This window comes from Haliotis asinina, chromosome 5 (assembly GCF_037392515.1).
Source record: "Haliotis asinina isolate JCU_RB_2024 chromosome 5, JCU_Hal_asi_v2, whole genome shotgun sequence".
NCBI lineage: Eukaryota > Metazoa > Mollusca > Gastropoda > Lepetellida > Haliotidae > Haliotis > Haliotis asinina.
The window spans coordinates 76022250-76146076 of NC_090284.1; the positions used below are offsets into that span (position 1 = coordinate 76022250).

At 42.8% G+C, this 123827-nt stretch overlaps 4 protein-coding genes across 4 annotated transcripts; 1 reads left to right on the forward strand and 3 right to left on the reverse strand.

Annotated features, from left to right (window-relative positions):
• Nucleotides 1-31382: 31382 nt before the first annotated feature.
• Nucleotides 31383-33575, reverse strand: LOC137284039 (uncharacterized). The gene is made up of 2 exons (XM_067815697.1): nucleotides 32431-33575; nucleotides 31383-32268 (listed from the first exon to the last, which is right to left on the reverse strand). Exons 1-2 carry the CDS (start codon nucleotides 33573-33575, stop codon nucleotides 31383-31385), a joined length of 2031 nt encoding a protein of 676 aa, XP_067671798.1.
• Nucleotides 33576-42690: 9115 nt separating this feature from the next.
• On the forward strand, nucleotides 42691-43200 carry LOC137284040 (uncharacterized). The gene has a single exon (XM_067815698.1). The coding sequence runs from the start codon at nucleotides 42691-42693 to the stop codon at nucleotides 43198-43200; it is 510 nt and encodes a 169-aa protein (XP_067671799.1).
• Nucleotides 43201-48616: 5416 nt separating this feature from the next.
• LOC137283170 (ras-related protein Rap-2c-like) lies at nucleotides 48617-49760 on the reverse strand. The gene is made up of 2 exons (XM_067814611.1): nucleotides 49398-49760; nucleotides 48617-48910 (listed from the first exon to the last, which is right to left on the reverse strand). The coding sequence occupies exons 1-2, from the start codon at nucleotides 49758-49760 to the stop codon at nucleotides 48617-48619; spliced, it is 657 nt and encodes a 218-aa protein (XP_067670712.1).
• A 23114-nt stretch (nucleotides 49761-72874) lies between these two features.
• On the reverse strand, nucleotides 72875-110341 carry LOC137284041 (xanthine dehydrogenase/oxidase-like). Its single transcript, XM_067815699.1, has 34 exons — nucleotides 110304-110341; nucleotides 104448-104500; nucleotides 103866-104035; nucleotides 103512-103672; nucleotides 102230-102386; nucleotides 101677-101923; nucleotides 101065-101138; nucleotides 100358-100507; nucleotides 99707-99812; nucleotides 99063-99211; nucleotides 98824-98931; nucleotides 94707-94773; nucleotides 93850-93950; nucleotides 92943-93095; nucleotides 91854-91976; nucleotides 91131-91226; nucleotides 88998-89055; nucleotides 88347-88496; nucleotides 86492-86571; nucleotides 86109-86218; nucleotides 84935-85039; nucleotides 84747-84825; nucleotides 84038-84155; nucleotides 83711-83791; nucleotides 83257-83366; nucleotides 82781-82894; nucleotides 78312-78473; nucleotides 77769-77897; nucleotides 77312-77442; nucleotides 75982-76122; nucleotides 75522-75645; nucleotides 74930-75026; nucleotides 74151-74261; nucleotides 72875-73731 (listed from the first exon to the last, which is right to left on the reverse strand). The coding sequence occupies exons 1-34, from the start codon at nucleotides 110339-110341 to the stop codon at nucleotides 73664-73666; spliced, it is 3921 nt and encodes a 1306-aa protein (XP_067671800.1). The 3' UTR covers nucleotides 72875-73663.
• Nucleotides 110342-123827: the final 13486 nt, after the last annotated feature.

Here is a 123827-nt window from a genome sequence, read left to right on the forward strand (position 1 = left end):
GGCACACTTGAGGGGACACTTGAGGGACACTTTAGGGGCACTTGTGGGACACTAGAGATACACAGAGGGACACTTGAGGGACACATGGGCACTTCAGGGACACATGGGGACACTTGAGAGGCACTTGAGGGACACAGAGGGACACTTCAGGGACACATGGGCACTTCAGGGACACATGGGGACACTTGAGAGGCACTTGAGGGACACAGAGGGACACTCAAGGGACACAGGGGCACTTGAGGGACACATGGGGACACTTGAGAGGCACTTGAGGGACACAGAGGGACACTTGTTTTTGTCGATTGAGATACTGCCATAGCTCGTTCGACTGGGCGTGACGTAACAGTAGATATAAAACATCATGGTTGCGTAGGCTTGGGTCCCCTTTTCTTGCACCCCTCCTCCCATTTGGTCTACATGCGGCGAGGTAATGTTATTGTGGATGGACGTGTCAAGCTTCACGGCTGGTTCCTCAGTGCGAGATAACAGACTCATGGGTTTTGTCCTGGTCCGATTGATACAAATATCGATCCAGTGCTTGTACACAAGTTGGAAATATATAGTGAAAAGTAACCAGCAACTGCTTTTTATCTCTGTATCCTCCTCGTTTGCTGTTCAGTACGCGAATGATCTTCCTGTACAGGAACAAGATCTTTTTTCTCGTGATCTGTCACTGGAATAAAACTGATGATGATGTAATGCAACAACGTGATGATCGCCATAAACTGGGGTTTGGTCAGATCTAAAGACATAGACTCACTCAGTATGTGGAGAAGATCCATGTTGTTTTCAATACACTCCCTCATGGTGTGTAGCGAACCTTTTTGTAAATATAGCACGTGGGTCCACCGTATGAATCAGTTAGATCGACCCCGATTCGCCAAGCTTGACGAAGTGAGTTTATACACGCCTCTTTTGATGAAAACCATGTAAGGCTCTTTTTCAAGGTGATTTCTTCAATCTTCAGTCCTACTGGTGGTGGGTTGCAAACGATTTCCCACTTTCATAACAGGAGAGTTTTTACGAGCGGGTTTAAACAAGCCTGTGGCAACAACAGCACGTTTGCGGGGCTGGGTCTGTTTCCGTCTGTTTCCCATGGCAGGTCAGACTCAACTCATGGGTCAGGTCGACAGTCAGCGCTATTTATCACTTGGGAACGTAAAGGGTGGTGGGGTTGCGAAAGAGATGGGTACGCACACGATGCTCTTTGGCCGTGGTGGGTTTCAAGTCCAGAAACAGATAGGAATAAGGAGCCAAGGTGGCATCCTCGTAGGCTTCTCGAAGGAAAGCCGTCTGTCCTGGAAAGATTTGTCGAGCCAAGTGATCCATTTGAGAGGCGTCCCTCGGGTTTTTAAACAGCACCAGATAGTGAGCATTTAAACTAATGGTGCGATGATGAGGCGTCGAGGCAAAGAGGTTTTGCGTCAGGCACAACACAGACGTGTTGCGATGGTGACTTTTCTTGGTAAACCATCGCAACACGTCTGCCTCTTCCTCTTTGCTATGATCGCCCAGCAAATCGTCAATGATCAACCAGTGGGGTGCAGGCAAACCACCCCCACCCCCACCCCCACCCCCAACAGACCCTGCTGCAGGTAACTGCGCGTTGGCTTCGCTCATGGTTTGCACAAAGGTCAGGGGAAGGCCTAACTTTGATGTCAACACTTCCAAATCCTCGTGCATGGGTTGCCATTCACTGTACACCCAAACGATCCCCTGAGGGGGTAGATCGAGAATCCCTGGTTGAAACACATGTTCCAGCAACGTTTTGACGAACGACGTTTTACCCGACCCTGTAGGGCCTGCAATCAACATGGTAAAAGGATGACGTAACGTGAGTGGGGTGACCATGACATCCACCAGGTCGTCGCCCCTTAACTGTGTCCCTGACAGTGTCCCTGACATGGACCCTGACAGTGTCCCTGACATACGTCTTATCACCCTGCAGGTGACACCAAGGATGAACCTTGAAGATATATACAACACATTCAAACCATTCACATTGAATTTTATTGGAACAACACCAACAACCTGTGAACAACAACAACAACATCAGATCATCACCACCAGTTCAAATGGTCGTGGGGATTACAAGTCGAACAACGTAGAAAGTCCATTTGTCCAGGATGAAAATGATTTTCATCGTTAAACATGGGAATGTCTGGATAGTCCTCGGGAGGCATCATCTCTGCAGTCGTCTCTGATGAAGCCATCTCGGATGAAGTCATCTCTGATGAAGTCATCTCTGATGAAGTCGTCTCTGATGACGTCGTCTCTGGAGCCATCATGGATGTCATCATGGGATTCGTCGTCATCAGGCCTGAATGAGCAGGCATGTCGGAAGTCTCTCCTGACACTGTTGTCTGCTTTGCGTCAGTCGTGGGGACAGTCGACGGTGGCAGCATCGGTAGTAGATCATACAAGTCTTGTAGATCAGGAGGCAACTCATCGTGGGGTGTTGCGTCGGGGCTAGCAGGAGAGGCTAACTTGTCGGGGCTAACATCAACAGTTTGCTGATCATTGTTCCACAGCACATCAGGCGTCATCTGTTTCTTGACACTCTGTGGGTCTGCTGCCTTGGTGGTGGTGGTGGTAGGGGCTTCCTTCTTCTTCGTCTTCTTCGTGGTAGGGGTACCTTTGGGAAGGGTACTCTTGAGACAAGTACTCTTGGGAGAGACACTCTTGGGAGAGGGACCACCCAGATTGTATCACCTATTGCAGCACGGCTCCCTTGGGAGCTGCATTCGCCGCCTTACACGCGCATCCTGCACGTCATTGGATAGCGGGACCCTTGCGCGTCACGTAGAATTTTTCCGTTTCTTTTTTGGCAAATTTATAGCCCAGCAATTAAGGTTTCCGTGATTTTAGGCCTTCTGAATTTCTTCCACAGGAGTCTCGGTGGAAGACTTTTCTTCCACCCAGCCTCCGGTGGAAGTCGCTCGCGCCATTGTATTTTGGAAGCCTTTTACTTTGTGATATCTATGCATGTTATACATGGTTGGAAACCCGATCCAACGCTCTCTCCAAAAATGCAAACGTGATTCTAATGGTGCCCCTGGTAACCAGTCCAGATTGAATCTCCGACATGATGGTTTGTGTAATTTTGTTGAACTTCAATTCTTCTATATCACAGTAGTCATCATGCCACCATAGTCCGGTCATGATCTAATGGCAACCACTCTTACGATTCACCTTAGAAAATGCATTTCTATACTGCGTTTGAAAGCCAGTTAAAGCGTGTGTCAGACAGTGTATAAAACGCACACGTTGCGCATTTAGTGGTGGAGCTACATGGGTATTCATGTGCGAAATGCAACAAATACCGCAGGTGATATAGATTGGCGGAATTTACATAAATCTGTTCACCGGCTATACCGGCGTCGTTAATATTTACAACTACAAAGCATTTGCAAGGGGATTCATGTGGGATTCTGGAAATGTGCAACATGCTGGTGTGCAACATTAGACATTCGCTCTACACAGGAATCAATATACGTGACAGAGCTAAAGTTGCAACGAACTGGAATAAAGCCATAGAAGCAACGCCTGTGGTCTTAATATATAAACTTTTACGGTGGTGGAAAGCCCTTGAAAGTGCGGTTCTGCCAAGGTGTAATGTGCATTCGAGTCGCGTCTGAGAGTCAAGCAATGCGCGCCATTATGTAAATGCATTTGCGCCAATGGCGGGTAAAGTAGTCGGGGATCCGGCGCTCGTCTCCCGTCAGTGTTACGGCAGCTATAATTTCACGATCCACCATCCAAAATTTAATGTTTAACATGCATCTGAAAGCCCTTGAAAGTGCGGCTCTGCCAAATTATAACGGGCGTTCGAGCAACATGAGATAATCAGGCAATGCGCGTCATTACGTAACTGTTCTTGTGCGACTGGTAGGTAAAAACGGAGATCTGGCGCGTACCTTCCGCCAGCTATTATTTCATTATCCTTCATCCAAAATGAAAGATTTAAAATGCATCGGAAAGCCCTTGAAAGTGCGGTTGTGCCAAGGTGTGACGTATATTCGTGTCACCTCAGACAGTCAAGCCATGCGCGTCATTATGCAACTGCTGATGGCGGATAAAGTCGGGGGTCTGGCGCACGTCTCCCGTCAGTGTTACGGCACCTATAATTTCACGATCAATCATCCAACATTTAATGTTTCAAACGCACCTGAAAGCCCTTGAAAGTGCGTCTATGCCAGGTTATAATATGCATTCAAGGAACGTCTTTTAATCAAGGAATGCGCGGCATTATGTAACTGTACTTGTGCGTGTGGCTGGTAGAATTGGGGATCTGGCGCGCATCTTTCCTCAGCTGTTACTTCAGCATCAGAAACCAATGGTGTAAAAGGGGTCGGTAATACCTTGACAATGTGGATGTGCCAAGGTATACTGTGCATTCGAATAAACGTTCCCTTATGTAACGACGCGCATCAAACAGACAAGATGGCGCCATGCTCTGACAACTGTAACTTATCACAAAGGCCGCCTCTGTCTGGCCACTTAGTTACTGAGTTGCGTTCGCAACTCCTTATCATCATTATTTTCATAACTTCTTTCAGATCTGTCCGCATGGACTGATTGTATATACTACGAGTACACGTTCTTCTCTACCTTCCTGTAAACTTAATTACTACGTGATTAGCTGCATATCACTCGTCTGTGTTCACATCTTCGTACCCTGGAGATGCTATTTATCAGCAATTGTAATTTCGTCACCTGCCTTGCTCTCTTATGGTTATAATCACTCAGCTTGGGTCACTTCCTTTTGACATGCCGCTACTTTGTGATTTTAAACCTCGTCGCCCCACTGACTTCAACTTTGCGTATAAAATTCCTTTGGCATGTGCAATTCACACCTTTTGGCATGCTCTTGCCCCTCCAAATGGACATCACGCATGGAATGGAGATGGACAATTTCCAGTTTCCTCCTCCCCCGTAGAAACATCCGGCTTGGCCACGTGAACTTCATCTAAACCATCCCATTGGTTGTCTGACCGCGACATGGTAATATAAGGGAATGCATGTCACTGCAATTTCATCATCACAGACCAAGTGTCTTAGTGGATCACTACCAGTCAGCGCTGGCAATCACCATTGGCAAGTGAACTTTACTTTTATTTCTTCTCGTTTGTTCTTAATTTCTGCATTTTTCAGTCATTTACGTTGCTCACTTTATCAAACTGATACTCAACATTACTAGGTTTATTCCCTAAATAGACATATCGTATAAGCAGTTTATTTCTTAATTTGTTCAAGACTGTGACATCCAGACCAATCATTCCCAGAAAGTAAGTGTCCCAGCACTATCATCAAGTATGCCTTCCACAAACATTTCGGTCGTTTGTCAAAAGTGTAAAACATATTACAAAGGCATCGCGCATTTAAAGCAATGTTATCCTGGTAGCTCTACTCCTGGTCTACACGCCATACACGCCCAAAATCGCCGCCGTAGCGAGTCCTATACTGCTACACAGCTGGTGTCAATGTCGGCTCTACTGGCATTTTGTGGCACATACAGTGTCAACAAAAATCAAATCCCTGATTACATCAGGGTACTTAAACACTTTGGCCACACAATTCAAGGAGAGGACGCATCTGCAGCCTAAGTTTCTAAGTTTTTCTATTATATCCAAAAACATGTTTTCCCAAATAGTAATATGGCTTGTATCAACTTTGATATATTTGAGCATGTAGATGAAATTCATTATTTTAACACGGTCCTTTCACAAAATGGGGTATCTGCAGGTGGCATTAAAAATTACATGTCAGCTGTCAAATCCTTTCTCAGCTACTGCCAAACGTACGTTCAAATGTCCCCAAGGGTTTTCGATAATTTGCGTAGGTTTACAAGTGCTACGCATTGTTCATATACAGGTGTCTCTAGCCAGTATAAACGCGAAGAGGTCCGTAAATCTGTTACAGAATTCAGAGATGAAACCAAACAACCGCCGCCCATTTCCGTTGTTCAAAAGGGGTACACCGATCCTGCAACCAGACAAGAGGTGAGGGACATCCTGGACCGGGCCAAGGCAGATCAACTTCCATCTGAGGACGATCAGCGCCTGGTGATGCGGTACTTGTCTTGTGGGATAATTCAACTTGGACATGCCCAAAGACCTTCAGTGCCGTCGTGTATGAAGTTGGCAGATTTCAATAAGGCACGGTGTGTTGCCGGGAGGTACCAACTTTCTTTCATGGACCACAAGACGTCCATGAGCTTCCTGGTCACCCTAAGCTTGTCCAAAGAGGATTACGACATGTTCAGGGATTACCGTCAATATGTACGTGGTGACATGCCTGAAGATGCTCTACCGGACAAATCGCCTTTCTTCAGGAGAGTGGACGGCACTGAAGTGGGGAATATGTGTCTCGAGTTGGCCCGCTATCAGAGGACAAGAGGTTTCCTTAAACCCAACTTCGAAAACGAACGGAGGACATTTACGGCCACGGATGTTCGGAAAGCTTTGGAGACTGAAGTGGCAAGGCAGCATCCCGATGATACTGCAAAACGTAAGATGGCCAGTGACTATCTTGCACATGGCCAAAAGACTGTCAGTAGGTACTACGCTAAGAAGACTCCCTTACAGGCTGCTAGTGAGTGTGCTTTTGTGCAAGATGTTATCCAACAAGCAGCGGGTACATCAAACGCTGAGGAATCTGCATCGGCGTCAGTTCCAACAGATTCCTCCAGCCAGCTCCAGCCCCAGACCCAACCCCTTGAAGGTAGGGGGAAGGGAAAAGGGAAAAGCAAAGGAAAAGGCAAGCTCATAAAGCCCAAAAGGTGAGAAACAAGTAGATGAAAGTGAAAGTAGACCGGAAAGTTGATAAAGCCAAACCCGTAGGATAGAAGTAGTAGGTTATAGCCTGTAATTCCATAACCTTATGTCAGTTTCGACCCATTAGGTTTATACAGCAGTAGTAAAGGGGTTCGCTGTTCGAACTTGCTGTTGTGGGAATGGTGCAGGAAAAGCTACATGACACTAGACCAGAGAGTAGATCAAACCAAAACCGTAGGATAGAAGTAGTAGGTTATAGCCTGTAATTCCATAACCTAATGTCAGTTTCGACCCATTAGGTTTATACAGCAGTAGTAAAGGGGTTCGCTGTTCGAACTTGCTGTTGTGGGAATGGTGCAGGAGAAGAAAAATGGCTCTCTTAAATGAGCAACCTCCACGTGGTGAGTGCTGGTTAACACAAATAGCTCATAATGTATTTGGTTCAGTTATACAATTCTTTATGTATCTAATGTGTTATGTCTTTTTCAGATATATTTTTCTATATCCATTCTGCGCTACATAAGTCAAATTTCAAATGCAATGCAATGTTTCGTTCATGTGGTTTCGCAAAAGTCTATTTCATGATATATTTGGTTCAAACATACAATTCTTTATATATCTAACATACTATATCTTTTTCAGCTATATTTTCTTTCTACCAAAGATGCTAGGCATGTCCGTAGGTGATGCCGCTTGTCCGTTCCGTCGCAACGGCGCCGGTAGCGGAAGTAGACTTTCGTTCTAATTTCGTTATCCCTCATTGGATTTCTAATATCTATGATTCATTTGAAAGGTCTCTTCATGGGGTTTCTGGCGATGCATAACATGCACGTCTGCAATGCTGTGCACAGCTGCAACCGTCTGCATATAGTGCCGCTTTTCTATCCGGCTTGACTTCCGCCGCCGACTCATGTCGACCCCACCAATAACCCCTTATAATATCTCTCTCCTTTCGAAGATCCCTAACATCTATAGTGCATGTGAAAGCCCATGCAAATGGGCCTCAAGACGATGTACGACAAGCCCATGTGCACTGGCATGGCAAGCTACATACGTCTGCGTGTCATGCCGCGTGTCCCGTGCGTCGCCAACACCATCAGTGCGTTATTTCTTGGTTAATCATGTGTACATGTCTGATGCGACTTTCAGTATCTTATATTCATTAGAAAGAGCATTTCAATTCGCTTCTGGTGGTGTATGGCATGTGCATGTGCGACGTTGAGCAAAGATGCTAGGCATGTCTGTAGGTAATGCCGCTTGTCCGTTCCGTCGCAACGGCGCCGGTAGCGGAAGTAGACTTTCGTTCTAATTTCGTTATCCCTCATTGGATTTCTAATATCTATGATTCATTTGAAAGGTCTCTTCATGGGGTTTCTGGCGATGCATAACATGCACGTCTGCAATGCTGTGCACAGCTGCAACCGTCTGCATATAGTGCCGCTTTTCTATCCGGCTTGACTTCCGCCGCCGACTCATGTCGACCCCACCAATAACCCCTTTTATAAACCTAATTCTGATCACTGCCTTTAATGGTCATTATCCTTTCTACTTGCACCAATACCCGGTAAGAGGTTTTACTCCCAATGTAAAACCTGGGAATAGGTTTAACTAGATTTAAGTAAAACCTATTCCCAGGTTTTACTAGGAGTAAACCCTCGTCCCGAAAGTACCGGTTTGGAGCGATCAGCCACCGAAATCTGCATTCACAGGAAAGGAAAAACAAAAACTCTGACAACAGTGTTTTAATTGAAATTGAACGTCATTGTAACACTTCCGTGAGCGACAGTTTGTGTTGTACCGGAATCTCCCTCTGAAGTAGGAACCGACACTGTCGCAGACGTCTGAGTTTTCTTTGGAGCTGAACATGAGAGAACATCTGACGCCATTGCTTGTTGTTGATCACTGGTTCTCTTGTAAACCCTCACTGCCTCGCTTTTGTGACCTACAATAAAAGAATTCATCTTGATAAGTCATTTCAAATTGTACATAACCGTTTGAAAAGCAATTTATATGATATTGTAATCGCTTTGCTTGGGGCCATCATTGGGATTCGAACCCGGATCTTGGCATGTTAACCATAACACATGTTGACATCACAAGTTCTAGCATTTAAAATCGCCAAATTGCAATTTGGCCCAGTCACTTCAAGTTTCATTCGTGTTTTGCAGATATTCATTGAGTTACATACCAGTTTGTTCACAAATCTGTTCCTCGCTTATGTTTGCCTCGTAGAGACGGGTAGCAGCAGTGCATCTGAGCGAGTGGTTCGTTTTCCTTCCTTCAATTCCGGCTTCAGCACATATTCTCTTCACCGTTGTCTGGATTGTGTTGTGGCCCATGGGCGACTCTAGGTACCATTTTCCATCCTTAGGTTTCTTCATCGGGGTGAAGTAAAACGCATTTGCTCGAGTTGAAGATGGTAGGCTGGAAAGTTAAATTGTGTTGACATAGAATCAATTAAGTATGAAATGTTTGCATTTGTCATTTATATGCCCCTAAACCAATGCGTGCAATCATCATCAGGGAGTAAAATTATAAGACAATTTACATGCAGTATGGGTCAAGTCACCCGCATGATGTGATTAAATGAGTGGTATATCTAAAGAATGTATAACATGTATCAGAAATGTATCAGAAAACATCTAATACATACCAAAGTGACTTGTACTTCATGAAAAGGCGCACATAACATCGTTCCGGGTTCTTGGTATTTTCATACGCTCGCACCTTTTTCTTCTGCAGTTTCCTGTCTTTCACTCCCCCGGCATTTGTCTTAGAGACGTCTTCCACATACTGCAGGTACCTGCGGCCGTTCTGGTCTGTATGTGGGCCTGTAATCTGAGGTTGTTGGTGTAGTCTTAAACTCCGATGTTCCTTTCCACCTCTCAAGGCGAAGTTAAGTCCTGGAAAATAAAATTCCGTACACAATTATATAATGTTTATCTATTTTGGTCTTAACACGGGATTCAAAATATCCATCCAAACTTTGTTTGGTTTGGTTTGCCTCAAAGTGAAGTCGGGCATTTTGTTCCAGTTAATCACATTTATTTTCGATGTGAAGGTTTGATTGTAAATGCCAAAATTGCTAATATCCGACTTTTCGACAGGGAAATCAAATGCAAAATGCAACTCACCAGTTAAGTAGAGGACTGTGTCCAGGAGTTTTTGCGGCGTGCCTTCTCCAAGAGCCCCCTTCTCCCACAGAGTGTTCTCCTCGTCTCGAGTTATCACCTCTGTAGGTTTTCTCACGTCTGCTCCAAGACCAGCTGTGGACCTCTCACGCATGCATGCGTCCAGTGCCTGTCTGCTGTCCTGGAACTCTTCGCCTTCCATCAGATTGTAAGGAGATTTGTTAGCTTTCAAGTGTGACGCTATTGCCGTGAATAGCCCATACACAGTAACAGCTGGGTAGCAAGTCCCGTCCACTTTCCTCGCCTCGAATAGGAAATACTTTAGGGCTGTATTTATATCTTTAGCAGTCATATCCAGCAAGTCTTCAGTCAAGACGGACGACGACAGCGCGATGTTTGCATCCATTGACCTCGTCCGACGCTCTTCTTGCCATCGCCTGAATACTCCTTTCGCCCAATCATTTTTGTACCTTGTCGTTCTTGGAACACATCGAGATAATTTCCTTTCAATATCTTCCTCAGTCAAAGGTGCCGCGAAACGGAACAGAAAATCATCATCATCATCATCAGCAGCAGCAGCAGCATTGTCATCATCTTTCTTAAACTGCGACTGTGTTAAAAACATTTCGTCTTCGCTCTGGTTTGCCATGGTTAGCAATGAGCGGATTCAAGTAACCACGTGGTATATAACTGACTCACTCACAAAAAACACGTGCACTGCGTGAAAATCCCGTGCGTTTTCTAACTTGTGCATTAGAGTTGCGACATTGCTGTCATTCCGAATGTTCGCGGTATAGTGAGGTCCTAATTCCTTAAAACGCAATATTTAAAATGACGGTTTATAAGCAAGAGAAAAAACTTCTCCTCAGTTTTGGTAGAGAATGTAAACCTTCGGGGGTCGGGAAATCCCTCGGGGCTACGCCCCTCGGGATTTCCCTACCCCTCAGGTTTACATTCTCTACCAAAACTTCGGAGGCGTTTTTTCTCCTATACATAATATCTCTCTCCTTTCGAAGATCCCTAACATCTATAGTGCATGTGAAAGCCCATGCAAATGGGCTTCAAGACGATGTACGACAAGCCCATGTGCACTGGCATGGCAAGCTACATACGTCTGCGTGTCATGCCGCGTGTCCCGTGCGTCGCCAACACCATCAGTGCGTTATTTCTTGGTTAATCATGTGTACATGTCTGATGCGACTTTCAGTATCTTATATTCATTAGAAAGAGCATTTCAATTCGCTTCTGGTGGTGTATGGCATGTGCATGTGCGACGTTGAGCAAAGATGCTAGGCATGTCCGTAGGTAATGCCGCTTGTCCGTTCCGTCGCAACGGCGCCGGTAGCGGAAGTAGACTTTCGTTCTAATTTCGTTATCCCTCATTGGATTTCTAATATCTATGATTCATTTGAAAGGTCTCTTCATGGGGTTTCTGGCGATGCATAACATGCACGTCTGCAATGCTGTGCACAGCTGCAACCGTCTGCATATAGTGCCGCTTTTCTATCCGGCTTGACTTCCGCCGCCGACTCATGTCGACCCCACCAATAACCCCTTATAATATCTCTCTCCTTTCGAAGATCCCTAACATCTATAGTGCATGTGAAAGCCCATGCAAATGGGCTTCAAGACGATGTACGACAAGCCCATGTGCACTGGCATGGCAAGCTACATACGTCTGCGTGTCATGCCGCGTGTCCCGTGCGTCGCCAACACCATCAGTGCGTTATTTCTTGGTTAATCATGTGTACATGTCTGATGCGACTTTCAGTATCTTATATTCATTAGAAAGAGCATTTCAATTCGCTTCTGGTGGTGTATGGCATGTGCATGTGCGACGTTGAGCAAAGATGCTAGGCATGTCCGTAGGTAATGCCGCTTGTCCGTTCCGTCGCAACGGCGCCGGTAGCGGAAGTAGACTTTCGTTCTAATTTCGTTATCCCTCATTGGATTTCTAATATCTATGATTCATTTGAAAGGTCTCTTCATGGGGTTTCTGGCGATGCATAACATGCACGTCTGCAATGCTGTGCACAGCTGCAACCGTCTGCATATAGTGCCGCTTTTCTATCCGGCTTGACTTCCGCCGCCGACTCATGTCGACCCCACCAATAACCCCTTATAATATCTCTCTCCTTTCGAAGATCCCTAACATCTATAGTGCATGTGAAAGCCCATGCAAATGGGCTTCAAGACGATGTACGACAAGCCCATGTGCACTGGCATGGCAAGCTACATACGTCTGCGTGTCATGCCGCGTGTCCCGTGCGTCGCCAACACCATCAGTGCGTTATTTCTTGGTTAATCATGTGTACATGTCTGATGCGACTTTCAGTATCTTATATTCATTAGAAAGAGCATTTCAATTCGCTTCTGGTGGTGTATGGCATGTGCATGTGCGACGTTGAGCAAAGATGCTAGGCATGTCCGTAGGTAATGCCGCTTGTCCGTTCCGTCGCAACGGCGCCGGTAGCGGAAGTAGACTTTCGTTCTAATTTCGTTATCCCTCATTGGATTTCTAATATCTATGATTCATTTGAAAGGTCTCTTCATGGGGTTTCTGGCGATGCATAACATGCACGTCTGCAATGCTGTGCACAGCTGCAACCGTCTGCATATAGTGCCGCTTTTCTATCCGGCTTGACTTCCGCCGCCGACTCATGTCGACCCCACCAATAACCCCTTATAATATCTCTCTCCTTTCGAAGATCCCTAACATCTATAGTGCATGTGAAAGCCCATGCAAATGGGCTTCAAGACGATGTACGACATGCCCATGTGCACTGGCATGGCAAGCTACATACGCCTGCGTGTCATGCCGCGTGTCCCGTGCGTCGCCAACACCATCAGTGCGTTATTTCTTGGTTAATCATGTGTACATGTCTGATGCGACTTTCAGTATCTTATATTCATTAGAAAGAGCATTTCAATTCGCTTCTGGTGGTGTATGGCATGTGCATGTGCGACGTTGAGCAAAGATGCTAGGCATGTCCGTAGGTAATGCCGCTTGTCCGTTCCGTCGCAACGGCGCCGGTAGCGGAAGTAGACTTTCGTTCTAATTTCGTTATCCCTCATTGGATTTCTAATATCTATGATTCATTTGAAAGGTCTCTTCATGGGGTTTCTGGCGATGCATAACATGCACGTCTGCAATGCTGTGCACAGCTGCAACCGTCTGCATATAGTGCCGCTTTTCTATCCGGCTTGACTTCCGCCGCCGACTCATGTCGACCCCACCAATAACCCCTTATAATATCTCTCTCCTTTCGAAGATCCCTAACATCTATAGTGCATGTGAAAGCCCATGCAAATGGGCTTCAAGACGATGTACGACATGCCCATGTGCACTGGCATGGCAAGCTACATACGTCTGCGTGTCATGCCGCGTGTCCCGTGCGTCGCCAACACCATCAGTGCGTTATTTCTTGGTTAATCATGTGTACATGTCTGATGCGACTTTCAGTATCTTATATTCATTAGAAAGAGCATTTCAATTCGCTTCTGGTGGTGTATGGCATGTGCATGTGCGACGTTGAGCAAAGATGCTAGGCATGTCCGTAGGTAATGCAGCTTGTCCGTTCCGTCGCAACGGCGCCGGTAGCGGAAGTAGACTTTCGTTCTAATTTCGTTATCCCTCATTGGATTTCTAATATCTATGATTCATTTGAAAGGTCTCTTCATGGGGTTTCTGGCGATGCATAACATGCACGTCTGCAATGCTGTGCACAGCTGCAACCGTCTGCATATAGTGCCGCTTTTCTATCCGGCTTGACTTCCGCCGCCGACTCATGTCGACCCTACCAATAACCCCTTATAATATCTCTCTCCTTTCGAAGATCCCTAACATCTATAGTGCATGTGAAAGCCCATGCAAATGGGCTTCAAGACGATGTACGACATGCCCATGTGCACTGGCATGGCAAGCTACATACGTCTGCGTGTCATGCCGCGTGTCCCGTGCGTCGCCAACACCATCAGTGCGTTATTTCTTGGTTAATCATGTGTACATGTCTGATGCGACTTTCAGTATCTTATATTCATTAGAAAGAGCATTTCAATTCGCTTCTGGTGGTGTATGGCATGTGCATGTGCGACGTTGAGCAAAGATGCTAGGCATGTCCGTAGGTAATGCAGCTTGTCCGTTCCGTCGCAACGGCGCCGGTAGCGGAAGTAGACTTTCGTTCTAATTTCGTTATCCCTCATTGGATTTCTAATATCTATGATTCATTTGAAAGGTCTCTTCATGGGGTTTCTGGCGATGCATAACATGCACGTCTGCAATGCTGTGCACAGCTGCAACCGTCTGCATATAGTGCCGCTTTTCTATCCGGCTTGACTTCCGCCGCCGACTCATGTCGACCCTACCAATAACCCCTTATAATATCTCTCTCCTTTCGAAGATCCCTAACATCTATAGTGCATGTGAAAGCCCATGCAAATGGGCTTCAAGACGATGTACGACATGCCCATGTGCACTGGCATGGCAAGCTACATACGTCTGCGTGTCATGCCGCGTGTCCCGTGCGTCGCCAACACCATCAGTGCGTTATTTCTTGGTTAATCATGTGTACATGTCTGATGCGACTTTCAGTATCTTATATTCATTAGAAAGAGCATTTCAATTCGCTTCTGGTGGTGTATGGCATGTGCATGTGCGACGTTGAGCAAAGATGCTAGGCATGTCCGTAGGTAATGCAGCTTGTCCGTTCCGTCGCAACGGCGCCGGTAGCGGAAGTAGACTTTCGTTCTAATTTCGTTATCCCTCATTGGATTTCTAATATCTATGATTCATTTGAAAGGTCTCTTCATGGGGTTTCTGGCGATGCATAACATGCACGTCTGCAATGCTGTGCACAGCTGCAACCGTCTGCATATAGTGCCGCTTTTCTATCCGGCTTGACTTCCGCCGCCGACTCATGTCGACCCCACCAATAACCCCTTATAATATCTCTCTCCTTTCGAAGATCCCTAACATCTATAGTGCATGTGAAAGCCCATGCAAATGGGCTTCAAGACGATGTACGACATGCCCATGTGCACTGGCATGTCAAGCTACATACGCCTGCGTGTCATGCCGCGTGTCCCGTGCGTCGCCAACACCATCAGTGCGTTATTTCTTGGTTAATCATGTGTACATGTCTGATGCGACTTTCAGTATCTTATATTCATTAGAAAGAGCATTTCAATTCGCTTCTGGTGGTGTATGGCATGTGCATGTGCGACGTTGAGCAAAGATGCTAGGCATGTCCGTAGGTAATGCCGCTTGTCCGTTCCGTCGCAACGGCGCCGGTAGCGGAAGTAGACTTTCGTTCTAATTTCGTTATCCCTCATTGGATTTCTAATATCTATGATTCATTTGAAAGGTCTCTTCATGGGGTTTCTGGCGATGCATAACATGCACGTCTGCAATGCTGTGCACAGCTGCAACCGTCTGCATATAGTGCCGCTTTTCTATCCGGCTTGACTTCCGCCGCCGACTCATGTCGACCCTACCAATAACCCCTTATAATATCTCTCTCCTTTCGAAGATCCCTAACATCTATAGTGCATGTGAAAGCCCATGCAAATGGGCTTCAAGACGATGTACGACATGCCCATGTGCACTGGCATGGCAAGTTACATACGTCTGCGTGTCATGCCGCGTGTCCCGTGCGTCGCCAACACCATCAGTGCGTTATTTCTTGGTTAATCATGTGTACATGTCTGATGCGACTTTCAGTATCTTATATTCATTAGAAAGAGCATTTCAATTCGCTTCTGGTGGTGTATGGCATGTGCATGTGCGACGTTGAGCAAAGATGCTAGGCATGTCCGTAGGTAATGCCGCTTGTCCGTTCCGTCGCAACGGCGCCGGTAGCGGAAGTAGACTTTCGTTCTAATTTCGTTATCCCTCATTGGATTTCTAATATCTATGATTCATTTGAAAGGTCTCTTCATGGGGTTTCTGGCGATGCATAACATGCACGTCTGCAATGCTGTGCACAGCTGCAACCGTCTGCATATAGTGCCGCTTTTCTATCCGGCTTGACTTCCGCCGCCGACTCATGTCGACCCCACCAATAACCCCTTATAATATCTCTCTCCTTTCGAAGATCCCTAACATCTATAGTGCATGTGAAAGCCCATGCAAATGGGCTTCAAGACGATGTACGACAAGCCCATGTGCACTGGCATGGCAAGCTACATACGTCTGCGTGTCATGCCGCGTGTCCCGTGCGTCGCCAACACCATCAGTGCGTTATTTCTTGGTTAATCATGTGTACATGTCTGATGCGACTTTCAGTATCTTATATTCATTAGAAAGAGCATTTCAATTCGCTTCTGGTGGTGTATGGCATGTGCATGTGCGACGTTGAGCAAAGATGCTAGGCATGTCCGTAGGTAATGCAGCTTGTCCGTTCCGTCGCAACGGCGCCGGTAGCGGAAGTAGACTTTCGTTCTAATTTCGTTATCCCTCATTGGATTTCTAATATCTATGATTCATTTGAAAGGTCTCTTCATGGGGTTTCTGGCGATGCATAACATGCACGTCTGCAATGCTGTGCACAGCTGCAACCGTCTGCATATAGTGCCGCTTTTCTATCCGGCTTGACTTCCGCCGCCGACTCATGTCGACCCCACCAATAACCCCTTATAATATCTCTCTCCTTTCGAAGATCCCTAACATCTATAGTGCATGTGAAAGCCCATGCAAATGGGCTTCAAGACGATGTACGACATGCCCATGTGCACTGGCATGGCAAGTTACATACGTCTGCGTGTCATGCCGCGTGTCCCGTGCGTCGCCAACACCATCAGTGCGTTATTTCTTGGTTAATCATGTGTACATGTCTGATGCGACTTTCAGTATCTTATATTCATTAGAAAGAGCATTTCAATTCGCTTCTGGTGGTGTATGGCATGTGCATGTGCGACGTTGAGCAAAGATGCTAGGCATGTCCGTAGGTAATGCCGCTTGTCCGTTCCGTCGCAACGGCGCCGGTAGCGGAAGTAGACTTTCGTTCTAATTTCGTTATCCCTCATTGGATTTCTAATATCTATGATTCATTTGAAAGGTCTCTTCATGGGGTTTCTGGCGATGCATAACATGCAAGTCTGCAATGCTGTGCACAGCTGCAACCGTCTGCATATAGTGCCGCTTTTCTATCCGGCTTGACTTCCGCCGCCGACTCATGTCGACCCCACCAATAACCCCTTATAATATCTCTCTCCTTTCGAAGATCCCTAACATCTATAGTGCATGTGAAAGCCCATGCAAATGGGCTTCAAGACGATGTACGACATGCCCATGTGCACTGGCATGTCAAGCTACATACGCCTGCGTGTCATGCCGCGTGTCCCGTGCGTCGCCAACACCATCAGTGCGTTATTTCTTGGTTAATCATGTGTACATGTCTGATGCGACTTTCAGTATCTTATATTCATTAGAAAGAGCATTTCAATTCGCTTCTGGTGGTGTATGGCATGTGCATGTGCGACGTTGAGCAAAGATGCTAGGCATGTCCGTAGGTAATGCCGCTTGTCCGTTCCGTCGCAACGGCGCCGGTAGCGGAAGTAGACTTTCGTTCTAATTTCGTTATCCCTCATTGGATTTCTAATATCTATGATTCATTTGAAAGGTCTCTTCATGGGGTTTCTGGCGATGCATAACATGCACGTCTGCAATGCTGTGCACAGCTGCAACCGTCTGCATATAGTGCCGCTTTTCTATCCGGCTTGACTTCCGCCGCCGACTCATGTCGACCCCACCAATAACCCCTTATAATATCTCTCTCCTTTCGAAGATCCCTAACATCTATAGTGCATGTGAAAGCCCATGCAAATGGGCTTCAAGACGATGTACGACAAGCCCATGTGCACTGGCATGGCAAGTTACATACGTCTGCGTGTCATGCCGCGTGTCCCGTGCGTCGCCAACACCATCAGTGCGTTATTTCTTGGTTAATCATGTGTACATGTCTGATGCGACTTTCAGTATCTTATATTCATTAGAAAGAGCATTTCAATTCGCTTCTGGTGGTGTATGGCATGTGCATGTGCGACGTTGAGCAAAGATGCTAGGCATGTCCGTAGGTAATGCCGCTTGTCCGTTCCGTCGCAACGGCGCCGGTAGCGGAAGTAGACTTTCGTTCTAATTTCGTTATCCCTCATTGGATTTCTAATATCTATGATTCATTTGAAAGGTCTCTTCATGGGGTTTCTGGCGATGCATAACATGCACGTCTGCAATGCTGTGCACAGCTGCAACCGTCTGCATATAGTGCCGCTTTTCTATCCGGCTTGACTTCCGCCGCCGACTCATGTCGACCCCACCAATAACCCCTTATAATATCTCTCTCCTTTCGAAGATCCCTAACATCTATAGTGCATGTGAAAGCCCATGCAAATGGGCTTCAAGACGATGTACGACATGCCCATGTGCACTGGCATGTCAAGCTACATACGCCTGCGTGTCATGCCGCGTGTCCCGTGCGTCGCCAACACCATCAGTGCGTTATTTCTTGGTTAATCATGTGTACATGTCTGATGCGACTTTCAGTATCTTATATTCATTAGAAAGAGCATTTCAATTCGCTTCTGGTGGTGTATGGCATGTGCATGTGCGACGTTGAGCAAAGATGCTAGGCATGTCCGTAGGTAATGCCGCTTGTCCGTTCCGTCGCAACGGCGCCGGTAGCGGAAGTAGACTTTCGTTCTAATTTCGTTATCCCTCATTGGATTTCTAATATCTATGATTCATTTGAAAGGTCTCTTCATGGGGTTTCTGGCGATGCATAACATGCACGTCTGCAATGCTGTGCACAGCTGCAACCGTCTGCATATAGTGCCGCTTTTCTATCCGGCTTGACTTCCGCCGCCGACTCATGTCGACCCCACCAATAACCCCTTATAATATCTCTCTCCTTTCGAAGATCCCTAACATCTATAGTGCATGTGAAAGCCCATGCAAATGGGCTTCAAGACGATGTACGACAAGCCCATGTGCACTGGCATGGCAAGTTACATACGTCTGCGTGTCATGCCGCGTGTCCCGTGCGTCGCCAACACCATCAGTGCGTTATTTCTTGGTTAATCATGTGTACATGTCTGATGCGACTTTCAGTATCTTATATTCATTAGAAAGAGCATTTCAATTCGCTTCTGGTGGTGTATGGCATGTGCATGTGCGACGTTGAGCAAAGATGCTAGGCATGTCCGTAGGTAATGCCGCTTGTCCGTTCCGTCGCAACGGCGCCGGTAGCGGAAGTAGACTTTCGTTCTAATTTCGTTATCCCTCATTGGATTTCTAATATCTATGATTCATTTGAAAGGTCTCTTCATGGGGTTTCTGGCGATGCATAACATGCACGTCTGCAATGCTGTGCACAGCTGCAACCGTCTGCATATAGTGCCGCTTTTCTATCCGGCTTGACTTCCGCCGCCGACTCATGTCGACCCCACCAATAACCCCTTATAATTATATCTCTCTCCTTTCGAAGATCGCTAACATCTATAGTGCATGTGAAAGCCCATGCAAATGGGCTTCAAGACGATGTACGACAAGCCCATGTGCACTGGCATGTCAAGTTACATACGTCTGCGTGTCATGCCGAGTGTCCCGTGCGTCGCCAACACCATCAGTGCGTTATTTCTTGGTTAATCATGTGTACATGTCTGATGCGACTTTCAGTATCTTATATTCATTAGAAAGAGCATTTCAATTCGCTTCTGGTGGTATATGGCATGTGCATGTGCGACGTTGAGCAACGATGCAAAGCATGTCTGTAGGTAATGCCGCTTGTCCGTTCCGTCGCAACGGCGCCGGTAGCGGAAGTAGACTTTCGTTCTAATTTCGTTATCCCTCATTGGATTTCTAATATCTATGATTCATTTGAAAGGTCTCTTCATGGGGTTTCTGGCGATGCATAACATGCAAGTCTGCAATGCTGTGCACAGCTGCAACCGTCTGCATATAGTGCCGCTTTTCTATCCGGCTTGACTTCCGCCGCCGACTCATGTCGACCCCACCAATAACCCCTTATAATATCTCTCTCCTTTCGAAGATCGCTAACATCTACAGTGCATGTGAAAGCCCATGCAAATGGGCTTCAAGACGATGTACGACAAGCCCATGTGCACTGGCATGGCAAGCTACATACGTCTGCGTGTCATGCCGCGTGTCCCGTGCGTCGCCAACACCATCAGTGCGTTATTTCTTGGTTAATCATGTGTACATGTCTGATGCGACTTTCAGTATCTTATATTCATTAGAAAGAGCATTTCAATTCGCTTCTGGTGGTGTATGGCATGTGCATGTGCGACGTTGAGCAAAGATGCTAGGCATGTCCGTAGGTAATGCCGCTTGTCCGTTCCGTCGCAACGGCGCCGGTAGCGGAAGTAGACTTTCGTTCTAATTTCGTTATCCCTCATTGGATTTCTAATATCTATGATTCATTTGAAAGGTCTCTTCATGGGGTTTCTGGCGATGCATAACATGCACGTCTGCAATGCTGTGCACAGCTGCAACCGTCTGCATATAGTGCCGCTTTTCTATCCGGCTTGACTTCCGCCGCCGACTCATGTCGACCCCACCAATAACCCCTTATAATATCTCTCTCCTTTCGAAGATCCCTAACATCTATAGTGCATGTGAAAGCCCATGCAAATGGGCTTCAAGACGATGTACGACATGCCCATGTGCACTGGCATGGCAAGTTACATACGTCTGCGTGTCATGCCGCGTGTCCCGTGCGTCGCCAACACCATCAGTGCGTTATTTCTTGGTTAATCATGTGTACATGTCTGATGCGACTTTCAGTATCTTATATTCATTAGAAAGAGCATTTCAATTCGCTTCTGGTGGTGTATGGCATGTGCATGTGCGACGTTGAGCAAAGATGCTAGGCATGTCCGTAGGTAATGCCCCTTGTCCGTTCCGTCGCAACGGCGCCGGTAGCGGAAGTAGACTTTCGTTCTAATTTCGTTATCCCTCATTGGATTTCTAATATCTATGATTCATTTGAAAGGTCTCTTCATGGGGTTTCTGGCGATGCATAACATGCACGTCTGCAATGCTGTGCACAGCTGCAACCGTCTGCATATAGTGCCGCTTTTCTATCCGGCTTGACTTCCGCCGCCGACTCATGTCGACCCCACCAATAACCCCTTATAATATCTCTCTCCTTTCGAAGATCCCTAACATCTATAGTGCATGTGAAAGCCCATGCAAATGGGCTTCAAGACGATGTACGACATGCCCATGTGCACTGGCATGTCAAGCTACATACGCCTGCGTGTCATGCCGCGTGTCCCGTGCGTCGCCAACACCATCAGTGCGTTATTTCTTGGTTAATCATGTGTACATGTCTGATGCGACTTTCAGTATCTTATATTCATTAGAAAGAGCATTTCAATTCGCTTCTGGTGGTGTATGGCATGTGCATGTGCGACGTTGAGCAAAGATGCTAGGCATGTCCGTAGGTAATGCCGCTTGTCCGTTCCGTCGCAACGGCGCCGGTAGCGGAAGTAGACTTTCGTTCTAATTTCGTTATCCCTCATTGGATTTCTAATATCTATGATTCATTTGAAAGGTCTCTTCATGGGGTTTCTGGCGATGCATAACATGCACGTCTGCAATGCTGTGCACAGCTGCAACCGTCTGCATATAGTGCCGCTTTTCTATCCGGCTTGACTTCCGCCGCCGACTCATGTCGACCCCACCAATAACCCCTTATAATATCTCTCTCCTTTCGAAGATCCCTAACATCTATAGTGCATGTGAAAGCCCATGCAAATGGGCTTCAAGACGATGTATGACATGCCCATGTGCACTGGCATGTCAAGCTACATACGCCTGCGTGTCATGCCGCGTGTCCCGTGCGTCGCCAACACCATCAGTGCGTTATTTCTTGGTTAATCATGTGTACATGTCTGATGCGACTTTCAGTATCTTATATTCATTAGAAAGAGCATTTCAATTCGCTTCTGGTGGTGTATGGCATGTGCATGTGCGACGTTGAGCAAAGATGCTAGGCATGTCCGTAGGTAATGCCGCTTGTCCGTTCCGTCGCAACGGCGCCGGTAGCGGAAGTAGACTTTCGTTCTAATTTCGTTATCCCTCATTGGATTTCTAATATCTATGATTCATTTGAAAGGTCTCTTCATGGGGTTTCTGGCGATGCATAACATGCACGTCTGCAATGCTGTGCACAGCTGCAACCGTCTGCATATAGTGCCGCTTTTCTATCCGGCTTGACTTCCGCCGCCGACTCATGTCGACCCCACCAATAACCCCTTATAATATCTCTCTCCTTTCGAAGATCCCTAACATCTATAGTGCATGTGAAAGCCCATGCAAATGGGCTTCAAGACGATGTACGACAAGCCCATGTGCACTGGCATGGCAAGCTACATACGTCTGCGTGTCATGCCGCGTGTCCCGTGCGTCGCCAACACCATCAGTGCGTTATTTCTTGGTTAATCATGTGTACATGTCTGATGCGACTTTCAGTATCTTATATTCATTAGAAAGAGCATTTCAATTCGCTTCTGGTGGTGTATGGCATGTGCATGTGCGACGTTGAGCAAAGATGCTAGGCATGTCCGTAGGTAATGCCGCTTGTCCGTTCCGTCGCAACGGCGCCGGTAGCGGAAGTAGACTTTCGTTCTAATTTCGTTATCCCTCATTGGATTTCTAATATCTATGATTCATTTGAAAGGTCTCTTCATGGGGTTTCTGGCGATGCATAACATGCACGTCTGCAATGCTGTGCACAGCTGCAACCGTCTGCATATAGTGCCGCTTTTCTATCCGGCTTGACTTCCGCCGCCGACTCATGTCGACCCCACCAATAACCCCTTATAATATCTCTCTCCTTTCGAAGATCGCTAACATCTATAGTGCATGTGAAAGCCCATGCAAATGGGCTTCAAGACGATGTACGACAAGCCCATGTGCACTGGCATGGCAAGCTACATACGCCTGCGTGTCATGCCGCGTGTCCCGTGCGTCGCCAACACCATCAGTGCGTTATTTCTTGGTTAATCATGTGTACATGTCTGATGCGACTTTCAGTATCTTATATTCATTAGAAAGAGCATTTCAATTCGCTTCTGGTGGTATATGGCATGTGCATGTGCGACGTTGAGCAACGATGCTAAGCATGTCTGTAGGTAATGCCGCTTGTCCGTTCCGTCGCAACGGCGCCGGTAGCGGAAGTAGACTTTCGTTCTAATTTCGTTATCCCTCATTGGATTTCTAATATCTATGATTCATTTGAAAGGTCTCTTCATGGGGTTTCTGGCGATGCATAACATGCAAGTCTGCAATGCTGTGCACAGCTGCAACCGTCTGCATATAGTGCCGCTTTTCTATCCGGCTTGACTTCCGCCGTCGACTCATGTCGACCCCACCAATAACCCCTTATAATATCTCTCTCCTTTCGAAGATCCCTAACATCTATAGTGCATGTGAACGCCCATGCAAATGGGCTTCAAGACGATGTACGACATGCCCATGTGCACTGGCATGGCAAGTTACATACGTCTGCGTGTCATGCCGCGTGTCCCGTGCGTCGCCAACACCATCAGTGCGTTATTTCTTGGTTAATCATGTGTACATGTCTGATGCGACTTTCAGTATCTTATATTCATTAGAAAGAGCATTTCAATTCGCTTCTGGTGGTGTATGGCATGTGCATGTGCGACGTTGAGCAAAGATGCTAGGCATGTCCGTAGGTAATGCCGCTTGTCCGTTCCGTCGCAAAGGCGCCGGTAGCGGAAGTAGACTTTCGTTCTAATTTCGTTATCCCTCATTGGATTTCTAATATCTATGATTCATTTGAAAGGTCTTTCCATGGGGTTTCTAGCGATGTATAACATGTACGTCTGCAATGTTGTGTATAGCTGTCCGTATGTAATGCCGCATGTTAGTTCCGTCCCAACGGCGCCGGTAGCGGAAGTAGGCTTTCGTCCTAATTTCGTTATCCCTCATTGGATTTCTAATATCTATGATTCATTTGAAAGGCCTTTCCATGGGGTTTCTAGCGATGTATAACATGCACGTCTGCAATGTTGTGTATAGCTGTCCAGATTTGATGCCGCATGTTAGTTCCGTCGCAACGGCGCCGTTAGCGGAATTAGACTTTCGTTCTAATTTCGTTATCCCTCATTGGATTTCTTATATCTATGATTCATTTGAAAGGTCTTTCCATGGGGTTTCTAGCGATGTATAACATGCACGTCTGCAATGTTGTGTATAGCTGTCCGCATGTACTGCCGCATGCTATTTCCGTGTCAACGGATCGGTAATCGGAAGTTAATTTCGTTGATAATTTTTATATCGTTTTCTCGTTCCTAAATGTCCATAATGCGTATGAATGCCCTTTCAAATCTGCTTCTAACGACGTATCACATGTACATATACAATGGTTTTTGGAGAGGCTACACACGTCCGTATATACCGCCGCTTTTCGCGTCTACGGCCTTTCAATGGCGCATTTGCTCTCGTGTTGCCTTATTGCGTCTTTTTTGCTTCTAACTGCAGCACTCTAGTCTGTAGCATACATTTTTTGGTATCATTAGAAAGCTCTTCTGGTGACGGCAACAATGGTGTAAGCAGATTTCATCTATTCTGAAAATTGTAAAGTATATTGCACAATTTGTTCGAAAAAATAGTCGTTTTTTACTGTACTTTTTTAAAAAATACTATGTAACTTCTTTTCTAAAAGTCAGATGTCAAATTGGATGGTATTGCCAGAAAGCCCATTTAATGGCGGAGGTACATGCAAAATTTCGTTGCTCTATCTTTTCAAATAAAGTAAATCTAAACTTTTTAAAATGTGTACTATCGTCAGGTGAAAGTTTAACTATCCAACGTATTTACGTACTTTTCTACACAAGGGGAACCCGAGCCAGCTTGGCCACTGCTCGGAAAATGCCTACGTTCCCCGGGCACGAACGTAGACGGGACGGGAACGGAACGGCGATGCGGAAATTGCGACGCTGCCCTCTACGTCTGCCCACGGAGGTTGGAAAGTATCAAGGTTGTGCATAGGGGGATAATTCCGACCTCCACCATGATCAAGCACTTGGTTGACGTGGTGGTTAGCGTGAGCAACGGCGCGCGACGTTGTTCATACTATTCATCATTCGTTCTGCCGAAGACGCTCGATCCATAAGCGGCCATGGTGTAGCAAAACGGAAAACTATCGAGTCTTGACTGGGGGCTCAATGGCGAGTTTGCGAGAAGCAGAACGATATGCTGGTGTTGCATAGCAGGCGAGGGGACGATCCCGAGAGGAGAGTCGATGATGGTGAAACGGTAGCTGGCGCAGGCAAACCCGTTCGAGTCTTGATTTGCCCGTGAGCAAGTGTAGACTCTGCTGACTTTTGCCTAGAGATGGGTGATAGTGTCGGAAGCAGATCGACATGCTGGTGTTGCATAGCAGGCGAGGGGACGATCCCGAGAGGAGAGTCGATGATGGTGAAACGGTAGCTGGCGCAGGCAAACCCGTTCGAGTCTTGATTTGCCCGTGAGCAAGTGTAGACTCTGCTGACTTTTGCCTAGAGATGGGTGATAGTGTCGGAAGCAGATCGACATGCTGGTGTTGCATAGCAGGCGAGGGGACGATCCCGAGAGGAGAGTCGATGATGGTGAAACGGTAGCTGGCGCAGGCAGACCCGTTCGAGTCTTGACAGGAGACTCTAGGTCGATTTGGTGGTAATTGTTCATGATTTGCCGTGTCAAATCTTTGCGATTCCCTAAGGTGTGGCATATGGGAAATGAGCGGTTTATTGCTGTAGTGTCTACAGCTACGTGAGACATCTACTTGATGGGTAGATGCGACGGCATGACATGCCAGACGGACATTGACGTTTTGTTATGCATGTTGATGTAAAGCGTAGTGTGTGTTGTTCACGTGTAGCAGCTCAACTGCCAACAGTACTTGAAGAACCACGACCTCCTTCCTACGTCGACTCAAGTGTGCCTTCACAGCAATCAGACTTTGGAATGAAAGTTGTATCCTTCCAGGTTTCATGATTTGTATGATACATTTGTGTTAACATATTTGAGGTATCTGTCCATTATGTACGGCAATTGTATGGGTATTCAATAATTCGTGAGCTATGGTTATCATGGTGCATGCTAAATTAAAAGAACAACCTAACGCTGTTCCCTTCTAATCCAAACCATTAACCTGCAATCAAAGTAACATAAAATTAAAACGGAAAGTCCACGTCCTTCTCTCTACACCAAATCACTAACCCATTCCGAATTAACCTAAATGACATAACCTTAAAGCTAAAATCATCAATACCGACAATGTTAAAACTAATCCGCTAACCCAAACCTAAATGACATAAATTTAAAGCTAAAACCATGAATACCGCGGTGCGTATAACTGAATAATAAACACTGACAATGACAGAACGTAAAACTGGAGATAAATGCCAAACTAAAAGGACAAAAGTAACACCGCCTAAACCACTTAACCCCAAACCAAAAACATTATATTAACGTGAAAAAATTACCAAGAGAGAGAGAAGGTGACTACGAAACTCAAACATTACCAACTCAAACCAAAAACACCTAACACCACTAATAAAAAACTAAAAGCGCGAAATAAACAAAGTGGGTGGAAAAGGGTAGATGATGTAACCCTTGACCCAAGTGAAATGGTATATACTTGCATCAAGGTCTACAAAGTCAGTCGTTCGGCCGAGGCATTGATAATATGTTACCGGGTGAAGGTGCCATATTTTCAATGCCTACAAACTGGCCAGGAAAAATTGTCTTTAATTCCAGCTGGTGTGATGCTTAATGCCGGGTTTCCATGTTTGCCGATAGTTTGATGTTGCATGGAAATGTAGCCTTGGTATTGTCTTTAGTTCCAGCTGGTGTGATCCGTACTCCCGATAGTTTGATGTTGCATGGAAGTTGTTTGATGTTGTATGGAAATGTAGCCTTGGCATTGTCTTTAATTCCAGCTGGTGTGATGCTTAATGCCGGGTTTCCATGTTTGCCGATAGTTTGATGTTGCATGGAAATGTAGCCTTGGTATTGTCTTTAGTTCCAGCTGGTGTGATCCGTACTCCCGATAGTTTGATGTTGCATGGAAGTTGTTTGATGTTGTATGGAAATGTAGCCTTGGCATTGTCTTTAATTCCAGCTGGTGTGATGCTTAGTACCGGGTTTCCATGTTTGCCGATAGTTTGATGTTGCATGGAAATGTAGCCTTGGTATTGTCTTTAGTTCCAGCTGGTGTGATCCGTACTCCCGATAGTTTGATGTTGTATGGAAGTTGTTTGATGCTGTATGGAAATGTAGCCTTGGTATTGTCTTTAATTCCAGCTGGAGAGAAAGCGAAGACACTGCCTTTGTGATTCTTAGCGTTACTACAGGTCACCCTCACACAAGACAAACACAATCACATCACATCACTACATTGTCTGGAATTGTGCCGTGACTGGTGTCATGTTTGCAGAAGCACTTGTCGGGGTGGGACACACAAGCTTGGCTCTGATGCTTTGATGGTAATGCCTAATCCGTGAGTTTCTGAGTGAGAAGCCAATCAAAGTGGCGGCAATTACGACTGAAAACACCAATCATTGACTCGTTGTTTTATCCCATAACTGAACGAGATGAGTGAGTCGTGTCAGGCTTAAGCTAACAACAGGTCTTAATCCATGAACGATTGATCCCGTGAGTTCAATGCAGAGCTCAGTACAAACACGTATCAATGACCCAGGCTATATATACTTAGCAGTCAGATACGAGCATCACGGCACTTGTGCTGATATTATTTGACACAACTCATTGTCAGAAATCGTTTTTGAAGACTAACTTCATTCAAGTCATGGCCTGCGCACTTTTTGAAGCTCCTGTTTCAAAGCCACTGCACTTTGCCATCCTGGGGCATAGTTTCGTGCGGCGACTTGTTCAAGTCTGTCCCCCTCCACATGGCATCCTCACTACCGTGCGTGGGATCGGAGGGGCGACCGTCGCTCGGATGAAAGCTGAGGTGGATGCCCTTGATGCAGCTTTTCAGGGCATTGTGTTCTTTCAAGTGGGAGAGAACGACGTGTCGGCCTCTACTGATCCTCGGGACCTGGTCGAAGACCTGCTGGATCTTCTGGACTACCTTCGGTGGAAACGGCCAGGCTCCAGGGCGGTGATAGGGAGTCTGTTTCCGAGGGTAAAACCAAGGAACATGACGGTCTCTGCCTACAAGCGGAAGGTGGAGGAGGCGAACCGGCGCTTGAAGAAGATGTTGCGACGCCGTCTGGATGCCACCCTTTGGGAACACAGCCAGCACATGAGGATGGGACCTGCGCTGCTAGCCAAGGACGGCGTACACCTGACACCAAAAGCTAATGGGCAGTTCTGGCTTTCAATTCGTAAGTGTATGTGTAGGTATGTTTAATCACTCACTCACTCACTCACTCACTCACTCACTCACTCACTCACTCACTCACTCACTCACTCACTCACTCACTCACTCACTCACTCACTCACTCACTCACTCACTCACTCACTCACTCACTCACTCACTCACTCACTCACTCACTCACTCACTCACTCACTCACTCACTCACTCACTCACTCACTCACTCACTCACTCACTCACTCACTCACTCACTCACTCACTCACTCACTCACTCACTCGCGTGATATCAAATAAGCTGTTTTGCATCCCGCCGCACGCACAGGCTTTGGCTTTGGGTGGCTTTAAGGGTGGGAAAACATAACGGCAGCCACACGTGTCGCACATGACGCGAAAGTCAAGACACAGGGCTTCCGACCCATGTCGAAGACAAAACCCTGGGGTCGATGTACGAAACATGACAAGTACCTACAGCGTGAAAAAACTGCCATAAATCGGGATAAATCGGGCTTAAAAGCGCCCCGGCGTCGAACCCGGTAAAGATTTGTCACTTCTGATGTTACCACCAGATAGCCCTGGGGACCAGCTTCACGTCAATGTGAAACCTGTCAATAGGATGTGAATATTCAACGTTCGAGTGACGTTTAAAAGATGCTCTCCGAGTAAGGCTTTTGTCTTGGTAAAATTACAGGTCTATAACAGATGGGAAAATGGGCGTGGACGCCCAACCAGGCACCCCATGTCGACCCCGTGATAACCCCAGGTGCTTCATGCACGTGGCCGAATTTTCATGTATGATATGTGTGCAGTATGTCTCTTTCTCCCGGGATGGGACAATTAGTGAACGCAGGATGCATAGATCAAACCCTGGTGATATCAAATCTGAGCTGTTTTGGCCTCCGTTACGCGCACGGGGCTTAGCTTTGGGTGGCTTTAAGGGTGGGAAAACATGACTGCACCCGCATGTGTCGCACATGACGTGACAGCCAAGACACAGGGCTTCCGATCCAGAGTCAAATCAAAACCCTGGGGTCGATGTACGAAACATGACAAGTACCCGCAGCGTGAAAAGCTGCCCAAAATCGAGTTACATCGGACTTTAAAGCGTCCCGACGTCGAACCTGTCGACGGCAGGTCATTTCTGATGACACCGCCAGATAGCCCTGGAAACCAGCTTTACGTCGATGTGCAACATAGGAATGGGCCGTGCATGGTCAGCGCCCAGGCGGCCGTTAAGTGACGGCACCCTACGTCTCTTGCTCCCTGATATAGGCCCTTGTGAGAGATACTCTTGGACACCTTCTTAGGGGATGTCTTGACGGGAACCTTCTCCTCCAACTTCTGTTTCTTTTGTTTTGGAGGAGCCGTGGCAGGGGTATCCTTAGGATTAACCAGGGTCTTCTTGGTGGGTGTTTTCTTCTTCTTGCTGGCCACCACCACCACCTCCTCCTCCTTCTGTGTCTTCCTCGTCATCGTGGCGGCAGGGGTTGTCCCTGGTGGTGGTATCACCACCCATTTAGGAGGGACGGCCTTGGGTGTCTTGACTTTTGTCTCTTTGGAGGATTCCGACTTACGAACGGTATAAGTGACACAGATGAGGTCCTCATGGATGATGAGTACGTCCTTCACATGATAACGTTCATCCTGGAGAAGAGCAAAGTACCTCGAAGGGGATTGGATGTATTCAGCCCTCATGATGTGGTCCATGTTGGAAGAAGGGAGCAGTGGACAATCTCTAGTACCTGTAACATGGTATGGTAAAAAAATATTAACATCAACGTTTCGACGGTTGCATTGTGCAAGCATGATGCCCTCGGGCCTACAAATGCTCTGTGCGGTCGCGTACTTTGTTGAGTTAAGTAAGTGAAAAAACCATACTTACTGTGCTGACGTGGAGATGCTGCCATGCTGACTGAACTGGTACGACTGAAGACATCTCGATGGATCCCGAGTTTTTTATAGTCCACAGCAGCTGCACGTGCTATGACGTCACGCATTGACGCTGTTGCTTCTGCACCGCCTCTTGCACCGCTTGTCTGATCTGTTCTAAGAAGTGCCTCTCTTCCAGGTATGTGGCGATCACAAACAGTAACGTGATTAACATGATGATGAATGACAAGTCTCACACACTCTTCTTTATATATATACACACACACACACATGCGATGACATCATGACCTTGGATGACATCACTCGGTCGTCTCTGTCACTGTGACTGCTTCTGCATCGCTTCTCTGACCTGTTCTAAGAAGTGACTCCGTGACTCCGTCCCTCCATAAGATCAGCCTTCTACCATCATCCCAAACATCCTGCAGAGTCAGTTGTCGTCTGTCACTGGGTGGAGTCTCTCTGGGAGTCTCTCTGGGAGTCTCTTTGGGAGTCTCTACTCCCAACACTCTCATGGCGTCTGTCTCGTCACATTCCTTCAACGCTTTGCAAAAGAGGGTGTAAGCTTGGGGTCCTCGCCGGGGCAGAACATCTAATAAAGCTCTGATCCGATTGTAAGAGGTTTGTGGTACCTCCATGATGTCAGCCTTCATGAAGAGGGTAAGGAGTTTAAACTCCACCAATTTGTCGACCACAGCTTCGATATCTTTGATGGCTACGACAAGACTGAAGCGATTGGTCCTGAGCTTATCACGGTGAACAGACTGCATCCTTTTGTGTTTTTTGGCTTGGGGGTGCCGAAACATACCGAAAACCAAGAGGTGAGTGTGCGTGTGTGTGCTCTCTCTGACGACTAAAGTCGGAATGAGGAGTTGCGTTGAGGAGGTCTTTATGACGCGTGACGTCAGGACACGTGACGTCAGGACACGTGACAACAGGGTTTGACCAATGAGGTGCTAGGAGGGTGTGCGACCATGGACTCCACCAGGTCTGTGCCTAACAAGATCATCATAAAAAAAAAACAAGGGTGACCATGGACTCCACCAGGTCTAACCCTGAAGACAAATGACACGACACATGAATATCCATACATCACATACTGTTTTATGACTCTTGATAAACATACAAAGAAACAAACCATGTATACAGTATCATCAGTTTTCTTGTCCATGACATGATCAGTAACCACCACAACAGTCACTTTGTTGAGTCCACAGGCATAGTCACTCGCCCTTATAGCCATAAGGTAGTGTTTCCACGGGCATGCCTTCGGAATCGTAAATCACGCGTCGCTTGGTGTAGACCATGCGGTACACTTTGCTGGTGTCCTTGGACAGCAAGGTGTTGTTCTGGCGGAGTCCTGTCCGTATGATCCGACGTGGATAGGGCACAGTGATGCTGACTCGATCCCTCTTACAGATGAGGTTCTTCATGCTGTCAAAGTGAACGTATTGACTTGCCCTGTGATTCAGAGTAAATCCTCGGACTTTGCTGACAGCTACTACACTGCCGTCGGGTTGAGGATACCGTAGCTTGTAGGTGTAGTTCTTGGGCCCTGCCGAGGCAAAGATCTGAATGCTATTGCCCCCTCCCAGCTCGTCGGTGAGTTCTCCCAAGGTGTCTCCCAGGGGAGGGTTGTACTGTAGGGGACGATGAATGTAAATGATACTGTCTGTATCAAAGTACAGGACGCGGCGATCCAAACGTTTCAGGTAGGAGTAGAGCTTGAGACGGGCTTGGGCTGTGACCCAGGCTGCAATGACCACGTTGTGAGCAGGATGTGGGTCGTGAAATTCTGGGCGAGGTTCATACGTGACACAGAGGAGGTCTTCGTTGATAATGTTGACATCCTTTACTTGGCACCGTTCATCCCGAAGGAGGGCAAAGTATCTTTGTGGAGAACTGATGTACTCTGTCCTGTCGAACCCGATACGTTGACCAAACTTGCCCCAGTGGTTGTTTAGGCAGGCTTTCGCGAGGGCACGTAGTCCAGGGTTTTTGCGAATGTGAGCACGATCCAATGTGACTCCTTCTTTTTTGCTGAATCTCCCTGATGTACTCCTCGGGGTCTGTACAACCTTCAGGGTATCCACTGGCCTCTTGTTTGATCTGGAAGAAATTGTTTACATACTTGGCAAACAATCCTCCCTCTTGCGTGTCAGGGTCGTAGGTGGTAAGTCTGTCAAAATGCCAAGCCTCGTAGATGTCAAGGACTTGATAGCCGCACTTTTGAACGGCATACTGCAACTCCTTGCTGACGTAGGTGCCCACCCATGCTCGATCTTCGTCACCGTGGGGACAGGAGCCAACAAACTCTTCTTCAGCACAAGTGCGACACAGAGGAAACAGCAGCTTGCCATGAACGCGGTAAGGAAGCACGGGATGGTAGAGGTTCGTGGGTAGATGTAAGGGTAGAGAGAACACACGTCCACATATTTGATCTCTTCCTCTTCCTTCGCTTCATAGTAGAGTTTGGTGGCGTTGGTGCGTCCTCCAAAGAAAGCCTCTCTGGGATCCAAGGGGTCAGGCAGGTAAGCATGAGGTCCTTGCAGGGTGGTCAGGAACGCTCTCAGATCCTCGGTGTCTTTCTGTTCTTTCAAGAAATCACATTCCCACTGGGTCACTACTTGGTCGATGTCAGGATGCTGTCGTAACACACCGAGCCGGTACATGGTGTGATGGAATCGTTCCCAAGGGGTTGTGCCCAGGGTGGCATGGGGTTCACATCGACCTGTCTTGTAACATCGAGTACAGCCATGCCAGAAACAACCCAGGTATTCGTACACGGTACGTGTGTTGGCATCGTAACCGTCCACCGTGTAGCGGCTACCATCACCACCATCAAAGCCAGCTTCCCCACCATTACGAGCATGTTGTATGTGGAGGCCAGGGTGTTGATGCATGATCCAGTTCAACCAGTGCAGACACTGAAGAGAGTAACGACGCTGTGGACGATAACCTTGAGGAGGTATGATGGCAATGGTACGTGGTTCCAAAAACAGCTTTCTGAAAGTGAGCATACAAGCCATGGGGAGAGTCACTGCTTCGTAGAAAGGGTCCACGTCATTCTGCTGAATGAAGATGTGGCGAAAGGCAGCACAACCTCGACGCAAAATATCCACATCACTCTGACAGTAGGCCAACAGTTCTTCGTCCAGATCAAAGGCGGTCCCTTCAGCCACTCGTGCATCGTACCAGGTCAAGAAAGCTTGACGTTCTGCAGGAAACATGCTGTCAGGATCATAAGTGGAGACGGGAGGATAAGGACCCACATAACCTTGGTTATGGTCGGTGTTGAAAAAGTGTGGAAAGTATCCTTTCTTGAGTTCCGTCAATCCAAACGTTTTTGGAAACTGTTTGAGAGCCATGGTGAGGAAATTGAGGGAATCCTTGAAGACGAGACGCCCCACAGTCATCTGCAAGATGTGATTCCCTGCGGTGCTTTCACGAGATGGCGGTGGAAGTACTGTTGGAGCAAGTGTGCATCATACCCACGGTAATTGTGAGCCATGACCAACACTTCGTCATCGTCAATGGCAACGTTTTCTTCTTGTTCTTCGTCATCGTCTTCTTCTTCTTGTTCCACATCAACTGGGGAGGATGGTTTGGCGCGTTTCGAGGGTGGACAGTTGGATGATGATGCCTTCCGTTTCTTTACGGTTTTCTTTTCCGCCAGACTGAGCAACCAGTCGCCCATGTCCTTCAAAGTGGTCGCTCCTCGAAACACTTTCATGCGACTAGGTCCTTCGCCTTCTTTACGCCAGGGACACTTTTCGCAAAGTTCGCTCGAGGCCTCGGAAATACATTTGCCACATCCCAGATGGACGACACACAAGTTGGGAACGTGCGTGCCTTGATCTTGGGTGCATTCAAAGTCGTAAAAGATAAACTGATGCTGTTGCCGTTCTTTGTCTTCATTCCTTTTCTCACCATCGTCGTTGCATTTGGGTGGTTCAATGGGTGTCATGTAGCACTGATGGTTGGGTTTCAAGGGCTCTTTGCAGATCTTGCAATCACGATTCGTGCCACACTTGTGGTGGGCCATCCCCTGGATGTGTCGAACGTTGACTTTGGCATAGCAACGGTGACAGGTGTGGATGGTGGAGCAGGTGCTGGGATGCTTGGCAGAGGCTGCTTGATGGCGCTGAAAACAGGTGGGGTTTCGAAACCATCCTCCACATTGAAGGCAGGAGAGTCCTTCGTTGACCACGTCACCACTGTACCCAACATGTAGACACCAGTGGCAGCAAAATGTTCGGGTGCAGCGATGATCTTGCAGGTGATCATATCCTTGGTCACAGGTGTCGCAGTAATACGAATAACCTGTAAAAGCGGCCATGGAGGTGATGACATCGTAGTGGTGATGGTGGTGATACAAGTGCAGGATCTTGGTCAGTTGAGACACTTCGCTCTTGTACAGGAGCCGATTCATGACATCCTGAGAGTAAATTTTGAGTTGATAATAAGGAGCCAAACGTTGACTGAACAAGTCCCACGTGGCATGCCCTGTACACGGTCCTTCGGGAATCCCAAGTTGTCGAAATAAGGCCTTGGCGACTTCCAGCTGAGCGGGTCTACGATGGTCGCAGAGGTACTTCCATTGCCGGGTCCATTCCTTCGTCACGGGATCCGGTTGGTGGACATGGTGGCTGGCCACGACGAGGGCGCGAGCAAAACAGAGTGGATCGTTTTCATTCTTGATTTGGACAATGCATCGTTTTTTTTCCAGGAAAACGTTCAAGCCAGCAATGTGTTTGAGACGTCCGTGTCCCTCGCCAAGACGATCAGGATCATCTACGTGCAGTAAGAAAATGTCCATCGTGTCATCGATGTTCAAGTCACGGTTACTCTGTTGCACGTTTTCCACTTTGGCCATGATGTGTTCCGCCTGGAGGTTCTCCAGACGTCGAAACGTGATTCGAATGGGTGTATCCAAGGCAGGGTGTTCTAGGGTCAGTCCCACTCGATCCCCATCATGACCATTCACTTCGTTTCTGAGATCTTGCAAGACGGCATCAAATTGCTCCCTGAGAACGATGGGTAAGTCTTCAGGTTGTTGACGTTGCAGCCATGCTGGGTTAAACCTAAGTTTGTAGCGATGACTGTCAGTACGGAACTTTTTAGTGACTAGTTTGGACGCCGGCTCCAACTGGTAGGGCACAGGATCCTCTTCAAGGTCTTCTGCTTCAAGTTCATCGCTGTTCGTGGTCGTTGACGGCATGATGAGAACTGACAAGACCCACGCGGAGCCGGCTTTATATAGACGGTTTATGACGCCACCCTATGACGTCATCGCAGACTGAGCAGTGTGAGCCAGTGCTGGCAGTGTTGGTCTTTGTCGGCCAGTGTCAGTCAACCAGGAGTTCGTGGAGTGCACCAGGAGTTCGTGGAGTGCACCAGGAGTTGGTGAAGTGATTTTTTTGTTTCCGAGGGGCAGGCCCATGACGTCACACATCCCTGTGACGTCGCGTCACACGAGGCCAGTGATGCTGATTGGCGGTTCGCACCAGCGTGACGTCATCGACTCTATATATAAACTCGAGGTGTTCCAGCTTTTCCTCATCAGTTGCTGACTGAAGCTTGAAACATGCAGACGTCTCCCGCCGTCGCCGCCTCCTCTGTGTCCTTTCGTTGCCGCCTGTGCGAAACAGATGACCACAGTTATCTGCACTGCCCCAAGGTGACCTGTACCGAGTGTGGTGTTCAAGGACATCGTCATTACATATGCCCAAAGAAGACCAACAACGGCAGTACCAACAAGCACGATAATGACACGTGTTACAACTGTGGTAAAAACGAAGGTCATCGCAGTTACGACTGTCCACATCCCTGTCGTCACTGTGGCCATGAAGAGCACAAGAGCATGAACTGTCCTAACAAGACCTGGAAACGTTCGGCTCCCACCAACCGGTCGAGTGAACCGCCGAAGAAAGTGAGTAAACAGGAAGACAATCGCCTACTGACTCGTCTCCACGACAAGATCACCCTCGTTCAAGAACGCATGGACACCATGTACACTCTCATCCAACGCATCTTGGAGTTTGTTGAACCCATGGACGATGATGTCTCCAGCGACAGCAGCAGTGGACCACAGTCATAAACCAACCCCAAAATAATATCAACGGCCCTTTTCAGGGCCACCCACCTGCTCCCTAAAGACTGCTTGAAACACGATGCATCCCATCCCATCCCATCGCCGTCGTTCCACTCACTCTTCCCTCCTCCCCTCTCCCCCTCTCTCCCCCTCTCCTTCCCTTCCCTTCCCTTCCCTTCCCTTCCCTTCCTTCGTCCCGTCCCGCGCCGTGCCGTCCGTCTGCCGCCATCTTGAAACACGCTTCCTTCTCGCGAGATCGCGCGAGATCCCGCGAGAGCGCGCACCAAAAACCCACCGTGGCTTAGCAACACCCCCGTTGCTAACGACCACGTCACACCTCGTACACACCAACTCATGACGTCATCCTAGAACAATCGCATGACGTCACACCCCGTACACACCAACTCATGACGTCATCCTAGAACAATCGAATGACGTCACCATGCGGGTCACGTGATCGGAAGTGCCGCCATCTTGAAAAAGACGCCAGAGAGACGTTGTTCACTACTTACAGACATTGTTCATATACAGGCGTCAGTAGCCAATATAAACGCGAAGAGGCCCGTAAATCCGTTACAGAATTCAGAGATGAAACCAGACAACCGCCACCCATTTCCGTTGTTCAAAAGGGGTACACTGATCCTGCAACCAGACTGGAGATGATGAACATCCTGGGCCGGACCAAGGCAGATCAACGTCCATCTGATGACGATGAGCGTCTGGTGATGCGGTACTTGTCTTCTGGGATAATCCAACTTGGACATGCCCAAAGACATTCAGTGGAGTCGTGTATGCAGTTGGCTGATTTCAACAAGGCACGGTGTGCTGCCGGGAGGTACCAAATTTCCTTCATGGACCACAAGACGTCCATGAGCTCCTGGTCACCCTAAGCTTGTGCAAAGAGGACTACGACATGTTCAGGGATTACCACCAATATGTACGTGGTGACATGCTTGAAGATGCTCAACCGGAAAAATCGCCTTTCTTCAGGAGAGTGGACGGCAATGAAGTGGAAAACATGTGCCTCTAGTTGGCCTTCTATCAGAGGACAAGAGGTTTCCTTAAAACCAACCTGGAAAACGAACATAGGACATTTACGGCCACCGATGTTCGGAAAGCTTTGGAGACTGAAGTGGCAAGGCAGCATCCCGATGATGCTGCAAAACGTAAGATGACCTGTGACTATCTTGCACATGGCCAAAAGACAGTCAATAAGCACTATGCTAAACAAACACCCTTACAGGATGCTAGTGAGTGTGTACAAGGTGTTATCAAGCAAGCAGCGGGTACGCCAAACGCTGAGGAATCTGTATTGGCGACAGAACCAACAGATTCCTCCACCTAGCCCCAGCCCCAGCCCCAACACCCTGAAAGTAGAGGGAAGGGAAAAGGGAAAGCAAAGGTAAAGGGAAACTAATAAAGTCCAAAAGGTAAGAAACAAGCAGATCGTGGAAAGTAGGGGGAAGGGAAAGGTGACAGTAGACCAGAAAGTAGATTAAGCCAAAACTGTAGGATAGAAGTAGTGGGTTATAGCCTGTAATTCCATAACCTAATGTCAGTTTCGACCCATTAGGTTTATACAGCAGTAGTAAAGGGGTTCGCTGTTCGAACTTGCTGTTGTGGGAATGGTGCAGGAAAAGAAAAATGGCACTCTTAAAAGAGTTTACTAACCTCCACGTGGTGAGTGCTGGTTAATACAAATAGCTCTTAAAAATTTCATTGGGGTGGTTCCACAAAAAGACTATTTAATAATATATTTGGTTCAATTATCCATTTATGTATATACGTAATATGTTATGTCTTTTTTCAGCTATATATTCTATATCCGCTCTGCGCTATATAAGTCCTTTCAAATGCACTTCTAATGATGTATAACATGCCCATGTCCACTGGCATGACAAGCTGCAAACGTCTGCGTATCACGCCGCGTGTCCTGTGCGTCGCCAACACTATCAGCGCATGGCATGCTGCGACTTTTAATATCTTATATTCATTTGAAAGAACATTTCATTGCGCTTCTAGCGGCGTGTGGCATGTAGGGAGGAGCAACGGAGCTAGACATGTCCGTATGTAATGCCGCAATGCTCTTCTGGCGTCGGCGACGATGGTGTAAACAGATTTCATCTATCCTGAAAATTCTAAAGTATATTGCACAATGTGTTCGAAAAATAGTCGTTTTTTGTTGTACTTTTTAAAAATATACTGTATAACTTTTTAACTATATATCTTTTACAAGTCAGATGTCCCATTGGATGGTATTGCCAGAAAGCCCATTTAATGACAGAGGTACATGCAAAATTTCGTTGCTCTATCTTTTAAAATAAAGTGTTCATAAACTTTTTAAAATGTGTACTGCCGTCAGGTGAACGTTTAACTATCCAACGTACTGACGTAGTTTTCTATATAAGGGGAAAACGAGCCAGCTTGACCACTGCTCGGAAAATGCCTACGTTCCCCGGGCACGACGATGAGACGGGCACGGCGATGTGGAAATTGCGACGCTGTGCTCTACGTCTGAAAGGCGCAAGGTTGAGCGTAGGGGGGTAATTCCGCCCTCCACCATGATCAAGCACATGGTTGACGTGGTGGTTAGCGTGGGTAACGGCGCGCGACGTTGCTCGTACTATTTATCATTCGTTCCACCGAAGACGCTCGATCTACAAGCGGCCATGGTGTAGCAGAACTGAAACATATCGAGTCAGGGGGGCTCAATGGCGAGTTTGCTGGAAGCAGAATGAAACGTTGTTGTGGCATAGGAAGTGATCGACGACCCCAAAAGGCGTGGCGATGATGGGGAAAGGGTAGATGGCGCAGGCAAACCCGTTCGAGTCTTGATTCGCCCTAGTAATAGGCGATGCCACAGACACGAAGTGGGCCAAAACGCTGTTGTTGCACAGAGGTGGGGAGTGGGGGGTGGACAATTAGTGAGGATTAGATAGATCAAACCCTTGTGATATCAAATCTGAGCTGTTTTGGCTCCCGTCACACGCACGGGGCTTAGCTTTGGGTGGCTTTAAGGGTGGGAAAACATGACGGCAACCACACGTGTCGCACATGACGTGAAAGCCAAGACACAGGGCTTCCGATACAGAGTAAAATTAAAACTCTGGGGTTGATGTACGAAACATGACAAGTACCAGCAGCGTGAAAAGCTGCCGTAAATTGAGTTACCCTGGAACCCAGTTTTACGTCGATGTGCAACATGTGAATGGGCCGTGCATGGTCTGCGCCCATGCGGCCGTTAAGTAAGGGCACCCCACGTGTCTTGTCTCCTGATATAGGCCTCTTCCTTCAGTATTCGTTTTACTTGGAAATCTTCCATATTCAGCTCTGACGTGACAACTGCAACTAAACTTTCTCACTGAGTTTCTAACACGTTTGATGTGAGATACAGTGTTCAATGCTGTAGTTAGTTTGCTCAAGGACAAATTCAAAATGTATAAAATGAGTAATAATAATGGGGGAGGTGCGTGCGTGCGTTCGTGTGTGTTATTGGGCAGTTTGTGGAAGATCAGGCCTACACCTTTCTTGGAATGCAAGTTCGAAACAAAAAAAATAACACATTTTATTTAATAATCCTAATTTAATATTTTACAGTTAACGATAAATATGTAGCAGAGAGGGTTCGGCTGATCCTGGCACATTCAGACTGGTAAGGCTCATCAACATCTCGGGGCCCTTGCCTACACGCAGCCCAGACAGTCACTGGAGGTAAATCACCATACTAGGAACCATGAGGACTTGCACTACTTTTGCTTCCTGCATGGAGCTGGATTTACACCAACCCTTCGGCCGCTGGCAGTTGTACTCTAAATAGCCAAACATAGAAAAACACATCTTCTGGAGGGTTACAAATTCTTTTAATGAAATGGGACTTGCATACTCACTCGTTTCACGCTACTTTACTCCCTTCTAAGGTACAAATGCTTACAAAGTTATTTGTTATTTGTCCTATAGATGTAGAAAAACACATATTAATTACACTGCCTAATCAAATTTGTCAATTAAATCAATTTCTTTTTCTTTTCCAATTCCTGGAAAAGGATCCTTTAAATTGTTTGACACTAAAATATTGACTGTTTATGATGGAAAAATGAAAGCAGACAAGCAGGACGTGCTTGACCGTAGTTTTCTCATCACTAATGATACAGAATGGAGAGTCTTCACCTTTTCAAAGGTAGTCACAGGCATTCATCAAAGACAAACTGCAATATGATAGCTAATATCACAACCGTTCAAATTGTCAACATGTTCTGAAAAAAGTGTTATACAGTGGCTTCTTGTACAGTTAAACGACTGTGGGGCTGTCAGCACCTCATTGTTCACAAATACTGTGAGTACGTCAATGAGTGAGTGAGTCAGTCAGTCCGTCAGTTTAGTTTTACGCCGCAATATTCCAGCTATGTGGCGGCGGTCTGTACATGATCGAGTTTGGACCATACAATCCAGTGATCAACAACCTGAACATCGATCTGCGCTGTTGGGAACCGATGATAGGTGTCAACCAAGTCAGCGAGTCTGATCAGTCGGGACCACCCGATTCTCTTACGACAAGCATAGTCTCCTATGGCAAGCATGGGTTGCTGAAGGCCTCTTTCACCCCGGGACCTTCATGGGTTGATGGGTGAATGGGAAGGGACCAGTTTTATGATGTGGCTGTGATTGGTTTGATATGCGAGTACCTTCTTTTTGCATTAGCTATATTTGGAAAATAATAGTGAGTGAGTGAGTGAGTGAGTTCAAATGTATCGTAGTAATCTAGTCACAAGTTAAAATATTCTGTGTATTAAAAGTAGGCTTAAAGTTACATTGAATGCTTTGGGACTTACGTCCAGTCTCAGGAGGACAAACATTTATTAATATTTTAAGCCCCCTTTGAGGTTACAGTCACTGACAATATCAGTTATAATTATGAATCTAAACTATCAGTAGGAAATATTTATTTTGCTTCTTGTACAGTTAAACGACTGTGGGGCTGTCAGCACCTCATTGTTCACAAATACTGTGAGTACGTCAATGAGTGAGTGAGTCAGTCAGTCCGTCAGTTTAGTTTTACGCCGCAATATTCCAGCTATGTGGCGGCGGTCTGTACATGATCGAGTTTGGACCATACAATCCAGTGATCAACAACCTGAACATCGATCTGCGCTGTTGGGAACCGATGATAGGTGTCAACCAAGTCAGCGAGTCTGATCAGTCGGGACCACCCGATTCTCTTACGACAAGCATAGTCTCCTATGGCAAGCATGGGTTGCTGAAGGCCTCTTTCACCCCGGGACCTTCATGGGTTGATGGGTGAATGGGAAGGGACCAGTTTTATGATGTGGCTGTGATTGGTTTGATATGCGAGTACCTTCTTTTTGCATTAGCTATATTTGGAAAATAATAGTGAGTGAGTGAGTGAGTGAGTTCAAATGTATCGTAGTAATCTAGTCACAAGTTAAAATATTCTGTGTATTAAAAGTAGGCTTAAAGTTACATTGAATGCTTTGGGACTTACGTCCAGTCTCAGGAGGACAAACATTTATTAATATTTTAAGCCCCCTTTGAGGTTACAGTCACTGACAATATCAGTTATAATTATGAATCTAAACTATCAGTAGGAAATATTTATTTTAGACATGTTTGACTGTGATTCTTTCATGACAAGGGATGCAAAACGGAGGATCCCGATCATTTAACTCTTTCCATTCGAATTACGGTTGAAAGGTCACAACCCTTCAATACGAGTTGACATGGGCCATTCACTAATAACATCAAAGTCCATATGAACTTATTGTTTTTCAAATCGTCTTTATTCACTTTCTTTAAAATATTTCAGACCAAAAGAGAAAACAGCAGGTCGTCTTTAGTCTAGAAACACTGGAAATGCGGGTTTTGCTTTTTCCTAAAAGGAGAAGCATAACTGAACTTAAACAGTAGAGTAATAAATGTGACGATTGTTTTCAATCTAGTGACTTCACTACAATAGATTCACTTAGACTTATAGGGTCATGGCATTCAGAGAACGATGAAACGTGTGTTACCTGTGGTAACAGTTACAAAAACAGTCAACAGCCAAAGAACATTGCTAACAATCAAATGTCAAGCGTCGTAACAGCTACTCTCATCATTACATGTGACAGACAGAACTTGGCTTGCTGTCATGAACGAGTTTCGACGACCAGACATTTTTCGCTGTGTGGTCACCAAAATTCAAGGTCAATATAGAACATGGTTTTGACAAGGGGAGATAATCTAGTAAATCCTAAATTACACACTGTCACAAAGTGCACGAACTGCATTCGAAGGACATGGATACACGGCTAGAAAACTGTGAAATTGGTTTAGTATGACTAGGCGACTTATCATGTCCCTCGTATTGAAACAGTTTAAGAAATCCGACGTCATGTCTCGTCCATCGAATCCAGAGGCTGTGGTAGGCAAAATCTGGTCGTATGCACGACCGGTATATTCACTACCTCTCCAACCACCACCCCCAGATCAAACGTGCAATTGTCTCCACCCTGACCAGACGAACCAAATCTTTCTGCGATTATGACCATCTCCAGACTGAAATAGACCATCTAAGAACTACATTCATCAACCTCAACGGCTATTCGAAACAAGTTGTAGACAAAACCATATCATCAACCCTGCAACGGCAAGAACGCCAAGAACGCCAAGCAAAACCTGAACCATCATCTGTTAGAATTAACATTCCCTACCAAGGTCAGATTAGCCACCACATCAGCCGACTGCTAAAGAAAACTGTCGGTATAGATGGGACCTTCATGAAGACCATTCTGAAGGCCAGTGGCATATGCACACCAACCAAGAAGACTCACAAGCCCAGGGGTTGCATCTACAAGCTTATGTGTGACTGTGGCAGCAGCCATATAGGAGAGACATCTCGCCCCATTGACATTAGGCTGAAGGAGCACAGAACTTCAGTAGATCAGATCTAAAGTCAGCCCTTTCTGAACTTATTGGGAACAATCCGTCACACTCCTTTGACTGGCAAGCAACAACCATCATAGCATCAAACATCCATGATTGGCGACGACGCAAAATTTCAGAAGCTATTGTTACGGTTAAGAATTTACCGTGACAAACTATGTAAGAAATCCTCTGTGAACCAGCAAAACAGAACAAAGACAAGTTTAAAATATTCAAATCTTGTATTAAGGCAATGATAGCAAGTTATACAAAGTCACAAGTCAATTTCACATTACATATTTCAAATACAATACAACTGCGATAAAATGTAAGGCAATGGGTCACAAAATATATGGTATAGCAAACCCACCAAAGTCTTAGTGCGAGCGAGAAACAGTCGTGCAGAATGTAACACAACGAGCGGTCTGACAGCAGTTTCAGACGTTGGAAGATATTGATGATGTGGTGTAAACTCCAGAAATGAATGTGAATGTGTCCCTGTGTGTCGAACATGGCAACTAGCCTTTATATACACTTTCAGTCATTTCCCGAAAGAACGAGCACGTACGGCCATCGCCCACACCGTCTCCTGGAAGTAAACAACAGTCTCCCTGAAGTAAACAAACAGGAAGTCAAGCGCAGATAATGCCCGGAAAAACCTTGTTGCGAGAATCCTAAAAATGCGGTTCATCTATTATACGAAATGCGACCCACCATATTTATAATTCAAAACAGTAAACATTGTGACCCAATAATAGTTATTACTGAATTAATAACAAAATATGCAGAAAATACACATTCGTAACACTATCAACATCAAGAGATCAGCCCTACAGATGAACAGAGATCAAGGGGTTTACCTAGCCAATGCCTGGGAAAACAATTAGACGCAAGGTTTCACTCCATACAAACAGCTGAAATAATTCGAAGCACATCTAAGTTGTAATCATGACACACTTAATACTACTCTCCAAGCCTTTTGCAGTACGAGTTACTTTACAGGTTACTTATATATTAAGGTCACTATGTATTCCGCCGTCTTGAAGACTTGTACAAACCGATCTTCAAAATGTCTATGTCCAACTCCATAAGCTCATATATTATCATGGATGATTTGAATGGCCACAAAGAGTCTTCTAAAAGCGTCACCAGCCACCACTATGGGGTGGTGCACATACAAACACTAAATAACGAGCTATGTATATTTAATGACGACCCAAGTCTCTTGTAAACTGTAAGCTCCTCAAAGAGTTTGATTGGTCAGTTCACAATGATCTCTGTGGAAGTGCTCAGTTTCCATTGATGCTATCGGAAATTTAACCTTGTGATTGTTTTCGTCTTATGCAAGATGGACCTTTTCCAAGGCAGACTGGTCCTTATTTCAAGATTTATGCGCAACTAAAAACGATCTGAATGTTTCAGTGATATGGTTTCCTAATCGGTATTTTTCTGATGTTTAAAATGAAATAGCTGATGAGTGTATACCAAAGTTCTCTACAACTCCACATGTACTGAAAAACGTGGTTCAGTTTAGATTGTGGACAAGCCGGAAAAGCGAAGAAAAATGCAGAATATTATTTCCGCTACCACCCAACTGTCCACAACTTAAATAAGTTTACAATACCCAATGCAAAAGTTATACCTATAAACAAAACAAACCACAATCTTGGAACTATGCCTCCAAAATTAAATTCACGTACACTAATGCCCAAGGAATTAACATGGTTCAAGGAATTAAATGCAAAGGTTCAACAGTTGCTGCTCATCATCCTAAAGATGATGAGAATGTAATTACTGATAAATCTAAAATTGCAGATAAAACTGGCAAAACTCTTGCCAAATTTCACCATCGGAAAGTTGTGTCCCAGTGATCTCAAAAGGCAAATTGTGAATCAAATAATGGTGAAGATGATAACGATTTTTTCATTACATGAGCTGTAAACAGCTCTTGATCAAGCTCATGACACTGCCGAAGGTGATGACCATATCCATTATCAGCTACTGGAACACTTGCCTTAACCATGCCTGGTCACACTTTTACATATATGTGACACAATATGGACCCCTGTTGTTTTTTTCTCCTCTCTATTGCGTGATGCCATTGTAGGATCTAAACCCAAAATCTGACCGAACTCACACATATCCTTCCAAATACAGACCGATATTTCTTACCAGCTGTGTCTTAAAACTATGGAATGTTTGGTAAATAACGGATTGATTCTGGTATCAGGAAACCAATAACCTCATTACAAATATTCATTTTTCTGTTTATGTCTTAGTTTACGAAGAACACTCTCTCTGTCGAGGCCATATTGAAGCTATATTATAATGAATCCAATCCTGCTTTAATCCTCCTTTCGAGGATCTGTATCATAAAAGTCTTGACTTGTTCCAAATCTTAGGATAAGAATCAACTCATTCATTTCCGCTGCTGACATTGATCTTGTAAATATATCTCCATCCTGTCTTCTTTCTTCTCCTCCTTGGCAATTGGTTTGGTCACAAATTGATCTAATGTAGAATATGAAAAATTCAGAAACTAATCACTCAGAATATAAACAGGAATTTATTCAAATTAATAGTGAATATAGTACATACAAGTCTTTATTTATAGAAGATGGTACAATGTAAAAACAGGCTATAGATCGCCACCAACACAAGGGAGATCATGATACCAGGGACCATGGGGACTTACACTACCTGCACTACTTGGATGGATTTACTGGCGATTGTAGGAAATATTAGGCCATACTTTAGAAGAACAAATATTCTACGTTTTAAAAGTCCTCGTAAGATTTACATTTACTTTGAAAGTCTTGGGACTTACATACCCTCCCGAGAGTACAATAATTGTGCAACACTGTAACCGGCGTTGAGTGTACAGTCACTAACAGAGGACAATGTCGTGTTGGCCAGTCACATGTTCCAATCAGTGTTCAATTGCAATAATCGTACAATGGATCAGAGTCTTTTTGAAACAAAGTCACGTCAGTCAAATAGCGCTCGTATGTATGAACTCTTGCTTTTGCAAGAGAGGAAGAGTGACATCGCGAGTTACACAGCCCCAGTCTTGTAGCACTTGCACCACTGGACCTTTGTGAGCCACTATAGCTACATTTTACAAAACCCTGTCCACTTTTCACACAAGACACAGTCTTTTACAGCACGCTGTTAGTAATGTCCACTGTACCTTGAAAAAAAATGTCATGACTTTCAGTTATTTTGTGAAACCACCGAGTGAATCAGGAATTCTATAAAACTCCTTTTAGTAATGTTACAAAATCACTGATTTGACGTATCGACTGAAACATACCGATAATATAACATATAGACCGATAATCCTTTCCAAAGTCTATCCATCCCCCTAGCCCCCATCCCTGCCCCCTGTTGACACAAGCCACTAATTAGTACCATTATACCCTCATCTGGATGTTCTGCTATCTGTACTCACTGTAGCTGGATGGACTGCTGCTGTTAATACCTCGTAACCTCGTTTGGTTAGGTGTTGTGGTGAGTAGGTGACTACCGATGCTTAGAAAGATAATAGGGAATCATAACTCAGTGATCATTATTGATCGGTTGATGGCCACTGTTGCTAATAATTGACAAAACAAATATGAAGACTCTAAATGAATTAACATTCATTAGTGAATTACTTCAGATCTTGATACATAGTCTGCAGGTAGAGTCAGGAACCTGTGGAACACAAACTGTGGAACACAAATTGTGGAACACAAAGACTAAGGCCTTGTTGCCCGAACACCTTCGACAAACTCCACTTTCTCATCCTTTAGAACAGAATGAAAACCTTAAACCTTCTCATCAGCATTTCCTTCTCACAACCATCTGCTGCTTAATGAACATTTCCTCCTGATCAGTGGTCCATGATTCTCTGTTATCTCCCTAAGTACCGGTGGTCACCCACTGACTACCAACCATTAGTTGAAACAACAACCTTCATAAACCTTTTAATGAACCCGTTAATCCACCTAAAGGGGAGTGAGTAAAGCTAACAGCCAAGCAATGGGCTATGGGTACTAATTTGTGGCTTGTAACACAAGGAGGTTAGAGGGACGAGGGCTAGGGGAATTATGCCCGTCGTCTATGGTGGAGCCTACATGTACTACATGTAAAACTAACATAATATTATTGGGTGCAGTCCCTCATTGATTGAGGCTTAGCTTTGGCTCCTTCAGAACTTCAATGTTAGCATGTGTGTGGAAAGTGATAAACCGTCTGTAAGATAGAAACTGTCCGTAGAGTACATCACTAAGTTTCTTTCTAAATCAGTCTAATCCAGCTTCTATATGAAGATCAGTATAGTAAGAAAACATCAATCTTTCTATCCTTAGGAACTGGAATACAACCTGTTATTCCTCCGGGTAGTCTTTCCATTCATACATGTTTTCTACAGATGATGGAATATGTCTAACCGACACGTCTACAACAGTGGTTGACAAACCCTTTTGTCTCTGTCAAATAGTTCACCAATTATCTTACAGAAACATCTTTGTTCCAACCCTTCCTGGACGATGTGAAGGTGATGGATCCAAACAGTGATCAAGTGATCATAACAAACAAAATCATAGGTTTCACGACACCTATCTTTCTGACCCATATAGTATGATTAAATAAGATCAGCTGATAGTGATGGTGAAAAGAGGGATCTTGAATAAGGCTGTGACAAACACTCACTTTTCATGTTGACACGGAAGTAAAAAAGACCAAGCCCAGATGCAAGAAAGAGATCTGGATTCGTCAATGTATTTAAACATATTCGAAATTACTAGTCATGAAACTCAAACAGCATCATCACAATGACATCAAAAGCTCAACACAAATACTGTACACGAGCAGATCGGGCGAATTAGAATTCCAGCTCAAAACTATTAGCTGTGTAATGAATATGACAAGACAAAAGACATTCTCTATTATGTGAGTCAAGAAACATGTATATAGAACGTACATCTTTGCTTTTATTTTACCTTTTCCGACCAGTTACACAAGCATACACTAACTATAATAATCGGTTATCTCGCCTATGAAAGTGAGGATGGGATGCCTACCCGTGTATATAGATATTAAAGAAACATAAAGCAATGTGACAACTGGATTAACATGGCTCCGTTTCAGTATTTATTCATATTACATTTAAACTGGATGAACGAAACCGGCACACTTTAAACGAGAGAGATTGTTTTAAGGTACATACATGGAAGTCGGGAAATCATGACATCTCAAAACTGATAATAAGTATCCCAAATTAAGGAGGAATACAACTAGAAGAGCTCATATGAATATTCCCCCTTTCTTGTGCGGTCAATACCCTAAATGTATCAAAGCCTGGATAAATAGGGTCAACACCCTGAATGCATCACCGACTGCATTAGTAGGGTCAATACTCAGAATGCATCACCACGGACAACCACATTCATACCCTGCCAGTTAAGAAGCTGGCTTCAGCTTTTTCAGTGTGAGCCTCCTACGTAGTTTATGGATCATTTCAACAGGAGAGGTCATTTTCCGTTGTCCTGACGCGGCGCCGCCTCCACATGACCAAATGTGTCGTTGGATTACCTCTTTGAAAACTTTGTCGACGGCTTCTTTGTCCCTGGTAGTGATTTCCATGTAGCTGTGTCCCCAGTCCATCTCAACCACAGCTTCCACTACTTCCTTTGGAGGACTGCGGTCGGGAACATTCAGATCCATCTTGTTGCAAACGACGATGATTATGGTGTTCTAAAACAACAAGCAATATAAGATACCACTCTAGTGTGTATGTCTGTCTGCGGGAATGGTTAGGGTTCATAGAGAGCAATGAGTAGGAGGAATTCTCGAGGACATTCATGCTCGTTATCATCTAGTTAGTTATTTCCAGTAGGCTGACTTACAATGGCTGGTGGTGGTCAGCTAGTAAACCACCATCAGGGACTTCGATTGCTGTTGAGGTATTTGGGACTTTAAAAACTGACAGCCTCTAGTTTGAGACAAATGAACCTGTCTTAGCTTAAGATGAGTAATACCGGTAGTACAATATATCACTGAATGTCAGTGTTCATTTCTAATCCTGCATCTAACAATGCATTCTATCCTCAATATTGTCGATTATGTAACTCAAAAAATACAATCTGACATTCGCTGGCAACCAAATATAAAAACGCCAATTAAAATCTAAAGCAAAGTCTAAATTGAACAGTCATCACCTATTTATAATACATATGTTTACCTTCTTCTCTTTGCTTTTCCACTTGAGTACCATATCCCTGATGCAGTTGACTCTTTCAAAGGATGTCTTGTCATCCACGGCATACACGAGCACAAAGGCGTCTCCCGTTTGTATTGCCAACTTCATCATCTGAGGAAACTCTAAGTCACCATGAGTGTCCAAAATATCTACACACACATTCAGATCTCCGTCTGTAATTTTGCAGCTGTAGAAGTCTTTTGTGCTGTCGGCTGAAGGACTTTTAGTCTTACCGTGGACAAATTGACTGATCAAAGACGTTTTTCCTACGGAAGTGGCCCCCATGACTATTAAGTTGAACGTCATGTTGTTACATTGGTCCTTGTCTGCTGATGCTGATGCCATCTTGGAAATCCACGAGAAGATGAACTGATTTATGTCTTCTGAGAGCAATGTAGAAGTCAAGTCACCATGGCAATGCAAAGTTTGTCACGCTACGTCACTCGGGAGGGCAGGTGTGAACCTTTCACTTTATTCAACTGTTGAATTAGCATGTTACTGGTGAAAAGGCAGTCGTGGCACACGTTCAAACCGCGATATTACCCGGCAGTATCTGTCATATTGGTAAAGCAATACCAGTCGATTGCTCCGTACATGTACTGAGGTAATAACGGACATAGCGAGTAACCGACAACCGTGAGAAATATAGTAAAGAAAACCATGATGATTACAAGATGCCATTTTAGAAAGTGGTCAAATGCAACATAAGTCATATTTGGGATTTCACTTTCTCAGTAAATTGCAAATTCTATTACTTTTTTGGTTGAGTCCCATCCAGGATTCGAACCCGCACCCTCAGAGTCAGGCACGTAATCGCCAGCACACAGTCGCCTAGCCCGTTCACCCACCGCGACTTCCACGGCTGAAAAGACGGCCTGATATATTAGCAACAAGCTCGAACATTGATGTACTGTTAAAACAACAAAAGTGGCCATCCGTTATAGGTTCTTACAGTTCTTAACAATTTTACATCAGCTCAGATCAGCTTACAAGTTACATAATTTATGGCCCTTTAGGACACAAGATATGTCAATACAAGAGATACTATTCAGCCGGGCCACTGTATCTGGCGGCAATCACCGGCTATCGCAAACGTTTTTGAATAGAATTTAGAAGTTATACACATTAAGGTGAGGTGGAGGTCACCATTTGGAACACGACGTTTTGAAGAATAATTTTAATCCTTCACCAGAAAACAGTCAACAGTGGAACATGATTAAGCATCCCCTTAAATATTTTAAGTTAGTGGCATGCCTAATGATAAACCTTGAATTGTAACGATGGCTATTATTTGAACTCTCTTCCCCCTTAGGTTTGTTTAAGGCTTTTGCTAAACAATCGTCTATTTTAAAATTCACTTGAAGCACACTACCGACTGTACAACGACAACACTTTTTAATGAATTCATTAGTATCTATTATCGACTTCGAAGACACCGTCAAACCAATAAGGTTAAGCGGTCGTGGAGTCAGGGCGTGTGTTTTAGAGCTCCGACGGAATGCTGAAAGTTACAAAGTAAACAACAACTTTAAATACTTGGAAGGCACGAATAACACCAGGTATTGTGTCTCAACAACATGGGTTGCGATTTTGTGACTTTTCGATGCCGAATTGGTTGTTTTCCAGTTTATATCTCATTGCTGAGGAGGGGGCCAGGAGGATGAAACACAAATCTATTACCATGGCAAATCAAAACCCCAAAAAGCAAAAACGTTATCACATTGATGATACTGATGATGAGGGTGACGTCATTACCAGACTCTGTTACTCTGAACGTAACACATGGCCTCGATTCATTGTCGCTGAATCAAGTGAGAAAAAGTTAACATCTTGTTCTCCCTTTCTGCTAGAGAAAGCAATTCAAGGAATTGCTGGGACTGTCAAGAATGTTACAAAAACTCGATCTGGTTCAATTCTCATAGAATGTCTAAAGAGAGAGCAAGCGGCCAATCGTCTGGAAGCAAAATCATTCGCAAATATCTCTGTAGAATGCTATGCTCACAAATCTTTAAATTTTAGCAAGGGAATCATCCGAGACAGAGATAAGAGTCTTGCTGATCTGTCAACCGATGACATTGTTAGTCAGTTGCGTATGCAAGGAGTGGTCCAGGCTAAGCGATTCAGCTTTAAAAAGGATGGGATATATGTACCCACAAATACTTACTTGCTTACATTTGATGTACCCAGTTTACCTCAATCAATTAAAGTGGCATGCTTCTCTATGAAAATTGACATGTATGTTCCAAATCCACTGAGATGTTTTCACTGTCAGAAGTTTGGTCATGGGCAGAACACTTGTAAGAATCAACGTTCTTGTTCACGCTGTGCTGGTAAAGATCACGACAGCAGCACATGTTCGTGTGAAATCAAATGTGTAAATTGTTCTGGATCTCACATGTCGTCTTCTAAAGAGTGTCCGGTATATCAGTTTGAAATGAGTGTCCAACGTATTAAAACTGAAAAGAACATAAGCTTTTCAGAAGCAAGGAAGTTGGCAACTTCAGCTACACCATCCGGTAGCACTGTATTGAGAGGTAAGTTAACATATGCAGAGGTGATGAGACCTTCCACTAAATCTATTGATTGCCAAACAGACCTGACTTGGCTGACAGCTCAGACACCTATGAGTATTCAGGATCTTCCTTCCGTTTCTTCCTCACGAAAAACGTCACAATCCTCTGAAACTCAAACTACACCGGTTATCAAAAAGAAGAATGTAAATGTAGATTACTCTAAGAAGCAAAATACAAGTGACCGTCTTCCTAAAGGACAAAGAAGCCCTGTGTCACTTTTAAACAGATTTGATCTTTTAGATGACATGGAGGTGTCACCTCCTCTGACAACCCGCTCTCGGAGCCATTCTCCTAAGAAAAAGGGTCGTGAACTTTCACCGATAACACATCCTAAATGACGGATACACTAATACAATGGAATTGCAGAGGACTTAGCAAGAATTATAATGAGATTCTTCTATTGTTACAGGACTTTAAACCTTCAGCATTATGTATTGAGACGTATCTTAAACATACTGATGTTTTAACTTAAGGCAATATAGTTGTTATCATTCATTTTCTCCCCATGGGGACAAAGCTACTGGAGGATCTAGTATCCTGGTCAGACAGGACATGATTCATAGTGCCGTTCCGCTGAATACTAATCTTCAAGCTGTTGCTATTCGGCTGACCTTGCACATTGCTCTTACTTTGTGCTCACTGTATGTACCACCTTCATCAGTTCTTCGTCAAACTGACCTTCAAAGTTTGTATGATCAGCTCCCAAAGCCATGCATCATTATGGGCGACTTAAATGGGCACAACCCTCTATGGGGTAGTACAAATACAAACAACAAAGGGAAGGTAATTGAAGATTTTATTTCTCGATAATAATTGATGGGTTTTTAATGATGATTCCAATACCTACTTGCATCCAGCCGCTGGAACGTATTCTGCACTTGATCTAACCCTCACAGAGTCGAACATTCTCCATGAATTTGAATGGTCTGTACATGATGACCTTTGCGGAAGCGATCACTTCCCTACGCTCCTGAAATCTATAACACCAGGTGACAATCCACCTTCATCCCGGTGGAATTTCACTAAGGCAAATTGGCCTCTATATGAACAATTATGCGTTGAAAAATTAACACCTGATCACTTCAGTAATGTACCAGATCCCATCTTGATGTTCTCAACACAACTGAATGAAATTGCTGATCAAACCATTCCTAAGTCCTCTGCAACTCCTCATATTCGTAAACCATGGTTTACTGACGAATGCAAACAGGCAAGGAAACGTAGGAAGAAAGCAGAGAAATATTTTCGCAGACATCCTACTGTTCATAACTTCAACAATGTTAAAATTACTAGTGCTAAGGCACGACGTACGTATAAGCAAAACAAGCGCAAATCTTGGAGGAACTATGTTTCAAAAATTAATTCACGTACACCCATGTCTAAGGTGTGGAACATGGTTCAGCGAATAAAAGGCAAAGGTTCAAAATCTGCAGTTCATCATCTTAAAGATGGTGACAAATTAGTAACAAATAAAGCTGGCATTGCAAATAAAATTGGCGAAACTCTTGCCAAAAACTCATCATCAGCAAATTATGTTCCTGAGTTTCAGAGGTATCAGAAACACCAGGAAAAGGCAACAGTTAATTTCGATTCCAATAATGGTGAAGACTATAATGAAGTGTTTTCGTTACATGAGCTCCACACGGCTCTTGATCAAGCTCATGATACTGCAGCGGGTGATGACAATATTCATTACCAGCTATTGAAACACTTGCCTGAACCATGTCTGGTCACACTTTTGGATATATTTGACACATTATGGACGTCTGGAACTTTTCCTCCTTCGTGGCGTAATGCCATTGTAGTGCCAATACCAAAACCTGGCCGGGATCACACGGATCCATCAAATTACAGACCGATATCTTTAACCAGTTGCGAATGTAAAACCATGGAACCAATGGTAAATAACAGATTAATTTGGTATTTGGAAACTAATAACCTCATTACAAATATTCAATGTGGTTTTCGGAAGAATAGAAGTACTATTGATCATTTAGTACGTTTAGAATCATTTGTCAAAAATGCTATTATCACCAAACAACACGCAGTATCTATATGTTTTTATCTTGAGAAAGCATATGATACTACGTGGAATCATGGCATTTTAAGGGATTTATATGCTTTTGGTTTGCGAGGTCGTTTGCCTCTCTTTATATCACAGTTTTTAACCGACAGGCAATTTCAGGTCCGAGTGGGTTCAACCCTGTCTGCTCATTATAATCAGGATCAGGGTGTCCCGCAGGGTAGTATTTTGTCGGTCTCGCTATTTAGTATTAACATAAATAGTCTTTCAAAGGTTTTAAGTGATTCAATTGATGGATCATTATTTGTGGATGATTTTAATATTTCTTGCCGTGGTAAAAATATGCGAACTATTGAGAGACAGTTACAAATTTGTCTAACCAAAATTCATAAATGGTGTCTGGAAAACGGGTTTAAATTTTCTAAAACTAAAACCAATTGTATACATTTTTGTAGGAAATACAAACCCCATAAAGACCCCGAATTATCATTAAATGGCACACCCATCAAAGGAGGCTAAATTTCTTGGTCTCATCTTTGACTCGCATCTAACCTTTCTGCCCCACATTAAGTACCTCAAAGCCAAATGTCTGAAGGCACTCGATTTGTTAAAAGTTGTTTCTAATTAAAAGTGGGAAGGGGACCAAACTACCCTCCTTCACTTATATAGATCTCTGGTTCGATCGAAACTTGATTACGGTTCCATTGTGTATGGTGGAGCCTGCAAAAGCAACCTAAAGCTATTAGATCACCAAGGTCTGAGGCTATGTCTTGGATATTTCAGAACATCTCCCATTGACAGTCTCTACGTTGAGGCCGATGAACCATCTTTAAAACTTCGCCGTATCAAATTGTCTTTACAATATATCACAAAGTTATATTCTAATGAATCCAATCCTGCTCATAACTGCGTTTTTAATCCTCTGTATGAGGATTTATATAATAACAAACCTTCACTTGTTCCACCTCTTGGGATAAGAATTCAGCAAGTCATTACTGCTGCTGGCATTGAGCTGAAGAATATTTCTCCTTCTCGGCTTTTTTCTTCTCCCCCTTGGCAATTGGTGAGGCCTCAAGTTAACCTAACACTGACAATGTTTAACAAATCAGATACTAATGAACTACAATATAAGCAAGAATTTATTCAGTTAAAACATAAATATAATACACACAAATCCTTATTTACAGATGGGTCCAAGGATGGTTGCGCAGTTGCTTGTGCCACGGTCATAGGATCCAGAACAATCTCTTCTAGAACACCCAATGATAGCTCTATTTTTACAGCAGAAACAAACGCAATACTAACAGCTCTTAAAAATATTCAAAGACATCCTAAATATAAACAGTATATAATCTTTTCTGACTCTCTTTCTTGCCCCCAGGCAATTAAAAACGTATCTTGTAAACATCCACTTTTAATAGAAATTATGGAGTTATATAATGATCTTGCTACTGACCAATACGACATCGTCTTTTGTTGGTTACCAAGCCACGTTGGCATTTCTGGCAACACAATGGCTCATCTTGCTGCTAAGGCAGCACTCAACAAATCTGTGACACCACTTCTGGTTCCATACTCAGACTATAAAGCTACAATTAGATCTTATATCCGTGATCTAATGCAGAAGAAGTGGGACACCCAAGTGGGTATTAATAAATTACATGAAATAAAACCCTATATTGGTTACACCTACTTGGGTTGTCAGTCCAGATTTGAGGAGGTTGTTATGCGACGATGTGGCATTGGCCATACTAGATACACTCACGAATATATACTTAAAGGTGAGGATCCTCCGTTTTGCAAAATCAATACAGTCAAGCAAGATATGCTTGACCGTGATTCCTTCATCACAAGGGAGAAATATTTTAATGTCAAAACAATGAAGGATCTTTTTAATGTTAATTATCATTTAATCATTGAATTTTTAAAGGAAATAGAATTATTAGATAAATTTTGAATAATATGTTTTGTAAATAGAAAGTTGAGATTTTAACCATTGTGGTAAGAATTGTCAACTGCGATTGTTAGTGGCTGTGTCCTCAAAGGGGGTTAAAGTAGCGTAAAATTATTGTCCCCCTGAGAGGACACGTAAGTCCCCAAACTTTCAAAGTGAAATCTAAACTGACCAATTGTTTAAACGTAATATTTTTGTCATTTTAAATTTCGGCTACATTTTCCTACAATCACCAACGGCTGAGGGGATGGTGTAAATCCAGCTAGGGTCCATGCAGGTAGCAAAAGTAATGTAAGTCCCCATGGTCCCTAGTATGGTGATCTACCTTCAGTTGTTGGCGATCTACAGCCCGTATTTTATACTGTATTGTCCAAATAGTGGTATTTGTTTTAACTCTTCACAGTAGTTTTCATTGTAACTGTGATATTCTAGTTGTTTTACTGTCCTTTGACGACAGCTGTTTATAATGTATACATATTTCATTTCAATATCAAAATGTTCTCGTCACGATATGGCTGAAATATTGCCGATGTGACGTTAAATATTAACTCACTCACTCACTCACTCACTCATTGCTGAGAAAGAAAGCACGACGTAGGTCAGCCATGCGGGTCCGCGTGCTGCACGTGCCGAGATGTGCGAGTGTTTTCTGGAAAAGTTGCTTGTTCCTCTCGTTGTTGTTACTGCTTTCTAATGATGTTGAACAGAATCCTGACCCGCCAAAGAAACAAACCACATTAGAGGGTGATATCTACGTTTCAGAGGTAATAAAAGAATTACGAGAGATGCAGACCAAGATAACGACAATTTCACCAAACTTACGAACCGAATCAACGACATTGAACATTCTATGAACGAACTAACTACAGAGAATGCTGAACTACGTAATACAGTTGATAATCTACTCACGAAGGCGGATATGTTGGAAAATACCTCACGGCAGAACAACCTTATATTTCATAACATTGATGAATCAGCCATGGAGACCTAGAGAGAAACAGCAAGAACGTAATCGATGTTCTGGAAAATGCAATACATATTACTGACTCAGTCGATATTGAACGTGTGAAATGTCTTCCGTCTAATTCCTTTGGATCCCGGCCTATTCTCGTAACGTTGAGGTACTTTAGACAGAAAATAACTATTCTGCAAGCATCAAGCATCTGATCGCATATCACAAGACTATAGTGGGAAAGTTCGGCTAACCCGTAAAAAGCTGAAACCATTTAAGGACAAGGCTCGATCGGAGAATAAATTCGCAATATTGAAGTTCGACAAGCTACAGATCGATGATGAGCTGTACAAACGCAACAGCTCATGTGATGACGTGCAACTTGTGAAAACTCTTAAAAACCGGAAACATGGAGGTTATGCAACACGTCAATCCAGCAAGAAATAGGGGCTGACCAAGGCCCACATGACTTAAAAGCTTGTGTCAGAGTGTTATATTGGAATTTCGAAGGGCTAAAACGAAAGTTCCAACGACCATTTACTAACTTTTTGAAGACTTTTCACATCGTTTCACTGGTCGAAACATGGGCTAGTGAGGAGGATAGATTCACTTTGCCTGGCTATGTTGAATATAGTCAGGTTAGGTAAAAGTCTAACAATGCTGTGCGGAATTCAGGTGGAATTTTCACATTTATTAGCTTAGATATTTCACAATGTGTAACCCTATTAAACAGCTACTCAACAGACATAATGTGATTAAAGATACATAGTTCATTGCTTGTCTTATACTGCAGTGTTGTATATTTTTCACCTGGGAACTCTAGTGGTTATGCTAATGAACTATCCTGGAAGAAGATATTACAAATTTTCGATCAAAGGATTCTCACTGTCAAATTATTCTCCAAGAAGACTTTAATGGACGAACCAGTAGTGATGTGTATTCCGACATTATAATCAACGATGACCGCACCTATTTACCAATTGATGAGGACATAAACTACCAGTCTGATGATGGGGTTGAGCCACGAGTATCCCAGGACTGTGTAAAAGGGCGATTGTTCAGCGATAAGGGTATTGGCAAAATTACAATGGGCAAAGTAGACTATGTTCTCTGTACAGAGAATGCCTTGGATCTGTTTAAAAGTGAAAAGATATTACTGATGAAGTGGAATCCTCCCACTTACCTATAGTTTATTCTTTTTCTGTTAACACTGTGAGTTCCAACCCTGTTGTCTGTGAAGATATTATTGCCTCAAAAATTAAGTTCGTCTTGAAAAATAATATATATATAAAGGATATTTATGTTGGAAATTGGGACAAAGTTAGTCCTGAAGATATCAATTTGTTTTACCCGTTGGTGGATGTTGGTGAAATATCCCAAACTCTAAATCAATTTCATTTTATAATGCAGCCGTGTGCTGAACACTGTAAAATAGTGGATTCCCCACATGAAGGTGGTGATACCACGGGAGGTAACTGGTTTGATAGAGAATGTATTGAAGCTCGCCGTTTTCTTCGTGCATTTCATGCCAGTAACAGTTTCATGCCAGTAACAGTTTCAGAGATAGACAACGGTAAATGGACTCGTGGAAGTCATATCAGCAGCTTTGTTCATTGAAAATGTCTTGCATGTTTCAAGAATATGTCGAAAAATTAGATAAGGCATTGTTGACAAGGGATACTAAATAATTCTAGGCAATCGTTAACCACAAGCGTTTTTCTACGTGTAATAACATTAAACCTTCAGAGTGGGTTGTGTTTCTAAGTCAAATGTTGAGGCAGAGTGTCATGAAATAGTTCAAACGTTTGTACCTTTTATAGATGTTGACTTTACGACCCCTACGGTGGAACAGGAATATCTTGATAGGGAAATATCTATGCAGGAAGTAGTCGACGCTGTAGAGAGTATGCAGTCGGGTGAAGCGCCGGGTTTTAGTGGGAATAGTATAGAGTTCTTCAAAAATGCCCCAATTTGTTGCCTCCAAATGTTACAATTTTTGTTTAATGCCATACTATATTCAGGGGTATACCCGGCAGCCTGGACCCTGGGTGTCATTATTCCCCTGCATGAAAAAGGTGGTGTCGATATACCGTCTAACTATACACCGATCACACATTTGGAAGTTTCATGGAAGATATTTGCTAAGATTACTAATAGTAGGCTCTATGCCTGGGCCCAGCAAAGAAATGTTCTCACTCCAGAGCAAGCAATTTTTAGACATGGTTTCCAAACATCTGATAATATCTTTATTCTCAATACTCTTGTTAATGAATATTTATCATTATTTAGGGGACAGTTATATTGTGCCTTTGTTGATCTAAAGACTGCATTTGACTCTGTTGACAGAAATAGTTTATTTTATAAAGTATGGCTTGGAAATGTGAGAGGAAAAATGTTCGCTTTTCTTAAAAATATGTATCAAAATGTAAAGTCACGTGTTTCACTTAAAACAGGCTATACCTCTTTTTTGAATGTATGTATGGAGTGCGTCAATTATGCCAGTTATCCCCATTTTTGTTCTCTTTTTTTTATTAATGACGTAGTGGAATATTTGTCTAATGATAAACAGAGGTGTGTTAATCTAGATTTCATAGAGCTGTTTATTGTGTTGTTCGCAAAATGACAATGTTCTATTTGATAGTACAGTTTTGGGGCTGCAGAAGAGAATTGATAAGTTAAATTCCAACAAATGGAAACTTAAAATAAATATTGTTATAAGGTCAAAATTGCATCCATGGAATGATGTAACCTTTAACAAATCAGAGGGATTGAACAGGGTCATGTGACATGGTTGGAGCAGTTTCGACCACCTTAACAAGATCCAAAAAGCAGTGCGGGCGCGTGTTACACATTTGGCAGAAAGTTCGAACGCCAGGATTGTACATTTCCATAGTTGGGATAGAACTTGCTCTATCTTGTCCAGGCCTTGATATTGTGTAATGAAGAAAAGGGCCGAGTAAACCTATGTGAGTATAGAACCATGTGTTGAGTGATTCCTGGTATGCCAGAGGGCCAGTACATGAATGCTATGTGTTAGTTAGGAGTCCCGGTCGTCAGACCAATCATTCCTAGATGTAGTAGCCCGGACGCGCCAAGCTAGTATGCAACCAGAGCTTACATCACCCCCGACAAGTCAGAACGACCATCGTATCTGATAACTGGTAATAGGGTTACTAACACCCAAAACGCCAGTTAGGACAATATTGACAAGACTAAGATTGCTGTTTTTTTACAAAAGCAGGTAGACTTAGGAAATATGAAAGAATTCATTTTAAACGGAACCCCTATAGAGATAGTTCCATCATATAAATATCTCGGTGTTCACTTTTCGTACTCTGGAAGTTGGTATCAAAATCAAAAAACCTCAGCCGAACAAGCATGGAAAGTAATCTCTATTGTAAGATCTTCTCTGAAAAATTACACAAACTTACAAATGAAAGTCTTATTATATATTTTTGATGTTAATATTCTTCCAGTCCGTCAGTGATTTTCGGGGGACCACAGCTGTCAAGGAGAGGTGAGTAATGTGCAGTACCTATGTTGATAATTAACTGTTGAAATTCAAAGTGTTACAACATACTGTTGCACTTACATTTGTGAAAGTAATTTGCCATTTCGGGGGGATATAGGCCTTTTGTAAAGGAAGCATAATATATAGTCAAAATTGTCTTTAGACACATTCTTTGCACGTTCACTGATATTTGTGTAAATAATAGCATCTCTTTCCAATTCCTCTACCTCCTTTTAACTATAAAATCATGTTTTCTGATAGAAAATGGGTGGTAGAAAGCGACGAAACTGGACCGTTATGGACAGGACGAAGATTATTACTCTTAGGGGTATGGGACTTCAGTGGACAAGAATTAAAGACATAATGACTAAGGAGAATAAGTGAGTGGAATGTGTTTGCTGAACAGGAAATAGAGGCAAACAGGTGCCGTGAAGGACCCGTCGAGATCTGGCAGGCCAAAATGTACGACACATCGAGAAGACCGGTGCGTCAGGAGACAATGCCTCAAGGAAAGATATTCAACCCTGGATATAACTCGGGGTAGGCTGAAGCAGACACTGGGCAGGTATGTCAGTAGGATGACGATCTCTGGCAGGCAGCATAGATTTGGGATAGGTTGCTATGTACCGGCAAGAAAACCTCTGCTAAACAAGGTACAGCGAAAACGTCGACTCTTGTGGGCACGGAAGGTGGGCACGGAAGGTGAGACGTTTTGGAGTGCCACAGTGGAAGAAGATACTGTTTTCGGATGAATCGATCTTCAAATGTTTCAGCAACCGAAGGGGAATGAAGATCCGACGTGTGAAAAACGAAAGATTCCGTCCATATTGTTTGCAAACGACCGTGAAACATCCGCCTCAAGTTCAGGTGTGCTGAAAAAGGTGACTGGAACGTTGAACAGTGTTCGATATCAGCAAACTATAATCAATGACATAGATATTGATGGTCGTTGTCTCGCATTTCCTGAGAAAGAATTCATTTTTTAACAGGACAATGCCCCTTCTCATGCTTCGAAATCAAGTACTGATTTCCTAGCTGCCAAAGGCATTCAGGTTTTACCATGCCCCGGGAATTCGTCGGATATGAATCCCATTGAGTCGGTCTGGGACATCATCGGTAAAAACGTCACCAGAGACTCTCCAACATCAAGTGATGGGCTGTGGACATCCGTCCACAAACACTGGTATAGTTTACCAAAATCTACCTTTTACAAGCTGCACCGTAATATGCCAAAAGGAGTAAGGGCTGTAGTCACTGCAAAAGGTTAGGCAACATGTTACTGATTATGTTTCATAAATATATCATTATTACCAACCTCTCGTTCATATTGTTCTTTAAACGTATGTTTACTCCGTTATATCTGACGATTCCACAAACTTACGGGACACAGCTGTACTGCACGTAGTGAGGTAGGTCGTTACTCTTTGAAAGTTAATGCTTATTATAAAATTGTGAAATATTGGACCAGACTAATAAATCAAAATGAGAATAATATTCTGTATGAGGTATATAAATATCAGTATCGCTTAGCTAAAAGGAATCTTGATTGTTGGACTTTGAGAGTTAAGAAACCTCTCTTCAGTTATGGTTTTGGATATGTGTGGATTGATCAACAAATTACAAATGTTAACAATTTCCTTATACAATTTAAGCAGAGATGCATTGACATTGATCTCCAAACATGGGTTTCAGATCTTATACAATATACTAAGTTAGATTCTTTTAGACAAATAAAAATGACTGTGACAGAAGAATATTACATTAAAGCTGTCAGTGTGAAGGTATATCGTATTGCCCTCTGTCGAGTTCGCTGTTCAGATCATATGTTTCAGATCATATGTTTCAGATCATATGTTTCAGATCATATGTTAATGATTGAACGTGGAAGACGTTTAAAACTTGCACGTAATGAACGTTTATGTCCATTGTGTGTCATTCCTACGATCGAATCCGAGTACCATTTTTGCCTTGAATGTCCATTGTATGACGATATGAGAGCATCTCTCATACCACGTTTTTATTATTTATATCCCTCTGAAAACAAGCTAACTCTATTGTTTACTTCCCGGAACAGTATTGTTATTAACAACCTTGCCAACTATATCTTCCTAGCTATGAAAACACGTAGGAAATATTTTGTATTTAACTAACCTTGTATCCTCATCTCTGAACAGCTACCCCTCGGCGTCCATTCTGTTACACTCACTTTTATGGCGCTTCGTTATTTGGTGAATTCATCTGTAATGTATGTGTATAAAGGACCGGTAGCTCCTTTACTGAATAAAGCATACATACATCTAATAAGGTTATGGACTGACCAGGCCAGGTTAATCCCAAACAGACGTCTGAAGTTGAGGGTCGGGATTTAGCAAACCACGTGGGACGTCAGCCGTTCACTACAAATGACGTCCCGAAGCACCAAACAAGTACCCCAACTGACGTTTGTGCAACAGAACTGTGTGAAGCCGCATAACAGCACAAGGGATGAGGGCAAGAAGTGTCCATCTTTGATCAATCTTCAAACGTGAGGTCAAGAAGTATTTATCCCAGCGTCATTCGAATCTAGGTCGGATGAGCGTCACAAGAGGACCAAGAATAGTGCCTATGAGACTTTTAAAAAATCAGAGCGTTAGTTCCTTACGGTGGTGGATCTGTTATGGTCTGAGGTTATCTCTCCTATGATTGTAAACAGGACGAGGTAACTGTTCGTAGAAATCTCAACTGTGACCACGGCATCCGGGACATTCTGGATCCTGTTCTTGTGCCACGGTTTGATAACCAGGCAGTGGTTACTCGCCCTGTATTTATGGATGATAACGCCCGACAACATCGTTCCCAACTGCTGACAGGCCGTTTGTTTCCAACAACGCCGTAACCAAATGTCTACAGTCTACAATGAGCCCTGGTCAGAACTCACTGGAACCCGTCTGGGGCATTCTTGAACTCCGAGTGCAATCACTGAGTCTGTTCAAGATCTGTCAGGTTTGAAAGCAGCATTGCACATTGCCTCTGGAGCAAATCCGGAGACTCACGACAATGACGAGGAGGAGGAGGATTTAAGGAGTCATCTGTGGATAAGGTGGTGTTTTCATGTCATTCTGGAAATTAAAATATTGCAAATTTTGGCTCAGATACCTCTGATCATGATCATCTGAAGAAGGCAACTTTCTTCCTCACACAAGCTATCTGTGGTGACCTTCATTCTTTAACTTATTCAAAATAGTATGAAAGAAGATTGACTGCCCGCTGAATGCGCGTTTCTATTCTTTTATTCTTCTAAAACTGACGTGTGAGAATATACCTTAGAGGAAGAACATCACTGAGATCCGTATGTGTACAACACGATGTTTTTCACAAACAAAATAATTATTTCATTCAATAAGCGGACCTCAGGCCCATCAAGAAATAACAAAGGTCATATCATGGAAACCTGGAGCCATGACAGTGTAGAAGGTCACATAACTGCACACTTAATGGGTTGTACAAGTTTAAAAAAGTGTTACGTTGTTTAAATGCGAGGAACAAAATTAATACTTCGCTCATCGATTTAAAATACCGAAATCCTGTAATATGCAAAGTAATTTATCATAAGAAGGACGACTACAATAGAACTCAGGCAATATTTTATGTCTAATATTATAGCAGAAATGACATTCTAAACACATGTGATATTTTGTCCCAATTACAGGTATAACACAAGATGGACATGATCTAGAGTCTAGATTTTCTTCCAGACTCTATTATAAACTCATGGCCCGGACAACGGAATATAGTCACGATGGAACTTCCAAGCAAGTTAAGTAATTTCTCTCTCAAATGATACATTTGATATAAATTAATAAAGGTTTAGTATATGAGTGAATTTGCATCAATCACGTTTTTGTATCCATATCAAAAACGAAAGACTGAAGACCTATTCTACCCCGGATCTTTGGGGGTCCATTTACAATAGATGACTTATGTTATCACTTGTACGAAAATCCTTCCGATATCCAGTTTGTTTAGAAACAGCTCTTCCAGTTACCAATCATATAAACTTCTGCACTAAGTTTAGGGGGGAAATACCCGGAACCTCTAATACGAATATAGGTATGTAGTTTGTGTGATCAGCTGTACTACCTAGTTTGTAAACTGGAATAATTCGCTTCTTTCGGGTAAATACACATATATTTCGAGGGGTTAGTGCCAGAACACCTTAAGTAAAAATTGTGTCAAATTTAGTTAACAGTATTAATGCATTCACAAACAGGTATGCTACTCACACACAAAAGCCCACATAAATCAGGGGCCTAATTAGCTAGTTATGCATCAGAGTTTAAACAACTTATCAGTTATCTCTCCCTTCAGTTTAGACCAAATTATGTTATGTTAGATTACACCGTTCAGTCCTGCTCAACTCCTCCAGCCACGCTTGATATTCCCATGCCAGAAACCGTTAACTGGCAGAAGTCGCATCTGGCACACTGTGTGGTGGCGGGCAAGAATTTCCCTTCCAGGTTAAAACAACTGATATGCTGATGGAATGTTCAGGCTCTTTAGACTTACAGCTGATAAGGACCTCTCTCCCGGGTCAGATGGCCTTAATTACTGTTATTCTGTTGTGGAGCTATATAAGCGTGCCTCTCCCAGCTGTTTACAGGGTTTGTTTCACACTAGCCAGGGTTAGTTTATTTTGACCCTTGGGAGAGGAGCTACTTTTCCAAAGTGTGTGTTTGTATTCGAAAGATTTACAGTACGGAAATCCCACTGAAACATCACAGGTAAGTCATATCTGTAAATAGTAAATAATCACTTGCTAAATATAACAAATATAACACACATGAGTGTGGTAATATACTTATTCCTTAATTCACCTACGAGATTTGATGTCAGCGTAAGTTATTTGCCAGCACTAATGACAACTGAAACTGTAATTATTGAGTATAATTATTATATTATCATCACATTCAGTTTGTGATAGTAGCCAATGCCTTAGCTTAGTACTCTGGTTTTAGGTGGATGCAAGATGACTGAATTATGGTCCGATGCAGATGAAGATGAATTATTACTATCTGACATTGCCACATCTACAAGTTGGTCACTTGCCACTAATGTATCAGTCAATTCTGAATATATTCAAAATGAACCAAACCCATGTGGGGTGTTGCTGGATACTCGAACACAGTCTGATACAGTACAGCATGGTGCACATGATGAGGAAAATGAGTCAACACTAGGTCATACCACTGATGATATTAAAGACCAGTTGGTATCAATTCAGCGTGACGTGTCTCTCGATTTACAAAGAAAGACGGATGCTACGCCCAGATATTTACCACAACAGGTTGAAACAGCAGTACAAAGTAATTTGCCTTTAGACATCCTGGCACTGAGTGATGCACCTACAGACATACCTGGACAGACTGATGATCCTCTGAATATACCAGTACAGACTGACGTGCCTGTGGACATACCCGAACAGACTGATGATCCTCTGGATATACCAGTACAGACTGATGCACATACAGACATACCCAAACACACTGTTGCGCCTTTTGACAAACCCGAACAGACTGATGCCCCCATGGACATACACGAACACATGGATGCGCCTGTAGACTTGCCAAAACAGACTGATACACCTGTATACATACCAGAACAGACAGATGCGCCTACAGATGTACCAGCACGGACTGATGTGTCTACAGACATACCAACACAGGCTGATGCACCTATAGACATGCATGAACGGACTGATACGCCTATCGACATACCAGATCAGAGTGATACACCTACAGACATATTAGTACAGACTGATACGCCTACAGACTCGTTAATGCCATGTTATGGGCGTGGAGGAACATCATCTCTGAGAGATAGTGACAGTGACTTTGACAGTTCAGATAATGAACTATTGGCAACACTAAGGAGTAGAAAAGGACTGGTTCCTAACAACGACCCAACATCATCGTCAGGGGAAGAATATCATCCAGATAAAACCACTTTCAATTCATCAGACTCTGAGTTTTACTCCAGTTCAGAATCCTCAAATGAACCTTTGATCCAAAAGCGAAAGTTGTTAAAACTGAAGAAAAAGAAACCATGTGACAAAGCAAGCCTAAATTCGCCCGCAGCTGTGTCAGCGGAATCAAAGAATGGTCGACAGGTCCAAAACTATTCATCCCAAATGCGTCAGATTCATGAAAGAAGATTGTTACAGCTTGTTCAGTCTAACGGATACACTATACAACAGGTGCCTCGCGATGGTGACTGCTTCTTTACTGCGTCAGCGATCCATCTCTCAGGAAGTATGACTGCCACTCAGTTGAGAAAACAAATGTGTGATCATTTAGAAGAAAAGATGAATGAATATATTGACTTTTTTCCTATCAAGGAGGACAGTAATCTAGAAAAGTGGCAGGATTATTTGCTGGAAGTAGAAAAGCTGCGTGAGGCTGGTTACTTCTCAAGTAGAGTTGCAGATTTCCTCCCTCTGTCACTGGCAAACTGGTCAGGGCACTGTGTTCGAATATTTTGTAGCAAAGCATCTAACCCTCTCATAGACATTACGCCAACATCACAAGGAATTGAAAATGAAAAACGCATTGTCTTGGCATATACATCAATCACGGGACTTCCCGGCCACTATGATGCCTGTACGATTCCAGCAATACCATCTACGTCATCAACACACATTTGCCACGACAGCAGTGTATTGACGTCTCCTTCAGCAACATCCCAGGTCATTTCATTCACCAATTCTGACGACTCCAATACAATTCCAGGTACATTAAATTCTGAAAGCGATGGTTTAGCTACATCACAATGTACTTACACAAACGATGCTGACATTCCAACACCCACTCTTAATATCCTCAAATCACCAAAGCCAAGAAAGTCAGCAGCTTTCAACACTCCTCCAAAGAGGAAATTATTCAGGAAGCGTCGATCAACTCCTGAAACCTGGATTAAAAATAAAAGGAAGCACCTGAGACTCTCTGGACAAGAATATGTGAATCAGGAAGGGAAGACTATGAGGGCTAGATCTGTACAAGCAGTTGACTGTTCAAAGTGTAGGTACAAATGTTCTGCAAACATCTCTGAAGAAACCCGCCAAAGTATTTTTAAAAACTTTTGGAACTTATCCTCATACACAAGGCAGAAAGACTTCATATGCTCAAATACAACAGAAAAGAAGACTCGAACATACTTGGATGAGGAAGAAAATGTTGTACAGAAAAAACGTCAAGTTCACCGAACATACACTTTTCAACTGGATGGAGAGCGACACAATGTCTGCAAAACATTTTTCAGAAAAACTTTGGATGTTGGTGAATCCTATATCAACCACGCTCTACAAAATAAGAACCAGGGGACGTTCGCTGGAACTGAAAACAGAGGACACCACAAGCCACATAACAAGACTCCCGCCGGTACACTAAAATTGGTTCGAGAGCACATAGAATCATTCCCGACAGTTGATGCTCACTATACCCGGCGAGACACAAACAGAAAGTTTTTGGGATCAACACTAAATATAAAAAAAATGTACGAACTGTACAAAGACAAGTGCTCCAGAGATGCTACCAAAGCAGTGTCTTCATCACTGTACAGGAAAGTGTTCACTGAGGAGTATAACTATTCTTTCCACGTGCCAAAGAAGGACCAGTGCTCTCTGTGCCAGAGGTACTACAGAGAACAGGAGAACGGGTCAGTTCAGCCAGAACTTGAACAGGAGTACACTCAACACCAAGAGAGAAAAATGAGAGCCCGTGAAGAAAAGATTAAGGACAAAGCCCTTGCTCTGGAGAACAAATCCATTTTTGTGGCAACATTTGATCTGGAGGCTGTATTGTATACACCATGTTCACTTGTCAGTGAACTCTTCTATATGAGGAAGTTAAACTGTTACAATTTTACAGTGTATGACCTTGCCACAAAAGGAGGCTCATGTTTTGTGTGGTCGGAAGTTGATGCCCAAAGAGGATCCTGTGAGGTTGCATCATGTCTGCAAATTCAGTTGAAGGCTTTACCACCTACCGTCAAGCATGTAGTTCTGTATTCAGACACCTGTTCAGGACAGAACAGAAACCAATATGTCGCAGCCTCCTTACTACATGCTGTGCCCACTATTGAACACATTAGTACAATTGACCACAAATTTCTTGAGCCAGGCCACACACAGATGGAGTGCGATGCAATTCATTCCACCATTGAATTCGCCATAAAGAAGACTAGTATCTATGTGCCAAGCCAGTGGGACACAGTTATAAGGATGGCCCGACGGAAAGATCCATATATTGTCATCCCAATACAGTATACCGATGTCATGGACTTTAAGAAATATGCCCATGGCAAATTGAGAAACACCAAAATTGATACTGATGGTGGTCGTGTGAACTGGATGTCAATGTGCTGGATGCGCTACATTAAAGACAACCCAGAAAGCATCTTCTTCAAGACTGAGCACAGCAATGAGCCATTCAGAGAACTGAAAGTGTCTACAGGCAGTCGTCGAGGAAGACCTCAGAGTATCTGTGAAACTCTGACCCAAAGGTACTCAGGAAAACAAGCAATTTCTTCAGCCAAGAAAAAAGACCTTATGTCACTCTGTCGAACGGGTATTATACCGAGAGAGTATCACAACTATTACAAAGAACTCCCGACAGATGCTGACAAAGTAGAATGCCTCCCCCTTCCTGACGCCCAGGAGCAGGATACGGACACTGATACTGACTGAAACAACAACCGTTGCTTTGTGCTATTATATGGCATAAATTATTATGTGGATTATGAGTATAGTGTAATTGTCATTGTGTCATAGTTTGAATTAATATATTTCTTAGTTACTTTCATTCAGACGGACAGTACGCCATGTTTCCAAGAACAGGCTATGTTGTACTATTTCTAGAGTCATCAATTATGAAAAAAATCACTCCTTTCCAGAGGACATAGTTATGCAAACCTTTTCCTGTATGATATTTTACAAGTTTAAAGAGAATGAAATAGTGTTAAGAGGTGGATATTAATATCAACGATATCATCCATATTGACCTGGTCAGATTCAACGAACATATATTTTAACGTCACTGTAATAGCAGTGTATGAAATGGTGTCTACCCGGCGGCCCGCTGCTTGTTAGTTACATGGCGGGCTTACAACTTCATTTTATAGCCATCCCTATGGTATACATTTGACCATGTCATTGACTACGGGAAATCTTTTACATAATAATTTACAAATGTGGTAGCTAGACGATATCTGTATAGTTCATGGTCAATCAAACCATAGCCTCCACAGATCAGCCTGCCTATTTATCTAACACTAAACGTGATTGGTCTAGAAAATGCTTTCTTCCAATGAACAGTGTTGTTCCTGACTGATAGTGTGTAACAATTTCACATCAATTCATTAAATACATTATTTTAACACCTTATTTCAGTTTCCTGTTTTGATATCAGGGCTGGTTACACGTTAACAGGGCCAGCAACATTTTTTCAGTTATTAAACCGGTGGGTTGTTGGCGGTCTCTAGCCCGTGTTTTATATCGTATTGTCCTCTTTAATTACAATATTTTAGCTTACAATGCTAATTTTATGTTCATATCTGTGAAAGCCTAGTATTTTTTACTGTCCTTCGATGACAGGTTTTTACGTTTTCAATTTATTGATTTTAAAACTGACATGAATTAAAATTAAATTGCTCTCGTCACGATATGGCTGTAATATTGCCGATGTGACGATAAATTCCTTGCTGTTTTTAAGGGATTTCATACACAACACTGTAATAATGAAAATGGGCATCCAGAACAATTGATAACATTACTGGAATAAGAGAACTATTTATGTCATCAAACACTTAATGTGTTTTTACAGTGTCCTACTGGAATCTGTGTGATGTAATCTTGATTCACGTATAACAGATGCAATTTTTAGCATCAACAGTTTTTAGTCTTCATCTATGTCATTGTCTAGTGTCATAATTCGATTACGTTACACCAAGCGGCCTTTGTTATGAACTGTTACATATATCCCTAATTTGACTTAATATGTAATGGGTGTGTCTGTGGTTGCGTATTTGTGTATGTATGTGTCTGTGTTTGATATATATTCTATTCAGTTCCTTGAAGCTGTACTGTTTATGAATTTCTGTTTACAAGTAACATGATAGTGAAATAGTTAAAATGCTGAAATACTGAAATGCTGAAAGTATTAGTTTAAATGGTTATATTCATCAATAAAACAGTACACAGTAATGTTGCACTGTGGAACTATGTTGAACGTATTGGCTCTGTTTTTCATGAATATATCTGTGAGAAAGGCTTGAACGTGGTTAAGCAGTTACTTATGTCTTCAGTGATAACAACATGTGAAGATAAAATCTTACAAGCGCTATTTTCCGTGAGCTATAAGTACATTCATTCAATAACAGAAAGTCAGTTACTGCTGGTTAATGTTTCCAGCCACCAGCTGAGAGTGTGGGATACTGCCTAAAGCAGCCTTACCGCGGGATATGGTTACAGGACTTAGAGGAAACAGTGGTTGGCGACTGTGATGATATAGGTGATCTTGAGATCAGGTGTCACTGCTTTCAGTAGGCTTCCGCATTGATACAATTCTTGGAGCAAAGAGAATGCTCCCCAAGTTAATGGAACCGGTGACACGGGGAAATTGTATCCACAAACTATGCCACAATCTCCTGTTTAAAGATAACAGGATTCTTGACTCTGAGAGAAACATATTCACAACATATTCTTAACTGCCATAAACTATGTTTCTAATTTAACTGGTTTGCGCTCTCATATTTACTGAGTCCAAAGAGTTTTACATTTATGCCAGAACAAGCTAAAGTTTATTTTTATCATATCTTTCTAATTAGAAAGATTATATCTATGGTTTTATGGCAACATGAATGTACTAACATACTCTGTCATCCAGTCACGAAACAGTAAACAAGAATTGATTATTACTTTTTTATAACTGTCCAAACATTTGAATGCTGTTTCCCCGACATGTGCCTCAGTGGTTATAAGTGGTTCTGGCTCTAACCCCTCGATTTATTCCATTCCAATGTCAAACATGTTCGCGTTATTGCTGAAATATGGTTGAAATATTGCCGATGTTGATAATATTAACCCACTCACTCATTACCTGGCGTAAATGCCAAGAGACAGGATAAAACTGAATGTGATACAATCCAAATGAAGACACTTTTGTGTAGCATTCTTAAAAACGGCAATCAGCTTTCCGGAGTATCCTGTGGATTCACCACATTGCATATCATTTACTACACAGCATGTTTCTTGCAGGAAAAATTTTGCTGCCTAAGATATTGTTTTTAACAATAACAGGACATATTTTATAAGATGATAGTTAATGGCTAAAAGCATCAAAAGATTGTTTCGCTTTGTTTGCACATAACTGTTATAACACTTCCACGCAACAACTTCCAGTTGTTTATCCCTATCAGAGATAATATGTCGCTTCTGAGCGTGAATGCCGACAATCTGCATCGCACTATTAATGTTCGACTGTCATTTAACCATCTCTTACTCGAAATTAAACGTTTTAATTTTCTCCTTGAACCCCCGATACCCTTGATGCACATCTCCCCACTCCACTGAATCCATATCTCCTGCGATAGTTTATTGATTCCAACAATCTGAATAGTCTTGACGACAGTTCTCATTCCAAACATATCTAGTTATTGTGAACTTCGTAATTACGAAAATTTTGGACACACACAATGAAACGTACAAAACAAAGGATTTTAAAACTTTACCTTCTGTGTTTTATTCTGAGAAAGTTCCAATCTTTATCGTAGGCGTCAGTGTCAAAATTCATATTGATTTTCGATGTAAATTGTCTTCTTTTGTGTACAGGTAAATGCAAGGTGTTACAGACTGCTTTCTTTCATATGTAACTATCAAGGGAGATCACTTCAGTCTGCATGAGTAAGAGGAAACATGAAAGAATTACTCGTACAATTATTCTCCAGTCTATGGGTCATGGAATCAAGAGAATCAAGCCAAGTGGTTTTACCTCTAATGTGCTCCTGACAGTGCAAGTCCCATCGCAACATAATACGAAAGCAATGAGTATACCATCAAAGACAGAGATGGTAAGATGGTAATATTTTCCTCAGTATGAAAGTGGTCATGTCCAAAATAGTCATAGAATGAGTATCCGGGGTGAACATGATCTCCACACAATCGCGGGTCGTCTTGTAACTGATATGAAGGGGCAAGAATTACCTCCCTTTAGATGAAAACTCCAGATGCATAAAGGTTCGTGTATATCACGATGTTGTCTTAGAGGAGTTAACCCACTTGCAGCTGGCCTTCCTCACTAAGGGAACAAGCTTGCTCAGCTCATCATTACAGGTACTCACTATACCTCGACCATTACTAAATCTGAACAATGTGTGCACTGTTGACATACCTGGGTATCGACACATCAAAGAAAAAGGGGAGTCGATATATAAATATTTTATTTCTATATAATAATTTATATTTAACAAAAACGTTACCAACAAAATATCCTGAATAATTGTTACAAATTATTTAACTGTCGGATACAGGGTTATCATCATCAAACATACTCGCTAAACATACCCAGAGATCATCCCCAAATTATGTCATCAAAAGTATGAACCCGTTAATAGTTTTTTTTAAAGTTTGAATCTCTAAAGTTTAGGAGCATGTTAAAGGTCATGGCTACACGGATCGACACCAAACTATGCAGTCAATGTCAACACACATGAATAGTTTGTAGCATTTGCTTGAATTATCGGTAAAACAAAAGTTGACGCTATTTTCTCAGTAGTGACGCTAAACCAGCTTGTGCATGTGCATCACTGGACATGAAATTATCTGTATTATTGTTTCCTGTATAAATGCACTACTCTACTCTAACAAGTATAAATAAGTGGGTGCTACTTACTTTGGCGATGCTCTCGGTGCAGCCTTGTTGTTCTTTCACCTTTATATACAGTCATGGTATTTATTCTTTCTTCAAGTATGTTCAATAGTAAATGTTACGGAATGTGCAATTTCTATGGAATGTTGTGTTAAATTCTAAGTATACATTTGTGCCAGAAACTATCCACTACGCGTCTGTCTGTGAGACATTCATAACGCTACGGAATACAGTTGATGTCCAACTTGACCACACTGTTATACAAGATTAAATATGTTGGCCCAGTCCAATTGTGCTTTTCTGAAGTTGTCAGCAACTTCCGGTCGTTGGCTCATTCGTCTACAACGTCATCTTAGCAATGTTGAAACCGCAGCCCAGGCGCAGTCTCTCCACTGTCAGCGGCGCAACTGAAACAGTTAGAATGCATTAAATGCAAAGCAAATTGTCGAAGTGACGTTTCTATTTCAGACGTGTTCCTATTTGAACTTAATTGTGGAGCGAATCTCTCCAGCATGGAACATAGGTATTCTTTCTTACATAATATATGAGTCGGATGTGGATCATTCTAAGCCAGGTTTGTGTGCTGGCCAGTAGGTACCGAATATTAACAGTGGGGGTTCAAATCCCGGATGTGTCACAACACTCAAAACAATATTGGACTCTGTTTTACAAAGAATAATCCTAAATACAATATATGGACTTACTAAAGTGTGCTGAATATTCATATTTATTGCGTGATGCGCTGAGGAGAACGCTCATGTTTCACTGAATGACTACGCCAATCGATGTTTCATCTATTTGAATGTATTTCTATAGCGACACTTACCCGAAGGCTGGAATTCTGAGGAACCGGTATTGTCGAGTTGGGCTGCCTCCATGGCCTGTTTGAGAGAGTAGTACACCCCTGACGACAGCACGATGGGGGGCTCACCAGACGCTGTGAAAGGTAACAGAAATGCAGTCTATGCATTCTAATTTCAAATCATGTGTGCATTGCAGTGATGTGTAAACAGAGTTGTTTTATTTCCAGTCGGATTAAGACAAGGATGTATTTGAAGCACATTTATTACTTTAATTTTCATTTTCATTATTGAATTGCATTGTGTTCTTGGTAATAATGGAAAGTATGGCAATCAGATATTCCCGAACATGACTGAAATACTGATGTTACTTTTTGCTGATGATGTCATTTTAGTTTCAGACATGATTGTATAAATACAAAATGAATTTCAGTTTCGGGACATTGCACAAAAGAATTGAATTTATCGCTTAATTAATCTTGAACCTTCATTTACACCTGCAAGTGTTTTACGTACGTCTCACCAGTAACAAACACGACGAATATATGAGGTATATTATGTATCCAGTAAGGATGCACCCAACTTCAGTTAAAGGCTGTTTAGATGCTGTGGAATACCAATAAACCCGTTGGTCAAACACGTTTATCGCATTGGTGAATCGAGCGTTGCTGGTTCGAACACGACACTGGGTTGTAATAAAGTCGGTACTCGGAAAGGGGTCCGAGTATAGCCAGTATGTAGTTCCCATCAACTGATAGCAGTTACCCGCTTGTCCTTGGCCAGCACATCCCTTAGACTGTCTCACCTTTTGACCCTCTGATTCCGAGCGGGTTACGAGTATCCGCTAACAGCTTGATCCTCCAGTCTATAGGGACATCTTTAGCCAATGGAGGTTTGTATTCCTAACAAAAGATAAGAACATGAAAGCAAGGAATTATTGTTGTGTACAAATACAGATAATTGACTGCACTATCTAGGGTTAGCTTTGCGATAACTGTTGTTCGCTATAGTGTCACCTATTTCACACAGCGTATTTACGTTCATTCATTCATTATACCCAAACCTTTCTGAATGCACATTACGCTGACATTGTAACCAAACTTCTAAGGACTGAATCTGTATCATGTTTGCTTTCAGTGACGGGAGAATCGATTAAATCGCGCAAACTGTATGTATCCGTCCAAGGTACAAACCGTACCAGATCATGTCTCGGGCCATCAGGACTAAGGCTTGATAAGGAGCTGGTCGTGTCAGAAAGGACATTCGTCTCTCGTTAATTTCTCAACACTCAACCTCTAATAAATCAACACAGGTCGACATGTGTACATGCCACGTCGTGCTTGAAAGTAAGTATTTGTAGAGCGACAGGGATTTGTTTTGGAAAGTGATATACTTACCCAGGTACCATCGTTCAGCACGCCTCCTGTCTTCGAGTCGTACTTCACTTCCTCAAACATGAACCCTCCCACCCCCATGAGGTATGCACCTTCTATCTGACCAATGTCAATGGTTGGGTTCAGACTGAAACATAACACAATACTGACCTTTGTGCAAAATCATTGGTGTATAGGCAATCTGGTATATGGAACACACTTTGAAATGTAACATGAATTCTGTTGTTAACGTTACGTTTCACACACCATTGTTTTGTTTTGTATGACCTAGTCGACCCCCCACCCACGCCCCGTCCATTTCCTACTACACAAAGGTCATACCCCTACCCATGCCTCACCATGCAAACACATTACCTATGCTCCATCACACCCATACCCCAACCATATCAGTTTACACATTCCGCCCACAACTTGCCACCATCGACGCTGATATTAACTCGAAGCGGGCAACGTTGCAACGTACCTTTCCCCGCAGTCGAACAGAATATCAACTCTCCGTATCTGACTCTCCCCGGTGAGAACATCCAGCTCTACTTCAGTGACTGCCGCCGAATAGGAGAAGTACTGGAACATCCCGGGACCGTCATGTTTCTTGGGGGCAAACCTAGAGAAGGAAGAGGTGGGGGTATTTTCATGAAAGTTGACTATGTTAGACAATCATGTCAGTGTCAGAAGTGGGGCTAATTTTCGAAGTTATCTTAGCGCTAAGAGAGTCGTAAGTTAATGCTAATCTATGTCACTTACTACTGTCTTAACGTTAAGGGAGTTTCGAAAATCAAGGCCCTGTAGTTTGTTATTTTGCTGATTGTTGCATCCGGTAATGAGCCGAGGAAACGGGTGGAGGTTTCTGTCAGAGGAGTTGCTAACATGTCAGCATGTGTTATAGGGGCTGTGCACATGACTGCACGTAATAGAAACGTTGTTTCATGGAGGGTTTTGTACATGTCTGCGCGTGTTAGGGTGGTTTTGTACATGTCTGCACGTGTTAGGGGGGTTTTGTACATGTCTGCATGTGTTAGGGGGGTTTTGTACATGTCTGCACGTGTTAGGGGGGTTTTGTACATGTCTGCATGTGTTAGGGGGGTTTTGTACATGTCGGCATGTGTTAGGGGTTTTTTGTACATGTCTGCATGTGTTAGGGGGGTTTTGTACATGTCTGCATGTGTTAGGGGGGTTTTGTACATGTCTGCATGTGTTAAGGGGGTTTTGTACATGTCTGCATGTGTTAGGGGGGGTTTTGTACATGTCTGCATGTGTTAGGGGCTTTTTGTACATGTCTGCATGTGTTAGGGGGGTTTTGTACATGTCTGCACGTGTTAGGGGGATTTTGTACATGTCTGCACGTGTTAGGGGGGGTTTTCAAATTACAGAACAAGAAGTAGAACCAAATGTGTACAAGATTAGGGTTAAGAGCGCATAATCTCCTTATCTTAACGGTGCAAAAACTAATTCAATTCAATTTCCGCGTCATCCTCTTTACAGATTTATTTCTATATGGTTTGTGAGCTTTATTGTTAAAAGGTGTAACCGTCTTAACATGCCAGCATGTCTTAGATGGGATCTTTACATATCAGCATGTGTTAGTGGGTTGTTCATGTGTTAGAATGTGCGAGAGGGGTTGGCTACATGTCATCATGTGTTAGAGGGGTTTTGTACGTGCCCGCGTGTGTTAGAGGAGATGTTTACATGTCTGCATGTATTAGAGGGGGGGGGGGGGGGGAGGGGGGAGTTGTACGTGTCTGCATGTGTTAAAGGAGCTGATGCCATCGTCCGAGGTCATATTGCCGACGTACTTGTGTTTGGCAGTGAGGTCGACGTTAGCGAGGCTGGCAACACCGATGATGTTCTTCCAGTCGTAGTCTGGATGCTTGGCCCGGAATGGCTGCAATCTTTCATTCAGTGTCTCACAGCAGGTTATGGCGGACTGAAAGGTATACACGACTCATTCCAGGTTTCTCTCTGGCGCATTACAAAGACTTGAAATAGATAAAAATATGATTATATTTTGATGGCGCATCTTCAGTATCTTGAAACTGTGTGTCTTGTCTATTGGGATGTCAGGGTAATACACTGACCTGACTCAAAAGCGAACACTGCCTTGACAAAGGCACACAAATGGCATATCGAACATCAGGTCCTATTTCCTTATTAAAAGCACACATCTAAACCTTTCAAATATTAATAATAACCCAATTTTCTATTGTCATCATAAATTTACAATCTTCACATCAAACCAGGCATGAGATTTACCTGGACGGCGTGCTCGCTAGAAACACTGCCACCTGTGACGGTACTGTTGGCGGACAAGTGGGAGTTGACATGTCGCATTCGCACCATGCTGAGGGGTATACCCAGCGTGTTCGCCACCGCCTGCAGCACCTACAACAACAACAACGTCGGGGGAATGCTGGGCACATATGCAACAAAAGGACGGGAACACTCTAACATGTGATAGTCATATGTAAACTAAACGTTTTATGTAAACTAATCATTAATTCTCTAAGGTAAATGAAACATTTCGTGTGCTTAATTGACGCAGTGAAGCAACTGAATCAGTATTCGTTGGGTTTGAGCTAACTGACACATTGTTAAAATCAGCGAAACACAAGGGGGCTCAAACACACCAGTACCATGTTTGATTCAAACGCCCAAACTCAGCAGTCTAGTGTATGTGGAAGGCTCATGACAGACATCCGATTTTGAAGGGGTCATTCAAAGATTTTACGAGGAAATATGCTTAACCTCACGTGATAGGGTGTGGCGTGACTGGATGTAAGGTGATTATATTGTTACCTTTGTGTATAGTCCCTGTCCCATCTCCACGCCTCCTTGGGAGACGGTGACAGTGCCATCTCTGGCGTATATGGCAACGTCCACAGACAGACCAGCACCCATGTAGAAGAATCCGTATTTAGCTGGTGTCATGGTGATGCCACGTTTCTTCCAGAGGTTTCCCTGAAGACCAAAAACAACTGTGTGGACTAGACAATCTAGCGTGGATATAATGGCCATCAGTTCATGCACGTGGGATACGATGACATACGGTAACCATGTCAGGTGGCCTGACCTAAGCCATGTGGGTGAGTGTAATAAGAAAAGCTATTGACACGACCAGTTTCTCCTTTATATTGTGTGAGTGTACTAAGAAAACTGCAAGGACACCCCATGCCGTACACGTCAGTGTACTAAGAAAACTGCAAGACCACCCCAAGCTGTACATGTGAGTGTAATTAGAAAACTGCAAGGACACCCCAAGCTGTACATGTGAGTGTACTAAGAAAACTGCAAGACCACCCCAAGCTGTGCATGTGAGTGTACTAGGAAAACTGCAAGACCACCCCAAGCTGTGCATGTGAGTGTAATTAGAAAACTGCAAGACCACCCCAAGCTGTACATGTGAGTGTAATAAGAAAACTACAAGGCCACCCCAAGCTGTACATGTGAGTGTACTAAGAAAACTGCAAGGACACTCCAAGCTGTACATGTGAGTGTACTAAGAAAACTGCAAGACCACCCCAAGCTGTACATGTTAGTGTACTAAGAAAACTGCAAGACCACCCCAAGCTGTGCATGTGAGTGTCCTAAGAAAACTGCAAGACCAACCCAAGCTGTACATGTGAGTGTACTAAGAAAACTGCAAGGACACCCCAAGCTGTGCATGTGAGTGTACTAGGAAAACTGCAAGACCACCCCAAGCTGTACATGTGAGTGTAATTAGAAAACTGCAAGACCACCCCAAGCTGTACATGTGAGTGTACTAAAAAAACTGCAAGACCACCCCAAGCTGTGCATGTGAGTGTACTAAGAAAACTGCAAGGCCACCCCAAGCTGTGCATGTGAGTGTACTAAGAAAACTGCAAGACCACCCCAAGCTGTACATGTGAGTGTAATTAGAAAACTGCAAGACCACCCCAAGCTGTACATGTGAGTGTAATAAGAAAACTACAAGGACACCCCAAGCTATACATGTGAGTGTACTAAGAAAACTGCAAGACCACCCCAAGCTGTACATGTGAGTGTACTAAGAAAACTGCAAGACCACCCCAAGCTGTACATGTGAGTGTACTAAGAAAACTGCAAGACCACCCCAAGCTGTACATGTGAGTGTAATTAGAAAACTGCAAGACCACCCCAAGCTGTACATGTGAGTGTAATAAGGAAACTGCAAGACCACCCCAAGCTGTACATGTGAGTGTACTAAGAAAACTGCAAGGACACTCCAAGCTGTACATGTGAGTGTACTAAGAAAACTGCAAGACCACCCCAAGCTGTACATGTTAGTGTAATTAGAAAACTGCAAGACCACCCCAAGCTGTGCATATGAGTGTCCTAAGAAAACTGCAAGACCAACCCAAGCTGTACATGTGAGTGTAATTAGAAAACTGCAAGGACACCCCAAGCTGTGCATGTGAGTGTACTAAGAAAACTGCAAGACCACCCCAAGCTGTACATGTGAGTGTAATTAGAAAACTGCAAGACCACCCCAAGCTGTACATGTGAGTGTACTAAAAAAACTGCAAGACCACCCCAAGCTGTGCATGTGAGTGTACTAAGAAAACTGCAAGACCACCCCAAGCTGTGCATGTGAGTGTACTAAGAAAACTGCAAGACCACCCCAAGCTGTACATGTGAGTGTAATTAGAAAACTGCAAGACCACCCCAAGCTGTACATGTGAGTGTAATAAGAACACTACAAGGACACCCCAAGCTATACATGTGAGTGTACTAAGAAAACTGCAAGACCACCTCAAGCTGTACATGTGAGTGTACTAAGAAAACTGCAAGACCACCCCAAGCTGTACATGTGAGTGTACTAAGAAAACTGCAAGACCACCCCAAGCTGTACATGTGAGTGTAATTAGAAAACTGCAAGACCACCCCAAGCTGTACATGTGAGTGTAATAAGAAAACTGCAAGACCACCCCAAGCTGTACATGTGAGTGTACTAAGAAAACTGCAAGGACACTCCAAGCTGTACATGTGAGTGTACTAAGAAAACTGCAAGACCACCTCAAGCTGTACATGTGAGTGTACTAAGAAAACTGCAAGACCACCCCAAGCTGTACATGTGAGTGTACTAAGAAAACTGCAAGACCACCCCAAGCTGTACATGTGAGTGTACTAAGAAAACTGCAAGACCACCCCAAGCTGTACATGTGAGTGTAATTAGAAAACTGCAAGACCACCCCAAGCTGTACATGTGAGTGTAATAAGAAAACTGCAAGACCACCTCAAGCTGTACATGTGAGTGTACTAAGAAAACTGCAAGGACACTCCAAGCTGTACATGTGAGTGTACTAAGAAAACTGCAAGACCACCCCAAGCTGTACATGTGAGTGTACTAAGAAAACTGCAAGACCACCCCAAGCTGTGCATGTGAGTGTACTAAGAAAACTGCAAGACCACCCCAAGCTGTGCATGTGAGTGTACTAAGAAAACTGCAAGACCACCCCAAGCTGTACATGTGAGTGTAATTAGAAAACTGCAAGACCACCCCAAGCTGTACATGTGAGTGTAATAAGAAAACTACAAGGACACCCCAAGCTGTACATGTGAGTGTACTAAGAAAACTGCAAGACCACCTCAAGCTGTACATGTGAGTGTACTAAAAAAACTGCAAGACCACCCCAAGCTGTACATGTGAGTGTAATCAGAAAACTGCAAGGCCACCCCAAGCTGTGCATGTGAGTGTACTAAGAAAACTGCAAGGCCACCCCAAGCTGTGCATGTGAGTGTACTAAGAAAACTGCAAGACCACCCCAAGCTGTACATGTGAGTGTAATAAGAAAACTGCAAGACCACCCCAAGCTGTACATGTGAGTGTACTAAGAAAACTACAAGGACACCCCAAGCTGTACATGTGAGTGTACTAAGACAACTGCAAGACCACCTCAAGCTGTACATGTGAGTGTAATTAGAAAACTGCAAGGACACTCCAAGCTGTACATGTGAGTGTACTAAGAAAACTGCAAGACCACCTCAAGCTGTACATGTGAGTGTACTAAGAAAACTGCAAGACCACCCCAAGCTGTACATGTGAGTGTACTAAGAAAACTGCAAGACCACCCCAAGCTGTGCATGTGAGTGTACTAAGAAAACTGCAAGACCACCCCAAGCTGTACATGTGAGTGTAATTAGAAAACTGCAAGACCACCCCAAGCTGTACATGTGAGTGTAATAAGAAAACTACAAGGACACCCCAAGCTATACATGTGAGTGTACTAAGAAAACTGCAAGACCACCTCAAGCTGTACATGTGAGTGTACTAAGAAAACTGCAAGACCACCCCAAGCTGTACATGTGAGTGTACTAAGAAAACTGCAAGACCACCCCAAGCTGTGCATGTGAGTGTAATAAGAAAACTGCAAGACCACCCCAAGCTGTACATGTGAGTGTACTAAGAAAACTACAAGGACACCCCAAGCTGTACATGTGTGTGTACTAAGAAAACTGCAAGACCACCTCAAGCTGTACATGTGAGTGTAATTAGAAAACTGCAAGGACACTCCAAGCTGTACATGTGAGTGTACTAAGAAAACTGCAAGACCACCTCAAGCTGTACATGTGAGTGTACTAAGAAAACTGCAAGACCACCCCAAGCTGTACATGTGAGTGTACTAAGAAAACTGCAAGACCACCCCAAGCTGTGCATGTGAGTGTACTAAGAAAACTGCAAGACCACCCCAAGCTGTACATGTGAGTGTAATTAGAAAACTGCAAGACCACCCCAAGCTGTACATGTGAGTGTAATTAGAAAACTACAAGGACACCCCAAGCTGTACATGTGAGTGTACTAAGAAAACTGCAAGACCACCTCAAGCTGTACACGTGAGCGTACTAAGAAAACTGCAAGACCACCCCAAGCTGTACATGTGAGTGTAATCAGAAAACTGCAAGGCCACCCCAAGCTGTACATGTGAGTGTACTAAGAAAACTGCAAGTCCACCCCAAGCCATGCACGTGAATGTAATCAGAAAACTGTAGGTATTGACACGACCAGTTTCACCTCTATCTTCACATTTTCATGCATTCAAAATGACCATACTGCGACGTAACGTGGAAGTCACGACCGGTGAGCCGTGACATATCAGTCAGTACTTCCGCTATGGCTAGAGACCCATTTGCCATTACCCTGTGTCGTCCCTACAGCAGTTTTACCCATGGAGTTCACACACTTGATTAGACTTACGGCTTTGCTTGCGTGCATGCGTGAATATCTTGATCTAACGAGTAGCATCCGTCAACAGCAGACTGTGACAAACCTTGTTGAAGGTGTCGACTTCTCCCCGTCGTTTGTCGAACTCCGACGTTTGCCTCAGCTGTTGCCACAACTTGCCTAGCGTGCAGTCCTTGAGTTCGTGGCCAAGTATGTCCATCTGGGAACAGACACAGCGAGTAAATACCTGGAACTTACCCCACCTTACTTCTAAAGTTTTCCTTACTTCTATTTTGAGCAGTTGTTTCGTAGACACAGCATGTACAAAGCATTCATTTATGAACACAATACAGCAATGGTGTGTTGTACATTGGTAATGTCTGGATAACGCGCTGGATACTGATATTACTTTGTGTTTGTATTATTCTTCCACAGAACTACTACTGCGGTAATATTTTTATATGTTTTTTATCATTGATAGATTGACTGGTAAACTATGTCCCATCAACACCCTGTACATCACGTGACGTCATGCACATACACATATTTATATGTAACGCCATGTGCGTGCAGATATCTTACCTGCCCTTCTTTGTAAAGGTTGGCCTCTTTCACATCAGCTGCAACTTTGCCGAGACTTTTGGCCACATTTTCCAACACGGACTCAATGAAGAATCCGGCTGGGTAGGGACCTGAACAAGGATAACACTATATACTTCCAGATATGGTATGTCGTTACAAGGGTAAGAGAAAAACAGCATTGGGAGTGACGGAGTAAATTTGTTTACGTTGCCTTTAATATTCAATATTGAAGCAAATATCACGGCGGGGGGCACCAGAAACGGGATTCACATATTGCCCCCATGTGAAGAATCAAACCCGTGTCTTCAACGTGATGAGCGAACCCTAGCCCCTAACACCATTGTGATGAAATAGCAGTGTAAATATTTCATATGAAATGTCCATCATCCGTGAAAGATTCAATATAATCATAGGACGTCTTTCCACACAACAACATAAGTATGAATTATAATACCTGGTCCACGCATTGGATTTGCGGGCGCTCTGTTGGTTTTACAAAGAATTATTTTCACTCTCCAGTTGGGTATGTGGTAACCTGGAAAAGGTGAAAAAACGTATGTGTCTGACCAAACAGTCGTTTAGGAAAAACGGATTCTTTCTTGAAAACTGTTGAACTTTAATTCACAAGCCTGCATGGTTACTGAAGGCTAGACATATTGCCATACATAAGTTCACAACATCTAACGACGACGTTTAGATAAAACAGTACAAGAGAACGCCAAACCAAGTAAGACAATATCAGACAATATCAGACGTACTTATTGTCTGTGAAGAAACTTACCTTGGTCAATGTGAGTTAGGATTTCGTGAAATATGAGGGCAAAGTTTGCAGTGTGGCCACAATTAGCGTAAATTTCGAAAGAGATGACGTTGATGCGGCCGCTGTCGTCGAATCCCACCTGTTATAGAAGTCAGAATTATCCAAGGTCCACATAGGAGAAAACACACTATATTCTAGGCATGTACGCCAAGTATGTCACGCGACTGTTTAAGTACAAGTTGATGTTAGTCTCTATGAAAATGTCTTAAGCACCACTTTGTTTCTCAACAAACGGGAATGTTCTGAATCTCGTATTTCATTACATCTACAACTTCGGTTGTAACAAACTCAAAGTGTAAAGCTCAATATGACACACATCTTGTGTGGCTACTTATGAAACTAACTGTATATTCCCCGTAAATCGTGCACGAAAACATTCATGAAACGGTATTTCTATAGGTGACAAAGGGATGAGCCAGGAAGATAAGGGACAAAAATTGCTTAATTCGCACCTTTAGGTGATCGTGAAGCTGATACAACGTATCGTGCGAAGACCCTTTTCAGAACTTAGGGCAGGGCAGTAGTTCTGACGACCCAGCTATCAAGACGATGAGGCAGTTTGGGATCACGAACACCCGACCATGACACAACAAAGGGGGTAACTTGGACTAGATTCACCATACCCCAACCTACTCCCACAGGTGACAAGATACTGTCGCAATCTACTTACCTCATACTTCGCTAACACAGCAGGTCTTTTCCCGTTCATTCTCATAGACGTCGACAGGCCAACATTACATTTCACCGGCCTGGGAATAATCACCATTAGTTGTTTAATTCAATCGATATAACAATACAGTTGTGAAATTATAACAGTATAATATCTGCTCAAGTCAGCGTAATCAGGTACATGCTCACCTGTTGTGTTTGTAAGCGGCAACACCAGCTGCAGCAGAAACAAAGAGGGAGGCAAACACTTTACCACCGAATGCCCCACCCACTCGAGGAGTGCACACGTTGAAACTGAATACAGAAACATAGATAACGTCTTACATGCTGCGTTTATTTACTATTGACAAAAGCTATTGGCTGGCCTGAACCAAAGAGAAAAGTAATATTAGGAAACAATTGTAAAAACAAAAATGGTCTTCATTTCTGCGAGATAAGGAACTCAAGTCTCAAACCAGGGTTTGCATATACATTGTAGATTGTCCAGGTGGATCAGTAGATTTCATATCTCATTAAAGTGCGTGTTTGTAATGCTTTACAGTTGCAATGGGAGCTCGGTCAGTATTCTTTTTCCTGCGTTCTATGTAGGTGGTTGAAAAAAAATAATCAAAAATGTTTCTATGGCAAGATCATGAAAGACAGGGATTATTTCTTGTGTACACTCCTCCAGTTTACAAAATGCGTTCGAGTTTTTACCTCAGATACACAATAATATTCGACACTATTATATAAAGTTTTCTGATAACTTTCAGGCTCCGGAGTGTTTGAGAGTGTTTTCCATGATGGATTGCATTGAATAGTAGTAGTTGTAGTCACTATATGGCTCAAATATTGCTGACTTTAAATCTTAACATACTTATTCACTCCTTTTACCAGGCATCTCAACCACTCACATATATCATCTATTGCCACTTACATATATCATCTATTGCCACTCACATCTATCATCTATTGTCACTCCCATGTATCATGTATTGCCACTAGGTATAGATATTCAAGTCAAATACAGAATGGCTTTCTTGGTAACAGTATCAAATCCGAAGGTGATACAAGCTGAATATCTAAATAAATCCAGTGTATTATTCCATGTGGACTGATTTATGTCATTAAATCTGCCTGTAGGCCTAGTGATGTTCGATTAGAACTGTGGATAATTAATGTCATTATTTGTGTCATCGCATAACGTTGCACCTACATTGCTGTCATTAAAACAAACTCATACAATTTGTATGCATCACATAAAACCTGGCTGTCCCTACTTCGACATTTCTTTGTTATTTTGTGTTCATACGTGCACCCTAAGGGTGTTTCAGGTGTTTACTGATTTTTTAAAAACTGAAAACGAAATGTGTCTGCTACGTACTAGTTGTGGGGTTTGTCCAGGACTGTGGCGAGGACTGCTTGGACAGGGTCCGTGCCTTGGGAGGAAGTGTACACGTCTAGACGGTCTTCAGCGGGGACTGCCAGCGCCACCTGTAGGAAGCAATGAAACACATGCATTTCATGAAGTAACACATATGTATATGGAATATTGTTGCAAATATCTGGTGGAGTTAACTAAGTTAGTTCTTGTCAGTGTTCGTCCCACATTGAAGACACATCATGTGCGGTTCTAGGCAGCTTAGATTCAGGCTAGTTTCAGATCAAAGTATTTCCATGACACTCGGCTAAGTATAACCATGTTAACAATCTGTACGTGAGAATCTGAATTCATGAGAGTTTGTAATAAATATATCAACAACTTACGTTATTTTCCATGTAGAAATGATAAAGGCCCCCTTGTCTGCACTCGCCTGTCAGTTTGCGAGAAGCCTTGCTCAGTGCATCTGGAGTGAAACATGTTTCATCACTCTTTAACTTACCATTGTGTTACCCCTTACCCATAATAAATGACTTTAATATACTTTGAATCCAGTTTCCTAACGCTGAAAATGACAACCGTACTACTTTGCGGAATGCTACAGGGCTGCTGCTGACAACGATGGGGCTAATGTATAGCATAATAGTGGTACCAGCAAACAGACTACCCTTGCAAAGAGACACATCTCACAGACGTGTTGGTCTGAGGCTAACTGGTCAATGTTGCCGATTCATTTGTCAGTCCGAGAATCAAATGAACGTGCATGCAATTGTACCTAAACGTCTTACATACATATTAATGCAACAGTCATATTCCATTTTAAGTCATAAATCAGACAGGCAGACAGACAGGTTTATTTCATAACTGTGGCCATTAGACAAGCAGAACAAAGTGACAACTTGGGTTATTTTTTTACAGAGCGCATCGGCATGGGTTTTGTTAGCAAGACGGAGTCTGATATTATGGTATAAATATTTAGAAGATGTACATTTTTTTCTATATTTGTATGCATAGTACATGCACCTCGTCATTGATATCGCAACATCCACTTTTTTTCATTATGCAATACTTGGTAAACAACTTCATAATAATGGTGCTTATAGAAGCACATTAAACTGTTTACATGACCTTATGTGAGCATTCAGTCAGAAGCTTGATGGTTTAATTGCAGCAAATTAAAGTTCACTAAAATCACCATAAAATAAAATACAATAAGTACGGCTGCCGGGGTGGTTACATCAGACACACAACTCACTTCACAATTCATGACATGGAATATCAATCGTTTGCTATCTTTGCTTCAGAGGCTCTGGACGTACAGGCATTTTATTGGGTGGTCGAAAAAGGCTCCTTAACTCCTTAATTAATTTAAGTCCTTACAATCAAATTTTGGTTGTGTCTGTCAACATAACATACGCATTTTTAGCAAACCTCAACGCAACCATGCACGTGCATCTCGGAGATATTACAAAATTGAGAATTGGTACAATAGGGCACGGAATCGGTGGTCACACATCTCAACTGACAGGAAACCACTGGTTAACAGCGTAAGACAGAAAGGGAGTATCATAGGTATGAGGCAGACGGGCCCCAACAACAGCCATTGTGCCAGGTCACCGAGCTGTACACGTGGTACCATCGTCAGGCTGCTCCAACGTTACAGACTGACGGGCAGCACCCAAGACAGGCCACGATCAGGCAGACCACGATCAGACAGACCACGTGTGACGGAAGACCGCAATGCACGTACTCGTCATCTGCTCAAACCGGTTCATCACGGGAACGGACACGGTGGCAACAGCTCTAAAAAATCTCAACAGTCGAAGTACCGTGTTATGATGTCTACGTGCAGCAGGTATCAGAGCTGCGTGGAAATCAGGAACATCGTGGTCACCCAGGAACATCGGCGTCGTAGGTTACAATGGGCAAAGACTGTACGTCGCTGCCTGGTGTGACACTGACAGCGAGTATTTTTCACAGATTAAAGTCGAATCACCATGTTCCATAGTGATTGCATGTTTTGCATTGATTTTATCGATCATTAATGAGGGTGTTCACTTTCTTTTGCCCACTAGTTTATTTTATCTATTTAAACAACCCTTTTCATCAAATATGATATGCTGGAGTATAGACTGTGCAGACGGATTGGCCACGGATTTTGCACGTGGTGCAATCCCCGCAACCCTATGGCAGTAACTATTGATGAATGGATATGGTAACCATGGCCACGGTCGTCCTTACCTTCAGGATCTCCGCTTTTATGATCCACCATAGGGTTGGCATGGTAACTCTCCTCTCTAATGGCGTCTTCGATGGTCACGATGGCGGGTTTGACATCTTTGTAAGTGACCTTGACCTTGTCTGCTGCTGCATCAGCGAGTGTCTGGGATTCTGGAGAAAACACACTCTGGCGCATATGGATTTTTGCGTCACATGGTGCTGTACGGGTGGTCAACGGTTCGCCCTCATTTTAATTATCGGTTTGTCCGAATCACCCCTAGTATGTTAAATAAACATCATCAGCATTATCGTCCTGTACGTCAGGTGTACAAATATTACTCTACCCTTACATAAATGCCTTACAGGACCTTACCTACAGTACTGTATGTCGCTTGTTTGATAACGGTGTTAGCAGCTACGCCGACCCGTCGTGTACTTTGTGATAGAAATGACTTGTATACCCATAGAACCCCCTCCCCCCTGTTGACCTAACAACAGATTTTCACGTGCGTAACCCACTAACTGTCGTAAACGTCGATGACGGGAACCAGTATGTATAATATCACATTTACAATGCGCAGCCAGACCGTTTATTGGTGAACATTTGTTGCACAATTTCCCTTTCTTGTATGTCCTTGCCTTTCCAAATATACTCCAATGACGTTCACTCACCAGCAATTATGAACCCAAGTGATTGCCCCGAGTATTTCACTTCCCCACTGCAAAACAGCTGCAAGTAGAACGGTACATGTATAAATTCAGACTATATACTTTCTTTTTGATGTAACTGAAACTGAAATGAATTAACTTAACCGGCGCTGATTCTTGCTAAAAAGTGTACAATTCAGTGTACAGAATTGTCGTGTTTGCTTGACTCGCAATATATGAGAGTATGTCGGATAATTCAGCCTGCTCATATACCAAGAGTAATGTTTTCCCTAACAATGGTACGCAATATATGAGAGTATGTCGGATAATTCAGCCTGCTCATATACCAAGAGTAATGTTTTCCCTAACAATGGTACGCAATATATGAGAGTATGTCGGATAATTCAGCCTGCTCATATACCAAGAGTAATGTTTTCCCTAACAATGGTACGCAATATATGAGAGTATGTCGGATAATTCAGCCTGCTCATATACCAAGAGTAATGTTTTCCCTAACAATGGTACGCAATATATGAGAGTATGTCGGATAATTCAGCCTGCTCATATACCAAGAGTAATGTTTTCCCTAACAATGGTACGCAATATATGAGAGTATGTCGGATAATTCAGCCTGCTCATATACCAAGAGTAATGTTTTCCCTAACAATGGTACGCAATATATGAGAGTATGTCGGATAATTCAGCCTGCTCATATACCAAGAGTAATGTTTTCCCTAACAATGGTACGCAATATATGAGAGTATGTCGGATAATTCAGCCTGCTCATATACCAAGAGTAATGTTTTCCCTAACAATGGTACGCAATATATGAGAGTATGTCGGATAATTCAGCCTGCTCATATACCAAGAGTAATGTTTTCCCTAACAATGGTACGCAATATATGAGAGTATGTCGGATAATTCAGCCTGCTCATATACCAAGAGTAATGTTTTCCCTAACAATGGTACGCAATATATGAGAGTATGTCGGATAATTCAGCCTGCTCATATACCAAGAGTAATGTTTTCCCTAACAATGGTACGCAATATATGAGAGTATGTCGGATAATTCAGCCTGCTCATATACCAAGAGTAATGTTTTCCCTAACAATGGTACGCAATATATGAGAGTATGTCGGATAATTCAGCCTGCTCATATACCAAGAGTAATGTTTTCCCTAACAATGGTACGCAATATATGTCGATTAGCATGTTACACTACACCAAGCCCATAGTTTAATAAGCAGTTTTCAGGGAGCCCTCATTGCAGAATGAACTACCAGGTAGCTGTGATTGAACGATTTTATATAAGATGTTTGTGTTCTTTGAATCTACATACATCCAATAATGATCACTGACCATGTGTTGTACTATTGAGTGTCTAACATGTAGACCTTTTGCTCAACGTGATCAAGGGTATTTTCAAGCGGCTGACAGTTTGTGGCGTTGTAAGGTTGGACCATTAGCTTCCGGAAAAGGGACTGGCTGAGGTAGCCATACTATAGAAGTTAATTGATTTTGTATAAAATTCTTCAAAGGCATTTAGAAGTTGGTGAGGTAATACAAGACACTATTATGGATGACAACTTCTTTAATTCTTTTAACACGACGTTTCAAGGCTAATTCTGGCCCCTTCGTTAGGTGGATGAGAATTAAAGAAGTTGTCATCCATAATAGTGATTTTGTATAGCCTTGCAGTGGAATAATCCGTAATATATCCAGTTGTTGTCCAGTGCCGTTGGTAGTAAGTAAGGCAGTCACTGTTTCAGAAATGTGTCATCATACAACTGTACAGTATTCCTCTTATTATTATTATTTTGCTCCTGAACAGAAATTTCTAAATTTTGACTAACGAACTGGAGACGAAAAGGCACCACTGTTTGTATAAAATTCAAAATGTTTTTTTTTTTAGGCAAACATGGTTTGTTTGTAATCTGTAAAAACGTATTTTGGTCCTAATTTACGGAAGGCGTCAATGGATGAAGGCACAAAACGGTATTAAATTTGTCACAGTGGCGATGACTGCATCTCTGTACCAGGAGAATACTGATATCTTGGTCACAAGATGCGAAAAACATACGTGAACTAATTCGTTTGGAGGATTACTCGTGAAACGAATTGCTCATTTTGTGTCTAGAGACATTCAACCGTACTTACCTCTTCTGGGACGAACTGCATCCCAGGAAAACTTGGCATGACGTTATTCGTGACTACATCTTTGGCTGTGATGAAGTCGACAACCCCCGGCATCAGCTGCGTGTTCAAACAGAATAGTTAGGCTTTACGTCCCTCCAGTAATTACTTTATGAAACATGCATACTCACACAAAAGCATACGCCGAATCACAAATTCTCTCGCATTTTGGACAAATATACAAGCAGCTCTATTTGAACAAACACAACCCACGTTTTATATGACCAGTGGGGATGTGTATTATGCTTTGAAAACCCAAGGTAACTCTAACGTGTTGTATCCTGGTTATACTAAAACGGGACGTGAAGAGTACACAAAAAGGTGACCATGAACCATGCCGTAAAGCATGGTCCTCTTTGGACTCCTTCTTGGACCACGGTCAGGAGGATCTTGCTGTGGCTTCCAGATCTCGGACTGTCTTCTCAATTCATGATTGTGTGTTTAAGGTTTAATGGTGTTGCGACAGTAATCTCTCTGTGTCATGGATACATTCTGCAGTAAGTTCATGGAGGTGTACACTGATTCTGCCACGTCTTGTCAAGAAATGTTAACTTTTCATTTTAGTTGAACTGAAGGTGTGTTTCACGACAACCCATCGTATAGTATGTTTCTTCCATTTAACCAGTGGGAATGCTACCCTAACTTACAGGTACAATATGGAATTTCATAAACATAAGAGTTGTTTACCAATGCTTCCGAAGGGTCGATGTGGTCAATAGTTCCACAGCCAACAGACGTCAGGACGAAAGATCCACACAATTCCTTTGACGAGGACGGCATGTCATTGATGAACTCTGCCTCACCAGAAGCCTAGATGAAACATTAAATACGTAAATGGCGTGACCAGTGAATCCGTGATTCGTACAGCCAATACAAGCACGATAAAGTACAATGGTTTGAAGAGCGAATATTTGACTTGGAAGTAAATACAAGCAAGATGAAGCACAATGATGTGACAAGTGAATACTTGATTCTGACAATTAATGCAAGGAAGATGAAGTACAGGCTACAAGGACCACTTATATACATACTAATAATTGTATGCCGCCAAGATCCAGCTCAGAGGCGAATCGTAATTTTCAGTCTCAACACTCTGAGGAACATACAACTCTTGCAGCCATTGTGCGCACCAAGTTTGTATAGCATTTCCACCTTACAAGGTACCCATTCATAGCTGGGTGGACTGGGACGCATTGTCACAGTTCTTTGCCTAAGTTACTGCGCGTATTCATATCGCATCTGGTCATTCACCAGGGGATTCGTGGGTTCTTTCACGCGCTCATGGTTGCGTGGTGTACGCAACACTGGAAGAGTATGCACATAGGTTTTTACACCCATTCACAAGTGGGGTCGACTCCACTCCTTCAAATCCCTGAATCACTAGCCTGGCGCCTTAAACAGTGTGACCAATGGGATGTGTCCTAGCCGACTGGGATGGTTGGATGAAGGAACGGATCAAATACGTATCCTGGTTCTTGTAGCCCAAAGGTACAGATCGGTGCCAGACCTGTCAGCCAACGTGCTACTTTTATGGTGAATCGGACGGGTGCACAGTAACAGAGTCACGTTTGAAGTAAGAACACCACCCGATGCATACGTTAATACTGTCACAATAAATTCCAAATATGTGTGAGTGTTTGTTATCATACGCCACGTTCAGCAATATTTGAACTGTCACTATAACGTCTAATGAAGCTGATTATGGAGGCACTGTACATGTACAATTCTATATTTATATCTATTCCAGTTCGCGACAGGGTGTAAGTATACACGCACCTGCAATGGGGCAGTAAGTTTTGGCATTGGCTGCTTGAGAGGCCATTCCGCCTTTTGCTCTGGGAACTCTCTCTGGCCCTTGGATATTGGACGTTCTAGAAGGACCCCACCGGACTTCAACGGCGTCTTGGACTCGCATATGTTGAGGATGAACTGAAGAAGAGTTTGGTGAGTGAGTGAGTTTAGTTTTACGCCGCACTCAGCAGTATTCCAGCTATATGGCAGTGGTCTGTAAATAATCGAGTCTGGACCAGACAATCCAGTGATCAACAACATGAGCATCGATCTGCGCAATTGGGAACCGATGACATGTGTCAACCAAGTCAGCGAGCCTGACCACCCGATCCCGTTAGTCGCCTCTTACGACAAGCTGAATCGCCTTTTATGGCAAGCATGGGTTGCTGAAGGCCTCTTCTACCCCGGGACCTTCACGGGTCAAAGAGTTTGGTTGTACAGTTGAATAGACTTAGGGTCCTTCGAACATTCCCACACCTTGTCACACACACATTGAAATCGCGTTTTTCTTGTTCATGTCTATACATGAACATGAGAATTAGCCCTGAAGACACAAGTTGCCACTGGCTTGGGGCAGATAGTGTTGGGCATTACGCCCGACCAGTTTAAATGTCATAGATAAAATGGCGTTTTTGTCTTCAATACATTAGCAGGAGTAGCCCTGTTATTACTGCCGAAACATAAGTTAACACTGACATGGGAATATAAGTTTTGTCTCCTCTATTCACTGAACACGTTCAAGTCATTAAACGCGGCTAGGTTCTGTTTCCAACAATGTTCCACCAGTGGACAGTCCAGTCCTTCAGGCAACAGCTTCGTTGTTATTGGCCTATGGGATGCCTATGGAGAACTCTCTATTCCCAAATACCAGAGAAACACTCCATGTTCTTACCTTGTAGAAGAGACTGACAGCCAGGTTTCTCCGAAACTCAACGCTTGCTAGCACTTCCTCGTAGTCGGGGTTCAACTCTGCTTTAAGAGATTCCAGGGCACCTATTGAATGACAAAGTAATCACAATGATATATGACGTATGTGAGGGTCGGTATGATAGATGCTTTCACAAATATGATAAATAGTAGATGTTTTAAGTTAAAGATAATTCATACCAAATAGCCAGGTGCACTTTATAGAATGTGTGTTCCTCGCACCGACGACTTGGGTTTGATTCCCCATATGGATACAAACTTCGAAGCCCATTTCTGGTGTTCCACGCCATGATATTGCTGGCATATTGCTAAACCGTGATTGCTCACCCACTCCTGACGTTTCAGAATACCATCTGACTCTATGCAATAAGGAAGTTTACGAACTTACGGAACAGTAAATTAGATTATGTGGTCAGGGTTCACATGAAAGATCTTCTCTAAGAGACGGAGAAAGGGAAACAGAATGCACTGCGTTCCACTTGTAGACTGGCTCTTTTAGATGGGTGAAAACTGGATATTTGTGGAACACGAATAAATTTCTCGGTGGCCTTTTATTGTTTTGGGGATATACAGTGGATACACGTCATTTAAAGTTAACACTTGTTTTCTTAGACATAATAATCTGAATCATTCTCTACATTATCACTACCGTACACACTCACCTTTGTACACATTGCCGGAAACACAATATGTGTCAAATTAAGAACTGTCCAGTTTATAATAATAAACAGCTACGTAAAATAATGCAACTGATATCACAGTGTAAGAAATATCTGCCGTTAACGAAGTAAATAAAATAGAATATCAGTAATATCCCCCTACCGCGCAGGACTGCAGGATCCGTCAGACACTTCCCTGTCAGGAACTCCTCTGTCTTCGTGGCATGTATCTGTGAGAACAAAGTGAAACATGACGGATATGAAGATGTTTTATGTGAGTGGCATTTAGAAGCTAGAAGTTGGTATGATGAAGAAGAGCAAAGGTTGTACATAAAACGCAGATATTCTTTATGTATATATTCTCCTTGTACATCCCGTTGTGTATCACTGGCTTGATAACGACTATAGCATCCTGTCCTTTTTCAGATACGAAGATCTGATGTTGGAACCATACTGCTTACGTATAAGGTGCATATTCGTATTGCAATATGTGTTGCAAATGCCCGTTGAAGTTCAGTATCTCACTGGAGTGTCTACAGTACGGTCCTAGTCATATAAACATTTTCCCTGGTGCTGTTACCTCTCCTGATGGTGTTACCTACATCACTATCACCTCCACTAACACAGAAACATTCTCACTAGTGCTGCTGCCTCTACTGATAGTGTTACCTACATCACTACCACTTCCTCTAACACAGAAACATTCTCACTAGTGCTGCTGCCTCTACTGATGGTGTTACCTATATCACTACCACTTCCTCTAACACAGAAACATTCTCACTAGTGCTACTGCCTCTACTGATGGTGTTACCTACATCACTACCACTTCCTCTAACACAGAAACATTCTCACTAGTGCTGCTGCCTCTACTGATGGTGTTACCTACATCACTACCACTTCCTCTAACACAGAAACATTCTTCCTGCTCCATTTACCTCTACTGATGGTGTTACCTACATCACTACCACTTCCTCTAAAACAGAAACATTCTCACTAGTGCTGCTGCCTCTACTGATGGTGTTACCTACATCACTACCACTTCCTCTAACACAGAAACATTCTTCCTGCTCCTGTTACCTTTACTGATGGTGTTACCTACATCACTACCACTTCCTCTAAAACAGAAACATTCTCACCAGTGCTGCTGCCTCTACTGATGGTGTTACCTACATCACTACCACTTCCTCTAACAAAGAAACATTCTGACTAGTGCTGATACCTCTACTGATGGTGTTACCTACATCACTACCACTTCCTCTAACACAGAAACATTCTCACTAGTGCTGCTGCCTCTACTGATGGTGTTTTCTACATCAATACCACTTCCTCTAACACAGAAACATTCTCACTAGTGCTGCTGCCCCTACTGATGGTGTTACCTACATCACTACCACTTCCTCTAACACAGAAACATTCTCACTAGTGCTGCTGCCTCTACTGATGGTGTTACCTACATCACTACCACTTCCTCTAACAAAGAAACATTCTCACTAGTGCTGCTGCCTCTACTGATGGTGTTACCTACATCACTACCACTTCCTCTAACACAGAAACATTCTTCCTGTTGCTGCCTCTACTGATGGTGTTACCTACATCACTACCACTTCCTCTAACACAGAAACATTCTTCCTGCTGCTGTTACCTCTACTGATGGTGTTACCTACATCACTACCACCTCCACTAACACAGAAACATTCTCTTTGGTGCTCTTACCTCTACTGATGATGTTACCTACATCACTACCAACACAGAATGTAAAGTTGTTACTACATCTAATGCCACTACCACTGTCACAACGGCTGCTTCATCTCCTACAGCACTACAAATATCTCACCACTGCATTACAGTTTTGACTACAGGCACCCTGCAAATGTTTATACCACCTCTAACGTCTACAAATACTTCTATTACCACTACTACTACTACAACAACTGCTACTAGAACGTCTACTTCCACAGCCATCACCGGTGCCATAACGACTTCTGGTACTTCTACAACTACTAGTATTATCACTTCTACAACTGTTTGTGTCATCACTTCTACAACTACTTGCATTATCACTTCTACAACTACTTGCGTTATCACTTCTACAGCTACTTGCGCTATCACTTCTACAACTACTTGCGTTATCACTTCTACAACTACTTGTATTATCACTTCTACAACTACTTGCATTATCACTTCTACAACTACTTGTATTATCACTTCTACAGCTACTTGTATTATCACTTCTACATCTACTTGTATTATCACTTCTACAACTACTTGCATTATCACTTCTACAACTACTTGTGTTATCACTTCTACATCTACTTGTGTTATCACTTATACAACTACTTGCAACATCACTTCTACAACTACTTGCATTATCACTTCTACAACTACTTGTATTATCACTTCTACAACTACTTGCATTATCACTTCTACAACTACTTGTATTATCACTTCTACAGCTACTTGTATTATCACTTCTACATCTACTTGTATTATCACTTCTACAACTACTTGCATTATCACTTCTACAACTACTTGTATTATCAGCTTCTACGACTACTTTATTATCACTTGTACAACTACTTGTGTTATCACTTCTACATCTACTTGTATTATCACTTATACAACTACTTGCAACATCACTTCTACAACTACTTGCATTATCACTTCTACAACTACTTGTATTATCACTTCTACAACTACTTGCATTATCACTTCTACAACTACTTGTATTATCACTTCTACAGCTACTTGTATTATCACTTCTACATCTACTTGTATTATCACTTCTACAACTACTTGCATTATCACTTCTACAACTACTTGTGTTATCACTTCTACATCTACTTGTGTTATCACTTATACAACTCCTTACATAAGCACTTCTACAACTACTTGTATTCTCACTTCTACAACTACTTGTATTATCACTTCTACAACTACTTGTATTATCACTTCTACAAGTACTTGCATTATCACTTCTACAACTACTTGCATTATCACTTCTACAGCTACTTGCATTATCACTTCTACAACTACTTGTATTATCACTTCTACATCTACTTGTATTATCACTTCTACAACTACTTGCAATATCACTTCTACATCTACTTGTATTATCACTTCTACAACTACTTGCATTATCACTTATACAACTACTTGTATTATCACTTCTACAACTACTTGCATTATCACTTCTACAACTACTTGCATTATCACTTCTACAACTACTTGCATTATCACTTCTACAGCTACTTGCATTATCACTTCTACAACTACTTGTATTATCACTTCTACATCTACTTGTATTATCACTTCTACAACTACTTGCAATATCACTTCTACATCTACTTGTATTATCACTTCTACAACTACTTGCATTATCACTTCTACAACTACTTGCATTATCACTTCTACAACTACTTGCATTATCACTTCTACAACTACTTGCATTATCACTTCTACAACTACTTGTATTATCACTTCTACAACTACTTGTATTATCACTTCTACATCTACTTGCATTATCACTTCTACAACTACTTGTGTTATCACTTCTACAACTACTTGCATTATCACTTATACAAGTACTTGCATTATCACTTCTACATCTACTTGTATTATCACTTCTACAACTACTTGTATTATCACTTCTACAACTACTTGTATTATCACTTCTGCAACTACTTGTATTATCACTTCTACAACTACTTACATTATCACTTCTGCAACTACTTACATTATCACTTCTACATCTACTTGTATTCTCACTTCTACAACTACTTGCGTTATCACTTCTACAACTACTTGTATTCTCACTTCTAAAACTACTTGTATTCTCACTTCTACAACTACTTACATAAGCACTTCTACAACTACTTGTATTATCACTTCTACAACTACTTGTATTCTCACTTCTACAACTACTTGTATTCTCACTTCTACAACTACTTGTATTATCACTTCTACAACTACTTGTATTATCACTTCTACAACTACTTGTATTATCACTTCTACAACTACTTGTATTCTCACTTCTACAACTACTTACATAAGCACTTCTACAACTACTTGTATTATCACTTCTACAACTACTTGCATTGTCAGCTTCTAGAACTACTTGTATTCTCACTTCTAAAACTACTTGTATTCTCACTTCTACAACTACTTGTATTATCACTTCTACAACTGCTTGTATCACTTCTATAACTTCTACCACAACTTATACTTCAACGACCACTGCTGCTGCCATAACGACGTTCACTGACGTTACTGCTATAACTCACCGTGTTTTTATCAATTCCGCCATACACCAGGGAAGGTTTTCCGAGCACTTGGAATTTCGATGGCTCGATAGTGACCCTGAACGCAGCATTCACGTAAGCATGGGCATTCTGGAAGATGAGTGTAGCACATACGTTAACAAACAACACATTGGAATGTTTAATGTTTACTGGATTAACTTTAATTAGGGGTATCACATCACTGAAATGTACCTTTATCTTTACAGATGGAAGTAACAAACCTGTGATCTTGGCATGATCTTGTAAGACCGGAATCTGTATTTGTCCACCTGCTTGAACAACTCCACAGACGTTATGATCTTCCCCGTCATGTCCAAGTTGCGGGCGAGGTTGGTCAAAGTTTGAGACTTGACACTCCCATCCTTACTGTCTGAACATGCACAACATAACACCACGTCAAACAAAAGTGTAGGTTTGAATGCACAAACTTGCTTCCTAAAGGCACTTATATTTTGATACCAGCAAAAACTAAATCACAAATATGACATTACTCCAAACATTATGACAGGAATCCAGGATAACTTTCGAGGTAACAATACCCCTTTGACTAACGCTTAGTCTCTGAACCTAATTTTCATTGTAACAAATTAACCAATTTCAATTGATACGGAGTGGAGGGAAGACCAGAGATTAAGACCTGAACCTGAGTAAATCTAGTCCTGCTTCATCTAGCGCTTTAGCTCTGCAGGAAGGGCTAGGCAGTAGGGAAAATAATGTGATTCAGGGACTGAGAGACATCCTACAATACACTCCTGCATAAATGACGAAAATAAACGGTATTTGTGGCTATTGTAATCTATACATGTCAGCACTCGGGGGGTGTACAGGTACAGAGAACGTTTAGAGCACCTGTCAGTGTACTCACCCAGGATGTATATCTTGGCCCCTGCGGCCTCCAGTGGTGTGAAGACATCGGAGGGGAAGTCAGGGTGGCCGTTCTTGATCATCAGATTACCAGCCCAAGACCCGGCCTGGAGTTGATAAAACATTATTCAGGGTTGCTCGAAGACTAGCATTCCTACATTCAATCAGTCACAGGTTTATGTTTTTGTTGCTCATGCTTTGCATCTCTCAAACAGACACATTTTGCCATTTTTGGAGACTTCATGTTACACTTTCAAAACAGTTTCATAACGGTCTCACATGAGCCAAATGCCCCATTTACGGATGTGGTTACACATGCAAACATTCTAATTATTGTCATTACAATGGCACCAATGCATTACTTTTATTTATGCGTTCACTTGGACTGGCATTTCATATAAAGATAATGACAGTGTAAGAAAAGCTAGATTTATGGATGCAAACTTCTTTACTGTGGATAAAACGGCGTTTCGGAGCGTATGCTTGCTCCTTCACAGGCGCAAGCATACGCTCCGAAACGCTGTGTCATCCACAATAAGAAGTTGTCATCCATAAATCTGGCTTTTCTTGTGCCTTCCACATCTAAATGCTCTTCAAAGATGCACTAGCAGTGAATAAAAAGCTTAAAACACAAATATAAGCCGACGATTACATTTCTAACGAGGACGTTGCCGATCATGAGGAGGTGGTTGGCGATGCCGTTGAAGTAGCTGTAGCCCTTGTCGTCGGCCCTCTTCTGCAGGGCTTCGATCAGGTCGGAGATGGACAGGCCAGCCCCGAACCGGAAACTTTTGGGAGAAGACTAAATCACAAAATGAATGTTAGTATTTTGCCTTGAAAATATATTGAAATGGTTTCAGTAAATAAGGGCAGTGGCATATGTGCCTTGTATGCTTGCAGTTTGGCACTTGTAAGTCTGACTGAAGAACATTTTTTAACATATGGTGATATGACGTTAGCATATAAAACTGTGGCGATAACGGGATCAGAGGTTTTACAGTAACCTTAGTACGGATAGACACGTATGTCACGTGCGCCCGGCAAGGACTGATGAGCGAGGGGTTGTTGCGTCAGACACTAGGGATGTCTCGATATATCAGTATATACATGGCCTTAATATGGAAGCGTGTACTCGATAAGATGGACACGGTCTCAACGGACCAATTATGTCACGCAATGTGGCTGCATCCACCATCAGTCCGGTCAGGGCTCTGGTACTAAAGCACTGATGATATGTTGGCATCATTTGTCATCATTGCGCGGGTCGCTATTTATAATGTCAATCACTGGTCATGTTACCTAGAAAGCCTCCCAAGACTGACATTGAATCTATTCTAGTTTGTTATAAAAAGACAATACCTCGATTTTGTAGAGCTCCTTTACGTCGTGTAGGTCCACAAACACGTCGAAAGGACCTTCATTCTTGTATATGCCTGAAACACGAGTAGATCATACTGATCATGTGACATACTCTTCAGAAACATGTTCCTCCAAATCAAGAAACAGAAATAGTGGCACGTTGTACGCAAACACATTGCAGACGTTCTTAATGTAACCATAGAATGTATGTTCAAGATAAAACAAGTGAACTGAAATTATACCAAGGTCTTTTTAATTGCGGGAAAAACTTATCAAGCATTGTGAATTTTTTTTTTTTTAGGTGTCACACAATCAGTTGTCTCTTTTAGTAAAATAAATTTACATTCGTTCAATATCATACAACACATACTCAACATCTGAAGATGTACGCCCCAGTCAATTTTACTCTTTATACTTGTCAACTGTCTCAGCATTATCTTTAGTGTATCTCTGCATCACACTGTAAGGAGTCATTATAGGAAATGAAGGTTAAGGAGGGAATGCCGAGTATCCATCTTGTCAGTGTACGTGTGTTTCCACACAGTGGTAAATGTGTGCCGACACCCCTCCCCGTAGCCTCACCACGGACTCACCCACTACTTAAAGCCTCACCAGACGCAGTGTTTCCATGCACAAGTCGAATCTTTGCTCCTTTGTTGGTTTGAAAAATTCGAACCAGGTTCTTGAGAGTCTGGGGTCGGTACCAACTCTTTCCACCCGTCTTGACCAGGAACCCGACACTACTGGAAGACCCATTAGCACTGGAGCCATTGGCAGAACTTCCATTAGCAGAGGATCCGTTGGACGAGTCGCCATGTCCTTCACAAGCTTTGCCAGTTCGGGGACAGATCTTCAGATCCTGCAAATTAAACACAAGTCAGTCAGGAATCAGGAACTTCACACCGGCATAGCACTCACATACAGACCATCGTACAAAATATTCAGTTAAGAGTCAGTTAAGAGAGATGTAGACTCAGTAGACCTCAGTAAGTTTCTTTTATATATTTTTTTCTAATCATAAAAAATGCGCGTGGCTCAAAGCCAGTATATTTAACGATTTTTCAGTCCTGTCCTGAATGATAACAATGGGTTACCTAGAATGCGATATGAAATATTGCAGTGTTTCATTGCTTCTCTCTGCACTGTGATATGCAAACCGACTTGCCTCAATGTCAATGCATGACGCTCCAGGAATGGTGGAATCCTTAGCGAAAGACTTCATGGCGTCGAGAATAGGCCTGTACCCGGTACATCGGCAGATGTTGCCGCCAAACTGATCCTCGATTTCCGCCTCAGTAGGGGTAGCGTTCTTCTGTAAGATTCTGAAATGTTGATGTTTCAAAGTACAATATTCTTAGCCTTTTAAAAGAGCCTTTTCACAGTAACCACATTAACCCTTACAATCTTAAAAACTTACTGGTGAACACTACCCGCACTTGCCACGGCATGCCCCAATCAATTCATATTCACGGCCACCCTCGTGCAGAGTCATGGTGTTGATCACTGGATTTTCTTGTCAGATTCGGATTTACAGACGGCCGATATATAGCTGGAATATTGCTGAGTGTCGCGTAAAAATAAACTCACTCACACTTACCGTGCATATATATGATCATTCCTGTACGCAGTAACCACACCTAAACATACATATTCATAACCATCCCTGTGTACAGTACCCTCACTTACCATACATATTCATGGCCATCCCTGTGTACAGTACCCTGACTTACCATACATATTCATGACAATCCCTGTGTACAGAACCCTGACTTACCCATAAATATTCATGACCATATCTGTGTACAGTACCCTCACTTCCCCATACATATTCATGACCATATCTGTGTACAGTACCCTCACTTCCCCAAACATATTCATAACCATCCCTGTGTACAGTACCCTCACTTACCATACATATTCATGACAATCCCTGTGTACAGAACCCTGACTTCCCCAAACATATTCATGACCATAGCTGTGTACAGTATCCTCACATACCATGAATATTCACGGCAATAACTGTGTACAGTACCCCCACTTACCCATAAATATTCATGACCATATCTGTGTACAGTACCCTCACTTCCCCATACATATTCACGACCATCTTTGTGTACAGTACCCTCACTTCCCCATACATATTCATAACCATCCCTGTGTACAGTACCGTCACTTACTCATACATATTCATGACCATAACTGTGTACAGAACCCTGACTTACTCATACATATTCATGACCATCCCTGTGTACAGAACCCTCACTTACTCATACATATTCATGACCATAACTGTGTACAGAACCCTGACTTACTCATACATATTCATAACCATCCCTGTGTACAGTACCGTCACTTACTCATACATATTCATGACCATAACTGTGTACAGAACCCTGACTTACTCATACATATTCATGACCATCCCTGTGTACAGAACCCTGACTTACCCATACATATTCATGACCATCCCTGGTGTACAATAGCCACACTGAGTGCCGTTGAACTCTGCGATTCTCTTCTGTATTGGGTGGAATCCATCTTTGGAGTTCCCCAGACCCTCCGTTGTGGTGATCTTCCAGCCGTCCACAGAGTAGAGGGGACACAGACACTGGAAAAGACAACGGAGAATATGAGTAATGCACCGAGCCGCCTTGAACGATGCTGTAAATGCTAACATTTACAACTTAGACCTTATTAACTTCCTTTACATGAAGGTTCACTTGTTGATATAAGCGTTGGTTTGGTTTGGACATGCAAAGATACAACTGTACTTCAATAAAGCAGTGGTTTCCTACACTTACAGAGTTGATAGAAAACGATGTGTCCTTCCCGGTGCTATGGTCTGTCTTGGTGACGGTGACAGCGCAGCAGCCACACCCTCCCTCCTTACACATCACCTTGGTCCCTGGCAGACCCGCGCCGTCACGAATGTAGTCGTTGAGGGTTGTCGTCAAGTCATATTCGCCGGTCACTATTGTCAAACAAACCCAGACATGCATATCGTCTCTTTACTTTCTTTCGGTGCATTAATAATAATGCAATATTGTTCTATACTTTACATCCGGGACGATCAGGGTTAGAATTGATCGTCAGCAACTGATGCTTATCTCAAGATGCGACTAACGGGAACAGATGGCCAGGACCGCAGTGAGACATTTGTCATCAAGCTTACAACGTCCAAGTTTGCGTGACAACCTTTCAAAAGGTAGGACTCTGAAGGACATTTCTAAACAAGAAGCATCATTTGCTATTTTGACCTTACAGTATACTCCAGTAAGTCTGAACATGATGTGAACATTGACTTGCCCTTGGTCTTTTGCCTTCGAGCAATAGTGATTGCAAAACCGGGAAGAAATAACATGATCTGTCTGTGTGAAGCATACCTGTATGCTGGTGTCCGTTGATGGAGAAGTTGATGGGGCTGATGTCCTCCGTCCTGTGAAACACCAAATGAATACTGACATGAAGAAAATGTACACAGAGAGGACTTTCAGGGATCACTACGCATGGCATACATCCATGTCGTACAGAGTTCAGAATGATTGAGGGAATTTAGTTTTTACGCCGCACTCATCAATTTTCCAGCTATATGGGGGCGGTCAGTAAATAGTCGAGTCTGGAACAGACAGTACAGTGATCAATAGCATGAGCATCGATCTGCGCAATTGGGAACCGATGGAGTTCAGAATGACAAGCAATGGATTATAAGATAAGTGCAATTTAATAGGTATGTGCACAGTTGTCAGTTCCTTACACAACCTAACATCTCACCATGTCAGAATACAATTGATGCATATTCTGTTCATCGCTCTCTCTTGATCGCTCAATACGTAACACAAACCCCAAAGTGACGTCATCCGACTGACACCTTACTACTCATATGTTACGTGACCCTCTGAAAAAGGTTCCGGCCACACGTGTGAATTATAAATGAAACCTAGACATTTTCAAAGAACAGATGTTGATCCAAAATATTTACTACACGGACAGAATTGGAATGAAACAACACAATAGAATAACCGCGTCCCTTCCCTACGTAAGCGCTTTTGTCTGTGTGGTCATGTTGGGTAATCAGCTAAGCTGTATACCTGATACATTACAAGATTTGTGGTCACTCGACATCCAATCGTCAGATGGCTGATATTTCATGTGAATTTTCTTGGACATATCACATTCTGGGGTAATTTGGACATTTCATCAATTTAATGATCATGTAAAATCATTTGGATATAACTGATAGTTGTGTCAGTGTGTGTCGTTAGTCTCAAATGCATAGTACTATGAACTTTGGTGATCTAATTGCTATAAATAGCCAAAGCAATACTTTAAATTAGAGTAATGTGATTGATTGCAGCAATTCTTTTTGGATACTTAAGGCAGGGCAAAGAATGAAAGCATGTGATGAATGGACGAGCACGTACCGTACCTATATACGGACCATTGAAAATAGGAGACAATGAATGAATGAATGAATGAATGAATGAATGAATGAGTGAATGCTAGGGATTCTTTTGTATATGTTCGTTATTAGAATGCCTGTACATATTGTTATTATTTTCGCCATAGACGAGCGTCTGATACCGCAGCGTCCTGGAGGGTGAAATAAACCAAGGCCCCTACACCTGGTAGATTTATATAACTACAAACACAAGGTATGGGAACCCCCTGCAATTTGATGGCCATATACAAACTCAGTTCATTTATAGTTTAAGATAAATGTAAATTTCGGTGAGCTGAATAGGCACTTTAAACAACGAGTTAGAATCTGCTGGGAATCAGTAAATTCTGTTGATTCAATTTAAGCTGGGTTTGAGTGAAATGAACCAATGTCAAAACAGCGAAAAACATGGGTGCTGAAACACACCAGCACCGTTCTTGATTCAAACACCTGAGCATAACAGCCTGGCGTATGTGGTATGTGGTAATATTAGAGACACCTCTGAAGCTACCCAAACCCTTCACTATGCCACAGCACACACCGTCAGGTCCCACGACAGAAGCAGGGCCATTGCATGATTACAGGATGGTGAATCCGTTTAAAGTGTTGTTCACCGTCTTCATGTTTCTTTCGGTCTCATTCACAGACGGAGGGACAGGTTCCAGGCCACTAGTACAGTACAGAACAAACCTCACTTTGTAATACCCAGAAAAGTATCAAGGGTTCCAAGCACTTCAAGACCTATTCACAACTGCTAGTGCACAGTTGCCACAAGCTACATGAGGAAGTCTGTCTTCCACATGCATTGCGCTGTTGTAACTAATCGTTAGAAGAAAACCCGGTGCTGGTGAGGTTCTTGTTTTTCTGTTTATGACAATGTTTCATTTCACTTGCAATAGGCCAATACTATGGAATGTCGCTTACAGTATTCCATACAATACTGATCCATGTGCTACACCTTATGTTCTTGATGTACAAAGTGTCCATTAAGCACACAAAAACTTGCATTTATGTTAGAGTAAAAAATAGTCTCACCACATTTAAGTTTGCATGTGACTATCATATTGTAGGGCGTTCCCATAGTTTTGTTTTATTTGTCTATCGCATGGAATCCATACAGCTATTGCATATTGAAACAAGTAATGTGTAACGTGTTGCTTACGAATTATGCATGTATATCTGTGTTTCTGCTTCTATTACATTGTACACCTAATTCTATCACGACTGTTGTTTTCACCTACACGCATCTTCAATAAGCCATTGGCCGTTGAAGAACAAACGTTAAGGTCTGTAGTTTGCGCGTGACTGACCTAGTCCTGTCGCACACATATGTATAGGTCGTGTTCGTGAATATTTACCTAATGGGTCTGTGTTGTAATCGCTATCGTTTAAAGAAACTACCATCAATGAGGTATGATTTTTTTGTTGTTGTTTTGGGTTTTTTGTTTTTGTTTTTGATTTCGTTTTGTTTGTTTTGGTTTGGTTTGTTTTTTGGCTTTTTTGTTTTGTTTTGTTTTGTTTTTGTTTGTTTGTTTGTTTTGTTTGTTTGTTTTTTTTGTTGTTTTTGTTTTGGGGATACTTTTTTCCAAAGTTTTTTCAAAAGTAGTAAATCTCGTCATGTCAGCGTTTTTCCAACAGTTAAGGCACTTACAGCGCCAGTGCTTATCGTTATTGTGTCTTGGGGGATGCGCGTTGTTGAAACATCTACTTTACAGAGTAATTTGCTTGCTCTCTTGTCACGCTGGCTAAAGATAAACATTCATCTAACTGCGGCAGTGTGGGGAGTGACCTAGAATCATAATGGTATCTCGGCAACGCGCTGACACAGAAATACATTGACTGCGGTGTTTACTGTGTCTGGTGTCGATCTGGTGAAGCATAGTGTGTAAACACAGAATACAATGCATTAATCCCGATGGTTAAGTGGATTCAGAAATGAAGACTATATACCGACAGGTATGTCAGGGCAAGTATAAAAGTTAACGCTCACGTTAACGAGCGAGTCGATGACAAGCGGTCGGATTTTAACAAGTGACGGGACCAGCCACTGAGCTAACATACACAGGCTTGATTGCGCAATATTTCTTTACCAATTTCTGATCTCACTAACTGCAATGGGATGGTCGTAATTGATATGTTCTGAATGTTCAGGTATATCAAGCAGATTTAGAAGAAAAAATTAAATGCTATTCATTTCATAATAATGTTTAAACCTGCTGATTGAAGTGGGACATCTACGGTCATGACGGGGCACGAACGAGCAGGTGGAGATCATGTTTCAAGGAGGGAAGACTGACAGACACAAACACTTTGGCGGATGTCTTCACTTGTGAACCACGCTTAGATTGCATAAGAGATTGGGTGCCGTATGGTATGATGGTCTCGGCCGTCACTTTCTACCAACCTTTTCTACGTCAGCTGCACAATGTGTTGTGATCCTCAAGGGAATCGTAGCGCAAAGGTGATCGTAACTCCAACGCTGAAGACAGATAGACTTACGACTGCCGTAGCGCTACAGTAGGAATGGGTAGGAAAGGGCCCAGGCCAGACAAAATCTATTATATCTGTTACCATGTGGAAGGGATTCTAAAGTTTGCGTTTCCTGTCAGTATCCTAAGATCTTGGGTTTGAATCCCAGTTTTTCACCAATTATGACCACGCTGTGTCATCAGTATGTTCTTGGGAACAACGGCAATTCTGGTAACACGTATTCGGTACCCCTTCTACATACACACACACACAAACAGACAAACAAGCAAACACACGCACGCACGCACGCACGCACGCACGCACACACACAAGCACGCACGCGCACACATTGTTAACTATCCTGGCTCAGCAAATATAGACCCCAGTTTGCTTGTCACGTGATCTTTGAGTGTATACATACATTTGAGGAATACACATATACACAATATCAACCCATTCTACTATACTACTATTAGCACTTTACATAGACATATCTAAGTAACCAGGTGATTCTAACACAGTATGCAATGCGCAGTACAAGCATGTCTTAAACTAGCATAGTTGTATTAATTCTCTTTCTTGATCACTTTTGTAAATTACTAATTACACAGCCTTAACCGTTCATGCCATTTCCATGAACAATAAACATTGAACTCGATCGTACTGTTTCTTTCCGTAACCATTGACAACGAAACATTTTCCTGGTCACGTGTGTTATATATCTCCTACCCCTTAGCATGTGGCACCCACGTCAAGAGAAAACATGATAAAGTCTGATGTCTGAAGCCGTACAAATCTAAATGTGGCAAAGAATAATGGCTGCTGTAGTCTCCACTAGAGATATAACCATCCTCAATATGCAGTCATACTTGGCTTCCCGGTAATGTGACTGACAGGAACGCCGTGTATAGCTGATGTTTTGAAGTTTCAACTACCAGTAGAGCCAGCTGGAATATACACTACGATCCTGCAAACGTGGCAATACAATTACCACGAATGTGTCTAGCTTTCATTTCAAATCCTTGAATGGCATTTAAAAGTGGAATGCATAAGGAAACTTAGTAAGGTTTATGGATGTAGTTTTTTCTTTATTCTGAATAACACCACGTTTCGGAACGTATGTCTGCTGCGTCATCGGGTGAATGATGTGGAATATCAACCCGCTGGCCTCCTCCTGACTGTATTCTTTACACATACGCACGCGCGCGCGCACGCACACACATACATCCTGATACTACCTAACATTCACCCGACGAAGAAGCAAGCACACGCACCAAAGCATTGTGTTATTCACGATGTCATTAAAGTAGTTGACATCCAAAAATCATGCTTTTCTTAGCTTCGTTTTGTTAAATATCTAACACAATTTTCATCATACACAGATTAAACATTGATAAAATCATGCAATAGCAGTAGGAAACAAATGACGGCAAAATGTGACAGTGTAATTTATTGATGTTGATTTCACTCTCAGACTCACCACGCCAGGGGACAATAAAAATTAAATAGAGTGTGAACAAGAAGATGACTTGTATACACTAAAGATTTATTAACAATGGAGTATTGATTATTTGTGGACAAATGACGTCATCATAATCCAAAGACAGAAAATGTTGATGATGTATCTGATGAAACAGTTACTTGGTGAACGTTGCACTTTTCAAATATGTAGAATTATTGGGAACTGTAAATTGAAAAAGAGCCGTAGCGATCTACGTTTTTTGTCCATGTTTCTGCATGTCTATTGCCCTCCACCATGTTTACACAACCCGCTGCTTGACATGCCTCAGTCGGGTGGGTGAGTCGGTAAACGGCAGTAACCCTGGACCTTGGACCGGAAGCCGAGCTGAACATCGTGACTTGCACATTCCCCATACTTTCACACACAAAAGTAATTTGCATTCAAAACCACCCTAGCATACATATATGTGTTTCGATAAAACTGCCGCTCACACATGTTGCATGCTTATTTCATTTTAATTTACATTAAGCGACGAACCACTCGATAAATACTCTAAACCACCGTCCCGTCAGTAAACAACTCAACGGACGGTATTGGGGGCTAGAGTACTACATATTCCGTTGGTGAACAAAACAGTGAGATATGGGTTAAGCCACAAAGGGCGTACTAATCTACGTCGCTGTTGTTTTATTGACACGTTGGTGCACGTTTTTCTTTTATTTTTTTTAATAGCTTGCTGATAGTTATATCTGACCCTCATTAATGTATTATCTCGATTCATATACTGACGGGTATAGATTGGTCAATATACCAGTGTCTAAATGGATTCGTTAGAAAACATCCCTTACAGACTAAAAACGTTATATTTACCTTCTCTTTGTGGTCTTCGCACACCCAAGGACTGGCATTTTGTAAATAGTCTGTGAGCAATGCCACTGTGTTGTCACTGCCTGCTGCAGACGGTGTAGGAAGGCCCTGCTCTGTAAGCGGTTTTTATAACTGGGTATATATGTACACGCTGCTACCGACCGGCACGGCCTATCGTTCAGGTGTGATTCCTGTCGAGTCACTGGTCAGTTTCCCCTCCGCCTGATGGTCGGGAAAGTTCAACAGTGACTCAGCAAGATGGGTTCAACTGGTGACTCAAACCTATCAATAACTCATTCCGAGCACTGTCCTCACAGACCGCAGTGTTTACTGACTATTGTTGAGTCTCAGCTTCAAGCAGCCTTGCTGTCGCAATCACGGTTCAGTCGGTGTTGGTTGACAGTGTTACCGGTGGGACGGCTTCGAACCAATAAGGACACACCAGATGTCTTTACGCCATCATCTTGAGCATTATTTAGAACTTGGAGCAACGATAACAATGCATAAATAAATAACTTTCCTATTACAGTGAGAGCACCATGAAGCATGGTGTGATTTCTACCTTGATGTTTTGAATGTTTTGACGTAGAGAGCTTCCATGACGTTTACTTGTATTTAAGTCTTTCTGGTTCTAGCACTTGTCTCTGTTCAGTTCAGAATAGTCTAGGATATGGTGTGATAGGGCTGGTTTGGAGTCGAGTTTATATAGCGAGTTTGCATTGTCTAGCGGTCCCGTTGTGAGGGAACATTATCAGAATGGGAGACAACAAATGGATCCAGTACTTCCTAGATATACTGATCACCCGTTTACAGTCACGAGAATCACACCATGCTGGAATTTTCAACAGAGGCCACAGTTGGTTGAATGTGCTTGCTGCAAAAGCTGTAGTCCTATTCCGGACTGTCCTACTAGAGACCCAGAGAAACAGTAACATTGCTTTAGAACAGAGCTTGCCGGGAACGGCTGTATTTGAGTGAGATCCAAAACTGCCCTACACATCCTTGAAAGGTGGATCCTGTGTATTTCTGACCGAGAACTGTGTAGTACAGCCTGATTTCACGGCTTGTTTGTTTAAAGGACATACCACAGTTATGCAAACCAGGGTCTAGATTTTCGACGCTCTCTTAGCGCTAAGACAGCCGCAAGTTAATGTTAATGTATGGCACTTTTGTCACCACTGGCTATCTGATAAGTTATTTATACCATGGTGGCAGAAAAAGTATTGAACACTGTAAATTATGTATAATAAATACCGACTTATGGCACCTGCACAAACTGCAGTTCTAGAAATTCATGGTTTGTTTCTGGGTATGCTGCACAGGGTAACCGGTGTGTCTGGGAGATACATTCTACCAAAGTATGCTGAAAATATATAATATATTTAGAGATGCTTACATTCTTGCATGTGCATATTTTGTGTTTCGGCTACCAGTGGACCTTTCTTGCTTTAATCACAGATACCACGATTACTTTAACCTGTAACTCCCAACTTTGGGGATATATTCACCAAACCGCCCCAGTTACAGCAGCATGAGAGTCAACACTGAAAAGCGTACCTAAATGCCTGCATGAGACCTGTCCAGAAAGGAGATTAGGTAAATTGTGAAAGGAGATTGTTACCGGTAGGCAGGATATACTCACCCCTTTTAAAAACAACTGGTGTCGTCATTGATGTTCAACACTGTATTCAATTATATGTGCCTGTGTAAGTGTGTGTGCGCGCGACTGACACTGTAACGTTTATGCCCGATGAGAGTAATGCCATGCCACGACTAGCTGACAAATGTAACGTATGTCCTCCTGTCTGCCGCTATATAGTGCAGCGGACCGATCTTGAGGTTGATCGTTACATGCCGGACTAAAGCAGGAAAGCCTACAAAGTGCTGGGGAAAATCATGGCAAAGCATATTTTTGGGGTGCCCGATTTTTTGGGCCCACTGTCCGAAACATTCAACATGGCGTCAAAGATGACCGCCGAAAATCAAAGATCGACTTTCCCAAGCTGGATTATAGCTAAAAACCCTGCGCAGTGCTGAGAAACATCATGATAAAACATATGTTTGGGTGTGCCAAACGTTTTAGCCTATTTTCCAAAACATCCACGACGGCCACCCAAATTCAAAGTGTCCACTCAGAATGGTCGGCGACTATAAAAGTATTCATTTATTGCAATATGTGTACATAGTCGTCTTTCAGAGGGCTGTTTCTAATCCTTTCAAGAAAACAAGCATTAATTTTGGTAGTAAAAGATATAATTTATCATCCAATTAATGACAAAGTTTGTTTGTTTTACTGTTTTGTTCAGCCAGTACTCACTCTCGACATATTTGCCACTATCCAAACCTAAAAATTCTACAACTGAAACGATTCTTGTATGTGTAATTGGACGGAATGAAAGATGAAAAATGCTGTGGATTATTCAACTTGCAATGGTTAGAACACATTAAATTTTCGTGAATATGTTGACATTAACAGGCACGTTAATCAACAGCTCATATCGTCGCCGAGAGTTAATATTATGTGTCATCATATATCAACTGAACACGTCCATTCTGTTCACGTCCTACTTTGTGGCGGTAGTAGTGGGATTCATTGTGCAGCAATGCTGCTAGTGTAAGGGTTAGTTGGTTCGGTTGGTAGGGTTAGAGGTCTGGGAGTTGTTTAAGGGCGCTACATCCATTACGAACTTTCCTGACCCAGGGGCATGGGGAATCTTCTGGGTCCTTTTTCTCGAAACGTTAAGAATTGTGAACTTCGTAACCTATGTGTTAGGAAATCGCTTAGGACGTTCGCGCGACCACGAACATTTCGCCAATAGCTAACCTGGAGTCGTTACGTATAGGAGGGCACCTCAATTTTGTCTACCATCTCACATTACATCTCGGGTTACAAGAGGACCAGCAGCAAAGAACCAGATCTTGTGCAAACCCCGACTAAGAGTTGTCATTTGAAAATCATGTTTCTCAGTTAGTTATGCCTGATTTCATGATGATGATGATGATAATGATTGGTCACCATTTTTGTCACTTATACGTCACACATTTGAGGCTGTCCTGTCTGTGTTCTAAATATCTGAAGTTAGACGTGGGTCGATCCAGATGGAAAACAGAATTCCTCTGAGGCTATTCGGAAATCCTAAACTCCACCGTCACAAGTTTCCTGTCATAAAGCGATTGCACATTTGCTCAGATGAACACAAACTGAAACGTTTGCCTGAGTTAAATACATGCTCTGCATGCCAGTAGAGCTTAGAACACCACATAGAGGTCATTTATAGTCTGAACCATTGCCTTCCTCCACAACGACGGAGGAAATGAACCGCAAATGTTGTCCAAGTTTCTGCATTCTGCAACAACGGATGGGACGAATGGAGAGACCGGTGTCGAAGGTACAGTTACAGATATGTTTATATATCGATACATAAATGTTTGACAACTAAGTGAATATATCTTAAGATTATTTACTATTATTTGAAAAAGAAAAGCAAGAACATCTCAGTGTTGTGCCGTTCTTTACGCGAAAAATAGAATTTATATGTATTTACCATTGGGCGACACAAAGACCTATAGGTATAAACATAAGGCTTACATGTGTCCAAAAGACCTGAAGTGTATTGTTCAATGTCTTTCCACCACACAAAAAAGAACAAAACAAATGTAGCTTATTAAATCATGTTTTAAAAGTTTCGCTGAAACTGATTATTTGCAAGTTTTTAGCTATTTTAGAAGTCAAGGGAAAACGCAATATTTTGATGCTTTACATCTAAAAGTCAAGCAAAGCTAATTTTATAATTTCATTTCCATGCTTTAAAAAGAGTTACCTTGGATACTCACAATTTCAAGAAAAAAACATAACTCAACCTGACAAAACCTAAAATGACTGACATTCTACAAACTACCAAGACTATGAAACATATATTTACAGATTGCGTATCAGGATTTCTTCAAGCATGTATGATCAAAGATCTGAAAAGATGTCTTCCTTGTCAGTTTGGAGGAAGTGTGAAGGTTGTGCATTATCTTCATCTTCACTCTGATCGGCGTGGCTGGAGGACAGTTCATGAGATGTTCATCAGCGTGACTGGAGGACAGTTCATGAGATGTTTCATCAGCGTAACTGGAGGACAGTTCATGAGATGTTTCATCAGCGTGACTGGAGGACAGTTCATGAGATGTTTCATCAGCGTGACTGGAGGACAGTTCATGAGATGTTCATCAGCGTGACTGGAGGACAGTTCATGAGATGTTCATCAGCGTGACTGGAGGACAGTTCATGAGATGTTTAATCAGCGTGACTGGAGGACAGTTCATGAGATGTTCATCAGCGTGACTGGAGGACAGTTCATGAGATGTTTCATCAGCGTAACTGGAGGACAGTTCATGAGATGTTTCATCAGCGTGACTGGAGGACAGTTCATGAGATGTTTCATCAGCGTGACTGGAGGACAGTTCATGAGATGTTCATCAGCGTGACTGGAGGACAGTTCATGAGATGTTTCATCAGCGTAACTGGAGGACAGTTCATGAGATGTTTCATCAGCGTGACTGGAGGACAGTTCATGAGATGTTTAATCAGCGTGACTGGAGGACAGTTCATGAGATGTTCATCAGCGTGACTGGAGGACAGTTCATGAGATGTTTCATCAGCGTAACTGGAGGACAGTTCATGAGATGTTTCATCAGCGTGACTGGAGGACAGTTCATGAGATGTTTCATCAGCGTGACTGGAGGACAGTTCATGAGATGTTCATCAGCGTGACTGGAGGACAGTTCATGAGATGTTCATCAGCGTGACTGGAGGACAGTTCATGAGATGTTCATCAGCGTGACTGGAGGACAGTTCATGAGATGTTCATCAGCGTGACTGGAGGACAGTTCATGAGATGTTCATCAGCGTGACTGGAGGACAGTTCATGAGATGTTTCATCAGCGTGACTGGAGGACAGTTCATGAGATGTTTAATCAGCGTGACTGGAGGACAGTTCATGAGATGTTCATCAGCGTGACTGGAGGACAGTTCATGAGATGTTCATCAGCGTGACTGGAGGACAGTTCATGAGATGTTTCATCAGCGTGACTGGAGGACAGTTCATGAGATGTTTAATCAGCGTGACTGGAGGACAGTTCATGAGATGTTCATCAGCGTGACTGGAGGACAGTTCATGAGATGTTCATCAGCGTGACTGGAGGACAGTTCATGAGATGTTTCATCAGCGTGACTGGAGGACAGTTCATGAGATGTTTAATCAGCGTGACTGGAGGACAGTTCATGAGATGTTTAATCAGCGTGACTGGAGGACAGTTCATGAGATGTTCATCAGCGTGACTGGAGGACAGTTCATGAGATGTTTCATCAGCGTGACTGGAGGACAGTTCATGAGATGTTTAATCAGCGTGACTGGAGGACAGTTCATGAGATGTTTAATCAGCGTGACTGGAGGACAGTTCATGAGATGTTTCATCAGCGTGACTGGAGGACAGTTCATGAGATGTTTAATCAGCGTGACTGGAGGACAGTTCATGAGATGTTTCATAAGCGTGACTGGAGGACAGTTCATGAGATGTTTAATCAGCGTGACTGGAGGACAGTTCATGAGATGTTTCATAAGCGTGGCTGAAAGACAGTTCATGAGATGTTTCATCAGCTGCTGGTTTATGATCTTCTCCCCCTCAGCAAGGTCTACTGTGTTTGAATTTCTGCAACTACCGTGCCAAAATCCGGACATTTCATCCTGTCTTTCTGCACTCACACATACTCCCACACCCTGTTTAACAGTTGTATTTGGTCATGTTGATCAATGTCCCTGGTGGCGGAGGGTCACTTCTTGTTACTGGCTTGAGCGGGCCACAAGCAGTTTGCCATCCCCATTGATTTGGTGGAAGACTTCGTCCAAGAGATTGCACTTACAGATAAACCCTCAGACAATGTTCTCTCCCGAATACCGATGTAGGTGACAATGTAGACAACTGCATTTGTGTGTGAACGGGACACTTAGCAACATCTCTTATGAAACAATGACATCTGTGGGATTTAACAGACTTAGCTGAAGAACTGCTGTCCTGCAAACGCATCCATATCCTTTGTGGATAATTGATAGGGAACGTTTTGACAAGTAGTTACAAGTCCTGTCGTTTTGTGAACATGCAAGTTTTGTTCCTTTCCCTGTCTGTGCAAGGCTTATGAAGTGTCACAACCGGTCATGGCATGGAGACAGAGTCACCAAGAAATGAATCTCTCTGGCAATGCTTCCGTTACAACTAAATAATATATAGATGATCAGCAGTCTTTCCGCTCCCATTTCAACGGAAGTACAATACTGAAGCAGACAGATGGATGAGGAGCACCGGAAGATCAACATCTGTCCCAACAACCATTGTTTTGTGCCCAGCACACTCAGTATCTGAGAAGGTCATGGACTGGCAGTCTCACTGACTTGTTTCACTGGGATATTGAGCTCATGAAATTGTGTCAGAGCCTTTTTCAAACGTGATTTGCTTTTACCAGTGGACAGGAATTTATCCTGTTTGGTCGTCAGTGGTGTTTCAGAATTGAAGACAATATCAGTGATCAGATATCCGAATGCTCCACGACTCTCGAGACCTATCAAACACAGTAACGCAACTGTTTCCAAAGTGTCTATTGACACATGTCAGACACGCATCATATACATCGTTACAAGTTCTTCTTGGGACCATATCACTTTTCTTAACATCCGCTATAAACTATGTATTGAATCATTTCAGTACAACCAGGCACTGGCAAGATCCACCCCACCACCCTGCTGTCTGTTAGTCTTCGTCCTCGTCCTCGTATAACTGGATAGTCTAGATGCACGTTAAAAGGTGGGAATAATATCCGGTGCTGGGTTTTAGCCTGAGATTTGTTTACTTCCGGGCATATGTCCTGACTTCGTCCGAGAGTGGACGGTAAATGTTTGAAAGCTTTAAATGGAAATATAATCAGCTGGTTAGTGATATGCAAAGTACGTTACAGAGGTCAACGGAGTATAAATTGTGTAGTTTTTTCAACGATCAAAGCGACAGAAGCGTTTGTCAGACCGAAAACGAGCCGAGCCGCCATTTTACTGTCACACCTTTCTATATGTTATATATCTAGATCTTGGGCATACTTCCAAACATATGTCCGAGTCGAGCGCCTATGGGTGTATAACCTGATAGGTGTTACCTTAAAAAAGCATGTGGTCTTTGAATGAAGTTGTGTTTTGCATATTCTCATTAGCAAACGGCCAGGCAGACAAATAGGTGTCAATAAAACAGACCGCTTGTCACAATCAAGATTATATTTCTGTTTCCATAGACATGTATTGAAACATTTCAGTTTACAAGCTGAACACATTTTAGCAATGAAATTGATATTTCTAATATTGCACTTTCTTGAAAACTTGGTTTGCAAATCTGCAAGTATGGGACCAGTGTATATTTATTACGGCAGACCCAAGATGCTTGTAATCACTAGAAGGGTCTCTTGTTCTCCAACTTCAACCATAGTCATAATCCTTGCCCTTGCACGCATCACGTGCTCTGTTTGTATGAGTCGCTTCCCAGGTCAAGCCGCGCGAACCTAATCACTGCGCGTGCGCAGTGGGCGCAGCTGGTGAAACCACTATTGTAACCCAGTACTGGGGGGAAATTGGCGAATCGGTTGAAATGCGATTTCGCTTTGCGTTGCATGTGACCTTTAAAATGTTTACTTATCAGTACCTTTAATGTTATTGTGATAAGACATATGCATACTGGTTATTGCAAAGCGAGGGGATTGGGGTTGGGGCAACACAGTTTTCAGGCTGGTATGCAAATCAGTGACATTTTGCCAGCTTCAGGTTAAATGTTTAGATGAAATATGTTTTTCAACAATTTAGTACCTTGGGATAAATAAAGCACCGTTTAACTGGCTACGTCACTCACTATGAAGGATGTTTTTAAGAATATTAGTTAATCATTGCATTTTAAAAAGACTTAGACTTGTTAGATGATTTCTAAATAGATAAATTTTTAATGCTTGGAAGTTTGAATTAGTAAGCCCGATTGTTAGTAGATGCATCCTCGAAAGGGGTTAAAGTATCGTAAAATTATTATCCCCCTGAGAGGATGCATAAGTCCTAAAACTTTCAAAGGCAAATTTAAACTTACCAGATTCATAAAACGTAGTAGTTTTGTTGCTTTAATGTTTGGCTTAATGTCCTACTATCGTCAGCGGCTAGTGGGGCGGTGTTAATCCAGTTAGGGTCCATATAGGTAGCACAAGTAATTTAAGTCCGCACAGTCCCTAGTATTGTGATCTACCTTCAGTTGTTGTATTTTAAATCTGGACTAGTTGGTTTTACTATCCTTTATCGGCAGATATTTTAATTGTCTTACCCTGTTTCCATCGCTATATAGCTGTAATATTGCCGATGCGATGCTAAAGCTTGTCTGTAAGGAACACCACAAGATTATGATTATATGAAGACACTTTGGGGGAAAAAGCAGGATCCAAAGCTACCTAGATATGAAAATAAGAAGGACATGGCGGATTCCTTCAGGGAGTACTTTGATTGCAAAATTCAAAATATCAGAGACAGCTTTCCATGTGTTAAGTCTGTTGATGTTTCCCCGTCTCCTCACTGAGAACCTCTGTTTGCACTGGAACTACTTACGGAATCGGAGGTAGCTGCTTTCTCCTGAAGATACTGGAAGTCCCCCTGCCCGTGACAGCTCTGGTGAACTGCTGTCAGTCCACTATTGTGTTCTCAGATAATCTGAAACAGCCCGTAATCCATCCACTCTTAACGAAACCTAATCTTGACACTAAGAAACTAAAGAACTACAGGTCAGTGTCAAACATCACATTCATCTCAAAACGTTTTGAACGAGCAGTGAACATCAGGCTGGAGTGCCATCTTGACTCCAATGCTTTACTGAATGAGTTCCAGTCGGCTTGCAAAGAGACCTTCAGTTCGGAGACATCAGTCCTCAGTGTGGTTGATGTCACAGCTACTGGCGCCGATAAACACAATTTATACCTTCGACTCGCTGTTGGGCGTGAATCCGTTTATTTAATCATAAAATATGGGAAGACGAATACCCTGTAAACATAGTATGCATGTATAAATATCACAATATATATTTCTATGACAAGGGTATATCACAAATTCATTTATATCAGTGAACGAAAAAGGGATACAACTGAATACATATAAATCACAATCAGATTAAGCGAGATGCACATCACAATGAAGAGAAATGAATACATCGATATCGATACCAAATAACGTTCCTTTAGATATCTCACAAATATAGCCATACTGAGCTTGAAATAAAAACCTGTACATATTGGTTACACGTTCTTGAGGAAAATATAAGTACAACACGTTTACATATATTCGAGATTTGTTCACCCGCCTATAAGACGAAGTTACCGTTAGGCATCTGCTCGATGTGAGTAATATGAGGAACACGTGGTTAAGTGATACAACTACAAGGTGAAAAAGGAATAAAGTATGAAATACAATTGCGTGTACATCACCAGCACACGCAAGTGAAAAACAATCTTAACACTCACCAATACTGCGCAAACCATACACGCTCGACACCCTTCCAATACACATTAGCTGAGACTGTAGACAAGAGCAAATCCCATTAAAGGCATAAACAGCCTAACCAGGATTAGCACAACATAGTTACATATCTTAATAGACGTTTTTACTGTAGAACTATTTTATATGCACCACTGAGTTATTACACCCTAAAATGTTAGAAACCACTTTATAACGTTATAACCTTATAATACCCCTGAATAAGAGTTGAGCAGTACTGGTGTATGAATCGTGCCCTGACTCACTGGCATGGAAAATTCTCCAGTAGTTATATCACCTGGAGGAGAAAAATCAGACAGAGGGAACGTATTGTCTAAAATCGAATTTATCTTTGGATTTCAGATATGTTTCTTGTAAATGTGATGCCAATGATCTAAATGAATTAAGAGCTGCAAATCATTAAAAATGCTCTTCAGTTCCACGTGCACTGTACAACACGTGAAGACATTATCTCTTCGGAGGATTAGTTGGGGATCTACCCTTTCTATGAAGGCGACAAGCAATGTGTCCTCTGAATATTATCTACCATCCATATCTTCAAACGGATCCACATCGATCATACAACTGGATCTTGAAGTATTTGGGGACTTTCTTATTTGGTCCACGTGTAATTTGTTTGAACTACAGCACGTTGTGGGACAGGTCGTAAATCAACGTCAGAGTAAGGACTGGGGGCATCTTGATACTCATTTAGAAGATCTTCTTCCTTTCTAAAATATGTCTTTGGTGTTTCAGTTTAATAATTTGCATTCACGCCATACTGTCGGAAATGTGCCTACCGCCACAGTTCACACAAATATGGATCTTTGACAATGTCTTCTCTTTCCGCACTGTTACCACCACAGCGATTATAAGCAGCTTGTTGTTCTCGTGTTCCTGAGCCATGACCATATTGCTGGCATGTATAGCATCTCGGTGGATTAAGGATGTACATAGCCTGCTTTGATCATACTACGTTCTGCTTCTACACATTCTGGAATTTTAGGTAGACCAAAAGAAAACATACCTATTGGTCTTAACGCTTTACAACATTTTGTCTTTTCAGTTGTAAAAGGATGTCATAACACTGATGAAACGGCCTCTCTCTCGCCCTATTCCCTTACAACGGTTAGGAGACCAGTGCGGAGAGCGTACAACTGGAACAAAAGCGTCTTGGTGGAAGAAGAATAATTGCTTGTCTGTGTCTCTTGCATTTTTAGTAACGATCCACTGCGTAGTCTTTTAGCATTCACAGTATCTCCTGTTATACATTACTTATATAGCCTTCTTAACAGGAAAACGATTGCGTTTTAGAGGGCTGTCGTCTAAAGTAGAGATTACCAAGAATCGAGACCAGGTTTCACTTGTCAAAGGACTGTCATTCTCAACATCCAAATAATCTTGACATTCATGAGAATGTTTTCTCTTATTGGTTCCAACTTAGTTTACACCTCTGGCTTGTCAACAAGGATGGTGTCACATAATGTCAGGCTGGTATACTCAGGCAGTGTCATATAATGTGCCACCAGACCGGCCCATGAACCTACTAGCATGTGTGACTCTAGGACATTACTTTTGCATTTGTTAACAGTGAACAGATAATGAATTTCAATAAATTATTTGACCAAGTCCTTAAATAATCAGTGGAACGATTGATAGAGTCCATTCTGTCACCCGTCGACGTCTATGTGAGGTAAGGGTCGAAGTGGTGCATAGAGCAAAGGAACGCTATTCTGGGAACCAGTGCCCTCGATTACCAGACTGCTCCACTGACCAGAGGCCCAGCAGTTTGCCCGCTTACGACAAGCAGTGAGGTGCTGATGACACATCCTACCCTTCGCCCATACGGAGGTGAATTGCAATCATCGTTCACCACCACAGGTTGCTCTTGACACGTGCCTCAACACAAGTCTGCAAAGGTTACAGGTACTCAGTACTGATAAATTGTCAACACGTGTGTGTGATAAATTGTCAACACATGCGTGTGAAGGCCACAGGTACTCAGTCTTGATACACTGTCACCACGCGTGTGTGAAGGCCAGAGGTACTCAGTATTGATAAATTGTCAACACATGTGTGTGAAGGTCTCAGGTACTCAGTATTACAAAACTGTCAACACAAATGCGTGACAACTGCGGGTTATCAATATTGCTAAACTGTCAACACAGGTGTGTGAAGGCCGCAGGTACTTACTTTCCGGGGTCTGGCCCTTCCAAACAGTACGGTAAAGGTATTAATGACAGACTATATTCCTGAGCTGAAAGCAATGATGTCATCAGTGATGCCCAAAACGGATTTCGCCGCGGCCGCTCCACGCGGGACTATATAGGAACACTATCATCCTGACAAGGAAACTGCTAAGGAAATCTACGTTTGTAGCCTTCATCGATTTCAAGAACGCGAATGATGGCATAAATCGGAAGAAACAACGGGAAAGAATTATAAACGCGGCGTCCAAGGAAGAATGCTGCCAGCAATTAAATCATTATACCACAACGTTCAGTGGTCAGTCAGAGTAAATCATCTACAAACAGCTTATTTCGACGTAAACAGTGGGCCAAAACAGGGCTGTATATTATCTCCGCTGCTGTTTAACCTGTACATAGACGACCTCATCAAAACCCGTGAAGGTCCCGGGGTAGAAAAGATCTTCAGCAACCCATGTTTGCCATAAAAGGCGACTCAGCTTGTAGTAAGAGGCGACTAACGGGATCGGGTGGTCAAGCTCGCTGACTTGGTTGACACATGTCATCAATTTCCAATTGCGTAAATCGATGCTCATGTTGTTGATCACTGGATTGTCTGGTCCAGATTTGATTGTTTACAGACCGCCGCCATATAGCTGGAATATTGCTGAGTGTGGCGTAAAACTAAACTCACTCACACTCACCTCACCAATAATATCAACGGAGCTGGAAAAGGTGTGATCTGTGGAGGACAGTATATAAGTTTGCTAGCTTATGCAGATGACATAGCGCTGCTTGTTGAGAATGAAGACGATCTCAACATATTACTCGTCGTTCTTGACAATTGGTGTCAAGATGATAGTGAACCAAAATAAATCCACTGTTGTTCACTTCAGATGTCCTTCAGTAAAAAGAATATGTGCTGCGTTTACTTGTGGAGACAAGACTGTGGAAGTGGTTGAGGACTCTGGAAGTGGTTGAAGTGGTCCTCAGCCGGCATGTGAGCTGTCGTTCTCGTGATTTCCAAATCCAAACGTTTTGGGAGACTACCTTATAATGGTTTCACCAAACTGTATGACACTATAGTGTGGCCAATCATCGAGTACAGGTCGTCAATCTGGGTCACATCTACATTTTCATGTATCACCGCACTACACCATCGAGCCATCGCTAATATCATGATGTAGGTACATAAACACCCAACTTCACAGTAAACAAAGATTCGGAATGGATTCCACCTATTGCACGGCAATGGTCTGCTGTAGCAAGACAGTGGGCTAGACTCAAGAACATGCGCGAGACAAGAATAAAACAAAACCAGGTTTATATGGTCTGACAGCATCAGGAGGAAATGCTGGGCTCACAGAATAAAAGTGTTCATGGGCAATATCATCTTCTCCATTTAATAACAGCACAACGAACTGATTCCCGTTTACTTGTAAGAACTGTTAATTTACTAGTTTTTCCTAATGTCTGTAAATCCAGGTGGCGTAAAATATTAAGAAACAAGGAACGACAAAAAAACAAATTGCGAAACTACAGACATGTTATGCTCGATTCTGCGCAGAGTCATATTTATACGCCCCGATACCAAAAAACAGAAGAGCGTTTGCAAATTTTCGTTTTGGTGTCGTCCCTCTGAGGACGGAAAGGAAAGAAGAGCAGAAGAAAGACTATGTTTCAAATGCAATGAAATTGAGGACGAATTTCCCACGCTGTTCAGATGTCCAGTGTACGAAGAAGAAAGACATGAACATTCTATGAAA

Coding starts and splice junctions, on each gene's coding strand:
- LOC137284040 (XM_067815698.1), top strand. CDS start 42,691: ATGCACGACCGGTATATTCACTACCTCTCCAACCACCACCCCCAGATC.
- LOC137283170 (XM_067814611.1), bottom strand. CDS start 49,760: ATGGCATCAGCATCAGCAGACAAGGACCAATGTAACAACATGACGTTC. Junction 48,911..49,397: donor GGAAAAGCAAAGAGAAGAAG/GTAAACATATGT, acceptor TTGTTGTTTTAG/AACACCATAATCATCGTCGT.
- LOC137284039 (XM_067815697.1), bottom strand. CDS start 33,575: ATGACTGTGGGGCGTCTCGTCTTCAAGGATTCCCTCAATTTCCTCACC. Junction 32,269..32,430: donor GTGACGAAGATCGAGCATGG/GTGGGCACCTAC, acceptor AATTTCTTCCAG/ATCAAACAAGAGGCCAGTGG.
- LOC137284041 (XM_067815699.1), bottom strand. CDS start 110,341: ATGCCAGTCCTTGGGTGTGCGAAGACCACAAAGAGAAG. Junction 101,924..102,229: donor CGTCATGCATTGACATTGAG/GCAAGTCGGTTT, acceptor TTTAATTTGCAG/GATCTGAAGATCTGTCCCCG. Junction 85,040..86,108: donor CTGGACAAACCCCACAACTA/GTACGTAGCAGA, acceptor TTCTGTATTCAG/TTTCAACGTGTGCACTCCTC.